The sequence below is a fragment of the Erigeron canadensis genome, chromosome 9 (assembly GCF_010389155.1).
Source record: "Erigeron canadensis isolate Cc75 chromosome 9, C_canadensis_v1, whole genome shotgun sequence".
Lineage (NCBI taxonomy): Eukaryota > Viridiplantae > Streptophyta > Magnoliopsida > Asterales > Asteraceae > Erigeron > Erigeron canadensis.
This window is the reverse complement of record NC_057769.1, coordinates 26,687,291-26,814,713: the sequence shown is the minus strand read 5'-3', so window position 1 is coordinate 26,814,713 and position 127,423 is coordinate 26,687,291. Positions and strand designations below refer to the sequence as shown.

General features: G+C 34.5%; 12 protein-coding genes and 1 long non-coding RNA gene across 18 annotated transcripts in view; 10 read left to right on the top strand and 3 right to left on the bottom strand.

The window, feature by feature from the left end:
* The window catches only part of LOC122581805 (20 kDa chaperonin, chloroplastic), a 4,070-nt gene extending 1,783 nt beyond the window's left edge, over positions 1-2,287 (top strand). The window contains exons 3-6 of the mRNA XM_043754088.1: positions 1-65; positions 165-320; positions 1,133-1,210; positions 1,971-2,287. The exon at positions 1-65 is cut by the window's left edge and continues 115 nt beyond it. Coding sequence (XP_043610023.1) covers positions 1-65; positions 165-320; positions 1,133-1,210; positions 1,971-2,144 — 473 coding nt within the window. The 3' untranslated portion in view covers positions 2,145-2,287. The remainder of the gene's footprint in view (positions 66-164; positions 321-1,132; positions 1,211-1,970) is intronic.
* Positions 2,288-4,761: 2,474 nt separating this feature from the next.
* On the bottom strand, positions 4,762-6,685 carry LOC122581771 (transcription factor MYB8-like). The gene is made up of 2 exons (XM_043754047.1): positions 6,350-6,685; positions 4,762-5,362 (listed from the first exon to the last, which is right to left on the bottom strand). Exons 1-2 carry the CDS (start codon positions 6,610-6,612, stop codon positions 4,852-4,854), a joined length of 774 nt encoding a protein of 257 aa, XP_043609982.1. The 5' UTR covers positions 6,613-6,685; the 3' UTR covers positions 4,762-4,851.
* A 32,877-nt stretch (positions 6,686-39,562) lies between these two features.
* On the top strand, positions 39,563-47,458 carry LOC122581882 (TOM1-like protein 5). Its single transcript, XM_043754196.1, has 10 exons — positions 39,563-39,810; positions 40,525-40,637; positions 41,287-41,365; positions 41,520-41,618; positions 41,718-41,837; positions 42,782-42,942; positions 44,259-44,334; positions 44,558-44,643; positions 45,507-45,665; positions 46,601-47,458. Exons 2-10 carry the CDS (start codon positions 40,537-40,539, stop codon positions 46,953-46,955), a joined length of 1,236 nt encoding a protein of 411 aa, XP_043610131.1. The 5' UTR covers positions 39,563-39,810; positions 40,525-40,536; the 3' UTR covers positions 46,956-47,458.
* Positions 47,459-48,779: 1,321 nt separating this feature from the next.
* Positions 48,780-54,009, top strand: LOC122580932 (disease resistance protein RUN1-like). 3 transcript variants are annotated; one of them, XM_043753076.1, is made up of 8 exons: positions 48,780-49,065; positions 49,176-49,515; positions 50,140-51,262; positions 51,355-51,678; positions 51,755-52,693; positions 52,770-53,388; positions 53,577-53,641; positions 53,722-54,009. In XM_043753076.1, exons 1-8 carry the CDS (start codon positions 49,020-49,022, stop codon positions 53,749-53,751), a joined length of 3,486 nt encoding a protein of 1,161 aa, XP_043609011.1. In that variant the 5' UTR covers positions 48,780-49,019; the 3' UTR covers positions 53,752-54,009. The 3 variants fall into 3 exon arrangements, with proteins under 3 accessions (XP_043609011.1, XP_043609010.1, XP_043609009.1); XM_043753075.1 differs by having other exon boundaries at positions 48,780-49,515; positions 53,737-54,009; XM_043753074.1 differs by having other exon boundaries at positions 48,780-49,515.
* Positions 54,010-54,208: 199 nt separating this feature from the next.
* Positions 54,209-58,802, bottom strand: LOC122581291 (farnesylcysteine lyase). The gene is made up of 5 exons (XM_043753492.1): positions 58,205-58,802; positions 57,666-57,839; positions 55,760-56,119; positions 54,777-54,952; positions 54,209-54,651 (listed from the first exon to the last, which is right to left on the bottom strand). The coding sequence occupies exons 1-5, from the start codon at positions 58,706-58,708 to the stop codon at positions 54,384-54,386; spliced, it is 1,482 nt and encodes a 493-aa protein (XP_043609427.1). The 5' UTR covers positions 58,709-58,802; the 3' UTR covers positions 54,209-54,383.
* A 1,973-nt stretch (positions 58,803-60,775) lies between these two features.
* On the top strand, positions 60,776-63,159 carry LOC122583445 (disease resistance protein RUN1-like). The gene is made up of 4 exons (XM_043755846.1): positions 60,776-61,293; positions 61,506-62,637; positions 62,728-63,048; positions 63,130-63,159. The coding sequence occupies exons 1-4, from the start codon at positions 60,776-60,778 to the stop codon at positions 63,157-63,159; spliced, it is 2,001 nt and encodes a 666-aa protein (XP_043611781.1).
* A 1,854-nt stretch (positions 63,160-65,013) lies between these two features.
* Positions 65,014-66,671, top strand: LOC122580814. Its single transcript, XM_043752976.1, has 3 exons — positions 65,014-65,284; positions 65,369-66,005; positions 66,232-66,671. The coding sequence occupies exons 1-3, from the start codon at positions 65,081-65,083 to the stop codon at positions 66,282-66,284; spliced, it is 894 nt and encodes a 297-aa protein (XP_043608911.1). The 5' UTR covers positions 65,014-65,080; the 3' UTR covers positions 66,285-66,671.
* A 6,027-nt stretch (positions 66,672-72,698) lies between these two features.
* Positions 72,699-82,809, top strand: LOC122580934 (disease resistance protein RPV1-like). Of its 4 annotated transcripts, none has more exons than XM_043753080.1 (8): positions 72,699-73,344; positions 77,085-78,168; positions 78,263-78,583; positions 79,633-80,478; positions 80,563-81,325; positions 81,853-82,162; positions 82,317-82,359; positions 82,447-82,809. In XM_043753080.1, the coding sequence occupies exons 1-6, from the start codon at positions 72,785-72,787 to the stop codon at positions 82,152-82,154; spliced, it is 3,876 nt and encodes a 1,291-aa protein (XP_043609015.1). In that variant the 5' UTR covers positions 72,699-72,784; the 3' UTR covers positions 82,155-82,162; positions 82,317-82,359; positions 82,447-82,809. The 4 variants fall into 4 exon arrangements, with proteins under 4 accessions (XP_043609015.1, XP_043609013.1, XP_043609016.1 ...); XM_043753078.1 differs by having other exon boundaries at positions 81,853-82,177; XM_043753081.1 differs by having other exon boundaries at positions 72,700-73,344; positions 79,636-80,478; positions 81,853-82,359.
* Positions 82,810-84,093: 1,284 nt separating this feature from the next.
* Positions 84,094-86,340, top strand: LOC122583444. The gene has a single exon (XM_043755845.1). The coding sequence runs from the start codon at positions 84,094-84,096 to the stop codon at positions 86,338-86,340; it is 2,247 nt and encodes a 748-aa protein (XP_043611780.1).
* Positions 86,341-96,973: 10,633 nt separating this feature from the next.
* LOC122583442 (disease resistance protein RPV1-like) lies at positions 96,974-97,501 on the top strand. Its single transcript, XM_043755844.1, has one exon. It carries the CDS (start codon positions 96,974-96,976, stop codon positions 97,499-97,501), a length of 528 nt encoding a protein of 175 aa, XP_043611779.1.
* A 987-nt stretch (positions 97,502-98,488) lies between these two features.
* Positions 98,489-102,094, top strand: LOC122583441 (disease resistance protein RPV1-like). The gene is made up of 4 exons (XM_043755843.1): positions 98,489-99,499; positions 99,869-100,198; positions 100,293-101,117; positions 101,501-102,094. Exons 1-4 carry the CDS (start codon positions 98,489-98,491, stop codon positions 102,092-102,094), a joined length of 2,760 nt encoding a protein of 919 aa, XP_043611778.1.
* A 698-nt stretch (positions 102,095-102,792) lies between these two features.
* Positions 102,793-104,837, bottom strand: LOC122580803. Its single transcript, XR_006320881.1, has 3 exons — positions 104,672-104,837; positions 103,350-103,412; positions 102,793-102,938 (listed from the first exon to the last, which is right to left on the bottom strand). It is a non-coding gene; the product is annotated as an uncharacterized LOC122580803 (long non-coding RNA).
* Positions 104,838-109,585: 4,748 nt separating this feature from the next.
* LOC122583440 (disease resistance protein RUN1-like) lies at positions 109,586-113,028 on the top strand. Its single transcript, XM_043755842.1, has 4 exons — positions 109,586-110,157; positions 110,982-112,071; positions 112,200-112,523; positions 112,615-113,028. The coding sequence occupies exons 1-4, from the start codon at positions 109,586-109,588 to the stop codon at positions 113,026-113,028; spliced, it is 2,400 nt and encodes a 799-aa protein (XP_043611777.1).
* Positions 113,029-127,423: the final 14,395 nt, after the last annotated feature.

Below are 127,423 nucleotides of genomic sequence, written 5' to 3'. Positions count from 1 at the left end.
GTGAGGTTGTTGCTGTTGGAGAGGGTAGGACAATTGGAGACAAGAAGGTGGATATTGATGTGAAGGTAACTGTTTTATTGGTGTTCAGCTGTAATATAAATGTATGTGTTGTATAGTGTCAACAGATATATTGACTGACTGCTTCCGTTCTGATTTTATTGTAGACTGGCTCTCCAGTTGTATACTCCAAGTATGCGGGAACAGAGGTTGAGTTTAATGGGTCAAACCATCTTCTTTTGAAGGAAGATGACATTGTTGGTGTTCTTGAAACAGAGGATATTAAGGATTTGAAGCCTCTTAATGATAGAGTTCTTATCAAGGTTTGTAACCCTCTAAAGTAAATAGACTATGCTTACATGTAACTTGATTTGTGGGGAAATTTAATTTTCATACTAGATACAACTAATATGGTTATGTAATGAATAAAATAACTTTGTGACCGCTTGTTTTGACCTAAATTGAGAGACTTCTGGTTGAAGGTTTGCTGAACGAGTTCCGCTGCGAACCTGTTGTTGCAAGTTGGTCACTTGGGTAGTGATATTTGTACCACTCTTTTTTATACATCTACCTTACCGTGCTTGCGATTCGCCCTAGTCCGTAAAGTAGGAAATGATGGAAAAAAGTCTTCCATATCTCTTAGTCTAGTGTTGCAATCCCGCTAAGGCCTAAGACTGATGAGTTGAGTGAAATCCTATCAGCCTTGGAAGCAGGGCCTAATCCTCCAAACTAGGACTATTCTTCCCGCTTTAAGTTATTCATATCGTACAACTGCTCAAAGCACAGTGATAGTCAAACTATCAAAGCTATGGTACAAGTATCATTGCCCCGTAATACAGATTAGTTTTTTTTTTCTTTTTCTTTTTTGAACAATCAGAATCCGTCAAAATCAGTCGCTTATTATCGGACTGCGAGCAACAAAAGCTCAAACTCTCTTATATTATGATTACTCAAAAGTTACATGATTAGCTAAAAAATGCAAATCCGAAGACACAAACTATTCAAGTGATCTAGTTGAACATGATGATATACTTTTGTATGTACCATTATTCGCCTGTTCTTTTTGTAGTAAATTATAAGTTCTCCGTTATCTTTGGGATATCAGGGTTTATTAAATTTTGCTTTTGTATAATAGGTGGAGGAAGCGGAGCAAACAACAGCTGGTGGTTTACTGCTTACACAGGCTAGCAAAGAGAAACCCTCCATTGGCACGGTGAGTAACACCCTTTACCTATGGTTGCATTGGATGATCGTTATATATTGTTGGTGGCAATGTTGAACCTAAAGGTGGACTGTTTTGGTTATGTTGCATCTCCGACGGGTAAAATGGGGAATGGGTTGAAAGTCATATAAACTACATTCCAATGCATAGAAGCCTCATTACGTTTTCTATTATATAGACTTTTAGAGTGTTTATTCCCTGTGAGAAAATAAGGCTGCAAAGTAAGGCAAAAGCCTTTCTACTGAGCAAGATCATTCATTAATTATTAATAAGGAAGCTCTTAACTTATGGCAGCTGGTCACCTCACTGCTCAGGGGACCTGCTATGACATGAGTTTTTTTTTAATGGCAAATTTAGGCTTAGCAGTGCCAGCATGCTTCTTTGTATACCCAACTTCAGTTATAGAGGAAGCCCATTATGAGAAAACCCCTTTCTCCATACTGGGAGTTTTTTGCTCACACCGACAGGAAACCCATTTAAAAGGATAACCCCTTTTGTGAAGACTTGAACTTATGACCAGATGGTTCCTAGACCTCATCAACACTACTAATGTCCAATTGAGCTATAACTCAGAACTGTTATGACATATGTTGGAGAATATATTTTAACTTGACCATTCTTAACCTGTTGCCTGATTTATCATTTACCATCTTGCCACTCTAGTATGTCGCATATGTCATGTTCTTGATAAGGATGTATTTTTTGATTTTTCAATGTGCTTGCCATGTGTTTGTGGTCTTTGGAAACACAGGTGATTGCTGTAGGACCTGGTCCTCTGAATGAGGAAGGAGTTAGAACAGGATTGCCATTGTCTCCAGGAAACACAGTTCTTTACTCCAAATATGCAGGGAACGACTTCAAAGGGCCTGATGGTTCAGAGTACATTGCTCTTCGTGCTTCTGATGTAATGGCTGTTCTTTCATAATTATTTGGCTTACAGTAAAAGTCCATGCCTTTGTTTACTGCAAAATTTGAGAAAGGATAACGTAGAATTGCGGTGTTGTAATCACGTCTTTAAAGACGACATTTTTTCAAACTTCTTTCTATAAAAGGCTATGTTTTATGCAATTATTTTATATTTCCGTTTATTTTTCCCATTATTATCTAAAACTTACATTTTGGATTCAATGCCGTTTGTGAATGTGAAACAAGATAATTGGCATGTTCCTTGCTGTTTCATAAAATACACGATGTCGACATGATATTGACATGTTTGGCTTACATCTGAACTCTGAATGAGAGGTTTAGTTCTAGTGGGTGTTTAGAAGTATATATATTTAGGTGCTTATAGTGGAACATATATGGTAAGTAGCAGATTTTCTGTAAAGTGTGATATTATGAATCTTGAGTTCATATTTTTAATTGTGCAACAGAATCTGGGTTGATAAAACTAGTGCGAACCCTAATGTTTCACCTCACTAACAAAACAGTAACGAAACACCTGTCTATAACAATAACTGAACATACATGAGAAAATGTGTCACTATGAGACTAAGGGTATGTTTGTTATGCTAGAACGGGCCAGGAATGGAAAGACATATTACATTCAATTAGAAAAATGATGTTTGTTTAAAGCCCATGAAAAGAAAGACTCATTACCTCTATAATAAAAATCTATCTTTTCTATTCAACCCATTACCCCCGTTTTTTTCCCATTCCGTGAGAGAATGAAGTGATTAAAGACCGATATACCCACAATAATCCTGAGTTTTAGGTAACCAACTAGCACGATAGTCCATTTATTTCTCATGAACAAGAATATGGACATAATTCTTCAGCAACCAAACTCACAAAATAATTATTTTAAGGTATATCTTTTTTTCTTTTATGACATTTTGCTTTTTGTTTAACATACCCTAAGATTTGCATAAAACCAAAATTTGATGTGAATGTAAAATGCACCAGCACAATTGTTAAAATCAAAACCCATACGCCATTCTATTAGAGCCCAGACGAAAACAGCTCCTTGACAAAATGCACCAAGCTAACTTTAAATCTAAGTGGAACTTCGCGCCTCAGGGATTGAATCATAATGTGAGATGATTTTTGATTATCAATCATCAAAGTTCTATGCTATCCATCTATATATCAAGCGCAAACCAACTTCACCAATTTGCGCTGTGGTTTCGCCTTTCATGCCTTCAAATCAAACAAACATGGAATACATCTTCAAGTATGTTTCTCATGCAGATCTTTTTTTAGTTTACACCCGGAACTTGAATCATTTACAGGGGGATGAAAGTCACGTGATTCATAAATAACATTATAAAGTATAGAGACGAAACTCATGTGACTCAATAACATTATATAAACAATTAATACTTTTTTTCAATGATCTACGACAAAATTACACCATTGAGCCAAAAAAAATTAAAAAGATCCGTGCTTGCTTAGATTCAAAAAGCCCACACTGAATTTAATTAAAGGATAAGTATCTTGGAATGTAACAAACTTTGAATGAATGTCTATAGTAGGAAATAACTAAAGTTGTGTGTATTGTATGTAAACAACTCGAAAATAATGTTTATTGTATGTAAGAAAATATAATCAACCAATTAAAATCAGACAAGTGGCACCTCTATATGGTTGTCACATATGTTTTCTTACATACAATAAACATTTTTTAAAGTTGTTTACATACAATACACACAACTTTAGTTATTTCCTACTATAGACATTCGTCTAAAATTTTTTACATTCCAAGATATTTATCCCTTTAATTAATGACAAACATGCTGCAAGCTAAAAACAACGTAGGTATATAATTATCAAAACTCATAAAGATACCCACAAAACTATTCAGACTTCTGGTGGGTTCAAAAGGGACTTCCATCCATACAAATTGCATACAAAAGTATAGCCTTCTAAAAAAAAAATTAAGGATCTAAAGCCTAAATCTGATAATGTGAGAATTGTTTTATTCAAAGAAGGAAGGAAGTATCATTAAATCAGGAAGATATGGTTAGGTACAAGAGCTACCAACCAAGATTTTCAAAGGACACAAAGCAGTGATCTAAAAGTGTATATGTCAGGTCAAGCAATCAATGAATCATTCAAGAATCTGCTTTTAATTGGTTGATAGTTGGAACCTAACCAAGTTTTTATTGTTTGTTAGGTAGGTATACACGTTTTAAAGCACATCAATATATGCACGGTTGGGCCACATATGTTCTTTCTAAATTACTTCTTTTTTATTTTACTGACCTTTTTTTTTTTGAACCACATTTTACTGAATGATGAACCACAAAAAATGCTTCCAAAGAAAAGGGTATTAAAGAAATGTTGTGCTATATGTGGTGCAAAATATTTGAAAGTGTTCGATGTTTCATTTTTTACGTCGTTATGCATCATAGTGGTAAATATGTTGGATCAAATTGACATGTTTTAAAAAAGCTGGATCAGATCGACATGTTTTAGCATCAATGTCATTTCTATCATTTTCTCCATAAAAAAAAAAAATATACAAAAACAAGATTAATTGACTTGCGTTGATACCTAGCTAGTTATAAGTTAGTTATACACCAAACTCATTAAGACTTAACTAAAAGCACAAAAATTGTCTTAATAGTTAATAAAATAGCTAATTTGCTAAGTACAATAACATAATTATAATACTATCATTATCTTCATCATCATCTCCATCTACTTGACAAAAAGTCAAACCTACCAAAACTAATACTATGCTCATTGTTATACAACAAACCATGATCATCACTACTAATTCTCAAATTTCCCCCACACTCATCACTAATCTTTTCTTTATACAAAGAAAACGTAGAAACCGGTGGTGCCATTTTCCCTGTTACCACCGGTTTCAGATCACGAACAATTGGCAAACCAATTGAAAGCTCGAGATCAATTTCAGGTTGTGTCACATTCATCTTCATGTTAACCATTGGTATAAACTCCTCATTCGATATTCCACTAGTAGTACTACTACTAAAATCACCACCACCACCGCTGTTTGTCGATTCTTTAACTTGCGTAGGATATTCTAGTACTACTTTTGCCTCTTCGATGGCGTTTACGACGTTTGTAGTGGTAGGCTGGTTGAGAGACAATTTTCTTTTTATATGTGTGTTCCAATAGTTCTTTATTTCGTTATCGGTTCTTCCTGGTAACTTTGATGCTATCATTGACCACCTGTAACAAAAATCAAATTCAAGTTAGACATGTTTGTATATAAACTTATTCAACCAGTGTCAAAATTTGAACATTTAAATTTGAAAAATGATAAAAAATCCTCCTAACCAAATAGCCTAATAATCTTCCTAATATATTAAGATTGTGACATGTGGTATCAACTAATTCTCTTTCATAATCTTGCCTCCTGATTTTTTCACATGTCATTATCCCATAATTAGGAAGATTATTAGGTTATTTAGTTAGAAGGATTAATCATTTCTCTTTAAATTTATCTCTTACTGCTAACTTAGAATAAATTTTTGTACTTTAGTGCCAGAATTTTAATTTTTAAATTCAGTTGGTAGATTGAAAAGAATATTTTTGTTACACTTCCAAATGGCACACATGCTTACTGACAAAACTATTCAAATATTTTTGTTGTAACAGAAACTTAAAGCATATATATTAAACACAAATACGAGTACTATAAATTATAAAATGGTCTTAATTAATGAGACCTTAATTATCACAACTTAATAACGTACCCTCCCCTAAATAAGCCCTAGCTTGGTGTAACTTAATTAAATCATTAACTTATATTAGGTGCAATTGTCAAATGACAAAATTTTAACCCTTTTGTATGTGCAACAATTTTGCAAACAACGACATTTATCCCTATGTGTTGTACCGATTGATTTAATTTTTATATTTTACTTAAAACTATCAACGGATTTCATTTTCATTGCTAATTTGGCTAAACTAGGTTTAAATTTATTTTTTTTTTAATGACAAATTTACTCTATTTTTATACTATTCCATTAAACACCAAAAAACACCAGCGCCAAAAATTGAACACTGGTTTTCGTCCAAAAGACAAGAGCCTCAACCAAGTGGGTCTAAAACCAGCTACAGCATATATATTGTATATAAAATATAAAAATAAATATGAACCAGGGTTGACGGCCTTTACCGAAAAAAATATAAAAATAAAGAAGAGGAACGTACTTGTTACCAAGAACTGCATGGAGGCTAAGAATAAGTTGATCTTCTTGAGGGGTAAAATTTCCACGTTTAAGATCAGGACGAAGGTAATTAATCCACCTTAACCTACAACTTTTACCGCAACGGTTTAAACCGGCTGATTTGGGTAAAGACCTCCAAGAACCTTCACCATGAGCATTTATGTATGTAACAAGACGGTCATCCTCTTCTTTGGTCCATGCACCTTTGTTTGTATGGTCTTTTTCACAACAAGGTGATCTCACCATCTTTTTTTTCTTTGTGTGTGAATTATAATGAAATAATGAAAATATGGAATGAAAAATGAGCAAAGTTTTTTTTTTTTAGGTTTGGTTTGGATTTGTGAAATAATAATAATGTGAGGTGAAGAGAAAATTAGAGAAAGAGAGAGAATTATAAAAAGAAAGAAACAAGGGAGATTGATGGTTAGAAAATGAGTGGGGAAATAAATAAGGAGTTTGGTGGGGAGGGGAAGAGAGAAAGAGAAAGAGTGGTTGTAATTGGAGTTAGTGCTGGATTTGGTAGGTACATCTCTACCCTACTTTCCATCTTCCTCTTTTTATTTTATTTATTACTCACTAGCTAACTTTGCTTAAATGTGTTTTTTCACCGTTTTATTATTTATCTCAACATATACTACTACTAATTTTGTATATATATATATATTTTTATTACGTTTTCAAGTTTTTCACTCATATACATACAAAAGGGTAATTGACCACCTCTCTGACAACTGATGTACTGTAATGAGTTGGGTTAAATTCGCAATATTTTTATTTTCAAATGATACATAGATTAGATCATCAAGCCAAATGTACACACAAGTTTGTTAAAGTAGTACTATTTATTTTTGTTTATAGATGTTTTTTTTTCACATGACTTAAAACTTTACTATCTTAATATAAATTATTAATATCTTTATTACAATTATTAAGTTTTTTTATAAGACTTCGACGTTATCTTTTTAGACAACATATTCACCTTATTGAAATCACATTTTAAATAATGAGACTCCCGGTTATTTACTATTTTGCCATTTGGAAGCTTTTGTTCTAGAAGTTCTCAACCACTCCACTCTATATATCTAGTTTAGTCAAATAATGTGTAATTTATGAACCTTTTTAGTTATTTGTTATTGTCGACTAAAGCTTTTATTTCAACTTAGTTGCATCGTATTACATAATTTTTATAGGATACGAGCATTGTACCCGCAAAATGTGACGGCGAGTCGGTGATGACGGTGGTGTGATGTTGGTGACGGTAGTGATGACATAAATTGGTGTAGAAATAGCCTTTTAAAATCAAACGATTATAGTTGAAATGAGTTTTCTATTTTTAAGGTACATATTGAGTCTATAATTTAAACTGATTAGCGATGGTATGGAAGAGAAGCCACCATACATTAAACTATACAAAATCTAAAACCATATCACTATGACCCTAGACAATAGGATTCCCCAAGATTAGCATGCATTGCAAATTACAATTACGTGTGCACCCGTTATTGTAATTTACTTTGCATGGTCACCCTAGTTCTTCCCATTCTCGAATATGTATTTTCATGTGTGAAGTGTTATCTACGTTAAGGACACCAGATCATTAAGTCACTACAGAGTTGTAATGTGTCACTAAAGAGAGCAGTTGAGAAGGTATCCACTTTTCCTAGTTTGTACTCGAGAGGTAAATTAAGCCTTAATCATAATTTAAAGAACCAAACAAAAAAGCTTCCTTCCGACTTATGTATGCTCCACTTCTAGTTTCCTAATGTCGTGTTAGGTGATGTGTTCACCTTCAATATCTAACCTCGCTGAGACGGAAGCTAAAAACAACTAAGGTGATTATAGGTATAAATATTAGGCTTTCTCATAATTACCACAACCCCCAGAGAAGTAGTGTCAAACAAGCTAAATCTAGTAATGTAGGATTTACTAGTGATCATGGGTTCATAATGAATGTATTACTATTACATGAGTAACGATAAGCATATACAAGCACCTTGTTCACATAACAAAACACATATTGGTCACAAAAAAGTGAAACAGCTCATGAATGATTATACATATATATGATGCACACATAGTCCCTATTATACATGCTATATGTGGGAACTTAGGTTATAGTCTAGGTCAAACCACCTAATTCTCTATAACCAAGGCTCTGATACCATTTTGTCACACCCCACCTTAGGCGGAATCGTAGGATATGACGAAAAGATATAGCAATGGCACATGGAATTTCTAATAGAGTTATACTAAATGAAATCCAAAAAAATGTAATTCCCACAAGCGAGATAAGGCTAGGCAACACGCCTCAAATAGCAAAAGATATAACAAATAGCAAATAGAGTTCAATGATTAAATGCAACTAAGAGTCCATGAAGGATCTCTTTATTAGTCTTCCTAAAGTTCTTATGCTCAATCTCCCTAAGCATTGTTATTACCTGAAAATGAATGCTCGAAAATGTCAACATAACGTTGGTGAGTTCGTAGGTTTAAAGGAATACAATGAATTTGCTGTGCATGATATATCAAGTTTGGACAATAGTGTAAATATAAACATGTAGTAGCATACTAAATAATGATCAATGCCATCATAGTTATCCAACAACACAATCCCCATCACTCCTGCCAACAACTCAATCATGCTTTAAATACCAACAATTACTAGCTGGAGTATAAAGTTAGTCGATAGTTTTCCAATAGTCTTCAATAGATATCAAAAGACATCTATTGCATCAAAGAAATCAATACAAGCAAGCTAACATACACATTTCATAATTACACGTATTTGTCCATGAAAACAAACAAATTTTGGCACAGCTAGTAAAAAAATGAAAAGTGTTTTGAGCATCATTTTCTCCCAAAGAAATAATATAAAAAGGGGCCACAAAACTCACTTCAATAAGCAAACAGTTGTGCAAAGTCCAAAAAGGTCACTAGAATCTACACAACATATATATGAACAAGTTACAATTATGGACATGGTCAAGAACCATCCATTGTAACCCGTATTTGATGATATACATATATGGCTACTTTCAAAATATTCACAACTGATTTGTCATGTATTATTAAGTTACAAGTCACATAACTTAATATAGTGTATTTGTTTTAATGATATACCATTGGTTTCTACAAGTTCATATTCACTGAAATTTTATTAGGATGAAATGACCAATTCAAGTTTTCAAATCTTAACTACTGTAACCTTAGAGTGTTATAAACTTACATGAATTTTTACTTAATTTATTTCGCACGTTAACTATTTTTAAAAAATTCCATAATCACAGACTAGTCAGAAAATTCACTGTTTGCACGCAGAAAAGTTTTATAAAAGTTAAGGGTCTTCGAAGCTTCAAAAAAAATCCAAATTTTTACTGTACACTCTTAACATCTTAAAAATATCTCTAAAAAAAAATAACCTGCCAGTTCGTAAAATCGACCAAGATATGACTATTTGAATTTGACCTAAATCTGTTCGGAAAACTCAGCTTTGCACAGTTTTGTTATAAAATTCGTTTGATAACCTTAAACTTCATATTTTTACACGAAACCAATTCCACCAGAAAGTAGACTTCCTGAATTTAATTTTAGACACCAAAAACGTGACTTAACCATCTTCCATGACCAAGATACGACCTTTCAAAGTTAACAAACCAAATCTGTCCAGATTCTGAAATAACTCAAACTTAGTGTTTTAAAGACTACTACAACTAATATACATATATAAACTTTCAAATCTTTCCAACACCTATTTACATCTGTTATTATGATTTCTATGCCTTCATAATTGAATTTCTTTAATTACATTAATTATTATGCTAAAATAAATACGTAAACTTTTAACATTAATATGATTTATACTTCAAGCTTTTGATTTAACCCTAAAAAAGACTTTCATTAATTATTATAAATTTTGCCATAATATATATTCATCAAAAAGGTTACTTAAAATAAAAGATCAATAAATATAAAGATAAATTTATATATGAATAGAAAAGATAAGTAATTTACCCCAAGGTTGATGATCACTCCTTAGACACCTTAGTAATATAAAATATAATCTTATAAGGATTTTATTATAAATTATATTTTGATCTCAAAAAAAAAAATATCAATAACCTTACCAACAATTTATTTTATCAAAGTTGATGATCAAAAGTTGACTCTTGGTGGTGATGGATCGAATGGCATGTTTAAGGGTTTTTTTTTTTTTTTTTTTTTTCCGTAAGACTAAGTTGGACAAAAAGGGTTTTCTTCTTTATATATATATATATATATATATATTTGATGCTCACTTTATGTAAGTGTTTATCAACAATTAGGATTTGATGGATTTCTTTCTTGTTAACATAAATTTAACTTTGGATGGGATAATGCCTTCTCGGCTGACTAGCTAGGAAGATATCCCCATCTCAAATTCAAATTCTACTTTTGTTATAAAAATTTTATTTAATTAAATTTGGCTATTTCATTAATTTTCTTAATCATTATGTTAGAAAATAGAGTGACTAAATCCTAAGCTATTAGAATTTAAGTAATAAGAGTCAAATATTGGAATGATCATAACATTCTCTACGCTTGTTATACTATGTAGGCACATTGACTAGTTAATAAATTATAAATTCCAATGAGAGAATACTATAAACTATCAGTTTTGGTGACGGGTGTCACAAGATATAAGTGGTAAACAAGATTAAATATATATTATTTAGAAATCTCTTGGCAGAAAAGATAACAATTGTTTTTCCTTTTGTTTTTAAACGGCAAAAAACATTTAGGAGGTTATTAGCAAAACGCTAAAGGCGACAATATACTGATAAGAAAACAAAAATAAAACAGAACTACTACGTATTGTAGGCTACAAAAATACTAACCATCAATTTTGTGATGTTTAGCCATCAATTTTCTTTTACAAGTTAAGCTTTAAACTGTTCTATATTTACAATTTAATTGTTACACATGAAAATTCTTTTTTTAAGCTTTGTGCACTACTTTGATATATATAAGTTTCGATACATGATCGAATTTTTATAATTATATATTGTAGCTAGCGCGCATAAAGTTTACAAAGACAAATTTACTAAACTTCTGGCATAATTTACATAAATCATGACGCAAACCGAGGTTCTTTTGAGCTTATAAAATGATAAACATGTAATGTCGAAAAAGTGGTTGTACCATCCACCGCTTTGGTATCACTTTGTCGAGTAAGTAATCCACAAGTTCACGACAAAAATCCTATTATTATAATTTAGAATTTTCTATACATAGTAGCTTCTAAATAAGCATACATTTAAAATGCAATAAAATGTTATACATAACGGTTAAATATTATTTTTAAAGGAGTTAGTTTCATTTAAAATATTTTTACTGCATATTATTAATAGTCCTAAATACTACATTTTGGCAAACTCCTTATAATCTGATGCAGTAGGATTTGGTCTTTGGCTTCGGACCCGACCCGTAATATATTTTTATTAAGTTATTGATGATGTATGCCCTCCAGCTTGTCTTACGGGCAACATTAGAGCCGCGGAATCACTCTTCAACCCGTAACCAATTGTAACTTGACACAATGACGTCTAAGCTCGTACATTTCAGAATCTTACTGGGACCTCTGAGTCAAAAAGACAAAGTTTGTTAAGCAACACGACACACCGAATAAACGGTCTCCTGCTACAAAGACGTCATACACCAAGAACCAGTACTCTTCCTTGATGCCTATAAATAGCAGGCCATTACCTCATTTCAACATAAGTTAAATTCATGCAACACACACATACATACTTTTCTCATATATACTTGGTAGCGTGGAAGTTATACTTATCTCCACAACTGGGAACCGCTATCAAGTCCTCAATAAATCTTTTGACGTTCTAAACAAGACTATCCACCATCGAATTTAAGTATAATAACTACATATAATAGCCCGTGTAATTTTATGCTTAAATAGTTATCTTTTATATTTATAAGTTATCTTTTTAATTATTTTGATGAGTACTAATTGATTTGTTTCATAGTTTAATGGATTTAAGATTAGTATAAATAGGGGTTCTCGTTATCGTAAAACTCAGTTGATTATTATTGAGTTATTAGAAAGTTGACGTTTTGTCAATAATTTCGATCTTTGATTTAATTGTATGTTCTTTAGCCATTTGAATGCGTGCAAAAACTGCATCATAATCTTTAATATCTTTAACTTCATTATTATTACATTGAAGTAGTATACATTTTAAATTTAGTGTCCTCTCTATAATCTAGTTATTTGGTTGTAAAAGATAGTGCTAGTTATGTATGTTGTATCACTTATGTAATAGGGTGAGATGAGATTTGTTTTTGACGTAATACACTAATCGATTTTAAAGCTTTTACCCCCCCCCCCCCCCCCCCCCCCCCACACCCCACCCCCAAAATTGTATTTCGAGTGTTTTTCATTCTTTTATCATACTCTCTACTTGATACTTAGTATAATGTTATATCAGTTAGTATCTTGTATCTATACGTGTAATATACATTTTTTTTGTCACATTTTAAATATCTAAGTTTGACTTATTCAGTCTTTTATTTTTAGTTTTGTTATTAAAAAAAACTTCTTGTGATATATATGAACAAATCGAGTCTTAGATATATTTTTCATTACCATAACTTTTATCAAATATTATATAATAAAAATAATAGTGTTTACTCTCAAAGTTGGTAAAATAAAACTCGAAAATCAAATTAAAACATTTAATTTAGGACGGATAAAATATTAATATTTTATATCAAATCCAATAATAAATATAATGGTAATAATTAGATCATAGTTTTTGTTTAAGGACATATAATTAGATTATAGTTAAAAAAAATGAACTGCCAGTCGCTATTCAATATCAGGAAATATCTCACCGTACAATGGTTAAACTATGCAAATACTCTAGATTACGAGATGTATACCATGAACCGTTATAAATGATTTATAGAAAAAAAACCGACAGACTTGTCACTCCAACGAAAAAACGAGAGATACATCTATGAGTTGAGACATAGGTCATGGGCTCAGTCCTTACTCCTAACAAGGTTGGATGTTCTTTTCTACTTTTAGTAGAACCTGGAAGCAGTTTCTCTATCTTTGGTAGGGTTAAGACTGTATACATCTCAACCTTCTCATAGTTGTTCATTGAACTGGATTATTGATATGTATCACCTATATACTTTTCAATTTTTTACATGTTTGACCAATTGCTGACCTATTATAATAGGTTAATCTCTACTTACATGCCCATTGAACTGGATGACTAATGTACTTTTCCTCATTTACATGGTTGCTCATTGAACTGAAATATTAAAATACATTACCCACATACTTTTCTAATTTTTTTACATGGTTGACCAAATGTTGACCTGATGACCTACAATAACAAATTAAACCCTATTTTTATTTTTTCAGAAATTTATTAATTTCTGTTTCATCCTCTTCATTAATTTTCAATAAAAACTTATTATATAACTATATTATAATATTATATAATAACTGTACAAGCATATAATAGATATGTTTATATTTTTAATAATATCATAAAAATATAATTGTACTAGCAATATAAATTAGTTTATGATACTCAACCTTGAAAGCTTTAACAACCCAACAATCAACTCAATCCGTTATGACCCGTACTCTAGGATCTTACTTTTCCTTTTGATCAATAATAACCCGCCAGAAAATATTTTAAAGTCCAGTATCACCCAAATTTCTGAACTGACGACCCAGTATGACCCAATTTATAGACGTTTGGGTCAATTTGAAACGAAAGAACGTGGTTGCCGGAATTTTTACCGGATTTTTCGTCTGGAAAATTGATGAAGATAATTTCTGAAAAAGTAAAAAGTAAATATAGAGTTTAAACTATTATTGTAGGTCATTAGGTCAACATTTGCTCAACCAAGTAAAAATAAAAAAATATGTTGGTGATATATACTAATAATCCAGTTCAATGTACAACCATGTAAATGAGAGAAAGTACATTAGTCATCCAGCTCAATGAGCAACCATGTAAATAGAGATTAACCTGTTATAGCAGGTTATCAGGTCAGTACTTGGTCAACCATGTAAAAAAATTAAAAAGTATATGAGTAATACACATCAATAATCCAGTTCAATGGACAATCATATAAATGAGGGAAAATACATTGTTTATCGAGTGACTTAACCCAAAACATTATTGAGATCCAAAACCCATTAAAAAGCGACATTAAGAGTTATTTTATTTTATTTTTTCCTAACAAATAAGTTTTTAGTTCAAGAATAAAATCTGAAACTGAAAATAAAAGTAGTGGTGAGGGATATTTATGTTACTTTAAAAAACATTATCACCTTTAATTTCTTTTAAACAAGATTCTTCTTCTAGAACCAATCAACATCCACCTACTTCTCTTATAAATTCAGTACTACACTATTTGAATATAGTAATGTATTTATAAGGAATTTTTTATTTTGTGTTTACCACGTACTTCCTATGAAAAGTAAAGGCAGAATTTAGGAAAATGTCTTGGTATGTTACGTTTGGTGAAAAGTTTTTTAGAACTAACTAGCATGGTACCCGCACAAATGCGGCAGCGGTGTCCATAATGCGATGGTGACGGGCGGCGGTGGCGATTGATGGTGGTGACGACGAATAGTGTGGACTATTATGTAAATTTAATTAATATAATGATTAGTATAGTTATTTTAAAGGTTGAGGGACTAATGGTGTTTTTGTTTCATTTAGAGTGAGTTGTATTGTATTTAGGAGGTATTGTTTTAATGAAGGACAATTCTGACATTTTCCTCCTGTAACTTTCAACATGAGGTCTATTCTTTTTATTAAGGAGTATATATAATAAGAGCTTGAGCTTTATTTTCTCAATAAATAATTTAATTTCATTTTAATAATCTGAATTTTGTTTTTATCAAGAATTTAGGAGTTTGAATATTTTCGTTTAAGTTGATCGTGAAGAACGGTATACTGAATTTTTAGTCTCCTATTGATCATTTTCAAACTCCAATAATAATTACCGTTATTATTGACCTCTTTTTAAACATGAAAACTAAATCAAACATTATTAACTATTCAGTCAGCGTATATGGGCCCTGTTGAACAAACTATGACCAAATCCTTTAGAAGCTTTTTTCTTCTTCTATGTTCCAAATTTCCAGTAAATGGGAAAATAAAAAGATATTGTAGCATAAATATGTTTTCATTTTTATTATTATTAGAATAGTGGTCATTCCTGGCACTACAAAAAAAATTTCGTTTATACGCATTACAATTTAAAAATGTGAAAAAATTTATGAAGTTGTTCTCACTTAAAAATGTGTACAAATAGTATACACTTAAAAGTGTGAAAAAAGTTACAAGTTTCACCTTTAAAAGTACGAAGAAAATTTTTACACACTAATAAGTGTGTACAATATTAGATTCGTACGCAATTTTAAATGTAATGATCATTTATTCGCGGACAATTTCTACGCACTATAAAAATCATTTCTTCGCGAGTGATTTTTACACAAGTGCGAAGAAATCACCCACAAAAAATGATTTTCACACTTATAAGTGCATAAAATATAAATTTTTTACACACTTATTAGTGGGAATATTTTTTTCCCACTCTTTTAAATGTGAAACTTTTAAATTTGTACGCACTTATTGATGTAGACAATTTTGTACACATTTATAAATGTGAACGATCCAATAATATTTTACGCACTTTTCAAAATTGAGTAGAATAAAGTGTGTAAAATTGACTAATTTGTTGTAGCGTCGTATTCGATCAGTGTCACTGTGTTGAATTTTTGGTTACAAACTAGTCATTAAAATGCTTTAACGGTGACAATATCAGTTGAGTCTTATCACAATCCTCCTTGAGAATGTTCATTTATGTTATATTATATTCCTTTTGGAAGATTTTTATTTATATATATGATTTATACATTTTTGCTTCAATTTTTTTGATTCAAAAATCAGTTAAATATTCATTAAACGAAACCCCTTTGGTCTCTCCCCATTAGGAAAAAGTGTATGAATTGAAGCTATACCATGTCTTCAGACTATAATATCCAAATGGTCAATAGTTTTGAGGGCAAATATACTGTTGGGATTTTCAATAATGGTAGTCGCTATATATAGTCATAGAAGTGGTCCATTCGGTCTTAAAGCATGTTGATTCTGTTGATGACTTTATTTATTAGGTTTTAAGTGTGGTGATTGTTTGACAAAAAGTTCATTCCATAAACCAACTCTTCTTAACTTGCATGTGGTGCAAAAATATTTAGTTACAAAATGAAAACTTATCTCTTGGCAATCATTATGTTAATATCGTTACACACAAGGTAGAATGATTTTATCACTTGGTACTTTGGTAGTTGGTAATCAAAAGATTACACTTATACACTATCGAGAGATATTTTTCAATGTACATGAACAGAATGAATTTTTCCACAAATTTGATTATTTGGTTAGAAATAGATCATTTTTTATACCGAAAGATACATTCGAATTGGTCTTACTTTCACACATTATACTTGTTGTAATTTTAGTTTTTATACTATAGACGATTCCTAATAACTTAACTAATTTCCTTCGATTTACTTTTCTAAGATTTTGCGCTAAATTGAAATAAACAAAACAAAATTACTCGTATAATTTTTAGTCGCCTCAAATTATTTTTGAAATCATGTTGCCTATACCTCACTCATATTAACTTCTCATAAAATATAAAAAGTTATGACTTTCTAGAAGATTAAGCGTTGACACTTATTTTTTTGATTGTGACACTCAACCACTTTGAGTTCCTTTTTAACTAATGTCAGTGGATGAATTGAAATGCTACAATTTTAAATGGTAGTATCATGGTATACAAATAAACTAAAGAAAATGAGCATGGTACCCGCACAATACGGCGGTAATGACAATGAAAGTGATGTGGTGACATCGACGGATGATGATGACAACAGATGCGTCAAGTGGTGTACGTATTTGATTAAAATAATTTGATTTTAAAGAGAATTGGATATCTTTTAGAAGATAATGGAATGGTTGTGTAAGTTAATTCATTAAAGATAAAATAGTAATTTTGCATGTCCCAAAAATGTTAACTTTTCAACATGGGGGCATAACTTTTATATAGTAGTATAGATAAACACTAAAAGCTACTTATGTTGAGGACCGATGGTACGTGTATTTATTAATTGTTAAAATTTGACTTGTTGAATCTTTGTTTTTTAATTTTGAATGTAAATATTTTTATTTAGAGAAAATAACCTCAATATCCAATTTTTTAAAAAAATTTATCAATTTACCCAAGTTTTTTTAGATTTTAACAAAATACCCACAAAAATCGCAATAATTTTGGAAAATCGCAATGAGATTGTTAAAATCGCAATAAGATTATAAAAACTGCATAAAGATGATGAAAATCGCATAAAGAACTTTAAAAATCTCATAAAGAACATTGAAAAATCGCATAAAGATTTCAGAATCGTATAAAGAACATGATAATCGCATAAAGAACTTAGAATCTCATAAAGAACTTTATATGTACAAAATCCTTATGAGATTTATAAAATCTTTATGCGATTATGTTAAATTTTTATGCGATTTTGTTAAATCTTTATGCGATTTTAGAAATCTCATTGCGATTTTATATAATCTCGTTGCGATTTTCGGAATCTTATTGCGATTTTATGAATCTCATTGCGATTTTTGAAATTTATTACGATTTTGTTGGGTATTTTGTAAAAATCCTAAAAAACTTGGGTATATTGATATATTTTTTAAAAAAATTGGGTATTGAGGTTATTAACTCTTTTATTTATATAGTATATTACCTAATGAAAGTTATATCAATAAAAAGTATATCTAAAACTCAATATAATGTATCCACATATCTTACATCAAGTATTGCATAACACACACAAAAAAAATTCGGTCAAAGTTGCGGGAAAAAAACTTTAAAAGTCAAAATAAGAGATTTAAATAGGGACAGGGGAGTAACAAGTTTTCGATGCCATCATCATAAAATAAAAATACTACCATCTATAATATAATTAAAAGAGGGGGTTGGGGGTACACTTGACACTCCTAATCCACCTCTTTGAGTTTAATCCTCCCTCCTTATTAATCCTCTAATTTTTTTAATACTAATCTAAATTAATTTACACTTTTTAGTTTTCCATCACCAATTTACACTTTAACCCCAATCTAAAACAACTAATTTACACTTTTTAGTTTCCCATCACCAATTTACACTTTAACCCAATTTAAAATAATTAACTTACACTTTTTGATTTTCCATCACCAATTTACACTTTAACCTAATTTATATATAATTATACTTTTATATATATAGTTTACACTTTTAGAATATAAGAAACTGTAAATTTTTTATTTAACTAAAGTTGAAAAAAAGGGGTAAACTGAAATCAATATTTATATGGAGTTAATTTTCGTATGTTTCTTCGTTGGGCGGATAATTTTTGGAGTATTTTGACCGATGGAGTGGCTATTCAGCTACCAAATTTTCAAGTTGATTTCGGTAGATCTTTTTATTTTATTTGAAATCCAATTTTTTAGCTTTGATTAATATATTTTGAGACTACCCGTCCATTTGACGGGCCTGACCACTAGTTAGTTAATATACTAGTGTTAAGTGTTAACACACTTATAATTTATATTTGAGTTAATTACAAAATTGGTCCCTGTGGTTTACACACTTTAGCAATAGAGGTCCCTTTTTAAGTATCGTTGCAATGGGGGTCCCTGTTTCGATAATGTTTTGCAAGATTGGTCCCTTTCTAACATAACCGTTAGCGAATGTCGTCAAATCGATCTTAACAGAAGGGACTATCATTGCTAGTAAACTCATAAAGGACCCCCATTACTTGAGTGGAAAAACCATAGGGACCAATCTTGCAATTAACAACTTGATATCTTTCTTTATTTAACTCAAGAGATTGCAACATACAATTGTCAATGTGTCAGATCTCTAATTAGTAAACTTATGTATACTCAAAAAAATTTAATAATGGAAATATACCTTGTATAATCTTTTTTACTTTAAAAAATAATTGATATATAACTTTTATTATTATATATAGTTACGAAATTAGATGTTGTATGTTTGAAATTTGATATTACCAAAAAGTAAACATGTTCAAAAAATATAATTACCGTATATGGTTTTTTTTAGTTCCCTGTATAACGTGTTAAACATTTATGCAGTTGGTGGATTAATAAATATATAGTTTATTTTAATATAGATCATAACAAAACTTTTTAACATGTTTTTTATATATCGAGTAATATCGTTTGTTATTTTAAGACGTGAATATAAATTATTATTTGGATTTGAATATCATCAACAACTGAAGCATTTACAAATTTTAGAATATTTTTGTAAAAATATGTTTTTAATAGTTTAATTATTAATAATAAAAAAAAAGCTAAAGTATGTTACTCCCCCCGTCCCATATTAAATGTCCAATTTTGACTTGTCAAGTCTTCTACTTGCAATTTTGACCATAAATATCTTTTTTTTGTGTTATATGATAGTTGACGAAAGTTATTTCAATGAAAAGTATATTGAAACCTCAATCTGTCCATATATTTTATATGTAGTGTTATATGATAATATTTTCGCGGTCAAAGTTTAAAGCAGAAAACTTGACAAGTCAAAATTTGACATTTAATATGGGACGGAAGGAGTAATATTTTTATTTAAATTAATTATTTATTAATTTTCATTCTTTTATAGAAAAGTTAAAAGTATACTTAGGGATCTGACGCAGTGACAATTGTATGTTGCAATCTCTTGAATTAAATCAAAAAAGATATCAAGTTGTTAATTACAAGATTGGTCCCTATGGTTTTTCCATTTTTAATAATGGGGGTTCTTCTTGAGTTTACAAGCAATGATGGTCCCTTCTGTTAAGACTTGACGACACTCACTAACAGTCTTGTTAAAAAGGGACCAAGCTTGCAAAAATCTCTCAAAATAAGGACCCCCATTGCAACGATACTTAAAAAAGGACCCCCATTGCTAAAGTGTGTAAACCACAAGGACCAATTTTGCAATTAACTATTTAAATTTAGTAAAATTGTAATAACATGCTATTAGAGTAGTGATAAAAGTGTACTTCTTAGTTAGCTCAAGTGGTTTAGCACTTACCTTACAAGCAAGAGGTCTTGGGTTCAAGACTTGGAAAGTACATTGGAATTTTTTTATATGAAGGTTTGGCTTGGGTATACCCAGCTTCAAGTCTGAGGAGACAGGGTTTACCCCTATTGATCGTCGTGCATTCGGGCGGGTTAGTAGGGGTCCCCCCCATCGGGTATTTAAAATAGGCATTTGTACTTCGAAGGAGCTCTCTAACGCGGACCCGGTAAGACAACGTATGTTAGATCTCTCGCTATCGAATCGCGACATGAAGTTCTCAAGCGAAATTCACCTTTAAAAAAAAGAGTAGTGATAAAAGTTGTGACTATTTCGGCTTTTATATTATAAAAAAATTGTTAAATAATCATTACATTCAAGATTAAACTATTTTTAATATAAAATCTCAAGACTCAATATTTACTACTGAGTAATTGATAAAAATGTACGAAACAAGCACACATCACAATATGATTATTACTAGTTTACCACTATGCCACCACCTTACCGAGATAGAAATGCTCAACACATCGAAACTCAATGTGCAATGGGTGGTTTAATGCTGAACAATGGTGTTTTTCCAACCACCCTTGGCTGGTATCCCGATCAGATTTTTGGTAATTCAACCACACTATTTGCAGCGATTATCGCTGCAAATAGCGGTGTTTTGTCCATATCCAACTATTTGCAGCGATTACTGACAGGGGTCCGTTATTACTTTGCCAGATTTGCCATTACACACAGGGGACCCACATTATTTGCAACGACTATCGCTGCAAATAGTAATTGTGGTCAAAATACCAAAAAACAATGGTGGGGATACGAGCTGCGTCTTAAAAACATCAAAACCATCTACTATTACTTATTGTACGAGTAAAGTTCTAGTTTAAATTGCAACTAGATAATAAGAATGAGTTCAGAATTATCCAAACGTGAACATGAAATGGTCCGTTGAAGAGAAGATGAAGATCTTTTAATCAGTAGTAACTACTAACTAGTAATTAGGATGAGCAAAAACTGAACCGAAAAATCAAAAATCGAAAAAATCCGAGAAAACTGAACCATCAAAACCAAACACCGAACGAAACCGATTGGTTTGGTTTCATTTTTTTAAAACCGAACATATCGGTTTGGGTTTCGGTTTCATATGCCAAAAACCAATCAAAAACTGAATTGAATCAAACTAAATATACTTTAACTTTTTTATATTTATATCATATTACATTTATATTTATTACTTACGAGCATCGTACCCGCGCAATGCGGCGGTAATGACAATGAAAGTGATGTGGTGACATCGACGGATGGTGACGGCAACATATGCGTCAAGTGGTGTACGTATTTGATTAAAATTATTTGATTTTAAAGAGAAGTGGATATCTTTTAGAAGATATTGGAATGATTGTGTAAGTTAATTCATTAAGGGTAAAATAGTAATTTTACATGTCCCAAAAATGTTAACTTTTCAACATGGGGGCATAACTTTTATATAGTAGTATAGATAGTTAGTAATATGTTAATATATATAAATATAAACTTTTTGCTTATTTACTAGTGTAAAATGAATATAAATTTTGTGTTCTAAATAAAGACGCACAACAAGTTAATTCGTTTTATAAAAAATTATACCAACTTTAAAACCTAAAAGATATAAGTTTTAAAAAGTATATGTATATTTTAGTTTTATATAGCATTTTTTCCCCTTAATAATTGAAGTTAAGTTTATAGCAATAAACTAAAGTGTAAAAAGAAAAAAAAACATAAAAACCAAACTAAAACCGAAATCGGCCTAAAAAACCGACAAATTGAACCGAACTTAAACTGAATCCAACACTTTTGGATTTCCAAAAATAGAATGGATCGGTTCGTTTTTCGGTTTTAGGCCAAAATCGACTCATGTTCACCCCTATTAGTAAGTGAACTCCCCACATATACCTTGTTTAATTTAAAGTTCAATGTATATATTAATAGGAAAATGAAAATACTCCTTAAGTTAAAAATTCTCTTAAAACTATAACAATGTGACATGTGATATCCATTAATTATTCAGTTTTAACAATGTGATATGTGATATCCACTAATTATTCTTATTTTTTTTCCTATTTTATCACATGTTTTCATCTGATAGTTAAAAGGATTTTTAAGTCAATTCTTTAAGATAATTAATCATTTCATTTTAAAACCCACTTATTTAAACTACGGGGTACTACTATGTAAGTTTTTTTTTTTAATTTTGAAAGGTGAATTTCGCTGGAAACTTCGTGTCGCGATTCGACAGCGGAAGGTCTGGCATACGTTGTCTTAACCGGGTCCGCGCTAGAGAACTCCCTCGAAGTAGAAATGCCTATTTCAAACCCGATAGGGGAAACCCCCTATTAATCCGCCCGAAGACACGACGATCAATAGGGGTAAACTCTGCCCCCTCAGACTTGAACATGGGTATAACCAAGTCAAACCCTCATAAAGGGACTTCCTTATGTCCTCCTAATACTTGAATTCAAGACCTCATATATAAAAAGATGATATTTCAACTATTGAGCTAATGGTCAAAACTACTCCTTTGTAAGTTTGTAAGTTAATACAGTAAATTAAATAGTATTCAAAATGGGACAGTAGACGAAAAAAATTTGGAGAATGTGGGTAGGTAGTAGGTAAGTAGTTTGTTGACCCACCACCAACCACAAATTTTGTTATTTTTCAATTATTGTTTTCTCTATTCCCTTGACTTCTTTTCTTGTCTCTCTTATTTTTAGTTTTCAACTCTTTTATATTCGATTTTTTAACATATTAGATTTCCTTTATTCATTAAGGAATAATATATTTACCTTCCATTGCTATATCCTTTTCTAGAAAAATATTATGAGGAGCAAATACATTTTGTAAATGAAATATGACCAGTTTAGCTTTTTCTTTGCTTTTTGTTTATTAGATTACCTATCCTTGAAAAGTATAATAATCGCCTCAAATAAGAGGGTGCCCAATGGGCTTGTCTCTCTGCTCGTTCGGGTACCTCGGATGAGACCACGCCGTTGGGTGGGACTCGTCCCTGGTTCGTCCGCCTCACTCGTCCGACTGTCTCGTTTCTGCAGGGACGAATGGTTTGTGGAATATATATATATATATATATATATATTAAGATGTAACGGCTGTTTGTTCAAAACTAGTTCAAAAAGTGACAACTTTAGTCCTTAACGGCTAGTTTTTCAAAATGGCTATATATACACTTCAAGTGAACCACCATTTGACACCACTCTTGCATATATTCAGCCATATTTTACCCAAAACACACTTTTGTATACACAAATCATCATGAACAACCATTTTCATTCGAGTTTATCAACGTACACGAGACCTGATTTGTTTACTACTTAAGACGATGATGATGAGCTTTTTGGCATCATGGGCGAATGTGTTGATTTGCTTCAACAATGTGAATCATCAAGACCATTCATACCCCGTATGAATGTCGACAGAGATCGATATGGTGCTGAAGAGCGCCTAATGGCAACTTACTTTAACGAAAACCCAAAGTATTCATTTAAGAGCTTTAGGCGATGATTCCGTATGTTGAGACCTATGTTCATGCGCATTGTGAACGACATAATATCATACCCATCTTGCAATCCAGGTCCTGTGCCTTTGCATTTTAAAAGAATGCAAGACAAGCAACTTGATGCCCAAGGAAAGCCTGGTTTCAGCACAATCCAAAAGTGTGTGTGCGCCATACGTCAGATGGGTGAAGAAACAGCAAAGTGCTATCTAGACTATTACTGTAAGTGTGTGTTCTTTACAGGGATGAATACTTGCGCAGACCAACACCGGAGTACATACAATGCTTGTACGCTCGACATGAAGAGCTTTATGGTTTCCCAGTCATGCTTGGAAGCATTGATTGCATGCACTGGCCTTGGAATAACTGTCCCAAAGCATGGTAAGGTCAGTTTACACGTTGTGACCATGATCATCCAACTTATCATGCTTGAAGTAGTAGCTTCATACGATAGGTGGATTTGACATGATGTTTTCGGCACAGCTGGTTCGAACAACGATATAAACGTTTTGAACCAGTCGCCTTTATTTAGGGAAATTATTGAAGATTGTGCGCCTGATAGCTCGTTCACTGTTAATGGCACCTACTACAAAAAAGGTTACTATCTCGCCGACGGCATTTATCCCGAATGGTCGACTTTTGTAAAGTCGTATTCATGCCCTCAAGATGAGAAGCGGAAGAAATTTAAAAGTTTCAAGAAAGTGCCCGGAAAGATGTCAAGCGTGCCTTTGGAGGGCTTCAAAACTCATGGCACATTCTAACCCAACCAACAAGATCAAAAAGCGTGAATCGGATCACTCGAACAATGTACGCATATGTTATATTGCTGGAACATGAAGGTTGAAGACGCGGGGTACGTCATAAGTTCACTCGAGGATGGAGACGACAGTGATCCAATCGTCTTACCGGAGCATACATTCGAGGAAATGATGACACTTCACCAACGTACCGGCAAGGAGCTTCGAGATCGCACTGTGCATCATGCTCTTCGTCATGATCTTACGGAGCATATATGGCGCCTCCCGGCTTAATGTGTGTTTTTTATAATAAACTATTGTTTATTTTTTTTATTTTAATGTGTGTTTTCTTTATTTCAAGTATTGTAATGTTTTTTTTTTCCGTGTGTTTTTTTTAAATAAATTGTGTAATTTTTTTTATTTTTAATGAAGTGTTTTTTATTTGTATATGTTTTATTTTGTTATAATTTTAAAGGGTTAAAAGTGTAAAGTTTGAATAAATGGGTAGAATTAAATAATTGGTGGGTCCAAGACTAGTCCTTGAGAGATGAGTCCATTGGGTGCATTTTAGGGGGATTAGTCCTTGGAGTGTTTTTTGCTAATGTGACGCTGACAAGGATTAATGTGACGCTGACAAGGATTAGTCTTTGGGGGATGAGTGGTCACCATTGGGTAGCTTCTAAGAGAGTTGACAACCCAACTCTCATTTCCTTTTTCACCACTCACTTCTAACCAATCACAGCATGCCATCTCAACTCCACCACTTACTCACCACTCATCCAAATTTCGTTGGCATCCGACCACTCACTTCACCACTCATTTTACAATTTTCATTTTATTTAAACATTAAATTTTCATTAACTTAAAAACATTACATAATAAATAAAAATAAAACATACATAATACTTAAAAAAACATTACGAAAATATTACATAATAAATAAAAACATAACTAACATAATAATTTTAAAATACATAAGTACTAACACTCGGAATAGTCCGAGTCCACAGTACTATCACCGTCGTTACGATGAATGTAGCGGTATGGTTCAGGTGACCCGGCAACGTTACCAGGTGGATGAGATACGTACTCCCCCCCCCCCCCGGGTCAGAGTAGTAAGGTACATCCTCACCATCACCGACACTGCCTTGCCAGAACTCCCCATGGCCTAGCGTGGATGTCAAAGTCAAAGAGGCGGTGTTAAGCTGAAATATAACTTGATTCAGCCAATCCATCTTCTGACGAAGATACACGAGATACTCCCTTTCGTTGCGATTAAGAACCCGATTGGGAGCCGTCAATCGGTCGATCTGGGCTTGGTAAGCCGCCTTGTTTGCAGACACGCTCTGAATGACGTTGTTTACTCCAGTACGGTGTCTGGAGTCGTAATTTAGGTGGACTTGGATCGCCATTTTAACATCACGAAGAACTATTAGCCATGAAGAAGGTAGACTGTGGCAAAATGAGATTTGTATTTAGGAGAAAGTATTTAAAATTAGAAAGTTGTGTGTGTAAATATGTAGTATGTAGTATATATAGGAAAGGTGAAAAGGTAAAAGATTAAAATAAAAAAAATAAAAAATAAAAAAGGCAAATGGCTAAAACATTCAAAACCCAACCGTTGGAACATCGAAATTCATGCATCATTTGAGTGGTCGAGTGCGTGGTCACACCACGCAGTTTCATGCCACAACGCATGGTCGTGCATTAGCGGCGGTATTGAGTGGTGGTGTCACGCCCATAATCCATCCACTTTCCATCCGTTGCCAACCTCCTAAGCTACGAAATGCTTTTTAGTTTTCCAAAAAACGTAAGCCAATGAACACTCTACAAAAGCAAACATCTCCTTAACTATTCTTTATAATGTATGTAAATTTGTTTTATATATAGCGTTTGTAACTTTGTTTGACTGACTAATTTTGTCACATGTAGTCATCATCGAAAATATCTATGCTTTGACGGTTTGGTTTGATATACATGCATATATGTACAGTGACAAATTACGTGGAGACAAAGAGCGCTGATGACTATCACACAATGTCTATAAAACTTTATATCTATAATAATATTCTACGGAGTATATATTAACTTATTCCATAGTTAATTGACCCCAACAAAACATACACTTAGATTGTACTGTTCAACTTTGTAAGACTTAAAATACTGTATCTTGTACGTATACATGCATGTATGTAGTATATGCAATTAGATGACAATCATTTCAAACGACCTTACTTTCTTTCATATATGGTTAGAATATGGTAATTACCTCACTATTTGTCACTATTGGTTATTGCCAAATTTGTCATTAACTTCATTGTCACAGAGTGACTTGTTGATGATACCCAATATTTAGTTCTATTTTTCTCTTATCTAACGAGTGTAATTATAGATGATATGATAGTGACTTGATATCAATCCACTTAAAAAATCAATGTATTTGAACTCTCTTCCGATCTACTTTTCTAGAAACGTTTAGGTTTAATATTTGATTTTGATAATCTTCACTTCTACACTACTGAAAAGTTATTTTCTTGATGTAATAATAACAAAGAATAGAAAATGAAATGATTGATGGACCGTCAAAATGGAATAAATTAAAGACGGATAGTCGGGTGGATGTTATGTTCTAAAATCGAAAAGTGATATTTATAAAAGTCCAAAATGATGTTTGTTGGTAGATCAAGTTCCTAGTAAAGATTCTTGTTATACAAACAAGTACTGTACAATTTAAGATATTCAAAACAAATCAAAGTACATATATTTTATTTGTTAATAAATATTAGTAAATCTAGTGAGAAATCTAACCTTTAAAACATGATAAACATGGCGAAACGTTTATAGTCTAGGACAAACTAATTCTTCAAATATAACACATAGTATATTGAGACATTGAGTTAGTACTTGAAATTCAAAATTTGGTTTTAATTCCAGTGTGATTATGATAGAGTATAAACCTTAGGCATGTTTAGCATGTTTTGAATGGCTAGATTCCACACTAGTTTTAGAAACTTGGTGTTGGAATAATTTAATTGAAATTAAAGTTGCGTCTGGTTCTATATTAATTTTGATGAAATTGGAGTTGGATTCAATTATAGATTATGTTTGGTTGTCCAAAAATGAAAAAGTTTCATTTCTTAATAATATAGTTATTGACCAACAAGGTTAAATAATTGTTTAATATTATTGTTATATATAGTTACATATACAGCTAGCTAGCCCGTCATGTTGTTAGGATATCATCTCCATGTTATGTTTTATTTTCTCCAATAATTAATTGTATTTAGTTGTTTTTAAGATATTAATAATTAAATTAGAAGATGGATGGGGTCATGGGAGTAAGTTTTTGCTTTTGGTCTTTAACAGTATATCCTTTTTATGTGTTTTTGACTTTCTATTGATTTACAACTTTTATAATGAATTAATGATCGTATTGGATCAAACAAGATACGTCTAGATTGGTTCATCAGGGGCAAGGTGTAGTGTCACAAAATTAACAAATTGAAAATTTTTCAACCAATCACACGACGTCACATGGTTTTGTCAAATTCTTACCAATCCTTGCCAAAGTAGGTGGTGTGTGCAAAAAATTAGTCAAACTTGCCACAAAGAAGACAGAAGAAAAAAACAAAAAATGGAGTATATTTGTACTAGCCAAAATTTGCCAATCCTTGGTTACCATCGGTCAAAACATGCCGATGTCACTTGCAAAACTTGTCAATTAAACTTGCCAAATCACATGCTATAGGCTTGCCAATTTGTCAAACCTTGCCAAAAAAAACTTGTCGATACCCTTAGATCCACAGTTTTCTTGATTGAATAAATATTTTAAAACATATTTTTCAGACTAATTTTATAATTATCCTGGTAAGATTCTCATAATTGAATGTCAATGATGAACCGGTGGGATGAAAAGCAAAATGTAACGACTTACTGAGTTAGACCGTCTAAGTTATTCGTTTAATCGTTTATAAACAAGTCCACCCCACAAGAACACTGGGCTAAATAAAAAGAAAATATATGGGCCAATCTTTAGTAGTCGGCCTGAAGACTAGCAATGGCTCCTAACTTTGTACGAGTATTTTATATTGAACTAGTTTTGTACCGTATGTTGCTGCGGAATACTTTTTTACACAATAAAATTTTGGACCCAAATTTATGTCAAATATTCAAATTTAAATTTTAAAAAATCAACTAAACATATAGCAATAACAATAAAAATATTGTAAAGGAATAATAAGATGTATAAAAACATAAACAATAAGTATATTAATGTTTTAAATGTTACATGAACATAAGACGTAACGATTATGAAAGTTATTATATACTAAAAACGTTATATATATATACACAAAAAAACGGATGAAAATAATCAAAAATCAAATGTTTAAAAGTAAAAGCGTAACTGTGTGAAAGTTGTTTGATAAAAACATGAGAATTCAAAAATTTAGTGTCAAGAAATTGAAATCGAAAACTTTGATGCAGGGTAAAAGGTAAAATACAACTAAACATGTAGAAATAACAATAAAAAAAATGTAAAGGAATAATAAGATATATAATAACATAAACAGTAACTATATTAATGTTTTAAATGTTAAATAAACGTAAGATTAACGATGAACTTTTACAAGGAAATCTGTAACTGTGTGAAAGTTGCTTGATGAAAACATGAGAACCTAAAAGTTTAGTGTCAAGAAAATGAAAACGAAAATTTTGATGTGGGGTAAAAGTTAAAAGATAAAGAGTTTAGAGGGTTAAAATGAAATTTGATAAAAGTTAATATGTACTATAAGAACTTGTACATTTCATTCTAAAAGGACTTATCTATTTCACATTAGTTTTTAGTGTATATATATATAATGTCATATACCCATATCTATATTTTTATGATATATTATAAAATATTTCTGTCATGTCATAATAGAAAAGTGAGTTTGTAGTTATTGAATACCTAAATATAAAACACCTAAATATAAAACTTCTCATATATTATTTTTTTAAATATTTATTGTATAATGAACAAATAATTACCTCTCATATTTTCAATTAATTAAGATATTAAAATATGAATGGTTTTATACATAAGATTGGATACATGATAATAACATATTCTTATTCCTCATATTATAAACAGTTTGAGATTTATACTTGGTACATCTTTAATTTAAGATTTTGAATGTTCAAAACCCCCCTACATATCACACCATTTATCTCTCTCTATCTCTCTCTCTCTCTCTCTCTCTCTATATATATATATATATACCTACATTATCCTTCTTTCTATAATATCACCTAAAATACTTACAATAGTCGTAATCGTCAAAAATACTTCCAGGACCCCATTTCAACACGACCATCACCACCACCGCTATTCACCACCACCTCCCACCATTCGCCGCCACCACCATCATCATGCCGCATCGCGTGGGTAACCTACTAGTAAAAGTTGAGTTGGATTACAATACATCTGCAAAATCACATAGGTAAATTAAATTTTGTAGTTTGTTCATGTCTATCACAATAGGCGGAGCTAATATAGGGGGCTAGAGGGTGTTCAGCCTCTTCCAACTAACACAATGTTTAACTATTCAAAAGGTTAAATCTACAGTATTTCTCTAATTAGCTTGTCTCAATAAAAAAAACGATTATGTTAAGTTTAGACCTAGCTTCGCCACTCGCGTATTTATATGGAAGAAGTTAGGGTTCAAATTTTGTTAGTTAAATACTATAAGATTGTTTGAAAAATATTAATCGGGTTCGAACCTTACTAGTTAAATATTTTAGGATCATCTAAAACTAAAGCAAAATATCAATACAAAATACCTCGAATTAAAATATCTCGAATTAGTTAATAATCCCACCAATTAACTAAAAAGTCTCTAACCTTTTATGAAGAACCTCACGAATCTTCATAGAAATTCTAAACTAAAATTCACAGATCACACAAAACACACATACATAAGGTACATTTAGACTAACAGGAGTGGTAATGAAAGAAGGGCTGACTTACACTATGTGTCATGTGGAGTAGAAATAGTTTTCCCTTAAAAAAGGTAGAAATGAATGGATTTTTAAGTGTGAGGCGACTTGCGCCATGTGACATTTTTAATGATTGTTTTTTTTTCACTTCAAATAATAATAATAATAATAATAATAATAATAATAATAATAATAATAATAATAATAATAATAATAATAACAACAACAAGCAATATTACTACTAATAATAAGATTATATATATAGGTGTTGGGTATAGTAAAACAAGTATTAAAGTAAAACAAATAAGACAAGATCTTGACCATTTGATCATTTTTAAATTGAAGCATGGTGATTTGCGTGATGCACACTGATTGTCAGTTTTTTTAATTTGTTTTACTTTAATACTTGTTTTATTTTACCTAAAACCTATATAGGAACTGCCAAGCACAAATGGAGGGATGAAACATGTATAAATACACAACTAAAAGGGTTTAAATGAAAATATAGTTGTAACTTTCGTTTTATGTTGTACGCATAATAGGAACGGCCACATTACCTATGATAAGCCCTATATATATATGTATGTATATTTGTATTTTCTATTTAATATAGATCTATTATAGGGTATATTTTAAAATATTTATATATTTAAAATGAAAAAGACAATTAATAACTATACTTAAAACAAAAACTCTATCATCATCAATTACTTTATGGATCTAAATGAGTATCAACTCGTCCGACCACCACTTTTTTCGATTGTAAGGTTTTTTTTTTCACTCTCCAGACTCACACATTATATATAACTATATCATATATATAAATAACAGTATTAAAATATATTGAAGCCTTGGTGGCGTGTTTTTCTTTTGAAATCGGAGCCAGTCAAAAGAAGAGGAGCGAACTGTGAGGATGGTCGCCCATCTGGGGCGGTGTTGGGGGCGACTTTGGAAGAAAAAGGGTTGGATTCATGTAACATCTTGAACTTTTATTTAACAGTTGACTTCAGTCGTTAAGTCAACACCATGTGTTCGTTAAGTCTCTGGGAGATTTAATGCTTATATGTAACTAATGTGCTATATGTGTGAGGCTTTAATGCCTTAATGATGTATATGTTAATTTGTTTAATATGCCAAAGATGTTTAAGATGTGTTTATGAGTCGGTAAGTATACCCGTTAAGTAGTTCAAGCCTTAAGTGTATAGATGTGAAGTGTATGGACTTAAGTGTAAGCTTTGGAAAGTTGGGTCCAGATTTAGGGGTCAATTAGATTAACCTAATTGACATAATATCATTTCCTAATTCCTTATTTTCCTCTCCAAACCATCCCCATCCTTCCCATATGATTCTTTTGCGCAAACGTGTTGATTCGGGCGTGTTTGATCAAGCGTTTTACATCCTTCTTCTAATTTCCAGGTGTGAGAGGTAAATAACATTGATTTTATGTCTTTTAATCATTTTATTTATTTTATTACTGATCTAGGTCATTAGAGAATCAACTGATGTCTAAAACGTGTGACCTAAAACGATTGTTATTGTATTGCAAATCATTTGGATGTTAAGGGTTGTTTTCATTTCATCATTATGGTCTTAAAATGTTGAATTTTGAGGTACAAAAGTCGTTCATAGGGTTTGGAATCGTTTGGGGTTTGTTTGGTTAAGTTTTGGAGGTTAAAAAAAGAGGTTTGTGCAGATCTGGAGTCAGATGCGGTGCATTAATCATGATGTGATGCACTAATGTGGTCGAGGGTTTAAATGCAACGCATCCAGTCCAATGCGACGCGTCCGACATCTCCGACATCTGATTTTGAAAGGGGAACTTTCGAACCATAACTTTTTTTTTACAAATAAGTTATCCACAGAATCTTGAGAGAGTCTACTTTCTTATGGTGATACTTTTAAAAGATGATTCTAATGTCAAATTACCTGAAAGGTTGAATTACCTAAAAGTATTAATCGAATCTCCGATACATCAAGCTTTGCCATGGGTCATGTTTAAAGGTATTAAGACATGATTCATGACCCTAAGTAAGTAGGTATTTGTTTAGCTCATTTATTGGTCATTTAATGATTATAGTTAGTCGGTAATACTTGCAAGACTCGTTAACTTACATTATCATTTGTTGTGCGCTTCTACGAGGTATAATACACAACTTTGACACGATGAGGGTTCAACAAAACATAGTTTTCATATAATAACTTCCCCAAATGGTATCTTGTTTTGTTTACGGGTAATTGGGATTACACGGGAGGTGATATGGGCTATGTAGATGCATTTTAAAGCCTGAAATGCTACCCTTATGATATGCAATGTTATTAGATGCAATGATATGATATGTAATGTTATGAAATACAATATGTGATGATCTATGATATGTACAGATATAGTATATGCATTGATATACGACTTATGATGACATATGATATGCAATGACTTATGATGCGTAATGATATATGACATGAAATGACGGATGAATGTATACGATATGTAATGAGGCTTAATATGTAGATGTGCATGTGTAAATGTGATTACAATGTGTAACGAAATGTTAATAATGATGATGCTTATGATGTTGTCATGATGTAAACGTTCATGCTATGCGATGAAATAGTTTGTGATGATTATAAGGAAGTGCACTATGTGTGATATGTGATGAATTCATGGCTTGTATACCTAGCACACTAGACTTACTAGGTATGCCATGACACGTGCACGTTTCATGGCTTAGACGTAAAAGTGATAAAGTATAGTTTAGGTAAAGTGATAAACTAAACTAAATATAAAGTGTTAGCTCGAACAAAGCGTAAAGAAAGTGTTAAGCTTAACCTGCATTAGCTCCTTGTGGGCTAGTGTGCCATGTGGTCGCTCGAGTGACTCCTTGCGACGAAGAGTACGTGTTTGAGTATTTTTGGGTGGAGTAACTCACCACTAACTGCACAAATGCAAAAACGGTATACTCTTGGATTGACTATGTCTTTCATTAACGAAGTTGATGGACTGCCGACAGGCAATACCTATCATACTGGGTGTCAGGTTTCATGCGAGGTCTTAGGACCACCTACACACAACCCCCATCAGGATATGTAATAGGTGAGGAATGTCACCAAAGTGTAAAGTGAAAGATAAATTGAAAAGTGAATGTGAATGATGATAGACACAATTAGGATTGTAACTCCTATGATAATTAATGTAATGTGATGTCATGTTACGCAATGACGTGTGCTTTATAACGTGATATGTTTAAATGTGATATGATATGGCGCTTAATATGAGGTGATACAATGTTGTGCCATGACTTGCGCACTAATGATTATAATGTATTTTTTCAAAGATTTTAAAATGGATAAACGTTTTGTAAATTATATGTGTTATCTTACTTAGCTAATCTATTAGCTAACACTTGTTCTTTCAAAATGTGTTGTGCCATCAGGTTTAGCAAGATTGAGCAGGTATATGTGAGAAGATGTGAGGCTTGGGTATATGATTTTTCAGCTGAATTTAGTCACCCATAATAGCCTCAATTACTAGACTCTTGTTTATTATGTCCTAATGTTATAACTTTAATGCAATGTTGACTAGGTTGTTTTATCTTTGAACAACCATTTGGGTTTCCATTTGAATTACTGTTATGATATGATTAGTAACATCTCTTTTGTTCAAATGAACCGTCCATATGGATTGATTGATGTTTTTAAATGATTACTTCCGCTATGTTTTGACGTCGTTAGGCGAAAATTTTTGAAAATCTATATTTTTAAACGACGGGTGTTATAGTTCGTCCCTTTTTTTCTCCACTTCGTTTACTCTTAGAATCTTTTCTATCTTTCATATAAATGTAGACGTAAATATTTATACTTCTTATTAAAAATAATAGACCTCCTTTTGAAAGTTACAGGGGGAAAATGTAAAGACATAACCTTCATTAAAACCACACAACTTTAATAAAATACAAGCCCACCCTAAATGAAATAAATATACCATCAGTCCCTCAACTTTTATAATAATTATAATAACATTTATATTAATTACATTTACATCAATAACCTACACTACTCGTCGTCACCACCGTCAGTCGTCCCCACCGTCAGTCGTCGTCGCCACCCGTCACCAGCGCCGCCGCATTGCGTGGGCACCATGCTAGTTAACTTTAAAAAAACTTGAAAGTTTAAGTTAACAAAAAACATTTAATTACATTTGTTTTTTTTAGTATCAACTCTATACAGGTCTTAGACCAATGGTCAGAAAGTTTTCCACTAAGTGATTCCTTCTCGGGAACGAGAGTTCGACTCCTGTCAAATGCAAATTTGGTAAGGGCTTTAGCTACGCTATATCCATTAAGACTGGGAGTGAAAACCCTATAAAACTTGCCAATAGTCAAACCTGAGTGGGCATATCAAAATCGAGGTTGTTGATCCCTTTCTCAATAGAAAAAAAAAAGAATCGTAAAAGCATTCAAATCGGATGAAAGCTATATTTTAAACTAGCTTAAGCACCCGGGTATCACCCGGGTAGTGTTATCATAATTCACTTATAGTTATATGAATTGTGCTATAATTGTTACATGTGAAAACACGACAATCATGATAGTTAACCATAAACTTTTACCAAGTGATATTAAGAGTTAGTTTGGCGCATTAGAAAATCTAAAAGATGCGGGTTTCTATTCTAACACATCAAAGCGGATGTAAAGTCTTGTTGACTATTCCGGTTACAATGTCACCGGCAAAAAGTAGATTCGAGATAAAATTTTAATTGTAGAAATATACTTAGATCCACTATGTATTAATAAGAAAGACTTAATGAATTATCAATAATCAATAGTATATTTGAGGGTATGGATACAAAAGAGTTGATCAAAAACTATTATCTATACTTTTTTTGGAAAAACAAATTATCCCTCTTCCCCTTTTTAATTCTCTATCTTTAAAAAACAAAAAATACTCTTAACTTTCAAAACATTTTCAACCCACACACTACGTATACACAAAATGTCCTCAAATATTTTCCACTCTATTATTCAAACGATCACTCTCATTTATTCACTAATTTAAATATTTGATATTGTTGCCATTGTGATGTAGATGAAAAAAAATGGGAAATTGCCCAAAACTTTGTATGAGTACGTCAAGATGATCAACGATGGATTCTTATCCAGCTTCAATAGCTACTGAAATTAATTTTGGTTTACAACTTATTTATGATAAGCATCGGTTTAATGGTAAAGAATACACTTAGCGACCTTAAGGTCCTAAGTTTGATTCCCCTTTGGCAAAAAAAAAAAGTTAATTCTTGTAAGGTATCTATTATCAATGAAATCTGGACCCTATGTGAACTTCTAATAACCCGGGTTCGTCGATCATTCAGGGTACCCAAGTCATGATGAGATCAAGATGATCATGAACATTAACCTGACATCATATGACTCATACGGAATGAGTCGAGTCGATGTGTATGTCATATGACAAAGCCATCACAAAAGAAGTGTAATCTTAAACACCCAAAGCATAATGAAACTTTAAGATATAATCAAAGTTACACTAACCTAAAGAAAACGTGTATATATCATAAAAGATGCATGATTGAAAAAACCCGATTCATATTACATGTTCTTTCGATCCAAATAATAAACATAATAAAGAGAACTACAATATTAAGTGTTCAAAGAAAATACCAAAATGAATTTAATAGAAAAAGAGATATTATACTATGATAAATGTTAACAAATATACAAATATGATGTCCAAAACTGAAAAGGGTAATATGAAAAAGATTAACAACAATACTTGTTCGTCCATTTGATTACAAAAGATTGATACAATATTCGTTAATTGATTGTTTTAAAATTTGATGGAGGAACTTTTTGTAGGAGATAAGCGGATCAAGAGACAGAGAAATATTTGGGAAAATATATGAATAATTGCTTGACGTCATGTATCTATTTTTTTTTAATGGAAATAAGTGAATGCAAAGGTTTTAACTGTGCCACATATATTAATTTTAGAGAAATTCTAGTAAGGGACTCCTGCTTTATATAAGATAAAGATTTTTTAAAAGATGAACCATCATTTTTACTTCTAATATATCAAGCGAGTTAGCGAGATATTATTTTACATCAAACATTTTAAAATCGTATTAAATTTTTACTAATCATATATATATACACCAGATTATAGATCATATGAAAAAAGTCATAAGTTAAACTTATATTTATTATTTGAATGTATTTGAATATATAAATCCAAAATAACATTACACATAAAATTGTTCAAAAGTTTTAATATACTTATTAGCATCTAAATCTAAATCTAAATTAAAAGAGAATTTTGAAGAAGCATTTGGAACCACCAGGGTCTATCTTAAGACCAAATTCCCGCTCATACCTCCTTTTATCCCATCTCAGGATCGCCCATCACTCATACTAATGTAATCAAACAAATCTTCTTTTTATCTTCAAAATCTCTTTCTTAATATGAAAACATTGAATACACCTATAAATCACAATGTCAGTAAATTTTAACGTAAGTTTCCTCTGCTAGACTTCATAATTTTGTATAGGCTATTTTGCATGGATGTTTAGAGGAAAATATGGTCATACAATAATAATAATAGAAATAAATTAGTAAATCTGATAAAAAACGACTTAAGAAGTTTTCTATTATAAATAAACACACACACTAATTATGATCCATGGTTCACATGGTGAGGCTTTATGGTTTCCACATGAGGTAGAAGTTCGATTCTTGACTTGGCCTCTGTGGGGGTTTTTGTTGGAATTGGTAACATTTGAGTCTCGGTTTTGTATGGATGGGTTGAGTTAGCGTGTGATTATTTTTTGCCATTATGTCATCTCAAATATATTGAGTTATGTGTTTCAAATTGTATGCGGATCTGACACATCTAATAACTAAAGGAACCATTACATATCCGTCTCTATCGCAAGATACAAGCACTTGTTAGTTGTTACTTGTTTCTTATACTTTATCAAATAAAAAGACAAAAAATTGAAATAGAAAGCATAATCTCTAGCCAACCTTATGTATCTAAGTTAACTATTGAGTCTTAGGGCTCGTCATGGAGTTCTCGCCATTAGGAAGAAGAAATAGAGATGAGTAAGGTAGAGGTCCGCCTTTTCTTAATAAAAGAGTATGTGGTAGTCCTTACCTTTCCTCATCTCCACCTTTTCTTCTTGACCAACGACAACTCCAAGACGAGCCCTAATATGTATAATTTTTCTAATGGTCCCTACCTTTCAAGATACCCACCTTTTCCTCATGGCGAATGAGAACTTCACGACGAGCCACAATACGTAACAGTTAAGTTAAGTTGGATACATTAGGTTGGGTTAAGGTAATGGCCTGTCGTACGAGTGACCAGGGTCTAATCTTTTTGTCTATGTGTAGTGACACTATTCTCGAAAAAGTAGAATGTCGTGGCTTTGAATACCGGTACCATCTCAAGGGGTTCAATCTTTGTTGTCTAGGCAATTTGTTTAGCTTTGTTTAGCCATCCTAAGTGTATGAATTAAAAATAATAAAATATATGTGATGACGATGGATTGTTGGAAAGAGTATAAAGAAATAAAGAGATGGTATATCTCTTTGAAAACTACTCCGTATGAATTAGCTGAAAGGTTTAACATACACTGTTTTAATAGGGTTCATGTTTGTGAATTTTTACAAAATATAGATCTCCAATATATATCTTGAATGAAAAATTATAGGAAAACTTAGAAAAAAAACCCACTTATCATTAACAAAAAAATCACTTATATCTATTATATAACAGTATATTAAGTTCATGTGGTCATTGCTAAATATTTTTGTGGCATGTAATCAAATATATGATGATGTGGGTGTTTGTGATTGCATTTTGAGCTAATTCTTTTATATATGCAAGTAATGAAAAAATGTATTTGTCAAGACAAGTGATTATCTGCGGACAGAAAACACAATGATAAATAGGGTTGTAAACGAACCGAACGGAGCGTTGTTCATCTTCGTTCGTTTAACTTAACGAACGGTTCACGAATAGATAAACGAACATAATGACTTTTCATGTTCTTTCGTTTGTGTTCGTGAAGTTCGTTTGTGTTCATGAACGCAAACGGAGGAACACTAATGAACGAACGAAATATTTATAAATTAAATATTTTTATTTAGACATTTTTTAAATAATTAGGTATTAATATATATTATATAAAAGAAATATTTATATTTAAGCTATTTTTTATAATATAGATTATTATGTGTATATATAAACGAACATAACGGATTATTGTTCACGAACATAAGTGAACTATTGTTCACGAACGACCGATCATGAACATAAACGAACGAACATTCACGAACAGATTATCGAACGTTCATGAACGTAAATGAACGAACGATAACTTTGTTCATGTTCGTTCATTTAACTAAACGAACGAACTCAAACGAACTTCCCTTCGAACGATTCATGAACTGTTCAGTTCGTTTACAGCCCTAGTGATAAAGCAACTTAAAACATATTTTTTCTAAAACATAATTATTAAACGCGTAATTTATTATATAAACAGCAATCCCAAATAATCGAGAAAGAAGGGGAAAAAAAGAGGGGTCTCTAATGAAAAGGGACGCGTGTAAAGATAATGAAAAAAACCCGCAGGTGAGAGTAGCAAGACAGACACAAAGACAGCGGCATCAGTGCTTTACTTGTGGTCACTGGCTGTATCCAGTGGTGTGTCAGTCATTGTACACACACATATATATATTTTACAACTGACCCCTCGTGCCCCTTCTTCTATTTTCTTCATACCCATATCATAAAACCATAGCCCCCCCCTTTTTTTTTTTTACATTTTTATTCATTATTTTACATACATACACATCTGTATATCTATCTGTCTACCTTTATTCCCCTATTACAATCATTAATCATCATAAGTTTATAAATCTTTTTTTAATGAGTTAACAATCATTGAATTAATGCTGAAGGGATCTTCTCAGGGTTTTAGGATCATCTACTAATTGGTGAACTCTTTGATCTTTTACTGATTTTTCAAGGCAAATTTTTTCTATTTGAAAGATTTTACTCTAAGATTTTACCCTTTTTGTTATTGATTGTAAAGATATATGCTTTTTATCTTAATTTTTTATTTACTGTCTGATACTTGTTGTGGTAATCATAAAGTAATCTGATTTATGTTAGTTTTTGTAGATATATTGTTGTGAAGTTAAAAATTGCAATGTTTACTTTTAGTACTTGATGTGGTAAAAAAAAAATAAAACCTTGCCCCTTGGTCACCTTACAAATTTTTTATCGATGAATTTTGGTTGTTTATTTAGCATGATCATCTGCTTGTAGTTAATGTTTTGTGGTTTTTTTTTTTTGAATTAACATTTGGAGAACATGTGATTCTGGCTTGGGGGTTTGGACCTATACAAAATGGCATTATTGCATATTTGGACACTTGATTATGGAAATGATTGGGTTACATTATTTTTAAAGTTTCTATTTTGAGTGTTTCTTTCTGTATGTAGTCATATAGTCATTAACCCGAATGTTAGCTACATGGTTTACATTGTTGTTTATCCATGTGTGCCTAAGTTCTGCAAATGTTATGTTTTGATTAGATGGATGCTATATGGAAAATCACAAGGCACCATAATTTTTAGGAAGTTTTCTTTATGATAGTTGAAGACGGTAAGTGGTGAATTTTAAATCTTGTTTCTTGTTGATTTCAGATACTAGTAGACATGGCAGCTGAACTTGTTAATGTAGCTACAAGCGATAAGTTAACGGAAATGGATTGGGCCAAAAGCATTGAAATTTGTGAATTAGTTACTCGTGATAACAGGTAAAAGCAACACCTTTATTTTTAATTTGGTGACGCATTGCAAGGAATATTTTCAAGTGGGCGGTAATTCATGTCATACATTCACAAACAAGGTGTTAGTCTCGTTTGCGATTTTTCTCTTGGTACCTCATGCATATTTTTTAATGTAAATACTACTTTGATGTATGTTGAACCGAACTTACTCAAAGTAGGCTGGATTTATTTGGTACTATCCGGGAAATCTTTAGATATTTTTGTCCTTGTGCGTAGATCAACCTACCAAATATAGAAGGGTTTCATGAAGATATATTTTACAATGTTATGTTCTAAGTGGACACAAATTTGAGCTCACTGTCATATCCGTCGCCCTCGAACAATACACCACTTTCATATAAATTGTGATTGGATAAATACTCCATTTTATATTGCATAACATAAATAAGTTTTGTGAACATTGGTTTTTACATATGAACATGCAAAGTTATTTTCTACCTTCGTTCTCCAGCGGAGCCGATTCATCAAGGATTGTAAAGTTACGAATGATGGAGTAATAGTTTAAAGTTTAGGGTTAAGTTATTGATCTTGAATTGCATTTCCTGTATTTTTCATCATGGTTTATAGGAAAATTAAATACCATAAATATTGCTCTTACATGTGATCGAATTTACAGGCAAGCTAGGGATGTCATTAAAGCCATTAAAAAACGTCTAGGAAGTAAGAGCAAAGATACTCAACTGTTTACTGTTATGGTGAGTTAGCATGTTCGTGCAAAGATTAACATGTTACACGCAGTTATGCAGAGCAGTTTATATCTAAAGCTTTCATTTTTCACAGCCATTCAAATTTTAGATGATTATGAAGTTTCTGACTGGATGTTGGCTTTTCATGATCATTTATTTCCAGCTGTTAGAAGTGTTGATGAATAATATCGGAGAACCTATTCATACACAAGTGATTGACACTGGGCTACTCCCTTTGCTTGTGAAGATAGTTAAGAAAAAGGTATATTTATATTTAAAACACTATGTATAATACTGATTGGATGCATGCATATAAGTTTTGTTTTCATTGTTGTATATTAATGTATCTTATCTATTCCAGTCCACCTCTGATCTTCCTGTACGGGAGAAAATATTTCTTCTTCTAGATGCAACACAGACGTCTGTTGGTGGAGCTAAAGGAAAGTTTCCTCAGTATTACTCTGCATACTATGATTTAGTGGTACGTATTATGAACGGTTTAATATAATGGTTGAATAACCCTGATCATACTGGAGATATACACAACTTATCTTTGTTTAGTTTGTTTCAATTTATCTTGTTCGAACATTGGAGTTCACCTGAGGCAACTTTAGATGCATGTAGCTGGAATTATGTTTATTAACTTGATCTCTTGATTCTTTTTTGATTAGTTAGACAAGTGTTTTTGTTGACTTATCTAATTTGTTATTTATTACCACTTTAGGTCCTTTTTTTTTTTTCCTAATGGAGCAAAGTGAATGTAAATCGTGTTATCCCAGATTAGTAAACAAAAAATATATTTGGAAAAAACAAAGGGAACTAAAAAAATCTCTATGGAGATGAACCCTACAATACCTAAATATACATAAATTTTATCTTGACAACCATAGTTTACCTTTTATTGACTTGATTTTACAACATGTTGATGTATGATCTGAATGATGTTACAACGAAGCATATTAATCTTACAGAGTCAAAAAGAGAACTAATATTGGAGAGAACCTACCTCTCAAAAGTAGGTCATTTTGGAGAGACGTACTGTTGTCTCTTGAAAGCAAACCATTTTTGTGTTTCATTAGTATTTCATTGAATTCAATTTTAGATCATAATGAAACAATTTGTGTAGTGTGTGTTTTTTTCTTCAATTTAAGAAAAGATAATCTAACAATCAGCTGTTTACCTTAATTACATGATTTTAGAAAGTTCTGTGTGATATCATTCTTATAGCTGCACCATGTCCTCCCTTTTGTTTGTTATTTCGTTATTTTTCTTCCATCTTTGTTTTCACAATCTGAACGTGTGTTTTTTTTTCAGAGCACATTTTGAACATGTGGTAAATGTAACGACTTGATCTTTTAGATATATGTAAATACTATATATTTGTGTCGTGTCGCTTATTTTCTGCTGACCTTGTTGGGCTTTCAGAGTTCCGGAGTACAATTTTCCCAGAGGCCTGAAGTTCTTTCCAAAAATCATTCAACTTCAGACAGCAGTAAAAGCAATAATTCAAGTAACGGTGAACTTGCCACCACTGGACATGACAGGAGTGCACCACCAACTGTACCACAGCCTGTTCCTGAATCTAGGTATGCATCGCTAATTTGCTATTTTAGTTTTCTAAAAGCTGGTTGGAAGGAACTAAACCTAATTGTACTAAAAATGGTGGGAATATGTGGATTCCTCTTCCCCGTCTGTATGCATTTTAATAGCAACTAGTTTGGGACTAATTGCTTTCCTCTAGTTAGTGCTCTGTCCTGCATTTGCATTTATAATGAAGATGGGGAGTTTTTGCTCATACCATATGGTATACTAAATACTATAGTAGAACACGTTTGGTTATATTTAAAATAAACAAGAATACAAAAGAAAAGAGGGTTCATTGCTTTTGAGAGACGACCGTCTTTCCCAATGACATTTATTTAGCCTTAATACGACAGTAAAACAAGCAGATACAACTGGTACAACTGACCATATTTGCAGTCCCCATAATTAAAAAGATAACTCAATTGCCATATTTAAGTTGAGACAAAATTTCCATATTTGAAGCCTAACTTTCTAAATGTCTCTGGATCTTGAAAACCATTACTAAAGCTTAAGAAGTTACTTAATTGACTCTTGAAGGAGCATGTTTATTTTCATATCGTGGGAATGCAGGCGAAAAATTGGTTTGTCATTTGTTTCACCTGTTGACTCTGCAAGCTGATTTTTTTCTTTGCGTAGTTGGTTAACTTGGCTTTTATCTCGTATGTGTTTGTATCTTTGTTTGAAGCTTGCCTGTCCGTCTCTGCTCCCAAGATTTATTTAGTGCCCTTTATTTCGAAGAAAGAGTATCCATGTACCTCTAAATTATTTGCATTTTTTCCGTTTAAAGTCTGTTTGACATTTGCTTCATGTGCCTGTGGGTATGAATGATGGCAATTATTTTATAAGCTGTAGGATGATGATGTGAAAATCGTCAATATTATCATTTCTAGTGACTGTAGTAATTTGTGTTTCGGATCTATTGAGTTAGTCTGCATTACATTTTTTTTTATTTCCCATCGGTCTTCACCGTTCAATACTATGGCAGTCTTATATCAGAAACGTTTAAATCAAAATACTTAAATGTAGGAGAAATCTTCCCTTTTTGTGTGTGCTCCTTGTCTTTCCCACAAGCAAATCTGTGTCCATACGAGTTTAACCATTTCTTAATACTTGGTACATCTTGGAGTTTTGGACATTGCCATTAATTAACGTGAACCTATAATTTTGGATGGAGAGAGTGGTTAATGGTTTTGCATTGTGTCTGTGGATGCTATGGTGATGTCTGTAGAGAATGTAGGCTTATTATTATGCGTCTACATTGGGAGATTTTTTGCAGCATGCACCTAAGAACTTATTTATCCATTGTTTTTTCAAACAGTATTATTAAAAAAGCTGGATCTGCTTTAGAAGTCTTACGAGACGTCCTTGATGCCATTGATACCAGACATCCTGAGGTACGTGCGTTGATGTATTATTAACATTTGAAAACTTCAGAACATGCGGATGTTTCTCATGATTTACGTCTTGTTAAGTTAATTAGTAATAACATTATATATTCTAGTCGTGTTATGAGTGCTTGATATACTTTTGTAATTGTATCGTTTATTAACGTAGTATCTTTCTGATTTATCATTATTTCTACTGAAACTAACGCTATTTTTTTTGTCACTCTTACAGCAAGCCAAGGATGAGTTTACCCTAGATCTTGTCGAACAGTGTTCATTTCATAAACAGCGAGTAATGCATCTTGCTGTTACGTCTCGGTAAGTTATCTCTGTGTAGTTGAGGAAATGGAATGTGTGTCTGGATGTGGAGGGTCACTTCTATTTTAGTGTACAAACATATTATATGTAAATAAGCAAAGAAACAGGCTCATGAGGGGTTCGGAATGCATTTTAAAATTGGTTCTGTTTATTCGACTTAAATTTGCAATAATCCAATCTTTCTCTTGCTCATTGTTCTTGTATTATTAGGGATCAAGTAATCATTCTTGGATTATCAGTTTCATACTAGCTGCAACATAATGGATTATAAAAGGTTGAAATAAAATCTAGCTATTTACCCCTGCTTTTAAACCTAATTAGAGGTACCTTTGACATAGTGTTTCATTTTTATTTGCACAATAATATTTGTTTTGGTGAGTTTATTTGTTAAGTGTTAAAGTAACCAGATTGCAAGATACCCAAACATCTGATAAAAATGATTATTAGATCTTGAAACTATAGAAGCACCATCCAAACACTGTGCTCTACAACTTATTGGTCATCTATTATCAGATAGGGTATAGGCTTTCAAAAAGTTACATATAGCAGCTATCAGTTACACTCAACATTAATGTCAATGGTAAGTTAAATTAGTATTAGTATACTTATTGTAACAAAAAGAAAACTTGATATAATTGCAGCTAGTAGTTACGATCGCTAGAAACGAAAGAAAGATATGTGTAAAATAAAACTAATTGTTATCTTACACTAAAATATATCATCAAATATCAGCTACATCCCTGTAAGGAAGTTTCAGCAATGGAAATGAGCCATTAGTTTGAAAAGAGGAATGAGCATGCGAGCTTAATGAAACTACACAAAGTCATACCTATAATTGATGTTTGTTTGCTTTTTCTTCTTAGGGATGAGAAGACAATATCTCAGGCAGTCGAGTTAAATGATCTGCTCCAAAAGGCACTATCTAGACATGATTCCCTCGTGTCTGGTAGGTCAATGCCTACATATGCCCAAATTGAGCAAGAAGAGGTGGAGGAAGAGGATCCTGAACAACTCTTCAGAAGGTATTCATAACTCCATTTGTTTTTTTAAAGGTAGCACCCAATTGGGTCGAGTCAGTTGGCCCCCTTGTCTATATATTTTCTAATAATGTGATCTATGATTACCATTAATAATATTAATTAAATAGATTGATTATTTATATATATAAACGATTCAAGAGGTTGTAAACACTTGGATACACTTTAGGTCATTTTCAACATCTTTGACCTGTTCCCTTTTGTTAATATTTTCAATATTTCCCATAATATAACAAGAAGTCAGTAGTTTAACCAGTACTTATATCAATGTACGGGTGGCAATTTTGACCTTTTCAAGGGTAAATGGGTCAACTTGAGTTGCATTTTTCCCCAGTGGGTCAAATGGTTAGGTCCACTTTAGATCATTTCCCTATACTCACAGTATTCCGAAGTATGCTTCTCCATTCGTGGTTCAAGCTACGTGTTAACTCAAAGTCCCATCCGTTTTGCAAAGAACTCGAACTGCCAACTCCGTTCACTGCCTTCTCTCCAGAACTCCAGTTTGGCTTGATTACTAGAACTCAAAAGCGCTACTCATGGAAAACTTAAGTAACCTGAATACAGGTTAAGGGTCGAATTTGCCCAAAATTGTTTTAGTCACTTAAGTTGGATTGTTATTGTTATAGTAAAACAGTTTATGTCATGATAAACAATTAAACACATTAATTTTTATCGAAATCGGAAAAGGGAGGCATGTTAGAGTTCGTTGTTTGGCCCGACCCGACTAAAATATTCCGGCTGACTTAGAATATCCTGGTTGACCTGAATCAGGTTTCCACTTGTTATTCAACCCGGACAGTTACACATCTAATACAAATGGGGTGAAACACTACCTCTAAACCTTAAAGTTTTTATTTCTGATTGGTCAAATGTTCATGATTTTGACTTCTTCAAATTTTGAATTGCTGGAAATTTGACAGGATGAGGAAAGGAAAAGCATGTGTAAGACCTGAGTCGGAGAATCATCAACCAGAGAGGCCTTTAGGATTACTGGGGTCTTCTGTTCCTCCAGACAGGCTTAACCGACCCCTCATAAGGCCTATCAGTTTGGAGCCAAAACATGAACCCACTACAATCCGGCCATCTGGGACAGCAACAGCAACTGGAGGAGCTGTAGTAATCCCACCCCCGCCTGCAAAACATGTTGAAAGGGAGAAATTCTTTCAAGAAAACAAATCCGATGGCTCTGCCCTTGGTGGTCACATGAGGGGCCTCTCTTTACACAGCCGAAACGCCAGCAGTTCTCGTAGTGACAGTTTCGACTTCAGCGACTGATAGAGAACTGTTTTTCTTCTTCTTATGAAGTCGAAGTTATTTTGTATGTGTGTGGATCTCATATGTGGGTTATGGCCATGCCTGAGAGTATATATATATATGTTGAATGTGTGACTTATTTTCGGTTATACAAATCAGACAATCCGTGATATGTGAATGATAGGGGACTTGGTGATCAAGGCTGAAGAAAAAAAGGAAAGAGACAAGGGGATAGGAAGTGTTTTACAAGGATCAATAGACTGCAGATATTAGAAGTGGTTAGTGTTTGTTTGTTTATGGGATTCTTTTATGGTTTGTGTGTTTTATGTGTCAACTAGATAGTGTTATTTGGGGTATTTGGATGGGGAGTTTATTATCTTTATTTTAAAAATGTTGATTTATGAGGACTAATTTTATCATCGAATATAATGTTTGCAATCTAGGAATGTTTTTGTATACACAAGTAATTCATATGTACGTATGAGAAAGCCTGTTAGTAAGAATAAACCGTGTTTGTTATTAAACAGTTCCGTGTTTGTAAGCTTACAAAACTCTATTCAGTTGAGTTGCAAGCATTTGAGTGTGGGTTCAAGTGATTCTAATAGTTTCATATGTTTGATTGTTAATAGAATGGGAAGTGATATTTTTACAACAGGATTTGGCCATTTACAATAAATATATAAATATTTATGAACATAATACAATTACATAATGCAAGTATTATTGTAGATGGTTAAAATATGTCGTAGGAATACCATTTTTCTAAAAAATTCATATGTACATATCTGTCACCATTTATATAGTAGATGAGTAAGAGACATAGCTGTCACCATTTCCCTCCCGCGAGATGTTCAACTTGAGTAGCGGTACCTTTTCTATGCTTCTACACTTTGTCCTCGCTTAGAGTCGGCAATTGGGTGATTATGGGTAGTTTCAATTGGAGTTTAGGTGTCAAATTATTATGAAGAATGTAAAAGTACACTCAATGATATGTATTACCCGAAAGTAGATTCATAAGAAAGAGTGGATAGCTAGGAGCCTTTCATGAGTTTTGCGTCTCAACACATCGACAGTGTACGAGGGAGGTTGAGATGTAGACAACCTTATCTTTACATAGGTAAAGAGGTGGTTTAAAGTTTCATCTAAATGATAGAAAAAGATTTTTAGTTTTTGGTAAGGAACTGTTGACTCTATTTTTAAAGAAATAAAAGTGTTAACCACTTAATCTAACAATGCTACTTATGTCCGTGTATTATGATTGGATCTAAATTGGAAAAAATTTAAAAACACATTTTGATATTTAGGGTCAATTGGACAACTGAAAATATTACATAGGTAGGCTAAACTTAAATTGAAAAAGAAACATCCTAAATCTAGAAAGTGTTGTAGAGAAATAATGTTTGCGTGTAAATCAATTTGTGAATCACTTTCTAGATTTGAACTTTTCCTAGCCCAATGGAAAACTATACTAGTTACGAGTATATGACATTTTCAATTGTTGTCCAAAATTGACCTGTAGATATCAAAATGTGTTTTTGAATTCATTTACTTAGATCCATTTGTATCTAGACAATCCAACTATACTCAAAATCCAATGAATATGAAAAAGCTATTAGCCAAATGGTGTTTTTAGAAGAAATAGTTATAAAATAGCGTGTTTTATTAAAAAATATTAGCCAAATATCTATCAAAATGGTGTTTTATTAAAAAAATATTTATCAAAAAAAACTTTAAGGGTTGCTATTAACATCTAACATACAAAAAAAAACTTTTTTCCATATTGAAAGCTCATCCTAAATAAAAATATAACTAATTAATGTTATGTACTCTCATTCTTGTCTAATGATATAAATCTATAATACTGTTTGATGTTTTTATCTTCTTTTTTTTCAGTAAGAAGTTTGAAATTTCGATATCCTTGTTTCAATGCCGAAGGTCCCTTATGAAAGGCATTGTTGTTGACTTGTACTTCCGCTGTTGGTATTAAAATCAGCCTACTTAGCTTGCTTGATTGACTAAAATTACTTCTAATTTTTGTCATTCAAATCAGTCATAGCTTCTAATAAGTTACAATGGCTGCTCAGCATGAGCTCGCGAAAGGATATCCATCAACGAAAGATCAAAGCTATCGGTATGATGTATTTATAAGTTTTAGAGGAGTTGACACTCGTCTTAGTTTCACGGATCACCTCTACAATGCTCTTGTAGATGCTAATATAAGTACGTTTTTGGACAATGAAGAGATTGAAACAGGGGATGATCTTAAACCAGAATTGCAGAATGCAATAAAGTCATCAAGGGCTTCTGTTATCGTGTTGTCCAAGAATTACGCTACTTCAACATGGTGTCTTGATGAACTAGCGTTGATCCTTGAGCAACGTTTGATCTCAAACCATATCGTTATCCCCATCTGGTATCATGTTGAACGAAACAGTTTGAGGGATGTAATGGAAAAGCATAGAGAGAGGATAGAGGCTGAGGCTAAACTCATGGGAGAAACTCAGCTTGCTCAGAAAATGGAGGCATGGAATAAAGCACTTAAGGAGCTTGCCAAAATAAAAGGAATGGATGCAAAGGGCCGGTAACTACTTTTTTATCCCGAGAAATGACAGTTTCTCAATTTGTTGATGCTAATATAACTACTTTCTTACCGTCCCAAAATAATTGTCCATTAGGCAGAACAAGAAACTATCAAAACTTACTTTTTTCAGCTTATCGATTAAATGCCAGTTATACCTCATATCATTTATTTTGTTTAGCCCTATGCTTATTTGAGTTCTGTAATATTAATACAAATTAAGGATTAGATTTTGAAGCTTAATCAACTTTATCCGTGGACATTTGTTTTGGGATATTTGAAGATAGTGAGGTGCACAAGAGAAAAGTAACTAAAACCTAAAGCCGTCTTCCACGGGTTTTGGATCCCAATCGGAGAAGGTTGTGATGTAGCCAACCTTACCCCTGTATAAGGTAGAGAAGCTACTTCAAGCTACCAACGACAAAAAAGAACCTCCAACCTTTCCGGACATGATGATCGAGCCCATGACCTTTGTCTCCAAAGGCAAGGGCTCCAAGCCGGCCGGTTAATAAAGTGCACAAGAGCTAGTAATTTAATTTGGATACCTTATAGGCTTATAGCTATATACCGAGTTCAGTAGTTTTGTGGATTGTGTATTCTAAAGCTCTCATTAAAAGTAATTTTCAGGATGGAGACGAAGTTCATACAAGAAATTGTGCAGGACATCTACCATAGACTAGATGTACCAGTAAAGAGTACTCTGCCATTACTTATTGGGATGGACGATTCCGTTGAATTCCTTACGTCATGGTTAAATGATGGATCCTCACACCCTGCAGACATTCTCACTATTTTGGGTATGGGTGGCATTGGGAAGACATCTTTAGCCAAATATGTCTATGGGTTACATTGGCGTGAATACAGAAGCAGCTTTATTGAAGATATAAGCAGAAGATGTTCCAAATTAAATGGATTGCCCGATGTAAAAAAACAACTTTGTGATGACATTTCCAAAAGAAGTTCGGTCCATATTCGTGCTGGTTCTGTGAACACCTCTGTAGTTGAGCACACGCTAACACGTAAGAAGATGCTTCTAGTTCTTGATGATATTGATAGTCTAGATCAATTGGATGCGTTAGTTGGAAACAAAGGTTTTCATCCAGGAAGCAAAATCATAATAACAACCAAGGATGCATCATTGACAGAGAGGTGTGCACTATTCAAATCAAAACTTAAACCAAAGCATACAAAGTGGGTACTTAAAGGCTTATCTAAAGATGCATCTTTGGAACTTTTATGCTGTAATGCATTCTCTTGCAAAAAGCCCAAGGAAGGCTATGAAGAGGTGTCAAAAAAGGTCTCAAAGTATTGTGAAGGACATCCCTTGGCTCTTGAAGTATTGGGCAAGACTCTATATAATCGAGCTGTAGATGAATGGGAGGATTACATAGAAAGGCTAAAGAAAGAAACTGATCCCTCCATAAAAAAGGTCTTGCAAATGAGCTTCGATTCTCTGTCATCCGAAAGTGATCAGGAATTGTTTAAGCATATTGCATGCTTTTTTGTTGGAAAGGATAGAGATGTTACTGAGACAATATTGAAGGCATGTAATATTAACACAAGATCCGGGATTAGGAATCTTGTCGACAGATGCCTTCTTAGTATTGGACGGGATAATGAGTTGATGATGCATCAATTGCTACAAGAAATGGGAAGAGATGAGGTACGTAAAGAATCACCTAAGAAGCCATGGAAGCGTAGTCGATTATGGAGTCATGAGGAGTCATATAAAGTGTTGAAACAAAAAAAGGTAAGGCTGTGTATACTTTTGCATTACTTTGTCTATGTTAATCAGTTTGACTTCCCTTTTTTTGTTGTTGTTTGTTTTCCTTTTCTTCTTAGGACATGGAAAACATTCTTGGCCTCATCCTTGACACGAGAGTTCTCGAGAAGGGGAAGTTATGTGGATCATTTGAGGTGAAATCAGAGGTGTTGAGTAAGATGGATAATATAATGCTACTGCAACTCAATTATGTGCAAATCAAGGGGACTTATAAGAATTTTCCAGAGGAATTAAGATGGTTGTGTATGCATGGGTTCCCTCTAAATTCTATACCTTCAGACTTGGCATTGGATAACCTAGTTGCTCTCGACTTATCATATAGCAACGTCGAATCATTTGGTTTGCATTGGAGTAACCCACAACCACTTGAGGGGGGACAAAAGGTACGAATGAAATCATTATCTTACGTCTATATTGAGTAAAGAGAACTTACTATTGATTTTAACTTATCTCTTGCAGAAGTTGATTGGATCGTCCTCAATGAACAATAGAAAATTCCTTGCATCATTGAAGATTCTTAACATGAGTTTCTGTGAAAAGCTGCATAAAATTGGTGGTTTTCTTGATCTCCCTGCACTCGAGAGGTTAATAGTCAGAAATTGCATATGTGTGATTGAGATTTGTGAATCACTTGAGCAATGTGTTGAACTTGTCCTCATCGATCTTAGATACTGCAATAAACTAAAAAAGCTTCCAACAGCCATAGGCAAGCTTAAGAAAGTAAAAACACTATTGCTAGATGGTTGTAATTCCAGCGAATCTCAAATCGAGAACAGAGCTTTTTATTCGCCAGAAATTCTCGAGATTAAAAACATTGGAATAGACTCAAAAAGCTCTTCATCAGCCTTGATGGAGGCTATACCGAGTGATTTGTATTTCTTTAGGATTCCTTTCCCTAACACCCTAGTCAGGTTGTCACTTGCAAATAATAGTTTGTCCAATGAATCCTTTCCTGTGGATTTAAGTTACCTATCTATGTTAAAAGAATTACATTTAGATAACAATCCTATCGTTTCCCTGCCCAATTGTCTAAGAAGCCTTCCTAGGCTAGAGATACTTTGTATGAGAAATTGTAAGATGCTAATGTCAATCATAAATCCTCCATGCACACTAAAACAACTGATACTTTTTTCTTATGAGAATTTGCTACACGATTATAAGCTTATGATACAGAGATTTGCATTTGATCCTGAATTTTCTCCCCTCAATGTATCAGCTGATCAATTTTTATTAGTACCTTCTTCATTTGAAATAGAAGGCATGCTCAAAATTCAACCTATGGAATGCATAGAGGAAAAGGTATTACGTAGTTTGGGTTGGACTAATTTAGACTTCATTAAGAAAAGGCGGGTCAAAACTTGTACTCCCTATATTGGACCAGCAGGATCTCAAACACAGGTTCTCTCTAGTTACCTATCTCCCGTTTTGTGAATGCGTATATATGATTGATGCTGATTGTGCCTGTATTTGTCAGATGTACTACGAATTTGGAATATTCAGCACAATTTATGGTGGGAATGCCATGCCATATTGGATTAGGCATAGAAGCAAGGGACCATCAATATCATTTACTATCCCATCATCCCCTAATAAGGTCAGAGGACTGAATTTCTGCTATGTGCAGAAGCTACGATTTCCAAATGGGACATTTGGAAGTCTATATGACGAGGCTTTCGAATTGCCAATGATCATAATAAGTAATAGAACAAAGAATCGCAATTGGATATACCATCATTGCATCGACAAAGTCAGTGTTGGTCATAAATGTTTAACATTCTTAAGCCATTGGACGTTTAGGACGGATGAGATGGAAGGTGACGACCATGTTACTATTACTGTCACAAAGCAGCAACGAGAGCACTGTGATCAACTTACAGAGAAGTGTGGCGTTAGCCTTGTGTATGATGAGGGAAAAGTGGACGAAGATACGTGGGGCTATTACAAGTCTTGGAACCACATCATTCGTGGTGATCTCTCTGCATTTCACTTAACAGAAGTTGAATACATACTATATACGGAGAAATTTATGCGGTATACCTGTAATATGGCTCCATATTATGGTCCCATAATGGTAGATGATGTCAGTTATAAAGGTACCTGTTATATTTATGAAATTCATATATGTTTTCCATGTCTTATGTGTTACTTGTTTTCCATGCTTTTATGAGCCAAGAAGATAACAATGAACATCAAGAAACACTATTTACTTTTCCCTGCGGATAAAAGTCATTAACTTTCAAACAACACTCAATATTGACATATTGCTTTTTGTTTTTGGAAGATGAAGTGTGCTTTAAAGCTTTCTCACGAAGGAAGTCCAACATATTTCGTGCTCACTTGCTTGAGGTATTTCCACGTGTTTTTTGACTCCCAAACTGTTCTCATAACATAATAAAAACCACACAGATGAAAAACTTTCTCATCAGAGTTATTGGTTACAGGGTGCAACAAAATGAAAGGAGCTGCAACTCGCAACCTTGCTATGGATGCCTAGGAATGATAGAACAAGAACGCTCTCGGACCTGATATGATGAGAAATGGCAATTGCTCATTATTTCTGTTTATATCATAGCTCTAATCCTTGCATTGTGTTGCCATTTATAAGATGCCATGTCACAGTTAGTTATATGTTCTGAACCTTCTTTTGTTGACTGTTATACAGTAAACACGTCTATATGCATTGTAATATCATCCAAGAAGTGAAAGTCATTGCTTCTCTCTTCTGTAATAGTCATTGTTTGTTAGACTAGGAAACTTTTGGCATAAGAGCGTAAGTAGTTTTTGATTATATAAAAAGAAAGGGTTTAAGCGACTTAAATGGAAGAGAAATACGAACTACTACACCTCCATATGATTGAGAACTATATCATTAAACTAGAATGGGCTGAAATTCTACACAACTGAAACTTAGTATTTTGAAAAACTCGTAGTATTCAAGTAACTATTAGTCATTTTACATCATAAACATATCCGTATATCTAATCAATGACAACATAGCACAAAACTAGTAGCTTATTTATGTTTATGTATGTGGAACAACATCTTAGATACATCGATATTACAACAAACAAAATCATAGATACATGAATCACAGCTCTGGATGCTGGAGGTTAGAATTAGACGTGGAAGTCTTCAGGCCATTTGAACTTGAAAGCTGCTCGCTTGACAACCTTGACAGAATCAGTCGGGCTATATTCTCAGCTGCAACAGCACTGGTTTCCATGGTGCTTGCCGCACTCTCAAAGGCATTTACATAATACAAATGCCTGTCATCCAACATAAATGGAGCAAACTTTTCAGGAGCATGGTAATGAGGGTATGCACCCCAATTAATTCTCAATGTCTCCTTCCTTTTGCTGCAATATGCCATCGATGCAAAAAGTACATCAGAGAATTAGCAACTTAGCGTATCCATTCCATGTTCATATTGCATTATCGATAACAGATGATATATGCAACGAAAAGTTTCATCAGGTGTTACCTAAAGATTTGATCCAACAATGCATCAGTCAAACTTTGGCGAGAGAACATTTTGTAAGTCATGTCATTCGCATCATGCTGCTTGAGGACAGAAATGCACGTAAATGGAAGTTCAGGACTCTCTATGGTGCCTACCAGTTCTGGAATATCTGAAACTGCATTCAACCCAAAGTATGCCTACACGAAGAAAGCATTAGCAACAAGTAGAGATGGCAACATTGACCCGTTTGTCAACTATGATTGAACAGGTTGATCCAGGTAAACCAAAACAAATGGGTAATGTTGGATTAAACATCTATACTCCATTAATAAGCAAACTACCCCACCCCTTTTTAACACCTCTACCTTTAAAATGTCTTTTATGCCCTCCTAATTTATACTACCCTATTTTTTCTCCATCACATATACGTTCATCCGATTTCCGATTTTCTCTCCCTTCCCTTTCTCTGATTTTCTCCCCCCATAAACACCATCCACCACCGCCCCAAATTCCACCATCCACCGCCGCAATCCACCTTCTATGTACGCTATCCCCCATAAACACCATCCACCACCGCCCCAAAAACTACCATCAAACAATCATCCACTGCCGCCGGCTTATTTTTTTTTCTTTTTCATCGCCGCCGCCCCACAAACCACCATCAAACCACCGGCGTTTTTTTCTTATTCCCCGCTGCATCGCGCGGGTACAACGCTAGTTGGCTGATATAAGCAGGCCCAAAGTCGCCCAAATTGTGTTAAAAATTGATAAAACCTCTTGAATTATCTTACTTAAGACATTAATTAGTAATAGAACTACTAACAGGAACACAAATTAAAGCGTTTATGGTATTGGCATGTGCATGACCCAACCCGACCCAACCCATATTAAAAAAACGAGTTTGAACCAAGCCCATCATCAAGCCTGCCAACCTGCCATTTTGACACCTTTAGTATAAAGGCAATTTTTTAAGTAAACTATGAAGATTTATATAAAGAACTCACAGGATTCAAGAGGCCTCTAACAAAAGTTGTATATGTGTGCTGTAATTTTCTTTCTGGGATAGAAATTTCAGGGGTGAACCGAATGTTGAGCTCGTCCAAGGGGGTAGCAACCACTGTCACTTGACATGTGTAACTGTTTCCTTTGGTAGAGTTAAGCTCATAAAAATCACCAAGATTTGTGATTGATTCTATTTCTTCTTGGAGATGCAAAGTAACATCTGAACGATTGACTAACCCAGCAGCCATCTGCCAATTTCCTCCTTCAACTGCCCATAAGTTTCCTCCAGATCCTGCTAAAGAAACAGCACCCGCAAGTCCACTGATTTTGACACTCTGACCATAGTTGATTCTTGTTATTACCTGTGAAATGTGTAATCTGTTGGATCTATTAAAAGAGAAAACCTTTATAGATAATTCATTTTCGTATTTACTTCAAGCAGGAATTTATTAGAACACCATAACGGACAAAAGTGAAAAAGAAACCAAAAGTCAACGATGATAAAGCCCCACATCTTTAGTGATTAGCATAATGCATTATGCATCTGAACAAGAAGAATTTCAAGAAAAAATTGAATGAATGAAGTGATGGCGGCATACTGGCATTACTGCACAGAGTGCCCCCGTATAGAGAAAAATAGATAAGTTTCTGTGCCAATGGAAGATAGTCATCAAGAGTTACCATTCTAATCAGGGACTACCAAGATATGCCTCGAAATAGACATTTACACAATTGTTATAAGAGAAAGAAAGGAATCTAGTTGTTACCGCAATAAGAACATGTTTGAGTACGAAGTTCCAATTGAAAAATAATATCACTACAACCACGTGACAATAATTATCATACCACTAGCTTACTAACAATAACAAATTTATCTGTAAAACTCCTAACAAGCATTACATTGAAGAATGGATAATAAACCATGACAATGGCCAACTAATATTTGGAATCAACCAGCTAATAACAGTAAGCGTGGACTTCCTCAAATATGCTTTAATAGTACAGTGGATAGAAAACTTGTTTTTCTCTTATGCCATACTTCACCATGTTCACATTATAGTACAGCGGATAATCTGCGGGTCTATGTCCTACAAAATTCATTGCCTACAAACAAGCCCGCCTTTCCAAGAAAAGAGACCTTGCTTACTTATACACAATATGCTAGATTAAATACTGAACATCAACTAAATGGAATAACTAACCTCATAGTTTCAATCCAGAAACAGAAGAGGATACAAGTCACACAAAAGGCCTAAGAGTGGTTACAACCACACTATATATTCAACCATTACTACTTAGGTTCATCAGGTTCTTGGGTCCTAAGATGGCAATTTAATCACAAAAGAAAGTTTAGAAAAGGATCATAGGCTATATTAGTCTAACCCTTCATTTTACTGCTTTATCTTTTATGCAACTTTTGTAAGATAGTTGTTTCTTATTACTAAAAGAAATTTAAAAAACCTTTTTTTCTTTTTGAATGGCATTAAATTAAATATATTCTAAAAAGGAAATTGCTAGTAAGAAACTAGCGATACATGTATACATAATACATTCCGAACCAAAATTAAAAACACAAAACATAGTGTGATTTAAAAGGCTACACAAGTGTTTCTGATAAATATAATGTGATTTCTGCCTGAACTCATATTGGAAAATTCAATTATATGGAAATTAATCATCTTTATCGATTGATATCACATTACCATCTATCAACAGTACACCATATTTCTACTTCTGTTACATGTCCATTCAACAACCTATAACCAGCAAAGACAATGTTTCATGTCATAACCCGTAAGCTCCTATCCAAAAATATTACAGTACCCACGATAACAAAACCGCATAGCATCATGAGTAAACTTAAAGCTCATAATCAAACTTTGAAATACACAGGAACAGGTAACTTACAGTGATCAGCTCTTGTATGAGCAGAGGCGAAAACTTAAGACCAACTAATTCCTCCTCCAAAGTCTGAGTTGTCAAATTGTACAAACCCGCCCACTTAAGCATGTCCTCCACATTGTCGAAAATTGGTCTAGTCTCCTTGCTCTCATAATACTTCAAGAAACTGTCCACTGTTTCCTGCCAGGGTAGTATGATACATCTAACATCTTAATGGAAACTTGAATATTTTATACACAAAATTGGAATTTCCTATTCATAGCCCCTATAAATAACACGCAGTGAAATGTTGTACATAATTAAGCTGGTACTTATACCATGTGATCACATGGGCCCACAAATGAAAGTTGCAAGTCACATTTTCAAATCTTGCCAAAGGCAATTGGGGAACTATATCTTTTGATATATGTGTGAGAATGATGCGTCACCGGACATGAGTTCTATGCAGTGTGCGCTCGGTACATGGGACCAGAGGGTTCCCACCTATTTACGGTAATTTAAGCTCAAAAACAAACGGCATGACTAAAGATGAACAAAAAATGTACCTCAACAAAAGTAGTCATCTTAAGAAGAGAAACCCCATATCGAAAAAACATTCGAATCGAATTAGCAAGGGAAACAAAGTACTGAACAACCCGATTCTTGGACCGAGAATCAATAGTCTTAAACAAAAACTTATCACCATCCCAAATCCCCAAAGAAAAAGCAGAGTTTTCTTCATCATTATCAGCCAAAGCTTTCAGATTCAAGATATTAGTAAAGTTGAGAGCGTGGTAGTTTTTTGGGTGAAGAATAGAAGCACCGGCTTCGAATGTTTCGCCGGAGATAGTGACAGTTGCCATACGGCCACCGATGATGTGGTGGCGTTCGAACATGCGGATGGTGGTTGGGATTGAAGAGTATTGGCGGAGGAAGTGGGCCAGTGATGACCCTGCCATCCCGGACCCGATGATACATACATCATCTGATGAATATGATGATGATGATGATGAAGATGGGATTGTGAAAGAAAGAATCGCGAGTAGTAGAATTGTGGTCAGCTTAATCATGTTTATTGCGACCGATAATAAGGTTAAGGATTTGGAAATGTGTGGGTTTCGTTTGTATGTTTTCCAAGTGTTTTTTGGTTAACCGAAGAAGTCAAACAAGGCCGAAGACCTGTTCTCCTTTTTCTGTGATCAAAAGGGTTTTTTCTAATGAAATTTTAAATATTTTAAAATTTAAAATTAATTGCAAAATTGGTCTGTGGTTTACACAATGAGGTCTATTTTCAAGTATCGTTGCAACGGGGTCTTATTTTGAAATTTTTTTTCAAGATTTATTCCATTTTAATAGGACCGTTTGTGGATATCGTTAAGTCTGCACGTAACCACCATGTGAAGACTTGATGACACTTGAAAAGGGACCACCATTACTAAAATGTGTAAACCACATGGACCAATTTTGCAATAAACTCTAAATTTTATAACAAAATTATAATTATTTTGTATTGTCACTACAATGGTTCTCGTGCGACGCAAAAGTGTAATGACGACAATGGTGATGGGTAGTGATGATGAAATGCGGTGACCGTAGTAGCGGTGGCGACGTGCGACGACGATCGGTCTTGGTGGCGACGGTGGTAGCGACGATGATTGGTGGTGATGGCGGCCGTGAGTAGTGTAGGTTATTGGTGTAATGTGATTCTGATAAATTTTTGAAACTTAACATTTAATGTTGAATGTTGAAAATGGAATTTGTTTTATAATATAGTATAAATATAGATTAGCAAACTCTAACTTAAAATACGCTTTTTAATCCGAATATATTTTGTGGCCGTCTTCAAAGTTTTTATTGTTATTAAGATTATGTAATTTAATGAGATTTTCGAAGATGCTAAGACGGTGTTTGGTAGGATGAAATCATAGTAAAATAAAAATGGATTAATGAATAGAAATGATAGAAAAGAAAATGAGTATTTAGGAAAAGAAAAGATTTTATTGTTTGGTACAAAAAGAGAATGAATATAAGAAAAATATAAAAAATAAACAAATTAATATAAAAATAATTTTAAAAAATATAAATATTCTATCATAACATAAATAATTAAAATTAACTAGAATAAAAACCCATGAAAAAAAAAGATAACTTGATTTCATTTTTATCATTCCTCACCATTTTGAAAGAAATGATGAGAATATAAATGATTCTCACTTCTACCTATTTGATTCCATTATTTTTATATCATTTTCATTTCATATTACCAAACACCCACTAAAATGATACAACTAATAAAGCATATTAATATAGGTTTCTAGCCTTATCATTTTTTTTTTCTATACTTACATGATAATATTTTTGAATGCATGTTTGAGTGGTCATAACATGTTCGTGTCACTTATCGCCCTCTACATGTTTCCGAGAAGTGAATAAAAAAATAATTTATCAATCACTAAAATCAATTAGTAATGAAATACTAAAATCAATTTATCTATATTATAGTATAAAAATTCAATTTGCTAATATAACCGTAAGGATTATTGGTAAACATTAATTAGATTATTAAAATTTGTATAGAAATATAAAGGTTGGTTTTCTTAATCTAAAATATAATACTTTTTATGCATTTAATTTTAATCTTTAAATATAATTAAGAGAGTATATAAAAAATCCTACATGACATTTTTATTCAAATAATAATTACGATTTTTGCTTATTTGTAATTATTTTTAATATCTCGTATTTTTATACGGTATGTTATCCTTAACTTTCTCTTAAATTTTTTTTTTCAATTACATTTAAATGGGAATTTAATTTAAATATGGATGGAAAGCTTTTCGTTCGTTAAATATCCACATTCCCGCAAGAAAAGAGGGTTGACTTTTCGTTCGTTCATTCATTCCATTTCACCAGATCAAAACCCCCAATGAATCAATCAATCAACTTTCTTTATTGTTCCCCCAAAATTTCTTCATTCTCCAAATCAAAATGAAAAGTCCTATATGTATAGCAATTCTACTCACAAAATCAACAGCTTTAACTCATAATTTTGAAACCATTTTGTAAGTAACTAAGAGTGTACGACCTATCACTTGGCAGATCAACTTTTACCAGAATAGTCATATCACTAGTAAAGAATGGTTATTCTGAGTGATATTGACCAAGGATCCACAAGTCAAAGATATGACGTATTTTTAAGTTTCAGAGGTTCCGATACTCGTAACAATTTCACCGATCACCTCTACAATGCCCTGATTGATGCCGATATAGATACCTTTTTAGATGATGAAGAGATCGAAACAGGGGAAGACCTGAAACCTGAGCTGGAGGATGCCATCAGATCATCAAGGGCTTCTGTTATAGTGTTGTCCAAGAATTACCCCACTTCCACATGGTGTCTTGATGAGCTGGCATTGATCCTTGACCAACGTCGGGTCTCTGACCATATTGTGATCCCCATCTTCTATCATGTTGACCCCACCCATGTAAGGAAGCAACAGAACAGCTTTGGGGATGCTATGGAAGACCACAGACGGAAGAAGATGGAGGCCGAAACAAACGCAGAGGAAAGAGTTCGATGGTGTCAAAAGTTGGATAGATGGAAGAAAGCACTGACAGAGGTCGCCGACTTAAAAGGAAAAGACGTCAAGGGCAGGTAATCACTTTCTACACCTTTTTAGTTCTTTCTCATACCGGCTCATGAGGTTTGGTATCAAAACACACCTAATTGAGATTTATAGTTGGATGATGTTTGTTATACTAATTGTGTTAAGGGAGACTTGAGGCCATAACCTCAAGGTTGATAGTCACCCCAATTCCGCTTTACCAATGCCGTTGGTTAGTTTTCTCATTGAAATCATTTTTCAGGAAAGAGACAGAGTTTATTGAAGAAATTGTTACTGAAATCCGCCAAAGATTAGGTGTACCCTTGAGTAATACTTTGCCACTCCTTATTGGGAGGAGCTGTCACGTTGAAGAAATCACGTCGTGGTTGACAGATGGTTCTTCCAGTCATAGTGCTGACATTCTCACAATTGTTGGCATGGGTGGGATTGGGAAGACATCTTTGGCCAAATATGTCTTCCACTTGCACTCTCATACATTTGACAGGAGCAGCTTTATTGAAGGTATCAATTTAAGATGTACTGGAAATTATAATGGATTGCTTGATGTACAAAAGCAACTTTATGGTGACATCTTAAAAAGGGACAAGCTACAAGTTCACGATCCGCATGTATACACCTCCAAGATTGAGAAAACATTAGCCCGTGTGAAGGTTTATTTAATTCTTGATGATATTGACAGTTTTGACCAGTTGGATGCGTTAGTTGGAAACAAAGGTTTTTATCCGGGTAGCAAAATAATAATAACAACAAGGAACGCTTCATTGATAGACAGGTGTGCACTTTTCAAATCAAAAGTTAACCCCAAGCATACAAAGCTTGAAATTAAAGGCTTATATGAAACTGCAGCACTACAGCTATTACGTCTTCATGCATTCAAATGCAAAGATCCCAAAGAAGGTTATGAAAAGGTTATACAAAAGCTTGTGAAGTACTGTGAAGGACATCCATTGGCGCTTGAAGTTCTTGGAAAGTCTCTATATAATCGAGATATACCTTATTGGGAAGCATGCATAGAAAGCTTAAAGAATGAAACTCATTCGGATATAAGGACCGTCTTGCAGATGAGTTTCGATTCCTTGCCATTCCCCAATGATAAGGAATTATTTAAGCATATTGCTTGTTTTTTTGTTGGATTAGATCGAGAGATTAGCGAGAAAATACTAAAGGCGTGTAATATAAACACAATATCTGGAATACCGAATCTCATCGAGAGATGCCTTCTTAGTATTGGATGGGGTAAGAAGTTGATGATGCATCAACTACTTCAAGATTTGGCGAAAGCTTTAGTACGTGAAGAATCACCCGATCATCCTGGAAAGCGCAGTCGATTGTGGTGTCATGATGAGTCATTTAAAGTGTTGAAAAGGAAAAAGGTAAGAAAAGGAAGTTTATTTACTAAGTTTATTGTCTTAGATATGTAATAGTTTTCGTAACTATTAATCTGCGTTATCCTTTCTTCTCAGGGTACTGAAAAACTTAAAGGCCTCGTCCTTGACACGAGAATGCTTGAAAAAGAGAAGTTTTGTGGTCTGAATACAGATGCCTTTAGAAATATGGATAATTTAATGATACTACATCTCAACTATGTGCAACTCAGTGGGTCTTATGAGAATTTTCCAGAAGAACTAAGATGGCTGCGTATGCATGGATTCCCTCTAAAGTCGATACCTTCAGACATACCAATGGAGAAGCTGGTTGTTCTGGACATGTCACGAAGCAATATCGAATCATTTGGCACGTGTAGTACTAGTTGTAATCCTCAACCATGTGAGGGTGGGCAAAAGGTAAAAGTTAGAAAAAATCAACTTCGAATATATAGTTAGTATTTTTGAGCTTTAGCTCATGCGGTATGTGTTGGATATCAGCCCCAGATCACACACAAACTCACCAAATGAGAGTAAACTTTCTCTGCAATGTTACTATATCTTATTCCATGAAAAAGGGTACAAAAGACCACTACTTTACCATGCAATAGATAATAAAATATCCAAAATAGATTGCAAAACAAAACATCCCACAAGCTAGATGTAGACCGGTTGCCCACTCCATTTTGATCTCTTTACCTGGTCATTCCCTGTTGCCACCACTGATCAACTTTTTTGTATAATACCCGGTCAACAAACTAGACCACTTGTTCACGTGCCTGCTTGCCAATCCATGACCCATTTAGACCCAACTAGTTTTTGATCCGAACTGACTTGACTCGTGCTTCACCCAAAACCTTAAGATTAATCCAACATTGACCCCCTTAATCTTGATGTCGTTTCTTGCTAAATTTGCTTGATCGTTCTTGATTTGATCTCTCTAGCTTGTTTCAAATCTCCTAGCCAACATGCTATATGAACCTTGGTGTGTATAAAAAAATAGGGAGGCGGCTAGGTTATTTTTAGAGACGGGGGAAGGATAAGTGCTTGTTACCTGCACATCACAAGGCTAGATATATTGGTGGCCTCTGGCCTGGTGGATAAAGAATTAAATAGGGGCAGATTTTTTTATTCTTATTACTAAATTGAAATTAACATCTCTACCTAATTACCAAAATGCCATATATATATATATATAGGGACAATCAAATAAGAACAGTTTTAAAATAAGAACAGTGAGAACACCTTAAAAACATCATTTTTTGATGCATTAAAAGTCTATAAAACTGACATAGTGCATAACTAATTATCATTATTTAAGTGTTTAACAACACATTGATTCATCAAAATCGAAAAAATCACGTTTTTTGTTGGATGCATCATTTCGATGAATATGCATCCAAGATGGATGCACAAAACAAAAAACATGATTATTTCGATTTTGACGGATGAATGTGTTGTTAAACACTTAAATAATGATAATTAGTTATGCAATATGTTAGTTTTATGGACTTTTAATGCATCAAAATGATGTTTTTAAGGTGTTCTCACCGTTCTTATTTTAAGAGTGTTTTCACCGGAGTGTTACCCTATATATTTTATATATATATATATAGAGAGAGAGAGAGAGAGAGAGAGAGAAAGAGAGAGAGAGAAGGGGGGTGGGGGGAGTTCTTATGAGAAATTAATTGAAAAAAATTTAAGCTGCATCAAAGTACAACTTAAGCTGCATTACTTTATCGTGAGGTAAATAGAATTTCAATTATCTTAACTCACATCTTCACTTAAACAGTTGATTGGACCGTGTTCAAAAGACAAAAAAATCCTTGGATCATTGAAGATTCTTGATCTGAGTTTCTGCAAACAACTTCATGAACTCGGTAACTTTTACAAACTCCTTACACTTGAGAGGTTAATAGTTAGAAATTGCAAACGCTTGGTTGAGATTTGTGAATCACTTGAGGAATGTGTTGAACTTGTCCACATTGATCTTAGTTACTGTCTCAAGTTAGAAAAGCTTCCTACAGCAATACGCAAGCTGAAAAAGGTTAAAACACTATTGCTAGATGGTTGCATTACCTACTCTTCCATTTTGGAGGATATACCAAGTGCTTTGAATTCCTTTGTAATTTCCTTACCGAGCTCGTTAGTAAGATTATCTCTTGCAAAAAATAGATTATCCAACGAATCTTTTCCGACGGACTTGAGCTGCCTATCTGGGTTAAAGGATATATGTTTAGATATGAATCCTATCGTTTCTATGCCTAACTGTGTAAGAAGCTTTTGTAGGCTTGAAAAACTTAGCATGGACTGCTGTAAAACTCTGATGTCAATCGATCATCCTCCATGTACTCTAAGACGGTTGATCATTTGGATGGACTATAAGTTACCTGAAAGGGTATATGTAACTTCAGCTAAGCCTTTGTTACAGAGAATTTCATTTGATCCAAATATGTCTCCAATCAGTATAGATGTTGGTTCATCTTCATTCCGACCTTGGTCATATGAAATAGAAGGGATGGTGAAAATCGAACCACTGGAAGGTGTTGAGGAAAAGGTATTATCTAATTTGGGATGGACTAACTTAGACTTCCTTAATAATAAGCATGTTCGAACTTATCATCATAGTAGAGGAGTAGAGCAATCTCAAATCCAGGTATTTTCTAGCTAGTTAATTAATGAGCTTTGTTTGTGCTATTACTTAATTAGGCTGGATTGTAATTTTTGAGATTTTGAGCAGATGTATTATGAGTTTGGAATATTCAGCACAATTTATGGAAGGAAAGAGATGCCAGATTGGATTAGTTGGAGTATAAGCAGCCAGAAGACACCATTCTCATTTACAATCCCTTCATCTCCTAAAAAGCAGCTCAGAGGTCTGAATTTTTGTTACGTGCAGAGGAGGAAGTGGTATGAAAAATACTCTCCACACTTAATCGAGACTTTTGGATATCCAGTTGATCGATTATCTGAATTGCCAACAATCGAAATAAGTAATGTAACAAAAAACCACACCTGGAGATACAAGCATTGTAGTGATAGAATCGATGTAGGTGGAGAGTGGTTAACATATTTAAGCCACTGGATGTTTGGGATGAATGAAATGGAACCTGGTGATCAAGTAATTATTACCATAAGAGAGTACGGACAACATGACCAACTTAATACAAAGAATTGTGGGGTGAGCTTTGTGTATGAAGATGGAAGCATGGAACATGCGTTGGAATATTACAAGTCATGGAATCACATAATTGGTGGCGATCTTTCTTTTTTTGTAACAACAACCGGAGAATACATCCTATATCACGGAGGATTTACACGAAAATTCATTAAATTCCCGCCACCGAGGTTCTTTGGATACACCTCCAAATATAAAGGTACATGTCAGTTTTTATTTTGAATAAAAGATTAGAAAGTAGAACCAGAACTTTTATATTCTGCCTATGTGTGCCAAGAACGCAGTGGTGATCCACAACAGATATGCACTTGGCTGTTCATTTGGATAACAGTGTTTCTGCTTTATTTAATCCGGATATTTGAACAATAATTTTAATGTATTATTACTGGCATTTTATTTTTCTTAAATACTCTATTATTTATCAGAAAAGAGCGCCCCTTCATTTAGAGCTTTCTCCAAGAGGAAAAGTCCTATTTAAATAGACGGTAGCTCCGGAGGTATGTATGTTCATGATTGTCTAATTAATTTCGACTTCCAAATTAACCTCATGATCTCTCATCACTACTACATGCATGGATAAAGGATAAAACACATCGGAATACACATAAAAGGATTTACCATATCATGGAACGGCTGATCTCTTCGGAATTGCATGATTGATGAAGCAATACATGGAAATGGCAAATTAATTTGGTAATTATATGTAGCTAGCTAGTTGGGGAGAATTAGTTGGGACATCTCAGCTTACAGGGGCTTGTCCTTTTACTTTTAGTTGTGGTTTTGTAGTTATGTACTAATTTTGGAGTCATTGACTGTAGTACTTATGTACGTTTGTACTTTGTAATCAGTTTGGTATTTAGGTTAATAATGGTAGTCTGCCTCATAATTCACAAGATATTTTGTTGAGGCCGTAGGTTCTTTTCGATCGGTAAAGTAGATCAAATTTGAAAACTTCTTTACTGGTACTCGTACTTTTTAACCTTTCTCATATACTTGAGATATTAAGAGTTAAAACTCATAAAAGACTATAGTAGTGGTAGAATGGTACTTGGTAGTTCTTTTTCCTTTTATAATGTCACCGATATTATAACAACTTTCCAAACACCAACAAATATGATCCTTGGATTTGTGTGACTGGCTACACAATTCTAACAACTTTCAAAACAAAATTGCATTTGATCCAGAAATGGACCCACTCAAGTTATTTAATAGATAGATCCCTTTTTATTAACACGTACCGTCGTTGTTTGCAATTGATGGCACGCGGTCAGTCCTAAGGCTATCTCTAATTTCTTTGCTGTTGAAACTTGTTCAAAATTAAGGATTTTTTAAAGGCTGCTTTTACCTAAGAGCATGTTTTTATTTGTTCTTACCTAATATATTTTTGTATTTAGTGGAGGTAAAATGATATGTAAGGATGTTTGTATAGTTAGAGATAAAATTATAGGATTTGAAGGATTTGTAAGGATGTATAAGGATTTGTAAGAATATGATGTAGCAGCTCAAGGACGCCTAAGGCGTCCTTAGCATTGGAGATAGCCTAAGTGGACATAGATAAAACATAAACTAATATAGAGTTTCCTTATTTTGAGAACCATGAGAACTCTTAAATATGTATTTGTTCACATGTTTTTTTTGTTCATTCACATGTGAAATAATATAAAAATGTATGTTGTAGAAGAAACTTTTTTAAGAAACCTTTAAAATAGACTTTTGTGAACTTGTGAATGAATTTGTTCATGTTTTTTGTTCACATGTGATAAACTGCTATATATAAGGTTTTGAAAAAAATTTCTTTAACAACATATGTTTTTATAACGTTTCACATGTGAATAAACAAAAACCATATGATCACAATATAAAGTTTAGGAGTTCTTTAAAAAAAAATAGTTTCTCAAGAAAAGGCCCCAACTAATATATACGGAGTATATTTTTGGTCCAATGTCACATCTTGCTATTTTGGATTTAGTTTTGAACTCGTTAAATAGATTTGGGCCTAAAAAATCCACAACAACTTTCTATTATTATTAGATCAGATTTGCTCAAAATTAACATATAAGGACTGAAATTTTAATGAATTGAAAATTAAATGTAGTTAGAATTCGATATAAGACAATGACATCCCGGGAAAAAAGGAAGGGTGAAAATAATATATGAAGTGCCACTAACGCCCATTGCCAGTATGTTTTTGAGTTTGAATTATACAACAAAGGAAATGCTTGGAAATAATGTTGTCTTACTTTCAAATGACAACAAAAATGAGTAATTTTTTTTTGAAACAAAATCAATTGAAACATCATTTCATTTTATATCATTTCATTTTATTTTCATCTTTAAATCAAGGGGATATCATATATGCATAAATATTAGTTGTAACAAGATAAATTTCAGGGGCCGAAGATGTTTATTATTTAAGATAAAAGGATTATTTGTTAAAAAAAATTTCTTTGTTGCATATGCAGTTTACTTTAGGGGTGAGTACGGTTCGGTTTGGGTCGGTTTTTGACCAAAACTGAAACCGAAACCGAACCATTATAATTCGGTTTTTAAAAACTAAAACCATTGGGCCTTGGTTTTTTCGGTTTCGGTCTATTTCGGTTCGGTTTTTCGGTTTTAGTTGGTTTTTAACCACTTGTGGTTTTAGTTGGTTTTTAACCACTTGTGCTTTGGGTCAAAATGCAGCAAACTACTTGATCAAAATCAGGTTTTCCTACATTTGACTCAATTTGTTATAATCCAAAACACCAATTCAACTTCAACATTTCCAAATTCTAAAACATGACATTTGAAACACATAAATCACCAATACATTGAAATCCTTCCTTTTTACAAGACCTTTGACTACAAAATTTCACAAGCGGGATGATAACCCTACTTGGGTAATTGTTAATTTAGTCACAAATTCTATCATTACCAACGTTTCCAACGCAACCACAACTTTTCAGAAGTTCATCAAAAAATAATTGACCAAAGATCAAGTATCAAGAGCCAATGGGTACCAAAAGGGACTATCTACTCTCAAATTTATCCAACTTGCCAACCTTAGCGATGACAAGAACCTTCACTTGAACTTCACTCTAAAGCTTCCTTGCCTTTACTACTACCAACTCCTATAAAAGAGTTAAACAACTAAAACATAAGCAACGCTTAGTGAATGCATACACATATGATCATAATCATGCCATTTCAACTTTGTGTATCAAGCACCATATAAGCCTAGCAAGCTAGCCCTTTTCATACAAATCAAATAACATACATTCATTTTTAACATGGCCATGGACAATATGGCTAGTAGGAATTTACCCACCTACTAGCTCTTACAAACAATTGACCAGTAGGAATTTGCCCACCTACTAGTTCTATTTAACAACTATTACATGGGTCATAAGAATTTACCCACCTATAACCTTTATTAACAAGAACATGATTATATGCATATACACTCACCTCAAACTTGGCTAGTTGACACAATAAGGCTACAAGGTCAACAACTCACTCTTCAACACCTATACATTGAATAAACACATATTATCTATGAGTTCCATGACTCAACTACTTACAAACGTCTAGTTGCATTTAACAACTCTAAGATTATGGTGTTTGGCTACTAAACACTTTTCCAACAAACTCTAAATCTTCATGATAGAACTTTATTTCATGATTTCTAGCCAAACACTACCAAAAATGAATATCTTATTATGGGGGATTTTTCATTATCAACAACTCTTTAAATCAAACTAACAAATTCTCAATTCAAAATATTAGGGTTCTTCTTGAAATTCTCAATTAACAAAAACCCCCCAAATTCTAAGGTTAAGAACCCTAAATTTCAATAACAAATAAAACTAGGGTTAAGAAATCAATACATCAAAAATGAAAGACAAAAGATTAGGGCTTTCAATCACAATTCTTCCCCCTTTTCTTCTTGAGAATTTCGGTCACCACCACCTCCACACAACCCTCAAATTTCAATTTCTTATTCAATTGGTGGTGATTGTTGTTATTGTTCAAAGATTAAGGTTCTTTAATTTATAGATTGAAGATTCAATTGCATGTACTTTGGAAGAATTGAGAAAATAAGATAGTTAGGTGAAGAGTAGAATTTTGAAGTAGGAAACTATGAGTCATGAGGATGAATTGGCTGGCTTATTTCCTGATAGCCACGTCCCATTCTATATTTTGTGGGTAAAATACCCGCTAGTCATTAAAGTTCCAACTAAATTAACCCTTATCTCAAAACAAAATACTAGGAAATTAATTTAATGCCAAAACTATGAAAATGGTTAATTTTCTTTTACCTTAAAATATTAGGGTGTTACAAAACTATATACCATTTTGAAATACCCGCATGCCAGATGTCTATTTTGTATGGTGTCTTATTTGTTTTAGGTTAGTAGTTGTTTTATTATACCCTTAACCTATATATATATATATATAATTAGATTATAAAAGTTTTGAATATGCATTTTAAAAACAATAAAAATATTTTTCTTTCCTTATACCGTTCTAAAAAAAATAAAAAAATAATGTTTTTCTTTTTAATGATGTTATATCAAACTTTTATTCTTAAGTTACACGTAATTGTAAGATGAAACTCAAGATTATCGAAAAAACACAATATTAATCCACCCCACAAATATAAAATATGAGAACTGAGATTGAAAAATAGGTGGATCCATAGTTGTTGACTCGTAACTTTCGACTCGACTAGTAAAAATCAAGATATTTTTAAATATTACATAATATAGTATATAACTATATATATATGTGACGATTTTAGGACCAAAATAAAAGTTCATTATACTAATAGAGTTACCAAAATATTAAATATTCAATAGATTTGAGTAATAAACTTAAAATTTATCTCTATATTTGCAATAAAAGAATTAAAACTATATAGATAACACATAAAATAATGTAGCAAAAAATATAATACATAACCGTATTAATTATCAAAAAATAATAGTTATAAGTTTGTGACTGGTCTAAGTTCACAAAACGACTCGAGTCTGGACAAAAACACGATACCTAGTGAGTTGACGCGTTTGTAAGAGTTTAATAACTACGGGTGGATCTTAAATACCTGACCCGTTATCTTTGACTGCACCAACATGAAAAACAAAACGTTCAGGTACCATTAATGTTTTAAAAAACCGGTATTTTATTTATACCGGTGTAGAATATTTTTCCGGTATTACCGGAAATACCGGCCGGTATGACTATTTTATATTATTTAATTTTTTTGATAAAAAAATTACAAAACTTGTCACAATTTAACGAAAATAGTCAAAATAAAAGTATAATCAATATAAAAATAATACCAAATAAGTATTTTATAACAAAATATAAGCTTTTAAAGTTCACAAACAACAAAAAATAACATTAAAGTATCATAAAAATAATTTTTAAAAAAATTCAAAAAATATTAAAATACCGGAAATACCAGAATGATAATATCGGAAAATACTGAAAATACTGACAGATATTAAATAGTGAAAATATTGGAAAAATATCATATCCCGGATCGGTATTTAAAACATTGGGTACCGCCGTTTGAATAATCATTCGCGGCACTCTTCCTCAGGTTGAAAGAGAATCAATACTCTAGTTCTTCTGTCCACCATCCTCTCTCATATTATCATCATCATCATCATCTATCAAATTTCCCATATCTTATTGTGAGATTCGAAAATGGCATTACAATCTTTCAATTTCTTTACTTCAACTTCCATTTCACATGACATTACACACTTCGAACAGCAGAAAACAGAACATAAGACAACTTCCAACACTACGTATCATCACGGTAACGATATCTATGTAGAATTTTACCGTTTTCTTTTTCACCATTATCGGGTTTTCCGGTCACCATTGTTTGCTCCGATCATCGCGGTAGTTTCTAGTCACCTAAGCTGTTGTATTTAACACTTTCATTCAGTTAACTTTATACTGACGTAATCCAGTTGGTAACCGGACCGATCCGGTTTACCCGGTTTATCCACTTGATCCGGTCCACATTCATTGAACCAATCATATGGAACCAGATTTGTTTGAAATTCCGGTCAAACCGTGGTCCGACCGGCCGGTTTAAAAAACATTGATTCCATACACATTATCCTTTACAACTAATTACCGGTACATTCAGAAACATTGTAGTTAAAAATGAGTATTTACTAATGGTGTATTTTAATCGCAAAAGTTATTAAGTTTCGATATTTTGTTGATATTCTAGGTTGGGAAAGGTTTATCAAAGAATAGCAAAATCCAAAAGCTAGCCTTGTAACACTGGCTTGATCAGGCAGTAAGTTAGCTTAAAATCATCTATAATTTTATAATATTGTATTTCATGTTGATTGGGAATTTTGTTTAATATTTCATTTTGTAAAGATTAGGCTTCCGGGGACTAATACTAAGTCTCAATAGCCTCCTAAGACAAACTGCTAGCAATCGAACAAAACTCAATGTATTTTAGTCATATTTTTAACCTTAATTCAGCCATACAAGAGCTATATATATATTGCAAATTAACCACAGTTTATATAACTTACAAACAATCTTTTATTGTATTTTTAAAAAAAATTGTAAATTTTTTTATGATCCACCTAATAATTTGAAAATAAACTCGTTACCAATCTCATTTACAAATCCAAATAAGGTCAGAGGTTAATTATGTAGCATATTACCCTTATTAAAAGTAGCTTGAAATATTACAATCTCACTGCTTAGGAATTTCATATCAAAATCTATCGACAACCTTTCACGCCATATGCAAAGCAGTGGTTGACTTGTTGACTTTTGGGGGTCTGTTGACTTGTGGACTTTTAAGACCTCTTCAGCTCTTCAACTTATCGGACAGTAACGTTGGATTTATGGTAGCCACTCATACGCTGTTTGAAATTTAATTTATAGCCAAACTGATCATATCCTCACAAAAACAATCAAATCACTCGTAGACTAATAATAATAATAATAATAAAAATGGTTATTCTGAGTGAAATTGAAAAAGGATCTTCATCAAGTAGTCATAGTCATGATCATGATCATAAGAATCATAAACAGCAACGATATGATGTATTTTTAAGTTTCAGAGGAGCTGACACCCGTAATAGTTTCTCTGCCCACCTCTACGATGCCCTTGTGAATGCTAAGATAGATACCTTTTTGGATGATGAAGAGATCGAAACTGGAGAAGACCTCAAACCTGAATTGCAGGATGCCATCAGATCATCAAGGGCTTCTGTAATCGTGTTATCCGAGAATTACGCTACTTCCACATGGTGTCTTGATGAGCTGGTACTCATCCTTGAGCAGCGTGAGACCTCTGACCATATGGTTATACCAATCTTCTATCATGTGGAGCCAACCAATGTAAGGATGCAACAAAAGAGCTTTGGAGATGCCATGGCTGAGCATAGACACCAGAAGATGGAGGCCGAAACAAATGCAGAGAAAAGAGTTAATTGGGGTGAAAAGATAGATCGCTGGTGTAAAGCGCTGACACAGGTTGCTAACTTAAAAGGGGAAGACATCATAGGAAGGTAAGGGGTGTTTGACATAACTTTTTCTAATTTTTGAAACTTATTATTGCTTATGTAATTACGTTACACACGTTTATAACTTAAACTAGATTATTTTCCCGCGTAATACGCGAGATAAATATATTAAGTTTTAAAAATACATAATTAATAGTTTTAAAATAACATTTTGAATTAACTCTATTATGTAATTTCTTTTATTTTAATCATAATATCCTTAATAATAATTTTTGCACATAAATATAATATAGATCATTGTGAAAAGTATTTAATGGTTAATTGTCATCGAATGATATGTACTAATACTTTTACATTGCATGTTAATTTTTACTATGAACACTTATTTTAAGTTAGATCGGATAATATTAGTCAATCTTAGCCTTTGTAATATAAACTTTTTTATAAATGTCATATTGTTTTATTTGATACACGGGATAATATATTTTTGAGCTTTTCATTTTATTGCATTAGATAAACATGTTATTATCTAATTCTAATATTACATCGTTATTATATAAAACTACATCAAACATAACCTACTAACCATATATCTATCTCTACTATATTATAGCATTTGTTTCTGTCAAACTATTTCAACTTTTCAACTATAATATTTTTAGAGGACATCTCAGCCACTCATTCTTATCTCTCTTCTCAAATCCTAACCATTCACTTTTTTTTTCTCTCATGCATAAATTATTTTATTCCTTTAATTCATTTAAAATCTTTTATGTCAAAGAAAGAGGTTGCCCTGGTGGACTAAGTGGGGGGCACACACGTGAAGCTAGGGGATGGAGGGCAGCCGTCAAACCGTACATTGATAAATTATAAAAATTATATAGGTGTTATTAAATTCACATGCTCTTTCATTAGAGATATCATTCCATATATTTTTTACGAATTTTTAAATTTGATGACGGAGTCCATACGACTAAGGCACTTAGCTATTACACTCTATGACCTACCACCCCCACCATCTCATCGTTGCAACGTGGGGTACTTTCTTTCGTACAATATCAATCATTTCAAATATCGACAATTTCAACATGTAGTACCTTTTTTTTGAAGCGACAAATTTAAGCTCAGTGGTATTGTCTATTAGTTTAACCATAGAATTATGGTTAAAAGAAATAAAAGACATAGTTTTTCTTTAAAATTATGGTTATAATAAAAGAAATGTCCATAGCCCGGGGAATATTTTGTCACATCTGTATTTAGAATCAAATTTACACCATCATACAAAGACATGCCATACATATCATACTAACCATTTTGACACAAATACTTTTTCATATAATAATATCTTCATATTTCAACATAATTTATTTTTAATTATTGATCACACAAATAAATGGTTAAAGTTGAAATAATATTATATATTAGGTGTGAATCTATATCTATAACTAAATAAAAATATTTATGATTCTATGTGGCATTTCACTTCTTTTGTTAAATAAAGTTTTTTCTTATATTGCATTTTGTTGTTAATTCTTCCTTTATTGTTTTCGTCTCTTTTATTTATATAAAAAAAAGTTTCTAAAAATTAGCTAGCATCAAATCAAAATTGAGATTGTTACCTTAAAGTTCACATAATCTAAATGCTTTAATTGACATAGCCAATATCATATTTCTGAGTATTAGTTAGAAAAATTATGTATATTTTTTAATAAATTTATCACATATTGGTCTTTAAGGTCTAAGAGTACTATATTATCTAACTATTATAATATTATCGTTTATTTTTCCGTCCAACGGACGACGTTAATCTAGTTAGACCGTTTATCTAGTGCATTACACGGATACAACCCGACTTGATTTATAATTACGATTTACAATAAAAAAATTTTTTTGAGTGATATAAAAAGAGTAAAAACTTATTCAGCAAAACTGAAAGTTTTGTTCTAATGATTAAAATTGTATATAATGTTGCTAGCCCCATATGAAAAAATGTCTATATTTTGATTTTATGACCATAACATAATGTTATTATAAATATCATATGTTTAAGACCATCTATCTGGTGTATTAAATGGACACGTTTGAATTACATTCATAAACAATGTTACGGGGTATTTGGTATTCCGTTTACAAAACAAATTTTGCATTTTCAAAATAGATTATGCATTTTTTAAAATTGATTTTTGAAAAAGCGTGTATGTAAATGTTTCTTCAAAATTGCGTTTTCATAGTAGCTAATCACTTTTTTATATAAACATTTTTTTGGATTATTTGTAACCAAATAATCACTTCAAAACGTAATTACAAACACCCTCCTAAAAAATGTAATCAAAGTCTTCAAATTTTTTTATTATATCTATATTGTTAGATAGATTATAATTATAATTATTATATTAAAAACTAAATAAATATTAAAAAATTGTAAATAAAAATAAAATAATTAAAAACTCTCACTTAATAACTAAATCGTTAGTTTTTTTTAAAAAAATTATATAATTTTGACAACTTATTCATTTATTGTATAGAATATTATTATAATACCATCATTACACTACGTTTTAACAACATGGAAATCGAATAATCAATATATTATTTGTATTATATTATTCTTATTTATATATTATTTATTGTGAAGGATATATTTTGACAAATGATATAAACTATAAGTATTAATATTGTCATTGATAAAAAATAAAAAAATTTGATCTAATAGTTCTAAATCAAAAATGAAATTCATCCAAGGGTTTTTAAGACATTGTTATTGGTAGATTGGTAGATAGATAGGAAAGACGTCAAGGGCAGGTAATCACTTTGTTGTTAATTTTTTCGTTTTCTTAATTTTTATTGGGGCCGAATGATTTCATTCTATTTATTTTGAGTCTAAGAATAACAATTTGTTAGTATCATGGGCAACACATATTTTTCTTTAGCTTTTAGATTTGACTTAGTTCGGATGTACCAATATAACAAACTAAGAGTACAGGCATATTATTTAGTAATATTACATTTGTTTGTACATCAAACAACGGGTTGGTGTGATGACTTTGCCAAGGGATCTGTCAAGATGGATTTGTGGGGATTGAGAAGATTTGTTGGCGATTCACAATTGGTGGGACAATGCCCTTCTATGCCTCCGAATCTGTTTTTTAAAATTGTAGATGTATATGTGTATTCTGGGTGTTAGATTGAGGGCTAAGCTATGGGATAAGATCAAATCCCGCTTTTGTAGGGGAAATGATATTCTCGAGTTGTTTCCTGAACACGAGGCTAGGTTGCGTTGTGTCAAGCAGCAGGCTGCGTGATTGAGGCCGCTTGAGACAGGAGGGGTACACCATCAACATTTTATAATAAATGATAAGATGTGGGTTAGTTTTAGAACATCCTTTTCGAAAATACCATAAGAACAATTTTCAGCTACACATTTCCTTCCCTCTGGGTTTTAGAACACCTTTTTTTGTAAATCTTTTTGTATTTTTTTTTTTTTTTAATCTTTTTGTATTTTTTTTTTTTTGAATTAGCAAAGACCAAAATGTGTGGCTGAAAATTGTTTTTTTGTTTTTTTGTAAATGATAATACTGATGATGACAATGATGATCATAATAAAAACAAGTGATAAACTTACATGCTTTTACTTTGTCAATCACATGGTTAAATGTTTAAATTTTTTTTTTAAAGATTGTGAGATGGGAAACACCTAATTACTGCACGATGCTAGAAGCATATTAGTTATCCCCTAATAATAAATACAAGAGTTTTGCTTTTTCTCACTGAAAATTAATTTTCAGGAGAGAGCCAGATATGATTGAAGAAATTGTTACCAAGATCCGTCAAAGATTAGGTGTACCCCTAAGTGGTACTTTGCCACTCCTTATTGGTAGGAATCATCACATTGAAGAAATCACGTCATGGTTGACAGATGACTCTTCTAGGCATACTGTTGACATTCTCACGGTTTTTGGCATGGGTGGGATTGGGAAGACATCTTTGGCCAAAAATGTCTTCCACTTCTATTCTCGTACATTTGCCAAGAGCTGCTTTCTTGAAGGTATCAATTTAAGATGTACCGAAAAATTTGATGGGTTGCTTGATGTACAAAAGCAACTTTGTGATGTCATCTTAGAAAAGGACAAGCTACAAGTGAAGGTGTTTTTAGTTCTTGATGATATTGATAGTCTCGAGCAATTGGATGCATTACTTGGAAGCAAAAGTTTTCATCCAGGCAGCAAAATCTTAATAACAACAAGGGACGCATCATTGACAGAGAGGTGTGCACTATTCAAATCGGAAGTTGAACACAATCATACAACCTTCAAAGTTGAAGGCTTGTATGATACTGCAGCACTGAAGCTATTATGTCTTCATGCATTCAATTCCAATGATCCTAAAGAAGGTTATGGAGAGGTTATAAAAAAGCTTATGAAGTATTGTGAAGGACATCCATTGGCTATTCAAGTTCTTGGCAAGTCTCTATATAATCGAGATATAACTTATTGGGAAGAATGCATAGAAACCTTAAAGAATGAATCTCGTTCAGATATAAGGACAGTCTTGCAAATGAGTTTCGATTCCTTACCATCCTTTAATGACAAGGAATTATTTAAGCATATTGCTTGTTTTTTTGTTGGAATAAATCGAGAGATTAGCGAAAAAATACTAAAGGCATGTGATATAAACACAAAATCTGGAATCACGAATCTCATCGAGAGATGTCTTCTTAGTATTGACCAACGGGATAACTGCTTGAAGATGCACCAACTACTTCAAGAGATGGGGAAAGCTATAGTACGTGAAGAATCACCCCATCATCCTGGGAAGCGCAGTCGATTGTGGTGTCACGATGAGTCATTCAAAGTGTTAAAAGGGAGAAAGGTAAGAGAAGGAAGTTTATTTACTAAGTTGATTGCCTTAGATATGTAATACTTTTATTTACTACTTTATTAATTTGCATTTTCTTTTATCTCAGGGTACTGATAGGGTTAAAGGACTTGTCCTTGACACGAGAATGCTTGAGAAAGAGAAGTTTTGTGCTTTGAAAACAGATGCCTTTAGCAATATGGATAATTTAATGATACTACAACTCAACTATGTGCAACTCAGTGGGTCTTATGAGCATTTTCCAGAAGAACTACGATGGCTGCGGTTGCACGGGTTCCCTATGAAGTCGATACCTTCAGACATACCAATGGAGAAGCTGGTTGTTCTCAACATGTCAAACAGCAAAATTGAATCATTTGCCGCTTGCTGTACTAGTTGTAACCCTCAACCAATTGAGGCTGGGCAAAAGGTAAAAATCAGTAGAATCGACTTCAAATTTATATGAACTATAACTCGTGTGGAATGCGTGTGATATAGGTTGAGGTGTGAATCTTATAGTGGACATAATATGAATGTGTCGATTAGTCTGATAATATGTGATTGTCTTTCATAGATAGGAATAGGTTTTTATTAAATAATAAATAGTAATATATAAAAAAAAGCTAGGTAAATTTTTTTTACTTAAAAGACCATCTTTTCTTTTTATTTCTTTTTCTCAATTTTTTTTCTTCTTTTTCTTTCATATTTGATCTTCCATCCCTATTATATATATATAGTAAGATTGGGCCGTTCGAAATATATATATATATACATATATACTCCCTTATAATACATATTAAAAATCTATTTTAGGAAATTTAAGCAATTTTTTCAATATCCCCATATTATCATTGATTCACACATTACCTCTAATTTTACATCTCTAAACACAATCAGACAAACACCCTACCAAGATCTAACACACAATCACTTCTTTCTCTCCTTCCTATTTACACACGCGCATATCAATTTCTCCCCCATTGTTTGTATTATCCTCACCAATTTACTGCCGCAACACGCGGGTACCAACCCTCGTGTGTATATATATACATATAAAGTTTCATGCTTGTGAGAACCATTTGAATTAGAAGAACATTTAAACTATAACTTGATGTTTATATGTGAACAAATTTGCTCACATATGAACATATCAAATTATAATTGAATCACCTATGTTCATATGTGAACAGTTCTCACAGTACTTTCAAATGAAAAGGATATGGTAAGATTTATGTGAGAATCATTCACATATGAAAAAGATAATATTATTTATAATTTGATATATTTATATGTGAACGAATTTCTTCACATATGAACGTCAAGTTATAATTCAAAAATTCTCATAGTACTTTCAATTCAAATGGTTTTAACATTAAGCTTTTCCTTTTATATATAGATATATATATATATAAAGTGTATTCTATGTTCTTATAGTACTTTCAATTCAAAGGTTCTCATAAACTCATACCCTCACTTCAGCAGTTAATTGGATCGTGTTCAAAAGACAAAAGAATCCTTGGATCATTGAAGATTCTTGATCTGAGTTTCTGTTCCCAGCTTCATGAATTCGGTGGCTTTTACGAACTCCCTGCACTTGAGGCGTTAATTGTTAAAAAGTGCATACGTTTGATTGAGATTTGTAAATCATTTGAAGAATGTGCTGAACTTGTCCACATCGATCTTCGTGATTGTGTCAAGCTAGAAAAGCTTCCAACAGCAATACACAAGTTGAAGAAGGTTGAAACGCTATTGCTAGATGGTTGCAATATCTCTTCCCTTGTGGAGAAGATACAAAGTGATTTGAATTTTTGTGCGATTTCCATACCAAGCTCGTTAGTAAGATTATCTCTTAAAAATAATAATTTGTCCAATGAATCCTTTCCAGTGGACTTGAGTTGCCTATCTAGTTTAAAGTATTTATGGTTAGATAAGAATCCTATTGTTTCTATGCCTAATTGTATAAGAAGCCTTTGTAGTCTTGAGATACTTAGTATGGTCAACTGTAAAACTCTCATGTCAGTTGAGCACCCTCCATGTACGCTAAAACGGTTGGACGTTAGGATGAGTTCCCTAGATTCAAATAAGATTTTGCAGAAAATTTCATTTGATTTAGATATGTCCCCAATCAATATAGTTGTATCTTCATGTTCATTCCGACCTTGGTCATATGAAATAGAAGGGATGGTGAAAATCCAAGCACTAGAAAGTGTTGAGGAAAAGGTATTATGCAGTTTGGGTTGGACTAACTTATTTGACTTCCTTAATAAAAGGCATGTTCGAACTTATCATCTCGGGAGTGGAGTAGAGCAATCTCATATAATCCAGGTATTTTCTAGTTAATTAATTTTATATATTTTTGTTTGTGCTGATTAGTTAATTAGGCTAATTGATTGTAGTTTGATGGAACAGATGTATTATGAATTTGGAATATTCAGCACAATTTATGGAGGGCAAGGGATGATGCCAGATTGGATTAGCTGGAGTATAAGCTGCAAGGAGACACCAGTATCATTTACAATCCCTTCATCACCTAAAAAGCAGCTCAGAGGTCTGAATTTATGCTACATGCTGAGCGATATAAGTTACATAACAGAAGCTTACACCTCCGGATACAAAAATATAAATGATCGATTTTTTAAATTGCCAACGATTGAAATAAGTAACAAAACAAAAAACCGTACCTGGGGATACAAGCATTGTGTCCATGAAACATATGTAGGTGGAGAGTGGTTAACATATCTAAGCCACTGGATGTTTGGGATGAATGAACTGGAAGCTGGTGATCAAATTATTATTACCTTGAAAGGAGAAGAATATTATGCTGGAAGCAAGAAAGATGACGGTTGTGCATATGTATCACAAATAACTATTCCCTTGAAAGGAGAAGAATATGACGATGGTCGCATGAAAGATGACGGTTGCGAATATGTATCTGACCATGTTACAGAGAAATTTGGGGCGGGGTTTGTGTATGAAGATGAAGATGGAATGATGGAAGATGAAGAAGAAGATGCATTGGAATATTACAAGTCATGGAATCACATCATTGGCGGTGACCTATCTTGTTTTCAAGTAACATCCGGAGAATACGTCCTATTTCACGAAGCATTTACACGAGTATTCGAGATGGGCCCACTGGGTTACTGTGGATACAGCCCCTCCGAATATAAAGGTGCGTGCATATAGTTTTTTACGAGTATTTAATAATAAAAGGTTAGAACTTTAGAAAGTACGAAGTAAAAGAATCCCAAGTGTGATGTCTACTAAATCAATGTAGCAGGTTAACACAGTAATCATTAAAGTTTTTATGATTCTGTCTGCCTATGTACAACACACTGTTGATCATATAACCGATATTACACTTGTATGTTTAAAGACATGGTTGGATAGTGGTAAACACTCTTGCCTCAGAGGTTATGGGATCGATTCTCATCTCATGCAAAGGTTGGAGGGCCTTTATTACCATTTAAGTAGAAACTGGAAGCAGCCTCTTTACTTAGGTAAAGAGAAGGTCTGCCTACATCTTAACCTCCCCCATACACCGTCGAGAGGTATTGGGGCTCAAAACCCGCAGAAGGCGTCACTGAGCAGTTACTTACCCTTGTATGTTTAAATATTACTTAGATCACTATGCACCTATCTGCTTCATTAATGTACTCTTACTTGCTTTTCTTTTCTTCTTAATCCACAATTCATCAGAAAAAATCGTTCATTTTAGAGCTTTCTCCAAGACGAAAAGTCCCAAGACCCTCCGTAAAAGAAAGGTGATGGAGATCGTTGCCAACCGACCCCCCCTGGGTCTACAAGGAGTATTACCTAGGCAGGCCCACCCCCTTCCCCTCCGAGGGGCTAGTACGTCCAAGCTTCACATCTTGGATGATGATGACGATGACGATGACTGTCTGATGATAGAAAATGAGGAAAAAGAAAAGAAAGAAAGTTTAGTGATAAAGAAGAGATCCTGCTGGTGGAAGATGGTTAGTTGGTGTCAAAAGAAGTGATGATGAAGGTAAGGATATTATGGGTGAGTGTTTGTTGAATTTCGGATCGGGTTTCTTTTCCTATTTCTATAGGATGAGCATATTAAATGAAGAATGAGTGGTAAAAGTACCAGGTGTTCGATGAAAGGTCAAGCCTAACTAAAACTATTTACGTATTTCCAGTTTTTTTTCTTGCTACAGGATTAATGAGTTGGCAGTTTCTTAGGTTAGTCCTTTTGGGTCTAGCATATGGTTGGTTATAATTCCCATCATTTTTCTTCATGTTCACTCACATAATTGTTAACTTTTTCAGACTGGATGATCTTAAATACTAGATTGTTAGACCTGAACTGGAGACGTCTTTGAAATCGGGAGAGACACCTTATGAAGTGATACCATCCATCATTCAATTGCAACACATGATAATTAGAAGATAGCTCCATAGCCACTTGCACGCTTCAGCAATACCAGGCAAGAGATGAGTGAAGTGCCTTTTTTTTACAGTTTATTAATTGTTCTCCAACAAAGTAGATGAGTTACAAACTTAAATTTCGTAAATGTGCTTAATTATTTATCTAATCAGGCGTTGGTGTAAAACAACATTTATGACTTTTCTTTACTCTGTTCACTTTTATGACTGAACATTTACAACTTTTCATACATGTGCTTTATCGAAGGCTTTGGTGTAAAATGTGCTTCACAAGTTAATGGGCTACTTGATCTACAAAAGCAACTCTAGTTAACGATATTCTAGCATATACTTCCTTGATTGAGACAACTCGTAAGAAGGTTTATAGTCCTTGATGATGTTGATAACGCGCGTATAACCAGTTGAATGGAAACAAGCTAGGTTCCTTCCAAGAATCAAATGTCAACCCAGAAATACAATTGCAGATGTCACAAAAATATGCAATAATGAGCAAGCATCCCAACAAAGGTTATGAAGAAGTGTCAAAAGAGCTTATGACATATTGTAAAGGACATCGATCGGCTCTTAAAGTTTTTGGGGAGTCTCTGTGTAACAAAACTGTTGCTGAAGGAAGAAAATATGCATTCATGCATTGCAGATAGGGTTGATTCGTTGAAGGAAGAAACTGATTTTTGTGTTAAAACGGCCATGCAAATGGGGAAAAGAGAATTTTTGTCTTTTCACGTACTAAAACACTATATCTATTAAAAGTGCATGTGGTGTTCCTACAATCGTACGCTGAAATTTTTTTCGAAACGAGCGTATTTCAAGGATGTTTTGTCAAACAAGTTTTGGAAATTTTTTTTTTATAAAACCAGTGAATCCGGTATTTGAAATACCGGATTCAAATTTCCCAGTCAAATCCGGTATTTCAAATACCGGACTCAAAGTTTGATTTGACAAGAGAGAGAGAGTGGGACAGTGGTGGTACAGAGGGGGTACAGTGTGGTGGTACTGGTCGTACAGTGGTTGTCATCACGTTTCTCGAAACCGGTATTTGAAAAATTGGTTTCGATGAAACCCTAACACGTGTCATCTCGTGGTGAAACCCTAATATGCTAGGTTAACTTAATTAGATTTTTGTTGTATATATATAGTATGTGATGTCTTCTTCTTCATCAGTAAATATTAACAGTCAACAAACATTTTCAGATAACATTTCAAACACTTAAAAAAAAAAACAAACATTTTCAGATAACATTTCAAACACTTTCAAAAAAAATGGCTTCTTCTTCATCATTCAAACCCATTGTAGTTCAGTTAGTATGGGATGATCAAGTATCATTCATAAATGGAATCCTTCAAAATACAAATCCATCGAAAAGAAGAAGTTTTCCCATTTTTCACATGATGACTTATTCACAGATCTGTGATGTAACTTACAGTTGTTTTGGTGTTTGAAAACAACAGTTCAAACTGCAATTATATTTGTGATATGAATTTAAGGGCGTTCATTTTAGGAACTTAATTACGGATGATAATACTTTGGCAATGATTTATCATCTCGGTGAAGCGCAATTTGAAGTGAAGTTCGAGCCTAGTTTTACAAACCAGTTGTTAAGCTTGACTCAAAGCCAATGTTTTTTTCAAGGGAGTAACCAGCCAGAAGATAACGAAGATGATGAAGATAACGAAGATGATGCAGACAATGACGATGATGAAGACAATGAAGATGATGAAGACAATGACGATGAACATGTTCAAGATCATGAAATTGACCCAATGGTTGGTGGATCAAGCGACGAGGCACCTTATACAAGTGATGATACCATTGACGCATATAGCGTTGATGGGGATGTATCTGGAGATGAAGAAGAAGAAGGGGCTCATGCACAAGGTCCTTTGGAGCATGAAGAACTTGTTAATCTTGAAGATGATAATGAAGATCGTCTAATTCCATTCAATGAAGTTCAAGAAGATGTGGTATTTTGGTTGCCGGATAGAAATGTGATAGAAAAAGGAATGTTTTTTCAGAGCAAGGCGGAGCTTATACACGCTGTTAGGCTTTGGAACATAAGAGAAAACAGGGAACTTATTGTTATGGATACAAGGCCAGCGTTTTGGAAAGCACAGTGCATGACCAGGGGGAAGAATTATCATGGTGTTTTGGACCGGGTCTCGTGTAGGTGGGTTGTAGCTGGATCTAACAGAAACAGATTAGGATTGTTTCAGATCACAAAGTGGGTGGAGAGTCACAATTGTTATGGAGAAGTGATATCTAATAACAATCGTTGTATGACAGCAAGTATGATTGCTTCTGAAATTTTGTCACAAGTGCGGGAGGATTTAACTTTAAAAGTTAGACAGATCCAGGCCCAAGTAAAAACAACGTTCAATGTTGATGTGAGCTACGCCAAGGCGTGGAATGCAAGAAGGTTAGCAATTGAAAGGTTGTATGGAACTTGGCCGAGTAACTTTGATGCACTGCCCAAGTATGTTGCTGAATTACAACATGCTAACCCAGACACTGTTGTGGAATGGCTCCATTCTCCAACCAGTTCAAGCCATATACATACATTCAAGTATGTATTTTGGGCATTTGGACCGGCAATTAGGGCATTACAACGTTGTATTCCGGTGATCTTTGTCGATGGAACTCATTTGAAAGGCAGCTACAAAGGTAAGTTGCTAACTGTAGTGACAAAGAACGCCAATGGACAACTATTGCCGGTCGCTTATGGCTTGGTTGATGAAGAGTTTAATGAAAGTTGGGGATGGTTTCTAAATCTCTTTGAAGAGCATGTCGGGTCGCAGAGGCAAGGTGATTTGCGTATCATTTCAGACCGTCACCAAGGCATTCTTAATGCAGTGAGCCAAATTGGTGGGTGGCATCATCGGTATTGTTTGAGGCACGTTTGTAGCAATGTGAACTCGCACTTCAAGAACAGGAGAATCAAGAATCTGGCTTGGGTTATCGGTTCCACCTCCCAATCATCAAAGTATACTTGGGCGATAAACACAATCAAAGGTGAAGATGATGCTGTTTGGCCGTATTTGAGGAACATTGGTTTGGACAAGTGGACTCTAAGGCACGACTCGGCGCTTCATCGTTGGGGTAACTTAACGACAAACATTGCCGAGTGCCAAAACAATATCCTTGGTAAGGCTCGAATGCTACCTATTAGAGCTTTAATTGAGAGCACTTTTACTTGGACAAGAGACCATTTTGTCAACCAATACCGGAAGGCAAGTAGCTGGAACCCACTACTAGCTCGCAAAATGTGGCAGGTTTATCAGATGCGTGAACGAGCATCAACAAGCCATAGAGTGGAAGTGTTTGATGAACGAACAGGTAATTACACGGTCAGAACAAACCAAAGAAATGCACAAGGCGAGTACACATACAATGTTGTCATGGGGGAGAATAGGAAAAAATGCTCTTGTGGAGCTTGGCAGCATCAAAGGTTTCCATGTTCTCATGCCATTGCTGGTTGCGGGTATAGACAAGAGAGAGCTGCTAATCTTCCAAGTAAAAGGTACACAACTAGGACATGGATAAATCAGTATAATGCTGCACTTTCTCCCCTTCGAGAGGTGAATTACTGGGCGTCGGTAGAGTGGCAGATTCAGGGAGACCCTGAAAAACTGGTCATACAAAGGGGTAGGAGACGCACCAGACGGTACCGGAATGAGATGGATGAGAGTTCTACGAGCAGATCTTCAACCTCAAGACAACAAGCTAGATGTGGTATTTGCGGTCAATTGGGCCATAACAGGAAGACATGCCCTGAAATTTGAATATGTCATGCCATGAAATTTCAACCTTAATTAAAATGTTGTTTTTGTTTGTTTTACCTGAAATTATAATTTCTCTTTGTATTGATGAATTTGAAATTTATGTTTGTTTTTTCCTGAATTCCTAATCTGTTTTTAATTGGTTATCTGTTTTTAATTGGTTCTAACATGAAATAAAAACACATTTTATTGATAACGTTACAACATAAAATATAAAAAACATAGTACTTAAACTAAAATACAACACAAATTACTCATCATCTTTGCTAGACATTTTTCCCCAGCCGCGGTAAGCTTTTTCGTTTTCCCACCACTTGTCGTGTTGCGGGCATTTGACTTCCCAAGTACTTTTGCCTTCCCCGCAGTTGTCATGAAACGATTCGGCCCAGGTGCACTGGTCACCCAACGTGTGACCAGCGTCAAAAACGTCATCCACCACCCTCTTTATCTTCTTGATCTCATCCTGCAGAACCAACAAATACGTCTCTTCGTGCTTCGAGAGCTTACGGCCTGGTGCTTGTAGTGCCTCAAGGCGATGCTCGCATTGTCGCCTTTTCTCCCGTAGGTAACCCATTTGGTTAGAGAGTTCAGTTTGAAGGAGAGTATCCTCTTTGACATCAGCAATGATTCTTGATTTCATCTCTTCTTCGGTCAGACGAGGTCGTTGTACATTCTTGTTTGATGATGAGGAGGCCATTTTGTTAGCAAGAGTGTGTGAATTTGTAAAATAATTGAAAATGTGTCGTCGTGCAAATGAACTGTCTATGAGTTTGTATTTATAGCTTGGATTAAGGGACCAAAATTGTACATCTTTTGAATTTGAGGTACTAAAATGTTATAGGGACTAATTGTGTAAATATTTTAGCTATAAATATTGGCTGCTTATCAGATATTTCTTACAAACTCTCAAAATCTTATACATCTTAAATGGCTTCCTCATCCAATGTCTTTCGATCATGTAACCAAAAACCACCAATGACTGTCGATCAAGTGAATGACAGTATCATGGTTGATATCCTCGACCACCAAAAGTCCAAAGAGGAAATTGTTGAAATTTGTCTCAAACTGGCAGCGAAAAAGAAATGGTGTGCTGAAGAAATCCGTTATATACAAACCGGGCATTGTACTGAGCTTGAGTGTCAATATGTCACTTATTTGCAGGGGAAGTACGAGAAAATTCAACTTGCTATTGACCAACTTGCTAATGTGGTTTACACATTCAACGAGTTCATCATGACGGCCAAAGGAGTTCATGAGATGATGAAATAAGTTTGTTATTTAATAATGTGTTCTATGTATTATTATGTAGTATGTTTGTCGTTAATAAGTTCTATGTATTTTTAAATTATGAATAAAAGTGTGTTTTGATTAAAATACAAAGTAAACATAACAATACATAAACTATGTTTGTTAAAAAAAACTATTTAATTGGGATATAAGCCAAAATCTTAACCATCAACAAAACTATGTTTGTTTTTACGTCATTCTTGTATTTTTTGGTCAGTTATTTTGAAATCGGTTTTTGAAATACCAGTTTCGAACTTAGTACCCATTACCCCTATTCACGGTCACATCAACCTGACAGAAACCTGCAGTATCCGGTTTTTGAAAAACCGGATTCAAAAAGCAACATTGATTCAGTCTGTTGTCTTCAGGTGATGTGACAAGTCTGTTGACTGGCTACAGTGGTCGCGTGCATCAATTTCGAAACCGGTATTCAAAATCCCGGTTCTAAATATAGTATATATATATAACTCGGGTGTTTAAGCATTTGTAACATATATATCCGACATCTAAAAACCCATAACGATTTGTAAGTTATGGCTTTTTCATCGTCATCTGACCCATCATCACCTCCTACGGTAACATTTCATGCATTGAAAGCGCAATGTAAAGAAGATATAAGCGACGGGTATGAACTTTACTTGAAAATTAATGACTGTAAGCTGCTTATGGAACAAAGGAAGCTCGAGCATAACAAGAAAATAAAAGAAATAAGCAAAAAGGGCATCGGAATGATTATAAGTGAAGAAATGCATAAGGATTATCTTGAGACGGCATTACCAAGTATCGACGAAATAACATCTGAACTTGAGAAACTGTTAAAGTTGGTTAACAAAAAAATCGACTTGGCGACAATTTATAAATTGGAAGCTGAAGACGATTTCAGTTAAAAAGTTTATGTAGTATTTCAAATATGTATTATATTTATTTAAGTTTACGTATTCCTTTTATCCTTACTTTCATATATTATATTTTGAATATATTAATTTAATGTAAGTTGATGTAAGTTTTATATCCATTTTGTTTTTTTTTTAATTATTTCAATTAAACAATATTATAAAAAAAATATATTTATTTATAAAATATACAGATAGTTATTAACACAAACCTAAGAAAGAATTACAAGAAAAATATTATTTATCTATGCCCCCCAGTTCCACATCCCGGTGGATTGCCACGTTCTCGGTTACTTCTTCTTGGCTCGAACACGTCGTCCTCTTCTTCTCCTTCATCATTTGCCAGATTTGTAGCTGGCAGTTGAGAAGAACCAATATAAGGAGAGAAGTCTTGCATCGGATAAGGAGAAATGTTTCGAGCCGGTGGACCATTTCCGTAGTAAAAATCAGGATTAAAATGATGTGGAGGGAGATCAAACAGATTAGTTGGTCCTGCATTTTGGGTATAATAATTCGGGGTTTGAAAGCTACCCATGAAGAAATTACCCGGGAACATTTGATGGGTTGCTGAAGTCGAGGCTCCAGCCTGTGGGTTACCCGGTTGGTAACTTTGAAACCCTGAATTGGGTGTCGGCCTAAACACAGTTTGGGTATTAAAACTGGAAGGACCACCTGCCCAATTTTGAGGACCAGCACCAGAACTGCAAGGAGCTTGATAACTTTGGGAGGGAGGCATTTCAAATGGTTGTGGCTCAGGAAACTGCCAATTTTGAGACGAATAATTCAATCGTTCTTCCTGTTGAGTCAACGAAAATGTCTCCCTCGTTATTGTTCTAAAATCCCCAAACAAGTGACTTATCTGCGGATTTGCTTCTTGTTGTTGACGAGCTCGCTCGTCAACCTGTACCAAACTGTCTTGCTGCGCACATTTAAATATTAGTAACAAATAAATATTTATTAGTAGTAAGGTTTAATTAACAAAAATATACTTACATAAAACTGTTGGGTAACGTGCCATTGAGGGTACTGGCCTGGAGGCTGTTGCTGACCGGGCTTACCGACTGTTAAGACGGTACGCTCCAAATACCACTGCATATACCCTGGTGCACAGGTGGCCCCTCGGTCTCCCTGGTGGATCCGCTGCGCCCGGTTGTTCCACTGGTCGATATAGTCGGCATGTACTTCACAGTAATCGACCCTCGCTTTTCGCATTTTGATGAGGGTCTTATGCTGTGCTGGGGCCACCAAAGCATCATTATCAGGAATGGCTTGTATCAAGCCGAACTGTCTAGCAACTCTATCTGCTAGATGGAACTCCACTTCCTCCCAACAAATCAACGGGCCCATATATCTCCATATGCTTCGCCCAGTCTTACAACTCGCGGGGAGTATGTTGATAAAGTTGGTATACGGAGTCCATTCGAACTGCATTAATTAAAAAGTATTCAAAGATATTAACATATTATAACTTAGAGATTAATAAGTAAATATAACTTCAAACGTATTAAAACATATTAATTATTACCTAGTCAGGTGTTAGCGCATTGAAAAAAGAACGAAACGAAATTATACAGTGTCCCGGTGTATCACGATTTGAGTGGTCTCCACACCACTTGTTTGCTAAACAGCTTCCGTATTCATACACCTCTTCTTCTTCTCCGTCATCCGGTTTGAATGGCATGACTCGTAGGGCAATGCGTAGGAATCTTTCCCACGCCCAATACTGCAACAACAACAAGGGTCCATCAATGCCTTGTCTAGTAGGCCAAGTCCCCTTAGACAAATTCCTATACAAACAACAAAGGGTTGCTGAACCCCAGCTCCTTCGACCCATGCTCAGGTCTCCCAGAAACGACAAATAGTTAAGGCTAACATCATAGCTGTTAGAATCAGGAAAAAGCTGCGAACCAATAAGAGCTAGAATAACCCGTCTAGCCATTTGTTGGCAACGCTCCTCATCATTTGGGTCCCAATGTTCAAAAGTAATCGTACCCGCCAACCGATTAAACTTCATTCGACCTTTGCGCAAGTCGTCATCTTCCGGGTAAATACCCAGATACTCCTGACACAAATTCTTCCAATACCCAACATTTCGGGTCTCTGTAACCCACTTACCACACACCGGTGGTCCCTGTATGGGTAAACCCCATATCACCTGTACATCTTGCAAGGTGACAGTCGCTTCACCGATAGGAAAGTGAAACGTGTTGGTTTCAGGACGCCATCACTCAGCCAACGCGATGATCAAGTTGGCATGTATATGCCTGGAAGAGTTCGTAAAACCCAGCACTCCTGATATAACGTACAACCTCGTCGGGCACACCATCTTGCAGTAGTCTGTTAAGCCCTCCATCACCTCTTCTGCAACGTGGCTCTTCTGTGAGGGCACGGTCATGGGAGATGTTGTATGACCGATGTTCATCTGCAGCTTGTAGCCACAACAACTTTGGGTTTCTGGGAACACAGCTAACATTGATAGAGGCCATTTTTTTTTATGAAAATACTGCTTTGATAAATTGCTAGTTGATTGTTTATGAAAAATATATATTTTTGGGTGATCATCTATGAGAAAATATGCATGTATATATATAATACATAGTCTGCTACGTTGTTGCATGGGCTTTTTTTGTCTGAACTTGAAACCGGTTTTGGAATTATCGGATTCAGTCATCTCGTACTGTTCCTACTGCCATCTTCCTGCACCTCTGGACCAAGGTCACATCACATCAACCAGGGTATCGCTAGGCATCGACACGTGTTAGGGATTGGTTGAATCCGGTATTGGAAAAACCGGACTCAAAGTAGGTTTTGGTTGAATCCGGTATTGGAAAAACCGGACTCAAAGGTTCTGTCATGTCACTGCACACTCTGTCTCTGCCTGCACGTCTATCTGTCTGTCTGTCTGACTCTGTACCACCACTGTCCCACTCTCTCTCTATTGTCAAATCAAAGCTTGAGTCCGGTATTTGAAATACCGGATTCAAATTTCCTTTTTGAAACCGGTATTTCAAATACCGGATTTGACTGGAAAATTTGAATCCGGTATTTCAAATACCGGATTCACTGGTTTTATAAATTTTTTTTTTCCAAAACTTGTTTGACAAAACACCCTTGAAATACACCCTTGACAAAACACTCAAAGGTTATCTTGTTTGTTTGGTCGTGGTCCATTTGGAATGCTAGAAACAACTTCATTCATAACAACATTCGGGTTACAGGTGAAGAGGTTTTCAACTATATATGTTATATCGAACTCTTACATTTGGATCCCAAATAGAAGCAAAAAGCAATCTATATCTTGGCTGGAGTGGAAAGAGAATCCTATTAGATATGGATAACGAGGCAAGCAGTATCATGCATGTGGTTGTCTTATTGCTCGAGGTGGGTGGCTTCCAAAGGTAATCCTCGCAGCAAGGCCCTGAGTCTTTATTTAGTTTGGTATTGTAAGTTTTTGGTTATGTATCTGACTAATATATGTAATTGCTAGTAACTTGCTAGTGGTCACGTTTTATTAATGATATTTCTGCCGTTCGAAAAAAAAAACTAATTGTCCCACAGAAACATATTGTGAGAGTGCTAATTTCATTTTATATGGATCAGTAGAAATAACACGGGACTCTATTTTTATATGCAAATCAGACAATAGATTTTTGACAAGTTTATCACGATGACAAAGAATATAAGAGATGAGAGTCGTGTTCGAGAAAACACTGAACAAATGGACAGTTGTGCTGTAAACTCAAACTTTCAAAAACTACGAGGGAAGTGCATGACCAGCAAACATGTTCATATATAAAATAAAGTATATTATTTGGGAAGCGCAATTAAATTCTAAAATCCGATACGTGTGCGTATAATTGCTAGTTATAAATTAAGATGATTAGAGCCTATTGTACGTTAACACTTGTCTTTTTTTTAATTGGATGGTTTGGTTTCTTACTAAAGATGTTAGGTGGTAAAGATTAATTGACCAAATCAGTAAATTTTTTATAGTTGTTTAAAATAAGGTTTAATCACTAGATACACCATGTATTTTCCTTCTTGTACACGGTTGCATAATATCAAATTTTATTGAAGTGAAACACTCTTATTCTTTCATTTTTTATACATGGTTGCATAACGTGACCGGCTTTAGCCAGTAAATTCTATTTTTTGCACTAGACCCAGTTGACTTTTAAGTCAACATAATATGTTTCAAACTAGCAACTTCGAGATCGAATAACTTGTAACCGAAACACGATCCAACCAAACGGCTTTCACACATGTATTCTCTATACCCCAATCTATATATATCAACTAAGTAACAACCTTAAAACTTGCACAATCAACCCGAAAACCTTACGAGAGCACAAAAACTAACTTTCATGGAACGATCAGATGGTAACGAAACTTCACCAAACTTTACACATAACTTAATGAAACATAAACGAACTCATAGAAACTTTCAGAATGAAATTCTAACGTGTAACTTTTGCACAACACATATCTAAAGTTTAAGAACACTAAAATGGTAACGAGAGATATACTCAACCAAATCACAAACCGTAACTTGCAAATGACTTTAATAACATCAACTAAGAAAAACACACTGAATTTAAGCAATAATGATCGAAAATTTGAACTGAAATTGAAACGAAAGTTTAACTGGGTCACGTTGTAACTTACAAAATAAACAGCTACACAACTAGAAACGAAAGTTTCTATGAGTTCGTTTATGTTTCATTAAGTTATGTGTAAAGTTTGGTGAAGTTTCGTTACCATCTGATCGTTCGCATGAAAGTTAGTTTTTGTGCTCTCATAAGGTTTTCGGGTTAGTTTTCCGGTTGATTGTGCAAGTTTTAAAGTTGTTACTTAGTTGATATATATAGATTGGGGTCTAGAGAATACATGTGTGAAAGCCGTTTGGTTGGATCGTGTTTCGGTTACAAGTTATTCGATCTTGAAGTTGCTAGTTTGAAACATATTATGTTGACTCAAAAGTCAACTTGGTCTAGTGCTAAAAATAGAATTTATAGGCTACAGTCGGTCACGTTATGCAACCATGTATAAAAAATGAAAGTATAAGAATGTTCCACTTCAATAAAATTTGATATTATGCACCCGTGTATAAAAAGAAAAGTACATGGTATATCCAGCGATTAAACCCTTTAAAATAAGATATACATTTTTAAATTAAACTATCTAGGTAATATTCACTACTTTAAAATGTAGCATAAAATGACATGAGATAAATGGGTTCGGGCCATCCAAAGTCACATTTAATACATAAAACCTCCCAAACTACTTAGATTTCCTTTGACAAACTATTATCGTGGTTGTAAAATTCTCCCGAGTCGGCCGAGTACCCAAAATAAACTTTTGACTCCCCACCTTATCGAGTCGAGTCTGAGTCACAAGTTCTCTTACCTTGATACCAGGGGCAGATTTAGCTTGGGGGCAGAGAGGGCAACTGCCCCCACTCTAATTTTGATATTATATGTATTTTTTTTTAATTTTGAAGTATATTTGGAATTTTTCTTTAAAATAGAGTGAAAAAACTTAATAATCGATGATGGAACCATGTTTGATATACTTAAAAGATTGTTGAAGTATCAATGGATATAGATCAATGGAAAAACTAATTTGTGTTTCAATGGTGGTGGTTTCGTTGTTGCAGGGGACAAAAGAAAGAAGACGACTTATTTTCTAAAGTTACCTTACTTTTTTGTTTTTTTCCCTTTCAAGTCCTCAAACTCTGTTAGTATTATTATATTGACTTTTATACTTCATAGAAACCTTTTAACCTATAAACTTTATATACGTATAAAAGTTTTTTTATTTAAAAAAAATACTAAAATTATAGCAATATTTCAAATTAACACCATTTTTTTTTTCATTTTGGAATAAACATAATCTTAAAATGGTTAATTGAAAGTTTGAAACTAAACCTTCCTTTTTAAAAGATATCTTACTTAATATTAAAGTTTAAGCACAATTGTTTTGTTTTTCAAAAGTAAGTTGACAATTAAAATGAATTGATACTTGTTATTAGTACTTATGAACTAATCATTTTATATATTTTAAGAAAATTATAAGTTTTTTTTTAAAATAGTATCCATGGTAGTATTTTTCAAGCATTTAGATCGGTCAATGAGAAATTTTGTAGTAAGTTATTTCAATAAAATCTGTCTTCTAAAATATCTATAACTACTAGCTTGACTTTTTTTAAGTATAAATTGTCTTTAAAAAAAAACATAGTTGATGTGAGGTTCTACTTTTATAAATTTTAGTAGAGACAATTGCGAGTGGCTTTCTCTGGGCATTAAAAATTTCAAGACCGATCGTAACTATGATATATGACTTTTAATTTGCCCCCGCACAGTGAATTTTCTGGCTCTGTCTCTACATGATACGCACAATATATGATGATGAAACGTGATTCTATCAACTAATCTTACGTTTTATTTTCAGATTTTGAATTATTATGTTACATTTTTAAACAAATATGCTAAAATTTGAAGTTTGGAAGATATTTTTAAAGTTCTATTACATATAATTTTAAAAATACTTATGTTTGGATGTAAAATTCCAATCCGAGTTTTCTCCGAGTTGAGTCCGAGTCTCCAAAAACTCTTGACCCTCCCCCTCGTCGAGTCGAGTCCGAGTCACGAGTTTTCCAAACAATAATTATTAACTATAGAAAAGCTAAAATATTGTGGACAAAAAGTATTTGAGGTCATCCTAACCGGACCGCAAATATTACATATTTTGTCCTGTGTCCCAATGCTTGTGATACCTATATATTTTTTAAAAAAATTTCATCTGTTGCGGACAGGATTAGAAAATGGCACAAAGTTTGATTAGGATGATTCTTCATTATTTGAAGGAAGGTCTGGTGGATACTGAGATACTACTCAAAATGAAACTGTTCGGCTTATAGATGCAATGAATTGTCCTTGGACTGATGCAACTTTTGAGACCCAGGTTTTCATTGAAACATGTCGAGGATACTGGGATTCAATGGGACAAATGTGTTCTAATGGCTTACAAAGACACAAATTTACAAATCAAAGTAGGGTACGTACCAAAATGGACTATAAGGCAACCGGTCAACATACGTAATTTTGTGTATGGTCATATCTACCGGATCCCGTTGGGTTGTCACCAAACATTTTCTCTACACTTATTAGTTATCTATTCAAATAGTAATATATTTCAATTTGATTGCATGCCTAGGAGGCTAGGAATCTCAAAGCAAAACGTGCAGAGTAATGGTGATTTGTTGACTTTTGGGCTAGTTGACTTGGTAGATGGATGATTTCCCAACCAGTGTTCACAGAGTAGAACCAGTCCCGTTTCTTTTTTAATATTTTTTATTAGAATGTTTGAAGACGTTTGCAGATTTAGATGCATTACTACTAATTAGTATCCGTAATACCAAATTGACTTCAGCTTATTATACCATGATAATGTACTACTCGTATTATCCATACAGTGTATTGCGCGAGTTTTTCCCCTATAACTAAGTAAAATTAAGTATTTGGAATAAATCATAAATAAAAGTTTCCCGTCATAACATTCATAAAGTTATGACCTAATAACATGTAAAATTGGAAATTTGGAATACCTGTTAAATATAAATTCAATATAGAATAATCAAATAGTTGTTGTCGCTGTTCATGTTGTATCCTGGAAATCTCTTACCAAAACATACGGATTTTTTTAGTTGGGCTGGATTCATATTTATTTTATTGGGCTGGGGTTATTCTAAATAAGTATCAAAATTACCGGGAAAAAATCCGGGTTAACAAAGTCGTTTTTTACCCGGTCAAACCCGAATTTCACTAAAATCGGTTCGGGTTTTCAAAAAACCGAAGCTTTGAAACCGGTTTTGATTTTTGGGTTTACGAACCGGTTAGAGACCGGGTTCAAAATGGGCAGGGTTCGTTTTTGGGAGGAAAAAAAAATGGGATAACCTGATAAAAACCAGTCCACGTTTGAACAAAAACCGGGTTCATCCGGTTCGGGTTGGATCAAACTTAGTTTTGGTCCCGTTGTCTTAAATCCAGTTCGGGTCAAGTTGGTCAAACACAATTTTTTTTCCAACTCTAGTGTTGGGCTTGAGTTGGATGGGTTCATCGCCCCTCTCTACACTTTTGGATCCGCCTATGCATTGGGTATCATACAATTAAGGGTGTTAAATTTTTAATCTGAAGAATGGAAACCCCGGCTTGGAATGTCCGGCCACCACCGTTGAATACAATATTTGCCAACGTGGGATCAACTTTATTACGTGTAGGAATAATTTTGTATTATCTAACTAATAAAATATAAAGTCTAATCTAACATTTCCAGATAATTTAATCAAGCAGGGCAATTCCTTATAAAAAGTCGTCGTTGACTAGGAAAGACTATCGGGTGGATGTTAATACTACACTATGTCTATTATATCATTGGATCCATCCTAATGATACATTATGGCAAATCCCCATGAACTTTCACAAACAGTTTCATTAACTAATGGTCATAGTTATGACATATTTTTAAGTTTTAGAGGTGTAGACACTCGGTATAACTTCACAAATCACCTTCATAAGGCCCTCTTAGATGCCAATATCGAGACATTCTTGGATGAAGTGATTGCATATGGAGAAGATTTGAGACCAGAACTGGAAACTGCAATTAGATCATCCAGGGCATCTATTGTTGTGTTTTCAGAAAACTACGCTTCTTCGAGATGGTGCCTTAATGAATTGGTTTGGATTCTAGAACAACAAAAGAACTCTGACCATAGAATTATCCCGGTCTTCTATCACGTTAATCCTGCTGATATAAAGGACCTACAAGGAAGCTTTGGAGATGCATTCGCAAAGCATAGGCAAAAGATTGAGGACGAGAGAAATCCGGAGATAAGAAGTCAACTGGTTTCGAAGATGAAGCTATGGAGAGAAGCACTTGTAAAGGTTGCTGGTTTGAAAGGGCATGATGTAGATGACAAAAAGTAATCAACCACTTTCTTACTCGTATTCTTATTCTCATTTATCAAGATCATTAGTTAAGCTTTGTCATTAATATTATTATTAATTAATATATATGCACATACACATACACATACACATACACATACATATACATACATACGTGTATATATATACAGGGAAACATTTTGCATTCAATTCTTAACGGTCCTTAATTAATCGCTATGTCGTAACATTCTTTGTAAGTATGATGATAAAGCAACTGTAGTAAGTTGATAATGTACAGCCTTACAACTTTTAATATAGTACTTTAATGGTATTGTTGAAACATATTATTGCAATAAATTGGTCCAAAGATGTTTTTTACGTACACAACTATATATTTATTTTTTATATCGAGTACTTATAATGGTAAATTTGGGTTTAGCGATTAAAAAGTTTTGAACCGACAATCTCTTTATCATAGGTTACTTTAGATGAAAAGTTTTTTGGTAGATGAAAGAAAGATGTTGAGTAGACAGTAGGTCGATCTTTGGTTATTTGGGTATCGGTATCAGGTAACTGGAATTGGGTATTTGGGGCTGGGAATAGGTCTCTAATCTTTTCTTTTAATCACCCTAACAATACACAAACATACGCAGAGATTAGGCTACAATTTAGGAGCAAGGTCTCTAACTATTTTACTTTTAGTAGAGAAAACGCATGGTACATTTATCAAACATCTAGCGACATCTAGCACAATACACATATCTGTTGATCTATGTTTTAGGTCTATCCATTAATAGATTATATTGACAGCTATGCAGTTGCAGTTGTCAATAATATACATGACTTTTTATTCATCTACATTTCCGGATTTGGTCTTGTTTACCTTTTCAAGTTAATTAGTGTTTTGGTAGTCCTAATTGAAGTCAGTTTTTCAGGCTAGAGACGGAGCTTATTGATAAAATTATTGAAGACATCTACAGTAGATTAGGTGTACTCTTAATGTCTAAACCGCCAAACCTTATAGGGATGGAACATCATATTTGCTTAATCAGTTCATGGTTGAAAGATGGATCAACTCATCCTGCTGACATTCTCACTATTTATGGTATGGGCGGGATTGGGAAGACATCTTTGGCCAAATTAATCTATAGCTTGTACCGTTGTCAATTCCAAAGAAGCAGCTTTATTGAAGACATCAATAGGAATAGTAAAAAACTTCTAAGTTTCCAAAAACAGCTTTGTGCTAACATTTCAAGAACAAGTTCAGTAGAAGTTTCTGATATTTCTGCATACACCTGTACGATTGAGAAGGTGCTATCATCTAAAAAAGTGTTATTAGTACTTGATGACGTTGACGATCTTGACCAGCTGAAGAATTTACTTGGAAATAAAGGTTTTCATAACGGGAGCAAAATCATAATTACGTCCAGAGATGCATCGTTGACCAAGAAGCTAAAACTAGATGTTCAACCCAAACGTACAATGTGCTTACTTGAAGGTTTGAGTTTCGAATCGTCACTGGAACTTTTCAGTTTGCATGCATTCACTTGCAACAGTGTCAAAAAAGGTTACGAAGAGATGACTAAAAAGCTTGTGAATTATTGTGACGGACATCCACAAGCTCTTATAGTAATGGGCCGTAATCTTTGGGACAGAAGTCAAGCTGCATGGAAGGAATACATAGATGGGCTAAACGAAGAAACAGATTCTCGTATCAGAAAGCAATTGCAAATGAGCTTTGAGTCTCTGCAAAACAATGATAAGGAATTATTTATGCATATTGCTTGTTTTTTTGCCGGGAAGGATAGAGTTTTTGCTGAAACAATTTTACACGAATGTGATATCGGCACACTAAATGGGATCAAGAATCTCGTTGATAGATGTCTTCTCACAATTGGACCACGGAACGAATTAAAGATGCATCAGTTGCTTCAAGATATGGGGAAAGATTTCGTGCGGAAAGAACATCTCAGACCATGGCGACGTAGTCGAATATGGAGTCATAAGGAGTTTTTCGAAGTGTTACGAAAGAAAAAGGTAAGAGGCTGTGTATAATTGTCCATAATTATCCTTGTACTTGCCAATGGGTTGGTGATTCATTGATAAGGTCTTTGACCTTGGGGAACTCTACCAGGGTTGAAATTTCACTTCCTACATTTGTAGGAGTGGATTATTGGGGGGTTTTTCAAGAGTCCTGGGTTTCATCCCAAGCATGCATGGTTCGAGCTCCGCATACTGCCTAATTGGATGTCACTGTGGTGTCTCGAATGTTAACCGCCAACTACTAAATACTAACTCGTTGTTCAAAAAAGATATATATTATCCTTGTACTTAGTATTTTGTGTTATACGCATACACTTGCATAACCTTTTACCTTTTTCTATTTTGGATTCCCTTTTCTCTTAGGATAAGGGAACTCTTAAAGGCATCATCCTTGACTGTAGTGTGGGTGGGGAAGATACGACACATGGATCACTTGAGGTCGAAATGGATGTACTGAGAACCATGGATAGTTTAGATCTCCTACAACTCAATCATGTTAAATTTAAGGGATCTTATAACTTCCCCAAAAATTTAAGATGGTTGTGTATTCATGGGTTTCCTTCACGGTCTTTACCTTCAGACTTGCCAATGGGGAATCTGGTTGTTCTTGACATGACAAACAGTAAAATTGAATCTTTTGACTTGTCTAATAGTGTCAAATCATTTCAATGGCTGGCTGGGAAGAAAACAAAGGTAATGTATGTTAAGCAGCCTCTTCATTTATTTGTTTTATCATGTTGAGTTACTGCAATTCGTTAAATTCTTGTACTTATCCCCATTTTAACAGTTGCTAGGATCATGCTCCAAGGATGAATGGAGTCTTGGATCATTGAAGATTCTTAATTTGAGTTTCTGTTATCAGCTTCGTAGTCTCCAAGACTTTTCCAAACTCCCCGCACTTGAAAGGTTAATACTTGCAGGTTGCAGAAGTTTGGTTGAAATTAGTAAATCTATTGATAAATGCACTGAACTTGTCGTAGTTGATTTAAGTTACTGCATCATGCTTAAGAAGCTTCCAACGACTCTGTCCAATCTAAAGAATCTCGAAGCACTCTCTCTAGATGGCTGTAATCTTGATAAATCTTCACTAGAAGATTTACAAAAAATAATCAATCTTAACACGAGCCTCCAAGCTTCTTCCTCTGACACTAAGGTGCCTCATGTAATGTCCTCCAAAATATGTTTAGCAACGTCATTAAATTACAAGCCATCTGAATGTGACAGTTGGCGCGAGGAATCATATCCTATGGCATGCAGTAGCCTAGCCATGTCAGACGCATTAACTTTAGATGGAAATCCGATTGTTATTTTGCCCAATGGTGTTAGAAGCCTTCGGAGAATTGAGTTGCTCAGTTATGAAGAACACGACATGCTAAAGAAAATCAAACACCCTACATGCACACGAAGAAATTTGAAATTTAGCCGATGGGACTTGCTAACGAACCTATATGATCCAAACGTGTCCCCAATCACCAAAGCACTCAGCATTTATTTAGAAGCACAATCATTGCCCGAAATAAAAGGAGTTGTCCAACTCCAACCAATAGCAGATGTTGAAGATCTGATATATGGATTGGATTGGAAGGATTTTGATTTAATAAAGAATAAAAAGGTAGAAACTACGCATAATTTGATAAGAAAAGACACATCTTCCTCTGTGTGTGTGTGTGTGTGTCTCATATCTATATCTATCTATCTATGTATCTTTTTCTTTTTTTTTGACCGGCATTCAATTCTATCCTACTCCTACTCTTAAATTACACATATGTCTGGAAACCAGGACTTTCGAAAAACCCCTATTAATCCACCCCCACAAATGTGAGAAGTGAGACTCGAACTCAGGTGTATCCTCCAAGGTCAAAGACCTAACCAATGGGCAAATCGTGCTAATTAACCTTTCATTTAGCAGTTCATTTTGATTTTGGAATCAATCTATATTTATATCTATTTATATATGAATTTACAATTCATGCTAATTAACCTTTTATTTCGCAGTTGCTTTTTGAGTTTGGAATATTCAGCACGTTTTATGGGGGGAAAGAGATGCCAAAATGGATTAGGGATAGAAACAACGGGCCATCAATTAATTTTATCGTACCCTCATCTTCAAAGAATCTCAGAGGATTGAATTTCTGCTATCTCCAGACAGGTCGAGATCCAGATAATGGTGTTAATTTACCAACAGTCAAAGTTCGTAATGAAACAAAAAACTGCACTTGGATATACAAGCAGTATATTCACTGGGTCAAAGTAGATGAAAAGTGTCTCATATGGTTAAGCCATTGGATGTTCGGAAAGAAGGAGATGGAAAACGGCGATCACATTACTATTTCTATACCACCCGAGGATAATGTTAGCATAAGAGAGTGTGGGATTAGTTTTGTGTATGATGATGGAACGATGCAAGAAGATGTCTTGGGTGATTACAAGAAATGGGATCACATAATTGGCCGGGATCTCTCTCCATTTTGCTTAACAACAAAAGAATACTTCCTAGATAACCATCGCTTTTTTTGGTGGCATATTGATTGTCCAGTTAATCGTCCCTTCATTAAAAACGGCGCCTGTTATGAAGGTTGTTCTTTCTAATAAACTAGCCTTTGTAGTTTTCTCTTCTTTACTTCATTTCCAGGAATATATATAGAATATTATTATCTGGTGGAATCATGACAAACTGTAGGGTTTACTAAAGTAAAACTCATTGATGTATTAATCTTCTTTTTTTATTTAGAAGAGGGAGTGTACTATAGAGCTATTCCTCAAGAAAAGGTTGACATGGTCTGTGGCTCACTAGTGGTACTTTCTGATCCCCAATTCCCTTTTATCATTCCAAACATGTTATCAACTTATCATGAACTTTTATGGTGCCAGGATAAAGCGTAATGAAAGAGTTGCAACTTGCAATATTGCAGTGGATTCAAGGAAATGGTAACATCAAAGTATACTGCCTGCCTACTATAATGGGTTTGCATTATCTGACAGGCAAAGCTCTTATGCTTACACTATACTCCAACCTGAAGATTGTTAGAAATATTCAAAATTTTCACTCCTTTTGTAATCCTTGTAGTTATTGTTTCGGATGAGTCTAAATTCACATTGTAACTATACATTTTGGTATCTAGTGTCACACCCCCAAGATGCGGTACTACATGGGGTGCGACTTTTCAAGTAATCACAACATAAGATATAATCAACGACCACTAAACGTGTCGTTTTTGAAATACATTTAAAAATATCATCGTTTTGATAAACATAATAATACAATACTTGAAATTGAAATTTGTTCTTACAACATTAGATTATTAAACAAAATAATAAGATAAAGACTTTAGCAAAGTGATAAGTCAATTTCCTAAGGTCTGAGAGACGGGTTAAGCTGTCCTTAGCGCATGCAACAATAGGCATTCCAAGTCATAGCAATTCGTTTAATTTCCTGAAATACATGCTAAAAGTTGTCAACATAAAGTTGGTGAGTTCCATAGGTTTTTATATAAAAGTAGGTTCCATCAACCACAAGATTTCCGAGTAGCCATTGTCTAAAAACAATGCTAAAGTAAAAAGAGTATACATTGAACTAAGCTCACGAAACGAAACTTGACAGTGGTGTGCCTCAAGTTGGAGCTACCAACCCGGACGGGGAGTGTCAATCCCAAATAGCGCTACCCAATATATCCACGTTTATGTCCATAACTAACCGTTTCATGATAGTGAGGCCTTAAGTGAACAGAGTAACTTAGTACAATCTATGTATACACTTTTCAAAGTACTCATATCCATCATACAAGTAAAGAGCATGCATTTCACCCCAATAATAATTAAATAAAGCAGGGCTATGAAAACTCACCTTAGAGATTTGTGAACGTGGTAAGTATAAATGCGAGTAAATTTCCAAACGTGTGACGTTAACCTAAATGCACAAAAATAAATATTTGTCTTAATAATATGTTTTAATCATAATTATTCTAAAAGCTTTTCATCAAGTAAAGAGTTGGTATATTTATTGTCTAAATTTATTGTAATTTGTTATGAAAAATATATATTCTCAAAGTTATTTAAAGTTTGATAAATAACTTTTGTTTGAATGTTTCTATCTTACATAGTGCTTTATTTATAAAATAACATCTTCTTGTATTAATAATACAAAGGTATACTTTGTATTTGTATGTTTCAAAAATTTCGACAGCTTTAGGATCGTGATTGTCATGATGCATTTTGTGTTGGAAGTAATATTATTTTCACTTTTGTATTTAACTAGTTATATAATGAATAATTATATAAAGTTTTAGAGGGTAAAATGAATATATCGTTTTATCATTTTTAATGAAAAGTCATTAGTATGTATCTAGTCTACTCCATGTTCATAAATTAACTTCCTAAATGCATATTCTATATTTTCTTCTAAATAAGAGGTTCTGGCGTTTGTTATTTCACAAATACTAAAACGGTTTTAAATATAGTTCATGCTAAAAGTTTACTAAAAATAAATACAAAAGTATCTGCTTAAAAGCTTGTCATCACTTTTAGAAAGCCAATATAAAACCTTGACCATATATCATTTTCTATTTATTTTGAAGTTAGTAAGATAGTTGTACAGATTTTGGTCCCCACACTACCCATCACCACCATGATATAAAAGAAAGAAATATGAAGCCACTTTCATATTCCCATCATTCATACGTGAGATTCAACATTTCAAGTACAACTAATATTTTATTTGGCTTTTACAATCATTTCTCTTTATTATGGTTAAAAGGACTTTCTTGAACTATAACCTCTTATTCTTAATCTGCCTAAACCATACTACCATATTAGTTTAACCCTTTTATTCATCATAAAATATAATAGTAGTAATCGGTTAACAGCTTTAAGTGTTGGTTTCTCCCAACCCAAACCCATAATATACATAATTAATTACACCAAAATATGGGTAAAAGAATATACATATGAAACCCAACAACTAATAATATAGAGAAATACATAATATTTTTAAGGTGATGAAGTATCTAATAATAATAAGGTAGAGAGATATGATAAAGATAAACTTGTGAACAATTCATGTTCTTGCTCCTACCATCATTCAAGTATTTAAAACAAAAGGTTAAACACCCAAATGATAGCAAGTGGGTCTTCAAGTAAAACCCAAAATAAACAAGAAAAGAGTTAAACCTATTGATTTAAGATGACTAGATGTTGTTGCAGTGTGGTGGGGGTTCGGTGGTGTACTGGTGGTGTTGTGCCGCTGCTCCGTTGGTGGCTGCCGGCGGTGGTGGCTGGCTGGTCTGAATAGTATGAAAGGTGGAGGGAGAGAGAAGGAGTCAAGGACTTGTTTGTTTGTTTCCCGTTTTTTTATTTATATATTTATAAGTATATATGAAATAAAATGAAAGTATGAGGGAACCATTACCTTATATGGGGTATGTATATATATAGGGACACGTGGGTTTAGATATTTTGGTGGAAGGGAACGGTTTTCGGGGTTTGGTTGGGGTAACAAGTCTAGTTCCATATTAAGCATGAGTTAAGTAGATGTGTGGATATCCATTTATGTTTGTGTGTTCATTTTGTAACAATAATAATAATAATGCCTAGTTTAAGTTCACCTGGACTTTAGCAATGTGTCAAGAATCTCAAGTTGAAATTAGATCTAGAATGGACTTTTTGTTGACTTAATCACCACCATTCATCTTACTAATCTACCTTGCTAAGGTATACTAATTTTATATAAATTAATTAAATGTTTAAGTTTATAATTTTAATAACTCTTTTTATTACTTTATTTATTTGTTTTCTTGATTTATAATTAATATATATATATATATATATAGATATATTTTTTATATATAAGATTTACATTGTCTTGACTAGATAAGTATATAATTATTACAATCTACAATTATAAGTATGAATGAATGTCAAGTTTTGTCGACCTGAAATTTGACGGGTGTCACATTCTCCCCAGGTTGTTAGAATTTCGCCCCGAAATTCAAGCCGTGTTGTTGGTAGGCAAGTTGTTCGTGAATAAGTGAAGGTACTTCTTTTTCATTTGGTCTTTTCGTTCCCAAGTGAACTCGTGACCTCGTCTTGAGTTCCATCTGACCTTGACGATAGGGATTCGACTTTGTCTTAATTGTTTCACATCCCGGTCCATAATTTCAACTGGTTCCTCAACGAAATGTAACTTATCATCCATTTGAATCTCTTCTAGTGGAATAACTAGTGTTTCGTCCGATAAACACTTTTTCAAGTTCGAAACGTGAAATACGTCATGTACACTGCTGAGTTCTTCAGGTAGTTTAAGTTTGTAAGCGACAGGACCAATTCTTTCTAAAATTTCAAACGGTCCGATATACCTTGGGTTTAGTTTTCCCCTTTTTCCAAAACGAATAACCCCTTTCCATGGGGACACCTTCAACATCACCTTGTCACCTATCTCAAACTCTAGCGGTTTGCGCCTTACATCAGCATAGTTCTTTTGACGGTCGCGAGCCGCCACAAGACGATTCTGTACTTGCACAATCTTTTCAGTAGTTTCATGTATGATTTCCGGTCCAGTGAGTTGATTGTCTCCTACCTTAGTCCAACATATAGGGGAACGACACTTTCTTCCATAAAGTGCCTCAAATGGTGCAGTTTTGATGCTGGTGTAGTAACTGTTATTGTATGAGAATTCACACAAGGGCAAATGATTATCCCAACCACTTCCAAAGTCAATTATACATGCGCGTAACATATCTTCAAGTGTTTGGATGGTCTTTTCACTCTGACCATTAGTCTATGGGTGATATGCGGTGCTCATGTCTAATCGTGTGCCCAACGCATTCTGTAGTGACTGCCAAAACCTAGAAGTGAAACGACTATCTCTATCTGAGATGATTGAGATAGGCACTCCATGTCGCGACACTATCTCTTTTAAATATAGTCGGGTCAGCTTTTCCATCTTGTCAGTCTCTTTGATTGGCAAGAAATGCGCGGACTTCGTGAGGCGATCTACAATGACAAGCCATCTGGACAAGTGGGGTATGTATATGGGGTATGTATATATATAGGGACCATTACCTTATATGGGGTATGTATATATATAGGGACAAGTGGGTTTAGATATTTTGGTGGAAGGGAACGATTTTGGGGGTTTGGTTGGGGTAACAAGTCTAGTTCCGTATTAAGCATGAGTTAAGTAGATGTGTGGATATCCATTTATGTTTGTGTGTTCATTTTATAACAATAATAATAATAATAATGCCTAGTTTAAGTTCACCTGGACTTTAGCAATGTGTCAAGAATCTCAAGTTGAAATTAGATCTAGAATGGACTTTTTGTTGACTTAATCACCACCATTCATCTTACTAATCTACCTTGCTAAGGTATACTAATTTTATATAAATTAGTTAAATGTTTAAGTTTATAATTTTAATAACTCTTTTTATTACTTTATTTAGTTGTTTTCTTGATTTATAATATATATATATATATAAGATTTACATTGTCTTGACTAGATAAGTATATAATTATTATAATCTACAATTATAAGTATCAATGAATGTCAAGTTTTGTCGACCTGAAATTTGACGGGTGTCACATCTAGCACCTTGCTAGTTGCTTTCATTATATAAAAGTCTCACTACAAAAAAAAATCACCTTTTGCAGCGAATTTTTTCGTTGCAAAATACATGATTTTCGTCGCAAATTATTTTTTGCAACGAAAATTTTCGTTTCGGAAAAGTGATTAACAAAAGAATTTGCAACAAAAATTAAATGGATGTTACATTTAATATCTAAACAACATTATCATCTAAAAAACAACACTACTTTTAATATCACCAACAAACATACATGAAAACAATAATTAAACAACAAATTAAATGTACTTTACATTAGATTATACAATAATGAAATATGCAATCCTTCACTTTTTTTCTTCTTCAATAAATCTAAAAGACATACAAATTTAATAGATTAATAACTCAGAAAATTCAAAAATCTAAAATAATTTTTTATATTATGTATATACATATATGTAATTATAATTTTGAATAATTAAAAAAAGCTAAAAATAATTTAAATAAAACAAAAAGTAGAAAAAAAAAACTGTCGGTAGTTTATGGTGGGTGGTGCGGCAGTTATTCGGCGGAAAGGCGCGGTATCGCTCTGGCAATGGGTGGGATAAGTGGTGATGCTACAATGTTATAAAGAAGGAAACAAAAATATAATCTAAAGATAAGAAAATGAAAATCTAAAGATAAGAAAGCAAAAAAAAAAAACCCGATGAGGAGGTGGTGGCTAGGAGCAGCGGGTGACGGTTTCCGACTACTGGGAGCAGCCGGCAACGGCCATCGGCTTCCAGCGGCTGACGGGGATGAAAGGACGGAAGTTATATGGTTGTAAAGATATGGATATGGAAAGTACAGGCTTTAGAAATACAGGTCTGAAATACGAGGTTTGAAAATGCAAGGTTTAGAAATGGAAGGTTTGAAAATGGAAGGTTTGCAAATGCAAGGTTTGGAATGTGAGGTTTGAGAAATGCAAGGTTTCAGAATGCAAAGTTTGTAAAATGCAAGTTTTCTCAAATGCAAGTTTTGTAAAAATGCAAGTTTCTCAAATGTAAGCTTTGTAAAAATGCAAGCTTTTTCAAATGAAAGGTTTGTAAAAATGCAAGCTTTGTAAAATGCAATCTTTCAGCAAACTTCGTAAAAATGCAAGTTTTGTAAAATTCAAGCTTTCTCAAATGCAAGCTTTGCCAAATGTAAATTTTCTTAAAATGCAAGCTTTAAAATATGCAAATTCTCTCAGATACAAGCTTTGTAATACCTTTCGAACCTTCCTTTGTGAACCTTACTTGACATAATTTTATTTGAACCTCACAAAATAGATTTTTGAACCCTGGTTTCTTAAATCTCTTCTTTGAACCCCCCCCCCCCCCCCCCCCGGCCTGGATAAAGTGAAACCCCTGTTGGTAAATAGAACCTTTTTCTTTGAACCGCCTGATCTTGTTTTCTGAACTAACAAAACTTTGACTTTTCTTGAAAAATTCACAAGATCTGCAATGATGTTTTGCAAAAGAAACGACGGTTTAACAAAAATTCACGGCGGTCGGCAATAGTAACCACCTCGCCGGGAAACTTAAAACGCCGATAACTCCTTCGTTCCTTCGATTTAACACACAAAACTTTCACCAAAATATTCGGAAAGGATTTCCGAACAAACCCTGAGCAAAAACTTTCAGATTCACAGTCACCGGAAAAAATGGTGATTCGACGGAAAAACTAAAATCGCAATAACTTTCGGATAATTTATTCAAAACTCAATTCCAAACACCGTATATGAGTTTTGTTATTAGATAAATCCTACCGAAAATACAATTAGGCATATGTTAAACTCTCTTACTCGTTTTTCCATCAACATCGGCATCTTTTCATTAGTAGTAGCTCAATAACATAAGTCGAGCTACCGTTTTTTTTGTTTAGTTTAATTTATATGATAATATATTAGGCCCCCAAAACTGACCTCGTCTCTAAAAACCTTAAGCCGATGCCCTTAAGAGATTTTCAAAATATTAAAGGATTGAAGAATTTTAGTACGTGAAGGGCGGGTGGGTTATCGTGAACTGATCTGAAAAATCCTCTAGTGATTAGAGATGATTGCAAGCATACACAGTAATCATCCATGAATTTACTTGGCTTGGTTGACTAACATGAGGGTATTAAAAATTTCAAAAATACTTGAATATCTGCACCTCCTTTAGCTAGTGTATAATAATGTACCAATATATTCCGTATTGGCTTTCTTTATGTAATGTGTATTAACATGTCAGAAATCATCGTTGACTTTAATTTTTTGTTTAAAGGATCATATCACTAACATTCCTTTTGAAGTTAAAGAAAGAAAAACAATAATTCACATAAAATCATAAGTTAATAACATGTGGATTCTGCTGATTCATTTTTTAAAAATTAATCTTTTTTTTTTTATCTGTCATAATCAAATAATTAGAAGAATTTTTATTAGTCAAAAGGAAGGATGACATTGTCAAATAAGTAAGTGAGATCTACATTCTCCTGCCAGCCAGCGTGTCATCCATTTATCATGGTTGTTCTCAGCGAATTTTCTCAAGGTTCTTCACCCACTCATGATCATAATCATACACCTTATGATGTATTTCTAAGTTTTAGAGGTGAAGACACTCGTAATAATTTCACGGGTCACCTATACAAAGCCCTTGAACATGCTAATTTCAATACCTGTGTGGGTATTTTCAATATGAAAAATGGACGAAATCTGGGTGATGCAGAAGATACGGAACCTGGAGTATATCTGAAACAAGAATTATTGGGGAGTGCAATCAAAGCATCTAAAGCTTCTGTTATTGTCTTGTCCAAGAATTATGCTTTTTCAACATGGTGTCTTGATGAACTTGTGTTGATCCTTGACCAACATAAGAAATCAAAACATCTTGTTATTCCGGTCTTTTATCACGTTGAAGCTACACATGTCAGGGAGCAAGAAAGTAGTTTTGGAGATGCAATGGAAAAACATCAACAAAGGCTCCAAGCAGAGCCAAATCCGGCGGAACGACGTCGTTGGAGCCAAAAGATCGAGCGATGGAAGAAAGCTCTTGTACAAGTTGCTAATTTAACAAGTAAAGATGTTAATGGACGGTAAGACCCGCGCACATTTATCAGCGAAAAAATCAGGTTGCATATATGTAAAAAAAAAATATATATAACATGGTGTTGACTGTTGCGATAACAGCACGGGGTGTTGCAAAGATAATTTTTTTTGTTTTCTTTACTAACTCACATGATAACAAATGGTTGTCAAAATTGCAGCAACACCATGTTGTAACGGTACACATCATTTTAAAAAGAAAACACAAGCAGAGAATGCCAAGTTTCACGACTTGGCTTCATATCATTCAAACTGATGAATTTTTCCAAACTAAGGTTAGTCAACGGAAGTAATAAAGAGAAATAAAATATAGAAGAGCATTTCTTTTGCGCAACCGGTTGGTCATGTGGTTGGTTAGTTGACTTTACCCAGCATTTGTCATGCATATTTACGAGTAGTGGGTCTATATATTTGTTCCTTTTTATCTTTCAAATTGATTTATATAGTAATATAATAAACTAGTAAAATTTAACTTTTTAAAATCTGCAAATAACTGAATAACGACTTGTTTAATTTTAACTTTTCAAGTTGAAATAACTTATCTTGAAATAAAATATAGTTTTAATATTTATAATAAGTTTTATTAAATTAGTGAAAATCGTATACCACATTTATTTTATGATAATAGAAATAATTTCCGTTGGGTTGTTAATGGATGTAAAAGATTGAATAAATAAATAAATAATAACTAATTTCAATTTTTGGGTTAGACTCATCCAGCTTTGTACGTACACTTAGGAATCTTCTTTGTCTTGTTTCAAGTTGGTGTAGTGTTGTAGTTGATTTTCATTAATTAATTGAAGTTAACTTTCAGGCTAGAAGCAGAATTCATTGAAGAAATAATCGCTGACATACGGCATCAGTTAGGTTTACCTATAAGGAGTTCTTTTCCAGACCTTATCGGGGTGGAACATCCGGTTCATTTCATCACTTCATGGTTGCAAGAGGGATCAACTCACTCTGCTAACATTCTCACTATATATGGTATGGGTGGGATTGGTAAGACAACCCTCGCGAAATATGTCTTCACATTGCAGCATAGCATGTTCCACAGAAGCAGCTTTATTGACGACATTAATAGGAAATGTGGAAACCAGAATGATAAACTACTTGGTGATCTACATAAACAACTTTCGGATGACGTTTCTGCTCCAACTTGGTCTAGTAGTAATAAGGTTTTTATAGTTCTTGATGATGTTGACACCGTCGACCAATTAAATGCCATACGTGGAAATAAAGACTTTCCCCCGGGAAGCAAAATCATAATAACAACCAGAGATGCATCGCTGAAAGTGAGCAGTTATCAAGAATGCAACCCAACTGTTCAAGCTAAGCTTTCAACTTACGCTGTTAAAGGCTTAAACGATGCTTCATCGCTGAAGCTTTTACACTATCATGCATTCAACACCATTGCTCCCAAGGAAGCTTATAAGCTGAAGGCGTCCAAAAAACTTGCCACGTTTTGTGAAGGCAATCCATTGGCTCTTAAAGTTTTGGGCAGGTCTCTATGTGACCAAGATGTGGCTGAATGGGAGGAACGTGTCCAAGGTTTTGAAACAGACACTACTGATTCACGTATAGAAAAGGCCTTGCGTATGAGCTTTGACTCACTGCCATCACAAAATGATAAGGAATTGTTTTTGCATATTGCTTGTTTCTTTGTCGGGATGGACAGGGATTATACTGAAACAATATTAAAGGCATGTGGTATTCGCACAGTACTCGGGATTAGGAATCTCCTTGACAGATGCCTTCTCACAATTGGACCAGGGAACAAATTGATGATGCATCAATTGCTTCAAGATATGGGGAGAGACGTGGTACGCCAAGAATCAGACAAACCATGGAAGCGTAGCCGGTTATGGGGTCATGAGGAGTCATTGACTGCGCTGAAACAAAAAAAGGTAAGACTGTAAGAGATGATGTATATTCGTTAGTAATTATGCATAAGGCAAGTTCTTTGTATGATCTGTATAGACTTGAATAATGTTTATTTTTTTTTCTTTCTTTTTTGGTATCCCCTATATATTAGGGTACAGGAAAGATTAAAGGCCTCGCTCTTGACATGAGATTTCTAGTGAAAGAGAAGTTAAATGGATCCCTTGTGCTGAAAACAGACACATTCAGTAAGATGGATAATCTAATGCTGCTACAACTCAACTATGTGGAACTCAAAGGATCCTACAAGAATTTTCCTCAACAATTAAGATGGTTGTGTATGCATCAATTCCCTTCAAAATTTGTGCCATCAGGGTTACCACTGGAGTATCTGGTTGCGCTTGACCTGTCTCATAGCAATTTCGAATCTTTTGACTTATCTTATTATAACTTGCAACGACCTAGCAAAACAAGAAAAGTAAGAAATCTGGAACACTATTTCAACTCTTTATTCTTTCATACCGTATTGATGCAATCACTACTTATTCATCGTATCTTCATTTCAACAGTTACCTGGATTATTCTCGAAAGACAAAGGTTTGCTTGGATCATTGAAGATTCTTAATCTAAGTTATTGTTATCGGCTTTGTAGTGTCTGTGGCTTTTCCCAATTCCCTACACTTGAAAGGCTAATCCTTATAAGTTGCAAAAGTTTGATTAAGATCTCTGAATCAATTGGGTCATGTATTGAACTTGTCCTAATTGATTTGACCAACTGTTACAATCTTAAGCTTCCAAGATCCATAAGCAAATTAAAGAAGCTTAAATCACTAGTACTAGATGGTTGCAATTCCGATAAATCTCAAATGGAGGTGAGTGATGTCAAATCACTAAAAATGGCCAATGCCAATAACATTGATAGTAATAGTTTGTCCATTGTGCAGGCTTTATCGAGAGATTTGAAGTTCCTTACGATTTCTTAACCCAACTTGTCACATGGAAATAGTAACTTGTCCAACGAATCATTTCCCGTGGACTCCATGATATAAATAATATGTGTTTAGAGTCAATAATAGCAATAATAATAGTCCAAGGGGGTCATGTGTAATATTTTGTATTTCTATTTAGTAGCCGTTGAGGTTGTTAGGGTCAAACCGGGTCAAAGGGAGCGGTTCTTCCATCCTTTGTATAAATACCTTTCATTGTAATATACAACCCATATTGTGTGTGAAAATATCTCTATCTCTACAATTTTTCTCTATCACTTCAGTAGCTTATCCATGTTAAAGGAACTACAGTTAGATAGTAATCCAATCGTTTCCCTGCCCAGTGATTTGAGAAGACTTCCTAGGCTTAACATACTTAGTCTGATCGATAGACTATAAAATGCTGAAATCGATTGAGCATCCTCCAAGTACACTACGACAGCCGATTCTCGGGTCTTTTAGCAGGTCGTACAAAGATACGCATTTGCTGCAAAAAATTGTCTTTGATCGTAAAATGTCTCCACTCTTGCTATCCATGTCTTTATACTTACTATCACCTTCATCGATTCAAATTGAAGGTATGGCAGATGTTGGGGGAAACTATTACTTAGTTTGGGTTGGACTAACCTGAAGTTCATTGAAAGGAGGAGGTTGGTGAAGGTCCTCGAATGCACTGCTTTTGTTTTAATTAACTAACTTGTAATATAAATACGAAATAACAAGAATATAGATGAGATGTAAAGAACTTTGTTTAGTTATATGTATTTCAAACTAAACGATGAAAACATGGATGGTTTTTTGACAACAACAATAAACAATAAACAGAAAAATATGTTAAGTTTTTGAACACACAAAAACTTAACAAATTACTTAGAGAGAATAAAGTAAAACTGTGGAACACACCAACCCATTCTATGGCTAGGTCAAGTGATTCCTTTTATAGGCAGATAAGGAATCACATGACTACTCTGGTAGATGTTGATACATGAAAGTTGTCAACTATTTATTGTGGATCATTCAGATCTGCAGAGGTCTCTTTCCTTCATCTTGTTTCTTTCCAAAAGAGGTATGAAAGAGAAACTTTATTGCACCGAAGTAGTACAAGGTCACATGTCTTCATTTTGATCTTTTAACACGTGTCCTTGGGACCATTCTTCTATTCTTCAAATTCCCGCTCATATTTGACTTACAAATACTGGACGATGAGTCATTGAACATATCCTTTAGACTTTTGAAGATAGATTATGCTTGCAGATATATGAGCTCGCTGACAGCTCGCTGAATGAGCCGCTCGCTCAGTCCCTCAGCGAATCCCTGATCCAACAATCTCCCCCTATTCGCTGAGGAGACTTAGCTGAATAGAAGGTTTGCACTAACAAGTATTTGACAAGGGATTTTTGATACAATGCTGATTTTATATATGAGAAACAATTTACAAATACAGCAAAGTAAACAAGTTACAAGTATTAAACTACTCCCACACAGATTCTTGTTTTGCTTCTATAAACGCCTTGTCTTTTTGTCTCTCGGACTTCATTGGCTCTTGATCAATCAGCTGAATGAATCTTAGATTGTTTGAAGTCCTTGAGCAGTATTTCCTTAACTTTACAAGAAATCCAGAGGGAGCAGTGGAGATTTCACTGGTCCTGAAAAAGAGCTCATGACCATGAACATTAGTAAAGCAAAATCCTCCCAAATTTTCACTGTACAACCCTCCCACGAAAAGCAGTCTTGAAGGCATACGAAGGTTGAGTGATGATTCCTCCCCAATATCTGATTTTGGCACAGCTCTAAGCATGGTGGGGAGTGAGGATACAGCCTGACCAGAAGCTGTCCTCTTGACACCACTTCTGGGTTGCTGAGGAGGAAGAGGAGGATAAGGATGTCTGGCAGAGCTGAGCAACGAATCTTTTACTTTGTACTTTCGTTCTTTGCTTTTAATGTCTTTGATCTGCTCTCCAGCCATCTTGAGTAGAGGATCATATTGTGGTGTCTTCTTATCTTTGATCAGCTTGAAGATCTCGATCCACTCAGTTGGCCCAAGTGTAGAAGGTTTAACATTTTTCAGATTGAACAACTTGGGCATTCCTCTTCTTTGAATACATAAATTCATGCCTTGCTAAGTGAGAGTAGGAGTTATCTTGAGAATTTCTTCTTCTCTTTGTCTGATCTCTCTTGTCTTGAGATAAGCTGCCTGACTCTCCTCCAAGGTCTTAGCTTTCTTAGCAAAGAATTGCTCCTCATTCCTCTTGAGAGCAGCCAAACCCAATTTTCTCCTTTCTTCATCAGCGCCTTGTAATTCTTCATTTACAATCTGCTCACTGATAAACTTAGCTGACAGCTCTTCTTCTTTCTTTTTGCTTAGTCTTTCATGTTGAGCTACAACTTCTTCTAAAGAAAGATCAGTGGAGGCAGTTGTAGATTTTGGAAAGGCTCCAAACATCAATTTTTCTTGCTGACGAGGTTTGGGTGGCTTGCTTTGAGAAACCATGACTGCTTTACCTTTTTCAGCAAATCTCTTTCAAGAGCAGCATGGAACTCAGAGTTGGTTTAAAGGAGGATACATTGATTGGCCTTGCTGGCACCACTTCAGCAGGCTTTGAAACACTTCAGTAGACCAGCTGGCACCTCCTCAGCTGTCTTCTTAACAACTTCTTCATTTGTTTTCTCCCCCTCACATCAACCTTCTCAGCTTCATCATTGTTTGTTTGCTCCCTCTCAACATTTGCATCAGCTTCAATGTTGTCAGTTGGGACCTCCCCAGCTGTTTTCTCCCCCTTGGAAGTAGCTGAGGGACTGGCTACTTCCACATTTTGCTTTTTGAGAGTCCCAACATTTCTCCCATCATGCTTTAAGGGAGGCCACTTCATCTTCCAGATGCTTTGTTTTGCTAACGATTCTTAAGCAATTGTTTGTCTACAGCAACCTGGAAGGGAGTACGAGAAAAGACTTGAGCTTTGAGAGATGAGAATTCAGTGGTGAGAGTGGAGAGGAAATTTTCTTGAGTTTTGGAGAGAGATGAGATAGAGGAATCAAGCTTATGCAGTTGTGCGGTGAAGAGATGTTTGATTGAGAAGTTGATTGAGAGAGGATAAGAGTCCAGGCACTTCAGTGGCTTTCGCTGCATTTAGATCCGATGTGAGTTTGGCGCGAGCAGAAATTTGAGAGTTGGAAGTGCTGACTCTCTTCATACTTTGTTCCAGCAATAGTTGGTTTCTCTTAAGAAGAGTTTCATGAGACTTGCTGATAGTGATGTTCCTTTATGATGCCAAACACCTTTGTCTTTCATTCAGCCATCTCATCAATCATTTCATCATTTCCATATCAACCTTAAAAATTGAGCATGAGCATCAGCATTCAATGCAGCAATTTGTCTACCAGCCAGCCATAAAATAACCATGTCTATTTCCTTGGCTCTGGCAAATTTGCACCCTCCTTAATAGTTCATGCACTGGCAGGTTTTCAACATAATCAAGACCTGGCACGTTGATGGCAGTGAAAGCAGTCTGGAGATCTTCATCAGCAGAGGGAACTTTGAGGGCTTTTAAGGAGATTGGATACGAGCACAAGGAACCCTGAAGAAATCCGGATGATGCAAAGGAGGCACTTCCATAATAATTTCATCATCCACCTCCTCAGCTTCAACATACACTGCAGGCTTCATTTTCACAATTTTGCACAACATTACTCTCTTTTGAAGCTCAACATCATCTAATTCGAGTTCGAACTCTCCAAAGTGACCATCAAGTTCAAACTTAGCAGTGGGCTTTGGAGAGAATCTTGGAGGAGGTGGCATGTCATCAAGAGACTCTGGGACATCTTCAGAATGTTTAGGAGAAGAGATAAGCATATATCCAAGTCTTCAGCCAAAAACCCACTAACAACATCTTCCTCACTTTCTTCAGCAGCAGCGAGTGTGATTTCGGCTTCATCATCTAATGGGTCGAACTCACTGCCAGCTTCTTCATCAGTAAGATTACCAAAAATATATGTCTCGGTCCCTGCAAAAGCGGTTTCCAAGACAGAAGTAGATTGGGGGTTAAGGGAACCTGGTGCCTCAACCTCAGTGTGTTGTTCCACTAAGGTATCATTGGCCGTAGAGGGTGTTAACTCTAGCATCACCTGTGATCTGGCTGCTGTCAACGACTCAGAGGTATTTGAGAAAGAGGGGATATTATTTGGGTGGATTTGGACTTAGACCTCTAGTGGGTTGGGGTGACCCAATATCTTCACAACTCTCCTACAGAAATTTGAGGTGGCAGCTTGCTGTTCCCATTTAACTCGTCAACAGCCTGTTGGAGGCTACTGATGGGGTGGCTTGGGTACTAATGTCCTTGGGCGTAAAGGACTTCTTAACCTTTGGTTGCCCTTTGAATCACTCCTCTTTCGTTTGGGACGTCAGCGGAGGGTGAAGATTGTAGATTTTTTGTGGGACGCTGCCTTAGGAATATTTTTGGTCTTTTAGAGGCTTTGAGGTCGCTGGGGTTTATATCAGCGAACCACCCAGAACCGGCATTTCGGAGTCCCAGCGACCGTCAGCCACTTCATTAGAGAGAAGTGCTACCTCCCAGTCGCTGTCTTGGGTTAAAGAAAGAGTTTATAGAGAAGAGTACCTCTTTCATGTAAGTGAGGCGAGCAACCAAGTTCAGCAGGTGCTTATAGATGTTCTGCTGACCCTTGCAACTTGTATTGTGGCAGCATTAGGTAGATCATATTCGTCACCCAGCGCCTCTTTGAAGATAAGGGAGAAAATTCTCACAAAAGGCACTGTGTGAGATCTGTTGTTCAGCGAGACCTTGTTCTTCTATCGTTGAAGATCACAAGGCAAAATCCACAAACCTTCCTACCAGCAGAAAATAGGCAATAGAAGAGCAATCGACCCGCCTAATACACCCAGATTATACACCCATTACCACCCATGCACTGGATCCATGGGTGAATAGGACTCTCCAGATCCTGGGAGATTTGTTTCAGGGATTGCTTGGGATCGCCGCGGTTCCTCAGATTGTGATTATATCCGATGGAAGGCAACTATGCCTTCCACTCATCATCTCCAGCAGCTTCCACAAACACATTGTCCTTATTTTCTTGTGGGAAGCGAAGAGTACGGCGTAATGACGCTGGAGTGATAGAGATAGACTTTGTTCCTTCTCGAACAGTACCCACTATAGACTGGGTGGACTCATCATAGTTACACGTCCACCAGAATTCACGAAGAAGATGAACATAAATCTTCTCTGGATCTGCCATTATACAGTGACTAGCAGGGGAAGCATGAATAAAATCGAGCATGGGCTATATCCTTTTGTACCTTTCGGTACTTCAGACGAGCCGAGATGTTATTAGGTTTAACAACCATCTCAGAAGCATTGAAAGAGATCTTAGAGGATTTTACGATATTAGAAGATGGAGAAAAGGAAGAAGAATTTAGATATGATTTTTGAGTGGCGGCGGAAGCAGATGGAGTTTCAGTAGATGAAGCCATTTTAGCGTTTAGTAAAGATATGTGAAGATGCAAAGAACGGAGGAAGTAAAGATCAGATTTTGAGAAGATGAATAATTTTTGAGAGATTTTAAAGAGAATGATAGTTGAAAGAAAGCATGAAAAAGAAAGTATGGGTATGAAGTTGTATATAGGGTGTGGTGAAGGAATGTGATTGGTCAGAAACGAAAAGACAAGAGAGTTTTTCTCTCTCCTCATTTTCAACATCTACAGTTGCTTAACAACTGTAACCCTATATATATTATATATATAAAACCCTTTGTGAGTAACGTTTTGAAAAAGAAAAAAGATATTTTCAAAATACTCGAGTATGCGCCGTATGCGTCTGACAGAAACAGCCAACACAGACCACAGGGCATAGTCACAGTCTCAGTGGACAGATGACGTACTTGAGTAAAACAAGTGGGTACTTTTTGTAAAGGTGTATATATGTGGCACAAAAGACTGCCACGTTGCCAATATAGTTACATCCGAAATAGTGAGTTTCAGATCCAGTCCTATGTTTTATTTAATATGTTTTATTTTATCTAAATAGAACATGTCTCAGCGAACGTATCGATAAGGACATATTTTATATTAGATATCAGTGAGCATATGACACATATATGGTCGCTGAGATACAATTTTTGGCAAATTGCCAGCCATCAACGGATTTCAGGAGTCTTTACCAATAACCGTTTGCTATTGGACTAGATGGAAACTTTTGGCTTTCCATTGCCTTTATTTTGATTTTTCCCAAAGCAACAGGAATCAACGGATTTTAGAAGTCTTTACCAATAACCGTTTGCTATTGGACTAGATGGAAACTTTTGCTTTCCAATGCCTTTATTTTGCTTTTTCCCAAAGCAACAGGGATCAACGGATTTTAGAAGTCTTTACCATAACCGTTTGCTATTGGACTAGATGGAAACTTTTGGCTTTCCATTGCCTTTATTTTGCTTTTTGCAAGTAAGACAAACTTAAACTTGCTGACTCCAATTAAGCTTACACATGACGTGTAAGTTAGATAGCTGAGTCACCATTCAACATCCCAACCTGCTGACAAGATCTTTAATCTCTTTTATCTAAGGGTTTTGTGAAGATGTCAGCGAGTTGATCATCAGTGGGATGAATAAATTTCAACATCCCCTTTCATGATGTGTAACGTATGAAATGATACCTAATGTCTATGCGTTTGTTTTGGAATGTTGAACAGGATTATGTGTGATAGCAATCGCACTTGTGTTGTCACACATAATGGGAATCTTAGTGTAGTCTAAGTCATAGTCAGCGAGTTGGTGTTTCATCCAGAGGACTTGTGCATAGCAACTCACTGCCGACACATATTCAGCTTCAGCAGTGGAGATGGACACTGTATGCTGTTTCTTACTAGACCAACTAGTTAACCTCCCCCCCAACAGTTGACATCCTCCACTGGTACTCTTACGATCTAACATGCAACCAGCATAGTCAGAATCAGAGTAGGCAACAAGGTCAAAATTGGACTCCTTGGGATACCAAAAACCTAAGGTCATGGTACCTTTCAGGTATTTGAAGATTCGCTTAACAGCAAGAAGATGAGATTCTTTAGGAGATGCTTGATATCTTGCACATAAGCAAGTAACAAACATGATATCAGGACGACTCGCTGTAAGATACATTAGCAAGCCAATCATCCCACGATAGTGAGTGGGGGTCACATGCTTACCATCAGGATCAGCAGGAGATTATTGGGAGGAGACATGGAGTTGGCTTTGGAGAAATATCAGACATATCAAATTTAGCCAACATGTCTCGAATATACTTTTCCTGATTGATAAAATACCATCAGCGAGCTGACGTCTTTGCAAACCAAGAAAGAATGTTAATTCTCCCATCATACTCATTTCAAAATGAGATGACATAAGGGAGCTAAACTTTTTGCATAGTTTAGTGCTTGAGGATCCAAAGATAATGTCATCAACATAATTTGGACATATAGTATATGAGCACCTTTTCGAAAGATGGAAGAGTGCTGTCAATGGATCCTCGCTGAAAGTTGTTCGAGAGGAGAAATTCTGAGAGAGTGTCATACCAAGCCCTAGGGGCTTGTTTAAGACCGTATAAGCCTTATAAGACGATAGACATGATGTGGCTTGGCTGGATCTTCAAAACTAGGTGGCTGCTCGACATAGACTTCTTCATCGAGTTTTCCATTTAGGAAAGCACTCTTAACATCCATTTGATAGACCCTGAAGTCACGATAAGCGCATGTGCCAAAAATAAGCGTATAGCTTCTAATCTGGCCACTGGAGCAAAGGTTTCATCAAAGTCGACTCCTTCTTCTTGAAGATAACCTTGTGCAACCACCTAGCCTTGTTGCGTATAACAACACCGTCTTCGTCCATTTTATTTCTATATACCCATTTGGTACCAATAGTTCCTTACCATGTGGCAAGGAACTAAAAACCAGACGTGCTGTCGTTGAAATTGAGTCAGTTCCTCTTGCATGGCAGCAACCCAAGAGGGATCAGCCATTGCCTCACCAATATTTTAGGAGTGATCATTGACAAGAATTTACATAAGACATGTGTTTCTTGTCGCTGATCGAGTGACAATACCCTGCTGAGGATCACCAATGACTTGGTGAGCGGGTGACTAGCTGTCCACCTAAGTGAAGGAACACTTGAAGAACCTAGTTGAGTATCAGCAGAAGATGGGGTGATGGGGACAGAAGGAAGAGGAATGTATGAAGAAAGGTCGATAGTGACAGTGGGTTCAGCGACAGGATGATCATTGAGTTATTTGACTGAGTTGAGTTATCATTGATGTTGGAGTCATCAGCAACTCCATATCCTCAGCATTTGCTGAGGCATCATGAAACTCATCATCAGCGAGATCATCAGCATGAACATCCTTAGTCAACGATCTATCGTTGGCTGAGGAGGCCTGGATTGATCTCAAAATAAGTTCAACTGCTCAATGAGTAAACATGCAACAAACTTGTTCCTCATCAGTACACACTGATGAATCATGAGATGTCTGCTGAAGACATTCAGGAAAGGTACAAGGTGCATCGGAAATGAGTCAGCTTCCTCATTGGAGGGATTAGTGAATTCACTGAAAACTTCTTCATATGAGGAGGATTGTATATCTTTTAAAGCAGATGAACTTTCATCAAAAGAACATGAATGGATTCATCTACTTTTTGAAGACGAACATTAATACCCTAAATGCTTTGCTTATAGATGAGTATCCTACAAAATAGCCATCATCCGCTTTGGGATCAAACTTACCTAGTGATCCCTATTATTCAAAATGAATACTGGCATCCAAACACATGAAAGTATTTGACTTGAGGTTTCTTACCTCTTAAGACTTCATATGTTGTCTTATTGTGTCTTTTGACAATTAGACAGCGATTCTGGGTGTGACAAGTTGTGTTAATAGCCTTAGCCCAAAAATTGTTTGAAGAGAGGACTCACTGAGCATTGTTCTAGCAGCTTCGATAAGGGTTCTATTCCTTCTTTCAGCGATACCATTTTGCTCAGAGTTCTGACAGATGAGAATTTGTGAGATCCCTTGATCATCACAAAAAGATTTAAGAGTGTGATTTCGAAACTCAGTTCCATGATCACTTCTGAGTTCTTTAACCCTTATGCCGTTGAGATTTTCCATTTTCTTAATAAATTTATAATCTCTTCAGCAGCATCACTCTTGGAGTGAAGGAAGATAGTCCAAGTGTATCGTGAATATTCATCCACGATAACTAAGGTGTATTTGCTACCTCTTAGACTTTGGACATTTACTAGACCAAAAAGGTCCATGTGAAGGAGATGAAAGCATCCTTTGACGGAGTTAGCTTGCTTGGTTTTAAAGGAAGCTCTATATCCTTTACCTTTTTCACAAGCACTACAAAGTCTGTCCTTTTCAAAGGAGAGATGAGGAAGACCACGCACCAAGTTTTTCTTAGCTAGTGAATTTATGGTTTTGAAGTTCACATGCGACATACGCTTGTGCCATAACCCATTTAGTTCACAGCTGACTTGGCAAAGAAACAAGTCTCACTATCAGTTTTGATAGGAGTGAAGTCAACGAGATATACATCTCGTTTTCTTGGAGCAACCAATACGACTTCCTTGTTGATATTTACAACAGTCCCTTGATGTTTATCAAGAATGACTTTGTAGTCAGCGTCACAAAGTTGACTAATGCTTATAAGATTGTGTTTTAATCCATTCACATAGGCAACTTTGGAGAATTTGATTAACGCATTTAAGAGGAGACCATACCTTCAGTTTGTCCGGTAGAATTATCACCAAACACTACAGTAGGCCAGCACCTCTACATAGTTATCCAGCAAGGTCTTTGAGCCAGTCATGTGTTTTGAACATCCACTGTCCAAATACCACACACCTTTTCCCAGTGAACCCTGCAAGGATAAGACAGAAGCTTTAGTTTGGTCCACTTTCAAGCTTACTGACAGCAATGTCAGTAGAATTATGATGGGTGCATCAGTGGTGGAGGATGACTCAGCGAAGAAGGTTTCCTCAAGAGTGAAATGGTTTCCTAAGTCAGGAAGCCTATGAGTTCTATCATTCTCATCAGTGGGCATCATGTTATTCCCACTTTCTTGAAGCACCACTGAGTTGCTAACAACGTTCGGAGCACTGAACTCAACCAACATTGCTGGTCGTCCCCACGAATTGGAGATGACATTCTGAGAATGAGGAATCTCAATGCGTTGAGAGGCAATATAGTTAGCAAGATTAGTTTGACGAGTCCCCATAGAATTTGTGACAGACCCAGTGTCAATGAAGAAAGATTCATTTAGAGGACTCTCACTAATCCTGAAAGATGAGACAGGGTCAGTTAGAGAGGCACAGGCTGAAGTGTGAGCATTTGTTTGCACAACCACTTCAGGGGCATCTCTTGAATTACAGTAATCTGTTGCAATATGTCCTCTCATGCCATAGAGATAGCATTTCTGTTTGAGGAGTTGCTTTGTTGATTGCTAAGAAGGAATTCCTTGAGTTGAGAGGACAGTCATTGACTTGTTGAGCAAGTTCAACAATTTTAGGGTCTGAAGAGGTTGAAGCCTTGGTCTTTGCCTTGGACTTAGGCTTTGATTTTTGCTTGCGAGAATTCTTGAGAGAGGAGGGGACCCAAGAGAGATTTGCCATGGGGTCATCTAGACGAGGAGTGGAAGAGGAGGCCACTTATGAGCCTCTTAACACACTCCAAGCTTGTTTTAGATTAGTATGTGAAGAGGAAGTCCTAGATTGAAGAACTCTACTAGTGGTGGACCTAGAAGATCGATTTGGAGTGGAAGACCTCCCTTGCCTGTGAGGGAGATATTCCCCAATAGGAATAAGATTGTATCTGCTGGAGGACAACTGTCCTCTATTGGGAGTGGAGGATCTCACTTGTTGATGTGGCAAGTGTCCCCTTTGTGGTGTCACACTCCTTATTTGCTGCTGAGGAACTTTCCTCGCTGAGGAGTGACACTCCTCATTCGTTGCTGAGGATGTTTCCTCGCTGAGGGGTTAAGTTCCTCATTGTTGCTGAGGAACGCACCCTCGCTGAGGAGTGGTTGGTCTGTTGACAGACTGAGGCATTTACCTCTAAGGAGTTGGATGTCTCAGAATTGATCGAGGTGGAGAAGAATGAGAGGCCTGCTGATGGACAACCGTTTGGCTTGAGATGAGCCTTCATGATGAAACCTAGCATCTCCAAACCTTATACGTCTCTCCATGAGGCGTTCATGCTGAGATTCATCAGCACTTAAGACTTTAGAAGGAAATAATTTGATGAGATAGACTGAGGTTGCTGTTTAGTATGATCAGCTCGCTGAGGCGTGCTATAGTCATAGGGAGCAGCAACGTTGCTTCTTTTGAAAGTCTCAGACTTATTCAAAGTAAGTGGATGAGAGCAATGGACTTGTACCCATCACTTGAAATGTCTCCATGAAATGTTTCATTTAGAGAATATTGAATTTTGCCTTCGTGTGGCATCATGCCAACAATAGGCAAATGGGGAAACATGTTATTAGAGGATGAGGATGAGCTAACTACTTTAGCTTCAGAGGAATTTAAAGGGTCGCTGGAGAGAGATGTGGAGGATCCAGCGTCCATTTCAGTGTGTAATCATTTCCTTTAACGAATACCACTTTTTCATTTCCTCAGAAGAAGTAATACCAGAAGGAGGAATTGAGATTTCAGGTTTCACATCATCTTTAAACATGTCAGCGATACGGCAGCAGATTCAAAATCTCCACCTATCACTGCCTGAACTTGTGCAGGGACTTGTTCTTTAAGACATTGATGATGAAACTTAGAAGCTTTTGACCAGAGGTCACAATCTTCCTGAGATTGAGGACTTCAAGCTTAAGTTTTTCATTCTCAAGCTGAAGCTTTTGTCAGCAACTCATGTGACTGAAGTTCACATGAACATTCTTTAGTCTGTTGAGTTTATCAGATTTTTCACTCAATTCAGAACTTACTGAAAGGAGTTTTGAGTGAGCTTCAGCACGTAGAGTTTCTACGAACTAAAGATCACATGACAAGGATTCAAGAATTTTGGTTTTGTCCTCATCAGCAGATGAAAGAGAGTATGTACCTTTTTGAAATGACGTTGACCCACTGACTTGTTGAGACTTGGTCTTTTGTCAGCGCATCACTATCAGCAAGAGCCATGACACATGGTGTCAACATACTCCTCATCATCAGAGTCATCTGAATCAGCCCAATCATGCTCTTCAGCGACCAGACCTTTGCCTGGTATTTGGCTTCTTCAGTTTCAGCCATTTGGCTTTGAGCTGATAATACTTGTTCCTGTATTCATCAGCAGAAGAAGAGTTAGATTTTGGAGCAGCAGGAGTTGGAATAGAAACCCTGCACTTGTTTTGATATATGGAGCAACCGACTTACGGTTGTTCCATTTCCTGGAGTACTTCTTTCCAGCGATTAAGGCAAATTCAACAAAATCACTGAACATTTCTTGTTTCTCTTCAGCATCAAGCTCTTCAACATAGCATGAAAGATGCTGGAAGAGAAGAGGTGCTGGCACCATCATTGGGATTATGGGCTCAGTAGAGATGAGAGCAAGAGGTCAGATAAAGGTTTGCAGAAGTGCTGGTTGCAAAAGAGCCTAGCATGTCTCCTAGATTCTGCAGAGGCTCTAATGTTTTGAGCCAGGGTTTTCTCTTCAAATTGAAGAGTGCCAAACAACTCCTCAAGATCCAGTTCTTGAATCTTTTGGTGGTACGGAGGATTTGTCTAAGATTCTGCCATTTGAGAGGAAGAGAATCGATGAACTTATGGCATACCTCAAAATTGTCATGGGTAATGCCAACATTGTCATGTCATTGAGCAACCCTTTGAATCGGGTATATGTGCCCTCGAGACTTTCATCAGGAAGAGAAAAGAAATTTTCATAAGCACGTTTGAGGTCAATTTTCTTGGTTTTAATCAAGTCAGCTGACCCTTCATAAGTGCTTACTAGTCTTTCCCAAACTTCTTTTGAAGTGGGAATTTAATGACTAGTTTCATCACTCAGTGGGAGGGGTTGATGATCATGTTTTTCAATCTTGAGTTAAGATTGACGAGCTTTCGCTCTCTTCAGTCCACTGGACTTCAGGCTTAACTAGATCTGTTACAATTTCAGGAGCATCAGGTGGCACCTGGTGTCCTTTGAACATACGTAGGAATGTAAGGACCTTCATTTAAGATGGTCATAAGATATGGTTCTACACCCCTATGTGTAGTAACATTCGTTCCTTCCATGAGCCAAAGTCCTTTGGCGCAAATTTTGGAGGAATAGAGACGTACCAAAGTCACGCGTGTTAACCAGAGTGGGTACAGACGACATCTTTTAAACAGAAAAAAAATTCAAGATTTAATGTGAAGAAAGAAAAAAATAATGTAAACACAAGAGGCAAACAGATCTTGTTCCAATAATTTAGGAACGGTGGCTCTGATACCACTTGAAGGTCCTCGAATGCACTGCTTGTGTTTTAATTAACTAACTAATAATATAAATACGAAATAACAAGAATAGAGATGAGATGTAAAGACTTTGTTTAGTTATATGTATTTCAAACTAAACGATGAAAACATGGATGGTTGTTTGACACAACAATAAACAATAAACAGAAAATTATGTTAAGTTTTTGAACACACAAAAACTTAACAAATTACTTAGAGAGAATAAAGTAAAACTGTGGAACACACCAACCCATTCTATGGCTAGGTCAAGTGATTCCTTTATAGGCAGATAAGGAATCACATGACTACTCTGTAGATGTTGACACATGAAGGTTGTCAACTATTTATTGGTGGATCATTCAGATCTGCAGAGTCTCTTTCCTTCATCTTGTTTCTTTCCAAAAGAGGTATGAAAGAGAACTTCATTGCACCGAAGTAGTACAAGCTCACATGTCTTCATCTTGATCTTTCAACACGTGTCCTTGGGACCATTCTTTATTCTTCAAATTCCCGCTCATATTTGACTTACAAATACCGGACGATGAGTCTTGAACATATCCTTTAGACTTTTGAAGATAGATTATGCTTGCAGATATATGAGCTCGCTGATAGCTCGCTGAATGAGCCGCTCGCTGAGTCCCTCAGCGAATCCCTGATCCAACAGTTGGGAACTTGTAAATTATTTAGAGAATCAGAGGAATCTAAAATCTAGGTTTTTCCTTGTCTTTGTATGAATATGTATGTATATAATTAGGTATATATAATATATGTATGTATCCGTCTAACTACACACGCGCTCAGGCATATAAGCCTAAGATTCAGTAAGAAACAAAAATTATTGGTGAGACGTTGAGAAGCAAACTGATTCACTAAAGGCGCGTTTAGTTGTGGAAAATGATTTCTAGTTTTCTATTTCTAATATTCTAGAAAATGGAAGGAGCTTTCC

Excerpts from the sequence above, each read along its gene's own strand:
- LOC122581771 (XM_043754047.1), bottom strand. The coding sequence starts at position 6,612 with ATGGTGAGATCACCTTGTTGTGAAAAAGACCATACAAACAAAGGTGCA. Across the intron at positions 5,363-6,349 it reads CATGCAGTTCTTGGTAACAA|GTGGTCAATGATAGCATCAA; the intron begins GTACGTTCCTCT and ends TTTTTGTTACAG.
- LOC122581882 (XM_043754196.1), top strand. The coding sequence starts at position 40,537 with ATGGCAGCTGAACTTGTTAATGTAGCTACAAGCGATAAGTTAACGGAA. Across the intron at positions 40,638-41,286 it reads TTAGTTACTCGTGATAACAG|GCAAGCTAGGGATGTCATTA; the intron begins GTAAAAGCAACA and ends TCGAATTTACAG. Across the intron at positions 41,619-41,717 it reads TGAAGATAGTTAAGAAAAAG|TCCACCTCTGATCTTCCTGT; the intron begins GTATATTTATAT and ends TATCTATTCCAG.
- LOC122580932 (XM_043753074.1), top strand. The coding sequence starts at position 49,007 with ATGGCTGCTCAGCATGAGCTCGCGAAAGGATATCCATCAACGAAAGAT. Across the intron at positions 52,694-52,769 it reads CAGCAGGATCTCAAACACAG|ATGTACTACGAATTTGGAAT; the intron begins GTTCTCTCTAGT and ends TGTATTTGTCAG. Across the intron at positions 53,389-53,576 it reads AGATGATGTCAGTTATAAAG|ATGAAGTGTGCTTTAAAGCT; the intron begins GTACCTGTTATA and ends TGTTTTTGGAAG.
- LOC122581291 (XM_043753492.1), bottom strand. The coding sequence starts at position 58,708 with ATGATTAAGCTGACCACAATTCTACTACTCGCGATTCTTTCTTTCACA. Across the intron at positions 57,840-58,204 it reads AGATGACTACTTTTGTTGAG|GAAACAGTGGACAGTTTCTT; the intron begins GTACATTTTTTG and ends CTACCCTGGCAG. Across the intron at positions 56,120-57,665 it reads TCATACAAGAGCTGATCACT|GTAATAACAAGAATCAACTA; the intron begins GTAAGTTACCTG and ends CACATTTCACAG.
- LOC122583445 (XM_043755846.1), top strand. The coding sequence starts at position 60,776 with ATGGTTATTCTGAGTGATATTGACCAAGGATCCACAAGTCAAAGATAT. Across the intron at positions 62,638-62,727 it reads AAGTGTTGAAAAGGAAAAAG|GGTACTGAAAAACTTAAAGG; the intron begins GTAAGAAAAGGA and ends CTTTCTTCTCAG. Across the intron at positions 63,049-63,129 it reads CATGTGAGGGTGGGCAAAAG|CCCCAGATCACACACAAACT; the intron begins GTAAAAGTTAGA and ends GTTGGATATCAG.
- LOC122580814 (XM_043752976.1), top strand. The coding sequence starts at position 65,081 with ATGTCTCCAATCAGTATAGATGTTGGTTCATCTTCATTCCGACCTTGG. Across the intron at positions 65,285-65,368 it reads TAGAGCAATCTCAAATCCAG|ATGTATTATGAGTTTGGAAT; the intron begins GTATTTTCTAGC and ends GATTTTGAGCAG. Across the intron at positions 66,006-66,231 it reads ATACACCTCCAAATATAAAG|AAAAGAGCGCCCCTTCATTT; the intron begins GTACATGTCAGT and ends ATTATTTATCAG.
- LOC122580934 (XM_043753080.1), top strand. The coding sequence starts at position 72,785 with ATGGTTATTCTGAGTGAAATTGAAAAAGGATCTTCATCAAGTAGTCAT. Across the intron at positions 78,169-78,262 it reads AAGTGTTAAAAGGGAGAAAG|GGTACTGATAGGGTTAAAGG; the intron begins GTAAGAGAAGGA and ends CTTTTATCTCAG. Across the intron at positions 80,479-80,562 it reads AGCAATCTCATATAATCCAG|ATGTATTATGAATTTGGAAT; the intron begins GTATTTTCTAGT and ends TTGATGGAACAG.
- LOC122583444 (XM_043755845.1), top strand. The coding sequence starts at position 84,094 with ATGATTTATCATCTCGGTGAAGCGCAATTTGAAGTGAAGTTCGAGCCT.
- LOC122583442 (XM_043755844.1), top strand. The coding sequence starts at position 96,974 with ATGGCAAATCCCCATGAACTTTCACAAACAGTTTCATTAACTAATGGT.
- LOC122583441 (XM_043755843.1), top strand. The coding sequence starts at position 98,489 with ATGGAACATCATATTTGCTTAATCAGTTCATGGTTGAAAGATGGATCA. Across the intron at positions 99,500-99,868 it reads AAGTGTTACGAAAGAAAAAG|GATAAGGGAACTCTTAAAGG; the intron begins GTAAGAGGCTGT and ends CTTTTCTCTTAG. Across the intron at positions 101,118-101,500 it reads ATTTAATAAAGAATAAAAAG|TTGCTTTTTGAGTTTGGAAT; the intron begins GTAGAAACTACG and ends TTTATTTCGCAG.
- LOC122583440 (XM_043755842.1), top strand. The coding sequence starts at position 109,586 with ATGGTTGTTCTCAGCGAATTTTCTCAAGGTTCTTCACCCACTCATGAT. Across the intron at positions 110,158-110,981 it reads AGTAAAGATGTTAATGGACG|GCTAGAAGCAGAATTCATTG; the intron begins GTAAGACCCGCG and ends GTTAACTTTCAG. Across the intron at positions 112,524-112,614 it reads GACCTAGCAAAACAAGAAAA|TTACCTGGATTATTCTCGAA; the intron begins GTAAGAAATCTG and ends TCATTTCAACAG.